Source organism: Camelus dromedarius, chromosome 1, assembly GCF_036321535.1.
Source record: "Camelus dromedarius isolate mCamDro1 chromosome 1, mCamDro1.pat, whole genome shotgun sequence".
NCBI classification, from domain to species: domain Eukaryota; kingdom Metazoa; phylum Chordata; class Mammalia; order Artiodactyla; family Camelidae; genus Camelus; species Camelus dromedarius.
This window is the reverse complement of record NC_087436.1, coordinates 1533520-1677698: the sequence shown is the minus strand read 5'-3', so window position 1 is coordinate 1677698 and position 144179 is coordinate 1533520.

Here is a 144179-nt window from a genome sequence, read left to right as displayed (position 1 = left end):
ACCAGAGTAAAAGTTTCACCTTCAACCATTTCCCTTTGTGCTAGATGAACGAACGTCTTTCCACATGCTCAGTTCTCAGAGATAAGTGTGTTTGAAAGCCATCCTTCACCTAGCTTGTTGGGAACACAAAGTTTCTTTTCACTTGTAAACACCACTCCATACATATATATGGGGAGGTACGAGCTCCAACTCGGTTTTACAGTGAAAACTGCAGGAACATCAAACCGGCAGTAGGAAACAGACTGAGAACCCAGAGTAAAATTTCTCCTGAAACCCGTTCCATTTGTGCTAGATGAACGAACGTCACTCCACATGCTCAGTTCTGAGAGATAAGTGTGTATGAAAGCCGAACTTCACCTAGCTTGTTAGGAACACAAAGTTTCTTTTCAGTTGCAAAATCCACTCCATACATATATATGAGGAGGTACTAACACCATCTCTGTTTTACAGTGAAAACTGCTGGAACTTCAAATCGGCACTAGGAAACAGACTGAGAAACCAGAGTAAAAGTTTCTCCTGCAACCCGTTCCCTTTGTGCTAGATGAACGAACTTCTCTCCACATGCTCAGTTCTGAGAGATAATTGTGTGTGAAAGCCGTCCTTCACCTAGCTTGTTGGGAACACAAAGTTTCTTTTCAGTTGCAAACTCCACTCCATACATATATATGGGGAGGTAATAACTCCAACTCTGTTTTACAGTGAAAACTGCAGGAAATTCAAAATGGCACTAGGAAACACACTGAGAAACCAGAGAAATAGTTTCTCCTGCAACCCATACCCTTTGTTCTAGATAAACGAACGTCTCTCCACATGCTCAGTTCTGAAAGATAAGTGTGTGTGAAAGCCGTCCTTCACCTAACTTGTTGGGAACACAAAGTTTCTTTTAAGTTGTAAGCTCCACTCCATATATATATATGGGGAGGTACTAGCTCCAACTCGGTTTTACAGTGAAAAATGCAGGAAATTCAAACCGTTACTAAGAAACAGACTGAGAAACCAGAGTAAAAGTTTCTCCTGCAAACCGTTCCCTTTGTGTTAGATGAACGAACGTCTCTCCACATGCTCAGTTATGAGAGATAATTGTGTATGAAACCGTCCTTCACCTAGCTTGTACTGAACACAAAGTTCCTTTCCAGTTGCAAATTCCACTCCATACATATATATGGGGATGTACTATCTCCAAATCTGTTTACAGTTAAAACTGCAGGAACTTCAAACCGGTACTAGGATACAGACTGAGAAACCAGAGTAAAAGTTTCTCCTGCAACCCGTTCCCTTTGTGCTAGATGAACGATCGTCTCTCCACATGCTCAGTTCTGAGAGATAAGTGTGTGTGAAAGCCGTCCTTCACCTAACTTGTTGGGAACACAAAGTTTCTTTTAAGTTGCAAACTCCACTCCATATATATATATGGGGAGGTACTAGCTCCAAATCTGTTTTACAGTGAATACTGCATTAAGTTCAAACCGGCACTAGGAAACAGACTGAGAAACCAGAGTAATAGTTTCACCTGCAACCCATTCCCTTTGTGCTAGATGAACGAACGTCTCTCCACATGCTCAATTCTGAGAGATAAGTGTGTGTGAAATCCGTTCTTCACCTAGATTGTTGGGAACACAAAGTTTCTTTTCAGTTGCAAACTCCACTCCATACATATATATGGGGAGGTACTAGCTCCAACTTGGTTTTACAGTGAAAAATGCAGGAACTTCAAACAGGCACTAGGAAACAGTCTGAGAAACCAGAGTAAAATTTTCACTTGCAACACGTTCCCTTTGTGCTAGATGAACGAAAGTCTCTCCACATGCTCAGTTCTGAGAGATAAGTGTGTGTGAAAGCCGTCCTTCACCTAGCTTGTTGGGAACACAAAGATTCTTTTCAGTTAAAAATTCCACTCCATATATATATATGGGGAGGTACTAGCTCCAAATCCGTTTTACAGTGAAAACTGCAGGAAATTCAAACCGTCAGTAGGAAACAGACTGAGAAACCAGAGTAAAAGTTTCTCCTTCAAACAGTTCCCTTTGTGCTAGATGAACGAACTTCTCTCCACATGCTCAGTTCTCAGAGATAAGTGTGTTTGAAAGCCATCCTTCACCTAGCTTGTTGGGAACACAAAGTTTCTTTTCACTTGTAAACACCACTCCATACATATATATGGGGAGGTACGAGCTCCAACTCGGTTTTACAGTGAAAACTGCAGGAACATCAAACCGGCAGTAGGAAACAGACTGAGAAACCAGAGTAAAATTTCTCCTGAAACCCGTTCCATTTGTGCTAGATGAACGAACGTCACTCCACATGCTCAGTTCTGAGAGATAAGTGTGTATGAAAGCCGAACTTCACCTAGCTTGTTAGGAACACAAAGTTTCTTTTCAGTTGCAAAATCCACTCCATACATATATATGAGGAGGTACTAACACCATCTCTGTTTTACAGTGAAAACTGCTGGAACTTCAAATCGGCACTAGGAAACAGACTGAGAAACCAGAGTAAAAGTTTCTCCTGCAACCCGTTCCCTTTGTGCTAGATGAACGAACTTCTCTCCACATGCTCAGTTCTGAGAGATAATTGTGTGTGAAAGCCGTCCTTCACCTAGCTTGTTGGGAACACAAAGTTTCTTTTCAGTTGCAAACTCCACTCCATACATATATATGGGGAGGTAATAACTCCAACTCTGTTTTACAGTGAAAACTGCAGGAAATTCAAAATGGCACTAGGAAACACACTGAGAAACCAGAGAAATAGTTTCTCCTGCAACCCATACCCTTTGTTCTAGATAAACGAACGTCTCTCCACATGCTCAGTTCTGAGAGATAAGTGTGTGTGAAAGCCGTCCTTCACCTAACTTGTTGGGAACACAAAGTTTCTTTTAAGTTGCAAGCTCCACTCCATATATATATATGGGGAGGTACTAGCTCCAACTCGGTTTTACAGTGAAAAATGCAGGAAATTCAAACCGTTACTAAGAAACAGACTGAGAAACCAGAGTAAAAGTTTCTCCTGCAAACCGTTCCCTTTGTGTTAGATGAACGAACGTCTCTCCACATGCTCAGTTATGAGAGATAATTGTGTATGAAACCGTCCTTCACCTAGCTTGTACTGAACACAAAGTTCCTTTCCAGTTGCAAATTCCACTCCATACATATATATGGGGATGTACTATCTCCAAATCTGTTTACAGTGAAAACTGCAGGAACTTCAAAACGGTACTAGGATACAGACTGAGAAACCAGAGTAAAAGTTTCTCCTGCAACCCGTTCCCTTTGTGCTAGATGAACGATCGTCTCTCCACATGCTCAGTTCTGAGAGATAAGTGTGTGTGAAAGCCGTCCTTCACCTAACTTGTTGGGAACACAAAGTTTCTTTTAAGTTGCAAACTCCACTCCATATATATATATGGGGAGGTACTAGCTCCAAATCTGTTTTACAGTGAATACTGCATTAAGTTCAAACCGGCACTAGGAAACAGACTGAGAAACCAGAGTAATAGTTTCACCTGCAACCCATTCCCTTTGTGCTAGATGAACGAACGTCTCTCCACATGCTCAATTCTGAGAGATAAGTGTGTGTGAAATCCGTTCTTCACCTAGATTGTTGGGAACACAAAGTTTCTTTTCAGTTGCAAACTCCACTCCATACATATATATGGGGAGGTACTAGCTCCAACTTGGTTTTACAGTGAAAAATGCAGGAACTTCAAACAGGCACTAGGAAAAGGACTGAGAAACCAGAGTAAAATTTTCACTTGCAACACGTTCCCTTTGTGCTAGATGAACGAAAGTCTCTCCACATGCTCAGTTCTGAGAGATAAGTGTGTGTGAAAGCCGTCCTTCACCTAGCTTGTTGGGAACACAAAGATTCTTTTCAGTTAAAAATTCCACTCCATATATATATATGGGGAGGTACTAGCTCCAAATCCGTTTTACAGTGAAAACTGCAGGAAATTCAAACCGTCAGTAGGAAACAGACTGAGAAACCAGAGTAAAAGTTTCTCCTTCAAACAGTTCCCTTTGTGCTAGATGAACGAACTTCTCTCCACATGCTCAGTTCTCAGAGATAAGTGTGTTTGAAAGCCATCCTTCACCTAGCTTGTTGGGAACACAAAGTTTCTTTTCACTTGTAAACACCACTCCATACATATATATGGGGAGGTACGAGCTCCAACTCGGTTTTACAGTGAAAACTGCAGGAACATCAAACCGGCAGTAGGAAACAGACTGAGAAACCAGAGTAAAATTTCTCCTGAAACCCGTTCCATTTGTGCTAGATGAACGAACGTCACTCCACATGCTCAGTTCTGAGAGATAAGTGTGTATGAAAGCCGAACTTCACCTAGCTTGTTAGGAACACAAAGTTTCTTTTCAGTTGCAAAATCCACTCCATACATATATATGAGGAGGTACTAACACCATCTCTGTTTTACAGTGAAAACTGCTGGAACTTCAAATCGGCACTAGGAAACAGACTGAGAAACCAGAGTAAAAGTTTCTCCTGCAACCCGTTCCCTTTGTGCTAGATGAACGAACTTCTCTCCACATGCTCAGTTCTGAGAGATAATTGTGTGTGAAAGCCGTCCTTCACCTAGCTTGTTGGGAACACAAAGTTTCTTTTCAGTTGCAAACTCCACTCCATACATATATATGGGGAGGTAATAACTCCAACTCTGTTTTACAGTGAAAACTGCAGGAAATTCAAAATGGCACTAGGAAACACACTGAGAAACCAGAGAAATAGTTTCTCCTGCAACCCATACCCTTTGTTCTAGATAAACGAACGTCTCTCCACATGCTCAGTTCTGAGAGATAAGTGTGTGTGAAAGCCGTCCTTCACCTAACTTGTTGGGAACACAAAGTTTCTTTTAAGTTGCAAGCTCCACTCCATATATATATATGGGGAGGTACTAGCTCCAACTCGGTTTTACAGTGAAAAATGCAGGAAATTCAAACCGTTACTAAGAAACAGACTGAGAAACCAGAGTAAAAGTTTCTCCTGCAAACCGTTCCCTTTGTGTTAGATGAACGAACGTCTCTCCACATGCTCAGTTATGAGAGATAATTGTGTATGAAACCGTCCTTCACCTAGCTTGTACTGAACACAAAGTTCCTTTCCAGTTGCAAATTCCACTCCATACATATATATGGGGATGTACTATCTCCAAATCTGTTCACAGTGAAAACTGCAGGAACTTCAAAACGGTACTAGGATACAGACTGAGAAACCAGAGTAAAAGTTTCTCCTGCAACCCGTTCCCTTTGTGCTAGATGAACGATCGTCTCTCCACATGCTCAGTTCTGAGAGATAAGTGTGTGTGAAAGCCTTAATTCACCTAGCTTGTTGGGATCACAATGTTTCTTTTCACTTGCAAACTCCACTCCATAAATATATATGGGGAGGTACTAGCTCCAACTCGGTTTTACAGTGAAAACTGCAGGAACTTCAAACCGTCAGTAGGAAACAGACAGAGAAACCAGAGTAAAAGTTTCTCCTTCAAACAGTTCCCTTTGTGCTAGATGAACGAACTTCTCTCCACATGCTCAGTTCTCAGAGATAAGTGTGTTTGAAAGCCATCCTTCACCTAGCTTGTTGAGAACACAAAGTTTCTTTTCACTTGCAAACACCTCTCCATACATATATATGGGGAGGTACGAGCTCCCACTCGGTTTTACAGTGAAAACTGCAGGAACTTCAAAACGGCAGTAGGAAACAGACTGAGAAACCAGAGTATAAGATTCTCCTGCAACCCGTTCCCTTTGTGCTAGATGAACGAAAGTCTCTCCACATGCTCAGTTCGTAGAGATAATTGTGTGTGAAAGCCGTCCTTCACCTAGCTTGTTTGGAACACAAAGATTCTTTTCAGTTGCAAACTCTACTCCATACATATATATGGGGAGGTACAAGCTCCAACTCGGTTTTACAGTGAATACTGCACGAAATTCAAACCGGCAGTAGGAAACATACAGAGAAACCAGAGTAAAAGTTTCTCCTTCAACCAGTTCCCTTTGTGCTAGATGAACGAACGTCTTTCCACATGCTCAGTTCTCAGAGATAAGTGTGTTTGAAAGCCATCCTTCACCTAGCTTGTTGGGAACACAAAGTTTCTTTTCACTTGTAAACACCACTCCATACATATATATGGGGAGGTACGAGCTCCAACTCGGTTTTACAGTGAAAACTGCAGGAACATCAAACCGGCAGTAGGAAACAGACTGAGAAACCAGAGTAAAATTTCTCCTGAAACCCGTTCCATTTGTGCTAGATGAACGAACGTCACTCCACATGCTCAGTTCTGAGAGATAAGTGTGTATGAAAGCCGAACTTCACCTAGCTTGTTAGGAACACAAAGTTTCTTTTCAGTTGCAAAATCCACTCCATACATATATATGAGGAGGTACTAACACCATCTCTGTTTTACAGTGAAAACTGCTGGAACTTCAAATCGGCACTAGGAAACAGACTGAGAAACCAGAGTAAAAGTTTCTCCTGCAACCCGTTCCCTTTGTGCTAGATGAACGAACTTCTCTCCACATGCTCAGTTCTGAGAGATAATTGTGTGTGAAAGCCGTCCTTCACCTAGCTTGTTGGGAACACAAAGTTTCTTTTCAGTTGCAAACTCCACTCCATACATATATATGGGGAGGTAATAACTCCAACTCTGTTTTACAGTGAAAACTGCAGGAAATTCAAAATGGCACTAGGAAACACACTGAGAAACCAGAGAAATAGTTTCTCCTGCAACCCATACCCTTTGTTCTAGATAAACGAACGTCTCTCCACATGCTCAGTTCTGAGAGATAAGTGTGTGTGAAAGCCGACCTTCACCTAACTTGTTGGGAACACAAAGTTTCTTTTAAGTTGCAAGCTCCACTCCATATATATATATGGGGAGGTACTAGCTCCAACTCGGTTTTACAGTGAAAAATGCAGGAAATTCAAACCGTTACTAAGAAACAGACTGAGAAACCAGAGTAAAAGTTTCTCCTGCAAACCGTTCCCTTTGTGTTAGATGAACGAACGTCTCTCCACATGCTCAGTTATGAGAGATAATTGTGTATGAAACCGTCCTTCACCTAGCTTGTACTGAACACAAAGTTCCTTTCCAGTTGCAAATTCCACTCCATACATATATATGGGGATGTACTATCTCCAAATCTGTTTACAGTTAAAACTGCAGGAACTTCAAACCGGTACTAGGATACAGACTGAGAAACCAGAGTAAAAGTTTCTCCTGCAACCCGTTCCCTTTGTGCTAGATGAACGATCGTCTCTCCACATGCTCAGTTCTGAGAGATAAGTGTGTGTGAAAGCCGTCCTTCACCTAACTTGTTGGGAACACAAAGTTTCTTTTAAGTTGCAAACTCCACTCCATATATATATATGGGGAGGTACTAGCTCCAAATCTGTTTTACAGTGAATACTGCATTAAGTTCAAACCGGCACTAGGAAACAGACTGAGAAACCAGAGTAATAGTTTCACCTGCAACCCATTCCCTTTGTGCTAGATGAACGAACGTCTCTCCACATGCTCAATTCTGAGAGATAAGTGTGTGTGAAATCCGTTCTTCACCTAGATTGTTGGGAACACAAAGTTTCTTTTCAGTTGCAAACTCCACTCCATACATATATATGGGGAGGTACTAGCTCCAACTCGGTTTTACAGTGAAAAATGCAGGAACTTCAAACAGGCAGTAGGAAACAGTCTGAGAAACCAGAGTAAAATTTTCACTTGCAACACGTTCCCTTTGTGCTAGATGAACGAAAGTCTCTCCACATGCTCAGTTCTGAGAGATAAGTGTGTGTGAAAGCCGTCCTTCACCTAGCTTGTTGGGAACACAAAGTTTCTTTTCAGTTAAAAATTCCACTCCATATATATATATGGGGAGGTACTAGCTCCAAATCCGTTTTACAGTGAAAACTGCAGGAAATTCAAACCGTCAGTAGGAAACAGACTGAGAAACCAGAGTAAAAGTTTCTCCTTCAAACAGTTCCCTTTGTGCTAGATGAACGAACTTCTCTCCACATGCTCAGTTCTGAGAGATAATTGTGTGTGAAAGCCGTCCTTCACCTAGCTTGTTGGGAACACAAAGTTTATTTTCAGTTGCAAACTCCACTCCATACATATATATGGGGAGGTAATAACTCCAACTCTGTTTTACAGTGAAAACTGCAGGAAATTCAAAATGGCACTAGGAAACACACTGAGAAACCAGAGAAATAGTTTCTCCTGCAACCCATACCCTTTGTTCTAGATAAACGAACGTCTCTCCACATGCTCAGTTCTGAGAGATAAGTGTGTGTGAAAGCCGTCCTTCACCTAACTTGTTGGGAACACAAAGTTTCTTTTAAGTTGCAAGCTCCACTCCATATATATATATGGGGAGGTACTAGCTCCAACTCGGTTTTACAGTGAAAAATGCAGGAAATTCAAACCGTTACTAAGAAACAGACTGAGAAACCAGAGTAAAAGTTTCTCCTGCAAACCGTTCCCTTTGTGTTAGATGAACGAACGTCTCTCCACATGCTCAGTTATGAGAGATAATTGTGTATGAAACCGTCCTTCACCTAGCTTGTACTGAACACAAAGTTCCTTTCCAGTTGCAAATTCCACTCCATACATATATATGGGGATGTACTATCTCCAAATCTGTTTACAGTTAAAACTGCAGGAACTTCAAACCGGTACTAGGATACAGACTGAGAAACCAGAGTAAAAGTTTCTCCTGCAACCCGTTCCCTTTGTGCTAGATGAACGATCGTCTCTCCACATGCTCAGTTCTGAGAGATAAGTGTGTGTGAAAGCCGTCCTTCACCTAGCTTGTTGGGAACATAAAGTTTCTTTTCAGTTGCAAACTCCATTCCATACATATATATGGGGAGGTACAAGCTCCAACACGGTTTTACAGTGAAAATTGCAGGAACTTCAAACCGGCAGTAGGAAACATACAGAGAAACCAGAGTAAAAGTTTCTCCTTCAAACAGTTCCCTTTGTGCTAGATGAACGAACGTCTTTCCACATGCTCAGTTCTCAGAGATAAGTGTGTATGAAAGCCATCCTTCACCTAGCTTGTTGGGAACACAAAGTTTCTTTTCACTTGCAAACACCACTCCATACATATATATGGGGAGGTACGAGCTCCACTCGGTTTTACAGTGAAATCTGCAGGAACATCAAACCGGCAGTAGGAAACAGACTGAGAAACCAGAGTAAAAGTTTCTCCTGCAACCCGTTCCATTTGTGCTAGATGAACGAACGTCACTCCACATGCTCAGTTCTGAGAGATAAGTGTGTATGAAAGCCGAACTTCACCTAGCTTGTTAGGAACACAAAGTTTCTTTTCAGTTGCAAACTCCACTCCATACATATATATGAGGAGGTAATAACAGCATCTCTGTTTTACAGTGAAAACTGCTGGAACTTCAAATCGGCACTAGGAAACAGACTGAGAAACCAGAGTAAAAGTTTCACCTGCAACCCGTTCCCTTTGTGCTAGATGAACGAACGTCTCTCCACATGCTCAGTTCTGAGAGAAAATTGTGTGTGAAAGCCGTCCTTCACCTAGCTTGTTGGGAACACAAAGTTTCTTTTCAGTTGCAAATTCCACTCCATACATATATATGGGGAGGTAATAACTCCAACTCTGTTTTACAGTGAAAACTGCAGGAAATTCAAACTGGCACTAGGAAACACACTGAGAAACCAGAGTAATAGTTTCTCCTGCAACCCATACCCTTTGTGCTAGATAAACGAACGTCTCTCCACATGCTCAGTTCTGAGAGAAAAGTGTGTGTGAAAGCCGTCCTTCACCTAACTTGTTGGGAACACAAAGTTTCTTTTAAGTTGCAAACTCCACTCCATATATATATATGGGGAGGTACTAGCTCCAAATCTGTTTTACAGTGAATACTGCAGGAAGTTCAAACCGGCACTAGGAAACAGACTGAGAAACCAGAGTAAAAGTTTCACCTGCAACCCATTCCCTTTGTGCTAGATGAACGAACGTCTCTCCACATGCTCAATTCTGAGAGATAAGTGTGTGTGAAATCCGTCCTTCACCTAGATTGTTGGGAACACAAAGTTTCTTTTCAGTTGCAAACTCCACTCAATAAATATATATGGGGAGGTACTAGCTCCAACTCGTTTTTACAGTGAAAATTGCAGGAACTTCATACCGGCAGTAGGAAACAGTCTGAGAAACCAGAGTAAAATTTTCAATTGCAACGCGTTTCCTTTGTGCTAGATGAACGAAAGTCTCTCCACATGCTCAGTTCTGAGAGATAAGTGTGTGTGAAAGCCGTCCTTCACCTAGCTTGTTGGGAACACAAAGTTTCTTTTCAGTTGCAAATTCCACTCCATATATATATATGGGGAGGTACTAGCTTCAAATCCGTTTTACAGTGAAAACTGCAGGAAATTCAAACCGTCAGTAGGAAACAGACTGAGAAACCAGAGTAAAAGTTTCTCCTGCAACAAATTCCCTTTGTGCTAGATGAACGAACGTCTCTCCACATGCTCAGTTCTGAGAGATAATTGTGTGTGAAAGCCGTTCTTCAACTAGGTTGTTGGGAACACAAAGTTTCTTTTCAGTTGCAAACTGCTATCAGTACATATATATGGGGAGGTACAAACTCCAACTCGTTTTACAGTGAAAACTGCAGGAACTTAAAGCCGGCACTAGGAAACAGACTAAGAAACCAGAGTAAAAGTTTCTCCTGAAACCCGTTCCTATTGCTAGATGAACGAACGTCTCTCCACATGCTCAGTTCTGAGAGATAAGTGTGTGTGAAAGCCGTCCTTCCCTTAGCTTGTGGGGAACACAATGTTTCTTTTCACTTGCAAACTCCACTCCATAAATATATATGGGGAGGTACTAGCTCCAAATCGGTTTTACAGTGAAAAATGCAGGAACTTCAAACTGGCACTAGGAAACAGACTGAGAAACCAGAGTACAAGTTTCTCCTGAAAAGAGTTTCCTTTGTGCTAGATGAACGAACGTCACTCCACATGCTCAGTTCTGAGAGATAATTGTGTGTGAAATCCGTCCTTCACCTAGCTTGTTGGGAACACAAAGTTTCTTTTCAGTTGCAAACTCCACTCCATACATATAAATGGGGTGGTACTAGCACCAAATCGGATTTACAGTGAAAACTGCTAGAACTTCAAACCGGCACTAGGAAACAGACTGAGAAACCAGAGAAAAAGTTTCACCTCCATCCCTTTCCCTTTATGCTAGATGAACGTACGTCTCTCCACATGCTCAGTTCTGAGAGATAAATGCGTGTGAAAGCCGTCTTTCACCTAGATTTTTCTGAACACAAGTATCTTTTCAGTTGCAAACTCCGCTCCATACATATATATGGGGAGGTAATAGCTCCAACTCTGTTTTACAGTGAAAACTGCAGGAACATCAAACCGGCACTAGGAAACAGACTGAGAATCCTGAGTAAAAGTTTCTACTACAACCCATTTCATTTGTGCTAGATGAACTAACGTCTCTCCACATGCTCAGATCTGAGAGATAAGTGTGTGTGAAAGCCGTCCTTCACCTAGCTTGTACTGAATACAAAGTTTCTTTTCAGTTGCAAACTCCACTCCATACATATAAAAGGGTAGGTACTAGCTCCAACTCGGTTTTACAGTGAAAACTGCAGGAACTTCAAACAGACAGTAGGAAACAGACTGAGAAACCAGAGTAAAAGTTCCTCCTGCAACCCGTTCCATTTGTGCTAGATGAATGAACGTCTCTCCACATGCTCAGTTCTGAGAGATAAGTGTGTGTGAAAGCCGTCCTTCACCTAGCTTGTTGGGAACACAAAAATTCTTTTCAGTTGCAAAGTCCAATCCATACATATATATGGGGATGTACTAACTTCAACTCGCTTTTACAGTGAAAACTGCAGGAACTTCAAACCGGCACTAGGAAACAGACTGAGAAACCAGAGTAAAAGTTTCTCCTGCAACCCGTTCCGATTGTGCTAGATGTACGAACGTCTCTCCACATGCTAAGTTCTGAGAGATAAGTGTGTGTGAAAGCCGTTCTTCACTTAGCTTGTTGGGAACACAATGTTTCTTTTCACTTGCAAACTCCACTCCATACATATATATGGGGAGGTACTAGCTCCAAATCGGTTATACAGTGAAAACTGCAGGAACTTCAAACCGGCAGTAGGAAACAGACTGAGAAACCAGAGTAAAAGTTTCTCCTGCAACCCGTTCCCTTTGTGCTAGATGAACGAAAGTCTCTCCACATGGTCATTTCTGAGAGATAAGTGTGTGTGAAAGCCGTCGTTCACCTAGCTTGTTGGGAACACAAAGTTTCTTTTCAGTTGCAAATCCAATCCATACATATATATGGGGAGGTACTAGCTCCAACTCGGTTTTACAGAGAAAACTGCAGGAACTTCAAACCGGCACTAGGAAACAGACTGAGAAACCAGACTAAAATTTTCTCCTGCAACCCGTTCCATTTGTGCTAGATGAACAAACGTCTCTCCACATGCTCTGTTCTGAGAGATAAGTGTGTGTTAAAGCCGCCTTCAGCTAGCTTGTTGGGAACACAAAGTTTCTTTTCAGTTGAAACCCCACTCCATACATATATATTGGGAGGTACTAGCTCAAACTCGGTTTTACAGTGAAACCTGCAAGAACTTCAAACCGGCATTAGGAAACAGACTGAGAAACCTGAGGAAAAGTTTCTCCTGCAAACCTTTCCCTTTGTGCTAGATGAACATACGTCTCTCCACATGCTCAGTTTTGAGAGATAAGTGTGTGTGAAAGCCGTCCTTCACATAGCTTGTTGGGAACACAAAGTTTCTTTTCAGTTGCAAACTACACTCCATACATATATATGGGGAGGTTCTAACTTCAACTCAGTTTTACAGTGAAAACTGCACTAACTTCAAACCGGCAGTAGGAATCAGACAGAGAATCGAGAGTAAAATTTTCTCCTTCAAACAGTTCCCTATGTGCTAGATGAACGAACGTCTCTCCACATGCTCAGTTCTCAGAGATAAGTGTGTTTGAAAGCCATCATTAACCTAGATTGTTGGGAACACAAAGTTTCTTTTCACTTACAAACTCCACTCCATACATATATATGGGGAGGTACGAGCTCCAACTCGGTTTACAGTGAAAAGTGCAGGAACTTCAAACAGGCAGTAGGAAACAGACTGAGAAACCAGAGTATAAGTTTCTCCTGCAAACCGTTCCCTTTGTGCTAGATGAACGAACGTCTCTCCACATGCTCAGTTCTCAGAGATAAGTGTGTTTGAAAGCCATCCTTCACCTAGCTTGCTGGGAACACAAAGTTTCTTTTCACTTGCAAACATCACTCCTTACATATATATGGGGAGGTACGAGCTCCAACTCGGTTTTACAGTGAAAACTGCAGGAACATCAAACCGGCAGTAGGAAACAGACTGAGAAACCAGAGTAAAAGTTTCTCCTGCAACCCTTTCCATTTGTGCTACATGAACGAACGTCTCTCCACATGCTCAGTTCTGAGAGATAAGTGTGTGTGAAAGCCGTCCTTCACCTAGCTTGTTGGGAACACAAAGTTTCTTTTCAGTTGCAAACTCCACTCCATACATATATATTGGGAGGTAATAACTCCAACTCTATTTTACAGAGAAAACTGCAGGAAATTCAAACTGGCACTAGGAAAAACACAGAGAAACCAGAGTAATAGTTTCTCCTGCAACCCATACACTTTGTGCTAGATAAACGAAGGTCTCTCCACATGCTCAGTTCTGAGAGATAAGTGTGTATGAAAGCCGTCCTTCACCTAGCTTGTACTGAACACAAAGTTTCTTTTCAGTTGCAAACTCCACTCCATACATATATATGGGGAGGTACTAGCTCCAACTCGATTTTACAGTGAAAACTGCAGGAAATTCAAACAGGCCGTAGGAAACAGTCTGAGAAACCAGAGTAAAATTTTCAGCTGCAACCAGTTCCCTTTTTGCTAGATGAACGAACGTCTCTCCACATGCTCAGTTCTGAGAGATAAGTGTGTGTGAAATCCGTCCTTCACCTAGCTTGTTGGGAACACAAAGATTCTTTTCAGTTGCAAACTCCACTCCATACATATATATGGGTAGGTACTAGCTCCAATTCGTTTTTAAAGTGAAAACTGCAGGAACTTCAAAACGGCACTAAGAATCAGACTGAGAAACCAGAGTAAAAGTTTCTCCTGCAACCCGTTCCTATTTTGCTTGATGAACGATCGTCTCTCCACATACTCAGTTCTGAGAGATAAGTGTGTGTGAAAGCCGCACTTCACCTAGCTTGTTGGGAACACAATGTTTCTTTTCAGTTGCAAACTCCACTCCATACATATATATGGGTAGGTACTAGCTCCAACTCAGTTTTACAGTGTAAACTGCAGGAACTTCAAACCGGCAGTAGGAAACAGACGGAGAAACCAGAGTAAAAGTATCACCTGCAACCCGTTCCATTTGTGCTAGATGAACGAACGTCACTCCACATGCTCAGTTCTGAGAGATAAGTGTGTATGAAAGCCGTCCTTCACCTTTCTTGTTAGGAACACAAAGTTTCTTTTCAGTTGCAAACTCCACTCCATACATATATATGAGGAGGTACTAGCACCATCTCGGTTTTACAGTGAAAACTGCTGGAACTTCAAATCGGCACTAGGAAACAGACTGAGAAACCAGAGTAAAAGTTTCTCCTGCAACCCGTTCCCTTTGTGCTAGATGAACGAACGTCTCTCCACATGCGCAGTTCTGAGAGATAATTGTGTGTGAAAGCCGTACTTCACCTAGCTTGTTGGGAACACAAAGATTCTTTTCAGTTGCAAACTCCACTCCATACATATATATGGGGAGGTAATAACTCCAACTCTGTTTTACAGTGAAAACTGCAGGAAATTCAAACTGGCACTAGGAAACACACTGAGAAAACAGAGTAATAGTTTCTCCTGCAACACATACCCTTTGTGCTAGATGAACGAACGTCTCTCCACATGCTCAGTTCTGAGAGATAAGTGTGTGTGAAAGCCGTCCTTCACCTAACTTGTTGGGAATACAAAGTTTCTTTTAAGTTGCAAACTCCACTCCATATATATATATGGGGAGGTACAAGCTCCAACTCGGTTTTACAGTGAAAAATGCAGGAAATTCAAACCGTTACTAGGAAACAGACTGAGAAACCAGAGTAAAAGTTTCTCCTGCAAACCGTTCCCTTTGTGCTAGATGAACGAACGTCTCTCCACATGCTCAGTTCTGAGAGATAAGTGTGTGTTAAAACCGCCTTCAGCTAGCTAGTTGGGAACACAAAGTTTCTTTTCAGTTGAAACCCCACTCCATACATATATATGGGGATGTACTAGCTCAAACTCGGTTTTACAGTGAAACCTGCAAGAACTTCAAACCGGCACTAGGAAACAGACTGAGAAATCTGAGGAAAAGTTTCTCCTGCAAACCTTTCCCTTTGTGCTAGATGAACATACGTCTCTCCACATGCTCAGTTCTGAGAGATAAGTGTGTGTGAAAGCCGTACTTCACATAGCTTGTTGGGAACACAAAGTTTCTTTTCAGTTGCAAACTCCACTCCATACATATATATGGGGAGGTTCTAGCTTCAACTCAATTTTACAGTGAAAACTGCACTAACTTCAAACCGGCAGTAGGAAACAGACAGAGAATCGAGAGTAAAATTTTCTCCTTCAAACAGTTCCCTATGTGCTAGATGAACGAAAGTCTCTCCACATGCTCAGTTCTCAGAGATAAGTGTGTTTGAAAGCCATCATTCACCTAGATTGTTGGGAACACAAAGTTTCTTTTCACTTACAAACTCCACTCCATACATATATATGGGGAGGTACGAGCTCCAACTCGGTTTACAGTGAAAAGTGCAGGAACTTCAAAAAGGCAGTAGGAAACAGACTGAGAAACCAGAGTATAAGTTTCTCCTGCAAACCGTTCCCTTTGTGCTAGATGAACGAACGTCTCTCCACATGCTCAGTTCTCAGAGATAAGTGTGTTTGAAAGCCATCCTTCACCTAGCTTGTTGGGAACACAAAGTTTCTTTTCAATTGCAAACACCACTCCATACATATATATGGGGAGGTACGAGCTCCAACTCGGTTTTACAGTGAAAACTGCAGGAACATCAAACCGGCAGTAGGAAACAGACTGAGAAACCAGAGTAAAAGTTTCTCCTGCAACCCGTTCCATTTGTGCTACATGAACGAACGTCTCTCCACATGCTCAGTTCTGAGAGATAATTGTGTGTGAAAGCCGTCCTTCACCTAGCTTGTTGGGAACACAAAGTTTCTTTTCAGTTGCAAACTCCACTCCATACATATATATTGGGAGGTAATAACTCCAACTCTGTTTTACAGAGAAAACTGCAGGAAATTCAAACTGGCACCAGGAAACACACTGAGAAACCAGAGTTATAGTTTCTCCTGCAACCCATACACTTTGTGCTACATAAACGAAGGTCTCTCCACATGCTCAGTTCTGAGAGATAAGTGTGTATGAAAGCCGTACTTCACCTAGCTTGTACTGAACACAAAGTTTCTTTTCAGTTGCTAACTCCACTCCATACATATATATGGGGAGGTACTAGCTCCAACTCTATTTTACAGTGAAAACTGCAGGAAATTCAAACCGGCAGTAGGAAACAGTCTGAGAAACCAGAGTAAAATTTTCAGCTGCAACCCGTTCCCTTTTTGCTAGATGAACGAACGTCTCTCCACATGCTCAGTTCTGAGAGATAAGTGTGTGTGAAATCCGTCCTTCACCTAGCTTGTTGGGAACACAAAGATTCTTTTCAGTTGCAAACTCCACTCCATACATATATATGGGTAGGTACTAGCTCCAATTCGTTTTTAAAGTGAAAACTGCAGGAACTTCAAAACGGCACTAGGAATCAGACTGAGAAACCAGAGTAAAAGTTTCTCCTGCAACCCATTCCTATATTGCTAGATGAACGATCGTCTCTCCACATACTCAGTTCTGAGAGATAAGTGTGTTTGAAAGCCATCATTCACCTAGATTGTTGGGAACACAAAGTTGCTTTTCAGTTGCAAACTCCTCTCCATATATATATATGGGGAGGTACAAGCTCCAACACGGTTTTACAGTGAAATATGCAGGAAATTCAAACCGTTACTAGGAAACAGACTGAGAAACCAGAGTAAAAGTTTCTCCTGCAAACCGTTCCCTTTGTGCTAGATGAACGAACGTCTCTCCACATGCTCAGTTCTGAGAGATAAGTGTGTGTGAAAGCCGTCCTTCACCTAGCTTGTACTGAACACATAGTTCCTTTTCAGTTGCAAATTCCACTCCATACATATATATGGGGATGTACTAGCTCCAAATCTGTTTACAGTGAAAACTGCAGGAACTTCAAACCGGCACTAGGAAACAGACTGAGAAACCTGAGTAAAAGTTTCTCCTGCAAACCTTTCCCTTTGTGCTAGATGAACGAACGTCTCTCCACATGCTCAGTTCTGAGAGATAAGTGTGTGTGAAAGCCGTCCTTCACCTAGCTTGTTGGGAACACAAAGTTGCTTTTCAGTTGCAAACTCCTCTCCATACATATATATTGGGATGTTCTAGCTTCAAATCAGTTTTACAGTGAAAACTGCAGGAACTTCAAACCGTCAGTAGGAAGCAGACAGAGAAACCAGAGTAAAAGTTTCTACTTCAAACAGTTCCCTTTGTGCTAGATGAACGAACTTCTTTCCACATGCTCTGTTCTCAGAGATAAGTGTGTTTGAAAGCCATCCTTCACCTAGCTTGTTGGGAACACAAAGTTGCTTTTCAGTTGCAAACTCCTCTCCATACATATATATTGGGATGTTCTAGCTTCAAATCAGTTTTACAGTGAAAACTGCAGGAACTTCAAACCGTCAGTAGGAAGCAGACAGAGAAACCAGAGTAAAAGTTTCTACTTCAAACAGTTCCCTTTGTGCTAGATGAACGAACTTCTTTCCACATGCTCTGTTCTCAGAGATAAGTGTGTTTGAAAGCCATCCTTCACCTAGCTTGTTGGGAACACAAAGTTTCTTTCACTTGCAAACTCCTCTCCATACATATATATGGGGAGGTACGTGCTCCAACTCGGTTTTACAGTGAAAACTGCAAGAACTTCAAACCGGCAGTAGGAAACAGACTGAGAAACCAGAGTATAAGTTTCTCCTGCAACCCGTTCCCTTTGTGCTAGATGAACGAAAGTCTCTCCACATGCTCAGTTCTGAGAGATAATTGTGTGTGAAAGCAGTCCTAAACCTAGCTTGTTGGGAACACAAAGTTTCTTTTCAGTTGCAAACTCCACTCCATACATATATATGAGGAGGTAATAACAGCATCTCTGTTTTACAGTGAAAACTGCTGGAACTTCAAATCGGCACTAGGAAACAGACTGAGAAACCAGAGTAAAAGTTTCTCCTGCAACCCGTTCCCTTTGTGCTAGATGAACGAACGTCTCTCCTCATGCTCAGTTTTGAGAGAAAATTGTGTGTGAAAGCCGTCCTTCACCTAGCTTGTTGGGAACACAAAGTTTCTTTTCAGTTGCACACTCCACTCCATACATATATATGGGGAGGTAAAAACTCCAACTCTCTTTTACAGTGAAAACTGCAGGAAATTCAAACTTGCACTAGGAAAAACACTGAGAAACCAGAGTAATAGTTTCTCCTGCAACCCATACCCTTTGTGCTAGATAAACGAACGTCTCTCCACATGCTCAGTTGAGAGATAAGTGTGTGTGAAAGCCGTCCTTCACCTAGGTTGTTGGGAACACAAAGTTTCTTTTCAGTTGCAAACTGCTATCAGTACATATATATGGGGAGGTACAAACTCCAACTCGTTTTACAGTGAAAACTGCAGGAACTTAAAACCGGCACTAGGAAACAGACTAAGAAACCAGAGTAAAAGTTTCTCCTGAAACCCGTTCCTATTGTGCTAGATGAACGAACGTCTCTCCACATGCTCAGTTCTGAGAGATAAGTGTGTGTGAAAGCCGTACTTCCCTTAGCTTGTGGGGAACACAATGTTTCTATTCACTTGCAAACTCCACTCCATACATATATATGGGGAGGTACTAGCTCCAAATCGGTTTTACAGTGAAAAATGCAGGAACTTCAAACCGGCACTAGGAAACAGACTGAGAAACCAGAGTACAAGTTTCTCCTGCAAACAGTTCCCTTTGTGCTAGTTGAACGAACGTCACTCCACATGCTCAGTTCTGAGAGATAATTGTGTGTGAAATCCGTCCTTCACCTAGCTTGTTGGGAACACAAAGTTTCTTTTCAGTTGCAAACTCCACTCCATACATATAAATGGGGAGGTACTAGCACCAAATCGGATTTACAGTGAAAACAGCTAGAACTTCAAACCGGCACTAGGAAACAGACTGAGAATCCAGAGAAAAATTTTCACCTCCAACCCTTTCCCTTTATGCTAGATGAACGTACGTCTCTCCACATGCTCAGTTCTCAGAGATAAATGCGTGTGAAAGCCTTACTTCACCTAGATTTTTCTGAACACAAAGTATCTTTTCAGTTGCAAACTCCACTCCATACATATATATGGGGAGGTAATAGCTCCAACTCTGTTTTACAGTGAAAAATGCAGGAACATCAAACCGGCACTAGGAAACAGACTGAGAATCCTGAGTAAAAGTTTCTACTGCAAACCATTCCATTTGTGCTAGATGAACGAACGTCTCTCCACATGCTCAGATCTGAGAGATAAGTGTGTGTGAAAGCCGTCCTTCACCTAGCTTGTACTGAATACAAAGTTTCTTTTCAGTTGCAAATTCCACTCCATACATATATATGGGGAGGTACGAGCTCCAAGTCGGTTTTACAGTTAAAACTGCAAGAACTTCAAACCGGCATTAGGAAACAGACTGAGAAACCAGAGTATAAGTTACTCCTGCCACCCTTTCCCTTTGTGCTAGATGAACGAACGTATCTCCACATGCTCAGTTGTGAGAGATAAGTGTGTGTGAAAGCCGTCCTTCACCTAGCTTGTTGGGAACACAAAGTTTCTTTTCAGTTGCAAACTCCACTCCATACATATATAAGGGTAGGTACAAGCTCCAACTCGGTTTTACAGTGAAAACTGCAGGAACTTCAAACAGGCAGTAGGAAACAGACTGAGAAACCAGAGTAAAAGTTTCTCCTGCAACCCGTTCCATTTATGCTAGATGAACGAACGTCTCTCCACATGCTCAGTTCTGAGAGATAAGTGTGTGTGAAAGCCGTCCTTCACCTAGCTTGTTGGGAACACAAAAATTCTTTTCAGTTGCAAAGTACAATCCATACATATATATGGGGAGGTACTAACTTCAACTCGCTTTTACAGTGAAAACTGCAGGAACTTCAAACCGGCACTAGGAAACAGACTGAGAAACCAGAGTAAAAGTTTCTCCTGCAACCCGTTCCTATTGTGCTAGATGAACGAACGTCTCTCCACATGCTAAGTTCTGAGAGATAAGTGTGTGTGAAAGCCGTTCTTCACTTAGCTTGTTGGGAACACAATGTTTCTTTTCACTTGCAAACTCCACTCCATACATATATATGGGGAGGTACTAGCTCCAAATCGGTTATACAGTGAAAACTGCAGGAACTTCAAACCGGCAGTAGGAAACAGACTGAGAAACCAGAGTAAAAGTTTCTCCTGCAACCCGTTCCCTTTGTGCTAGATGAACGAAAGTCTCTCCACATGCTCATTTCTAAGAGATAAGTGTGTGTGAAAGCCGTCGTTCACCTAGCTTGTTGGGAACACAAAGTTTCTTTTCAGTTGCAAATCCAATCCATACATATATATGGGGAGGTACTAGCTCCAACTCGGTTTTACAGTGAAAACTGCAGGAACTTCAAACCGGCACTAGGAAACAGACTGAGAAACCAGACTAAAAGTTTCTCCTGCAACCAGATCCATTTGTGCTAGGTGAACAAACGTCTCTCCACATGCTCTGTTCTGAGAGATAAGTGTGTGTTAAAGCCGCCTTCAGCTAGCTTGTTGGGAACACAAAGTTTCTTTTCAGTTGAAACCCCACTCCATACATATATATGGGGAGGTACTAGCTCAAACTCGGTTTTACAGTGAAACCTGCAAGAACTTCAAACCGGCACTAGGAAACAGACTGAGAAACCTGAGGAAAAGTTTCTCCTGCAAACCTTTCCCTTTGTGCTAGATGAACATACGTCTCTCCACATGCTCAGTTCTGAGAGATAAGTGTGTGTGAATGCCGTACTTCACATAGCTTGTTGGGAACACAAAGTTTCTTTTCAGTTGCAAACTCCACTCCATACATATATATGGGGAGGTTCTAGCTTCAACTCAGTTTTACAGTGAAAACTGCACTAACTTCAAACCGGCAGTAGGAAACAGACAGAGAATCGAGAGTAAAATTTTCTCCTTCAAACAGTTCCCTATGTGCTAGATGAACGAACGTCTCTCCACATGCTCAGTTCTCAGAGATAAGTGTGTTTGAAAGCCATCATTCACCTAGCTTGTTGGGAACACAAAGTTTCTTTTCACTTAAAAACTCCACTCCATACATATATATGGGGAGGTACGAGCTCCAACTCGGTTTACAGTGAAAAGTGCAGGAACTTCAAACAGGCAGTAGGAAACAGACTGAGAAACCAGAGTATAAGTTTCTCCTGCAACCCGTTCCCTTTGTGCTAGATGAACGAACGTCTCTCCACATGCTCAGTTCTCAGAGATAAGTGTGTTTGAAAGCCATCCTTCACCTAGCTTGTTGGGAACACAAAGTTTCTTTTCACTTGCAAACACCACTCCATACATATATATGGGGAGGTACGAGCTCCAACTCGGTTTTACAGTGAAAACTGCAGGAACATCAAACCGGCAGTAGGAAACAGACTGAGAAACCAGAGTAAAAGTTTCTCCTGCAACCCGTTCCATTTGTGCTACATGAACGAACGTCTCTCCACATGCTCAGTTCTGAGAGATAATTGTGTGTGAAAGCCGTCCTTCACCTAGCTTGTTGGGAACACAAAGTTTCTTTTCAGTTGCAAACTCCACTCCATACATATATATTGGGAGGTAATAACTCCAACTCTGTTTTACAGTGAAAACTGCAGGAAATTCAAACTGGCACTAGGAAACACACTGAGAAACCAGAGTAATAGTTTCTCCTGCAACCCATACACTTTGTGCTAGATAAACGAAGGTCTCTCCACATGCTCAGTTCTGAGAGATAAGTGTGTATGAAAGCCGTCCTTCACCTAGCTTGTACTGAACACAAAGTTTCTTTTCAGTTGCAAACTCCACTCCATAGATATATATGGGGAGGTACTAGCTCCAACTCCATTTTACAGTGAAAACTGCAGGAACTTCAAACCGGCAGTAGGAAACAGTCTGAGAAACCAGAGAAAATTTTCAGCTGCAACCCGTTCCTATTTTGCTAGATGAACGATCGTCTCTCCACATGCTCAGTTCTGAGAGATAAGTGTGTGTGAAAGCCGCCCTTCACCTAGCTTGTTGGGAACACAATGTTTCTTTTCAGTTGCAAACTCCACTCCATACATATATATGGGTAGGTACTAGCTCCAACTCAGTTTTACAGTGTAAACTGCAGGAACTTCAAACCGGCAGTAGGAAACAGACGGAGAGACCAGAGTAAAAGTATCACCTGCAACCCGTTCCATTTGTGCTAGATGAACGAACGTCATTCCACATACTCAGTTCTGAGAGATAAGTGTGTATGAATGCCGTCCTTCACCTATCTTGTTAGGAACACAAAGTTTCTTTTCAGTTGCAAACTCCACTCCATACATTTATATGAGGAGGTACTAGCACCATCTCGGTTTTACAGTGAAAACTGCTGGAACTTCAAATCGGCACTAGGAAACAGACTGAGAAACCAGAGTAAAAGTTTCTCCTGCAACCCGTTCCCTTTGTGCTAGATGAACGAACGTCTCTCCACATGCGCAGTTCTGAGAGATAATTGTGTGTGAAAGCCGTACTTCACCTAGCTTGTTGGGAACACAAAGATTCTTTTCAGTTGCAAACTCCACTCCATACATATATATGGGGAGGTACTAGCTCCAACTCGGTTTTACAGAGAAAACTGCAGGAAATTCAAACTGGCACTAGGAAACACACTGAGAAAACAGAGTAATAGTTTCTCCTGCAACCCATACCCTTTGTGCTAGATGAACGAACGTCTCTCCACATGCTCAGTTCTGAGAGATAAGTGTGTGTGAAAGCCGTCCTTCACCTAACTTGTTGAGAAAACAAAGTTTCTTTTAAGTTGCAAACTCCACTCCATATATATATATGGGGAGGTACAAGCTCCAACACGGTTTTACAGTGAAAAATGCAGGAAATTCAAACCGTTACTAGGAAACAGACTGAGAAACCAGAGTAAAAGTTTCTCCTGCAAACCGTTCCCTTTGTGCTAGATGAACGAACGTCTCTGCACATGCTCAGTTCTGAGAGATAAGTGTGTATGAAATCCGACCTTCACCTAGCTTGTACTGAACACATAGTTCCTTTTCAGTTGCAAAATCCACTCCATACATATATATGGGGAGGTAATAACTCCAACTCGGTTTTACAGTGAAAACTGCAGGAAATTCAAACTGGCACTAGGAAACACACTGAGAAAACAGAGTAATAGTTTCTCCTGCAACCCATACCCTTTGTGCTAGATGAACGAACGTCTCTCCACATGCTCAGTTCTGAGAGATAAGTGTGTGTGAAAGCCGTCCTTCACCTAACTTGTTGGGAAAACAAAGTTTCTTTTAAGTTGCAAACTCCACTCCATATATATATATGGGGAGGTACAAGCTCCAACACGGTTTTACAGTGAAAAATGCAGGAAATTCAAACCGTTACTAGGAAACAGACTGAGAAACCAGAGTAAAAGTTTCTCCTGCAAACCGTTCCCTTTGTGCTAGATGAACGAACATCTCTGCACATGCTCAGTTCTGAGAGATAATTGTGTATGAAATCCGTCCTTCACCTAGCTTGTACTGAAAACATAGTTCCTTTTCAGTTGCAAATTCCACTCCATACATATATATGGGGATGTACTAGCTCCAAATCTGTTTACAGTGAAAACTGCAGGAACTTCAACCCGGTACTAGGATACAGAATGAGAAACAAGAGTAAAAGTTTCTCCTGCAACCCGTTCCCTTTGTGCTAGATGAACGAACGTCTCTCCACATGATCAGTTCTGAGAGATAAGTGTGTGTGAAAGCCGCCTTCACCTAGCTTGTTGGGAACACAAAGTTTCTTTTCAGTTGCAAACTCCACTCCATACATATATATGGGGTGGTACGAGCTCCAACTCGGTTTTACAGTGAAAACTGCAGGAACTTCAAACCGGCACTAGGAAACAGACTGAGAAACCTGAGTAAAAGTTTCTCCTGCAAACCTTTCCCTTTGTGCTAGATGAACGAACGTCTCTCCACATGCTCAGTACTGAGAGATAAGTGTGTGTGAAAGCCGTCCTTCACCTAGCTTGTTGGGAACACAAAGTTGCTTTTCAGTTGCAAACTCCACTCCATACATATATATGGGGATGTTCTAGCTTCAAATCAGTTTTACAGTGAAAACTGCAGGAAATTCAAACCGTCAGTAGGAAGCAGACAGAGAAACCAGAGTAAAAGTTTCTCCTTCAACCAGTTCCCTTTGTGCTAGATGAACGAACGTCTTTCCACATGTTCAGTTCTCAGAGATAAGTGTGTTTGAACGCCAACCTTCACCTAGCTTGTTGGGAACACAAAGTTTCTTTTCACTTGCAAACACCACTCCATACATATATATGGGGAGGTACGAGCTCCAACTCGGTTTTACAGTGAAAACTGCAGGAACATCAAACCGGCAGTAGGAAACAGACTTAGAAACCAGAGTAAAAGTTTCTCCTGCCACCCGTTTCATTTGTGCTAGATGAACGAACGTCACTCCACATGCTCAGTTCTGAGAGATAAGTGTGTATGAAAGACGTCCTTCACCTAGCTTGTTAGGAACACAAAGTTTCTTTTCGTTGCAAACTCCACTCCATACATATATATGATTATGTACTAGCACCATCTCTGTTTTACAGTGAAAACTGGTGGAACTTCAAATCGGCACTAGGAAACAGACTGAGAAACCAGAGTAAAAGTTTCTCCTGCAACCCGTTCCCTTTGTGCTAGATGAACGAACGTCTCTCCACATGCTCAGTTCTGAGAGATAATTGTGTGTGAAAGCCGTCCTTCATATAGCTTGTTGGGAACACAAAGTTTCTTTTCAGTTGCAAACTCCACTCCGTACATATATATGGGGAGGTAATAACTCCAACTCTGTTTTACAGTGAAAACTGCAGGAAAATCAAACTGGCACTAGGAAACACACTGAGAAACCAGAGTAATAGTTTCTCCTGCAACCCATACCCTTTGTGCTAGATAAACGAACGTCTCTCCACTTGCTCAGTTCTGAGAGATAAGTGTGTGTGAAAGCCGTCCTTCAGCTAAATTGTTGGGAACACAAAGTTTCTTTTAAGTTGCAAGCTCCACTCCATACATATATATGGGGAGGTACTAGCTCCAACTCCGTTTTACAGTGAAAAATGCAGGAAATTCAAACCGTTACTAAGAAACAGACTGAGAAACCAGAGTAAAAGTTTCTCCTGCAAACTGTTCCCTTTGTGCTAGATGAACGATCGTCTCTCCACATGCTCATTTCTGAGAGATAAGTGTGTATGAAACCGTCCTTCACCTAGCTTGTACTGAACACAAAGTTACTTTTCAGTTGCAAATTCCACTCCATACATATATATGGGGATGTACTATCTCCAAATCTGTTTACAGTGAAAACTGCAGGAACTTAAAACCGGTACTAGGATACAGACTGAGAAACCAGAGTAAAAGTTTCTCCTGCAACCCGTTCCCTTTGTGCTAGATGAACGAACGTTTCTCCACATGCTCAGTTCTGAGAGATAGTGTGTGTGAAAGCCGTCCTTCACTTAACTTGTTGGGAACACAAAGTTTCTTTTAAGTTGCAAACTCCACTCCATATATATATATGGGGAGGTACTAGCTCCAAATCTGTTTTACAGTGAAAACTGCAGGAAGTTCAAACCGGCACTAGGAAACAGACTGAGAAACCAGAGTAAAAGTTTCACCTGCAAACCATTCCCTTTGTGCTAGATGAACGAACGTCTCTCCACATGCTCAATTCTGAGAGATAAGTGTGTGTGAAATCCGTTCTTCACCTAGATTGTTGGGAACACAAAGTTTCTTTTCAGTTGCAAACTCCACTCCATATATATATATATGGGTAGGTACTAGCTTCAACTCGGTTTTAGAGTGAAAACTGCAGGAACTTCAAACCGGCAGTAGGAAACAGTCTGAGAAACCAGAGTAAAATTTTAACTTGCAACCCGTTCCCTTTGTGCTAGATGAACGAAAGTCTCTCCACATGCTCAGTTCTGAGAGTTAAGGGTGTGTGAAAGCCGTCCTTCACCTAGCTTGTTGGGAACACAAAGTTTCTTTTCAGTTGCAAACTCCACTCCATACATATATATGGGGAGGTTCTAGCTTCAACTCAGTTTTACAGTGAAAACTGAAGGAACTTCAAACCGGCAGTAGGAAACATACAGAGAAACCAGAGTAAAAGTTTCTCCTTCAACCAGTTCCCTTTGTGATAAATGAACGAACATCTCTCCACATGCTCATTTCTCAGATATAAGTGTGTTTGAAAGCCATCCTTCACCTATCTTGTTGGGAACACAAAGTTTCTTTTCACTTTCAAACTCCACTCCATACATATATATGGGGAGGTACGAGCTCCAACACGGTTTTACAGTGAAAACTGCAGGAACTTCAAACCGGCATTAGGAAACAGACTGAGAAACCAGAGTATAAGTTTGTCCTGCAACCCGTTCCCTTTGTGCTAGATGAACGAAAGTCTCCCCACATGCTCAGTTCTAAGAGATAAGTGTGTGTAAAAGCCGTCCTTCACCTAGCTTGTTGGGAACACAAAGTTACTTTTCAGTTGCAAACTCCACTCCATACATATATATCGGGAGGTACTAGCTCAAACTCGGTTTTACAGTGAAAACTGCAGGAACTTCAAACCGGCAGTAGGAAACAGACAGAGAAACCAGAGTTATAGTTTCTCCTTCAACCAGTTCCCTTTGGGCTAGATGAACGAACGTCTTTCCACATGCTCAGTTCTCAGAGATAAGTGTGTTTGAAAGCCATCCTTCACCTAGCTTGTTGGGAACACAAAGTTTCTTTTCACTTGCAAACACCACTCCATACATATATATGGGGAGGTACGAGCTCCAACTCGGTTTTACAGTGAAAACTGCAGGAACATCAAACCGGCAGTAGGAAACAGACTGAGAAACGAGAGTAAAAGTTTCTCCTGCAACCCGTTCCATTTGTGCTAGATGAACGAACGTCACTCCACATGCTCAGTTCTGAGAGATAAGTGTGGATGAAAGCCGTCCTTCACCTAGCTTGTTAGGAACACCAATTTTCTTTTCAGTTGCAAACTCCCCTCCATATATATATATGAGGAGGTACTAGCACCATCTCGGTTTTACAGTGAAAACTGCTGGAACTTCAAATCGGCACTAGGAAACAGACTGAGAAACCAGAGTAAAAGTTTCTCCTGCAACCCGTTCCCTTTTTGCTAGATGAACGAAAGTCTCTCCACATGCTCAATTCTGAGAGATAATTGTGTGTGAAAGCCGTCATTCACCTAGCTTGTTGGAAACACAAAGTTTCTTTTCAGTTGCAAATTCCACTCCATACATATATATGGGGAGGTAGTAACTCCAACTCTGTTTTACAGTGAAAACTGCAGGAAATTCAAACTGGCACTAGGAAACACACTGAGAAACCAGAGTAATAGTTTCTCCTGCAACCCATTCCCTTTGTGCTAGATGAACGAAAGTCTCTCCACATGCTCAGTTGTGAGAGATAAGTGTGTGTGAAATCCGTCCTTCACCTAGATTGTTGGGAACACAAAGTTTCTTTTCAGTTGCAAAATCCACTCCATACATATATATGGGGAGGTACTAGCTCCAACTCGCTTTTACAGTGAAAACTGCAGGAACTTCAAACCGGCAGTAGGAAACAGTCTGAGAAACCAGAGTAAAATTTTCACTTGCAACCCGTTCCCTTTGTGCTAGATGAACGAATGTCTCTCCACATGCTCTGTTCTGAGAGATAAGTGTGTGTGAAAGCCGTCCTTCACCTAGCTTGTTGGGAACACAAAGTTTCTTTTCAGTTGCAACTCCACTCCATACATATATATGGGGAGGTTCTAGCTTCAACTCAGTTTTACAGTAAAAACTGCAGGAACTTCAAACCGGCAGTAGGAAACAGACAGAGAAACCAGAGTAAAAGTTTCCCTTCAACCAGTTCCCTTTGTGCTAAATCAACGAACGTCTCTCCACATGCTGATTTCTCAGAGATAAGTGTGTTTGAAAGCCATCCTTCACCTAGCTTGTTGGGAACACAAAGTTTCTTTTCACTTTCAAACTCCACTCCATACATATATATGGGGTGGTACGAGCTCCAACTCGGTTTTACAGTGAAAACTGCAGGAACTTCAAACCGGCAGTAGGAAACAGACTGAGAAACCAGAGTAAATGTTTCTCCTGCAACCTGTTCCCTTTGTGCTAGATGAACGAAAGTCTCTCCACATGCTCAGTTCTGAGAGATAAGTGTGTGTGAAAGCCTTCCTTAACCTAACTTGTACTGAACACAAAGATTCTTTTCAGATGCAAATTCCAATCAATACATATATATGGGGAGGTACTAGCTCCAAATCTGTTTTACAGTGAAAACTGCAGGAAGTTCAACCCGGCACTAGGAAACAGAATGAGAAACCAGAGTAAAATTTTCTCCTGCAACCCATTCCCTTTGTGCTAGATGAACGAACGTCTCTCTACATGCTCAGTTCTGAGAGATAAGTGTGTGTGAAATCCGTCCTTCACCTAGCTTGTTGGGAACACAAAGTTTCTTTTCAGTTGCAAACTCCAATCCATACATATATATGGGGAGGTACTAGCTCCAACTCGTTTTTACAGTGAAATCTGTAGTAACTTCAAACCGGTACTAGGAAACAGACTAAGAAACCAGAGTAAAAGTTTCTCCTGCAACCCGTTCCCTTTGTGCTAGATGAACAAACGTCTCTCCACATGCTCTGTTCTGAGAGATAAGTGTGTGTCAAAGCCGCCTTCAGCTAGCTTGTTGGGAACACAAAGATTCTTTTCAGTTGCAAACCCCACTCCATACATATATATGGGTAGGTACTAGCTCAAACTCGGTTTTACAGTGAAACCTGCAAGAACCTCAAACCGGCACTAGGAAACAGACTGAGAAACCTGAGTAAAAGTTTCTCCTGCAAACCTTTCCCTTTGTGCTAGATGAACGAACGTCTCTCCACATGCTTAGTTCTGAGAGATAAGTGTGTGTGAAAGCCGTACTTCACATAGCTTGTTGGGATCACAATGTTTGTTTTCACTTGCAAACTCCACTCCATACATATATATGGGGAGGTACGAGCTCCAACTCGGTTTTACATTGAAAACTGCAGGAACTTCAAACCGGCAGTAGGAAACAGACTGAGAAACCAGAGTAAAATTTATCCTGCAACCCGTTCCCTTTGTGCTAGATGAACGAAAGTCTCTCCACATGCTCAGTTCTGAGAGATAAGTGTGTGTGAAAGCCTTCCTTAACCTAACTTGTACTGAACACAAAGATTCTTTTCAGATGCAAATTCCAATCAATACATATATATGGGGAGGTACTAGCTCCAAATCTGTTTTACAGTGAAAACTGCAGGAAGTTCAACCCGGCACTAGGAAACAGAATGAGAAACCAGAGTAAAATTTTCTCCTGCAACCCATTCCCTTTGTGCTAGATGAACGAACGTCTCTCTACATGCTCAGTTCTGAGAGATAAGTGTGTGTGAAATCCGTCCTTCACCTAGCTTGTTGGGAACACAAAGTTTCTTTTCAGTTGCAAACTCCAATCCATACATATATATGGGGAGGTACTAGCTCCAACTCGTTTTTACAGTGAAATCTGTAGTAACTTCAAACCGGTACTAGGAAACAGACTAAGAAACCAGAGTAAAAGTTTCTCCTGCAACCCGTTCCCTTTGTGCTAGATGAACAAACGTCTCTCCACATGCTCTGTTCTGAGAGATAAGTGTGTGTCAAAGCCGCCTTCAGCTAGCTTGTTGGGAACACAAAGATTCTTTTCAGTTGCAAACCCCACTCCATACATATATATGGGTAGGTACTAGCTCAAACTCGGTTTTACAGTGAAACCTGCAAGAACCTCAAACCGGCACTAGGAAACAGACTGAGAAACCTGACTAAAAGTTTCTCCTGCAAACCTTTCCCTTTGTGCTAGATGAACGAACGTCTCTCCACATGCTTAGTTCTGAGAGATAAGTGTGTGTGAAAGCCGTACTTCACATAGCTTGTTGGGATCACAATGTTTGTTTTCACTTGCAAACTACACTCCATACATATATATGGGGAGGTACGAGCTCCAACTCGGTTTTACATTGAAAACTGCAGGAACTTCAAACCGGCAGTAGGAAACAGACTGAGAAACCAGAGTAAAATTTATCCTGCAACCCGTTCCCTTTGTGCTAGATGAACGAAAGTCTCTCCACATGCTCAGTTCTGAGAGATAAGCGTGTGTGAAAGCCGTCTTTAACCTAGCTTGTACTGAACACAAAGATTCTTTTCAGATGCAAATTCCATTCAATATATATATATGGGGAGGTACTAGCTCCAAATCTGTTTTACAGTGAAAACTGCTGGAACTTCAAACCGGCAGTAGGAAACAGACAGATAAACCAGAGTAAAAGTTTCTCCTTCAAACAATTCCCTTTGTGCTAGATGAACGAACGTCTCTCCACATGCTCAGTTCTCAGAGATAAGTGTGTTTGAAAGCCATCCTTCACCTAGCTTGTTGGGAACACAAAGTTTCTTTTCACTTTCAAACTCCACTCCATACATATATATGGGGAGGTACGAGTTCCAACTCGCTTTTACAGTGAAAACTGCAGGAACTTCAAACCGGCACTAGGAAACAGACTGAGAAACCAGAGTAAAAGTTTCTACGGCAACCCGTTCCTTTGAGCTAGATGAACGAAAGTCTCTCCACATGCTCAGTTCTGAGAGATAATTGTGAGTGAAATCCGTCCTTCACCTAGCTTGTTGGGAACACAAAGATTCTTTTCATTTGCAAACTCCAATCGATACATATATATGGGGATGTACTAGCTCCAACTCGTTTTTACAGTGAAATCTGCAGTAACTTCAAAAAGGTACTAGGAAACAGACTAAGAAACCAGAGTAAAAGTTTCTCCTGCAACCCGTTCCCTTTGTGCTAGATGAACAAACGTCTATCCACATGCTCTGTTCTGAGAGATAATTGTGTGTGAAAGCCGTACTTCACATAGCTTGTTGGGATCACAATGTTTCTTTTCACTTGCAAACTACACTCCATACATATATATGGGGAGGTACTAGCTCGAACTCGGTTTTACAGTGAAAACTGCAGGAACTTCAAACCGGCAGTAGGAAACAGTCTGAGTAACCAGAGTAAAATTTTCACCTGCAACCCGTTCCCTTTGTGCTAGATGACCGAACGTCTCTCCACATGCTCAGTTCTGAGAGATAAGTGTGTGTGAAAGCCGTCCTTAACCTAGCTTGTACTTAACACAAAGATTCTTTTCAGTTGCAAATTCCACTCCATACATATATATGGGGAGGTACTAGCTCCAAATCTGTTTTAAAGTGAAAACTGCAGGAACTTCAAACCGGTACTAGGAAACAGAGTGAGAAAACAGAGTAAAAGTTTCTCCTGCAACATGTTCCCATTGTGCTAGATGAACGAACGTCTCTCCACATGCTCAGTTCTGAGAGATAAGTGTGTGTGAAAGCCGCCTTCACCTAGCTTGTTGGGAACACAAAGTTTCTTTTCAGTTGCAAACTCCACTCCATACATATATATGGGGAGGTACTAGCACCAACTTGGTTTTACAGTGAAAACTGCAGGAACTTCAAACCGGCAGTAGGAAACAGACTGAGAAACCAGAGTAAAAGTTTCTCCTGCAACCCGTTCCCTCTGTGCTAGATGAACGAAAGTCTCTCCACATGCTCAGTTCTGAGAGATAAGTGTGTGTGAAAGCCGTCCTTCACCTAGCTTGTTGGGAACACAAAGTTTCTTTTCAGTTGCAACTCCACTCCATACATATATATGGGGAGGTTCTAGCTTCAACTCAGTTTTACAGTAAAAACTGCAGGAACTTCAAACCGGCAGTAGGAAACAGACAGAGAAACCAGAGTAAAGTTTCCTTCAACCAGTTCCCTTTGTGCTAAATCAACGAACGTCTCTCCACATGCTGATTTCTCAGAGATAAGTGTGTTTGAAAGCCATCCTTCACCTAGCTTGTTGGGAACACAAAGTTTCTTTTCACTTTCAAACTCAACTCCATACATATATATGGGGTGGTACGAGCTCCAACTCGGTTTTACAGTGAAAACTGCAGGAACTTCAAACCGTCAGTAGGAAACAGACTGAGAAACCAGAGTAAATGTTTCTCCTGCAACCTGTTCCCTTTGTGCTAGATGAACGAAATTCTCTCCACATGCTCAGTTCTGAGAGATAAGTGTGTGTGAAAGCCTTCCTTAACGTAACTTGTACTGAACACAAAGATTCTTTTCAGATGCAAATTCCAATCAATACATATATATGGGGAGGTACTATCTCCAAATCTGTTTTACAGTGAAAACTGCAGGAAGTTCAACCCGGCACTAGGAAACAGAATGAGAAACCAGAGTAAAATTTTCTCCTGCAACCCATTCCCTTTGTGCTAGATGAACGAACGTCTCTCTACATGCTCAGTTCTGAGAGATAAGTGTGTGTGAAATCCGTCCTTCACCTAGCTTGTTGGGAACACAAAGTTTCTTTTCAGTTGCAAACTCCAATCCATACATATATATGGGGAGGTACTAGCTCCAACTCGTTTTTACAGTGAAATCTGTAGTAACTTCAAACCGGTACTAGGAAACAGACTAAGAAACCAGAGTAAAAGTTTCTCCTGCAACCCGTTCCTTTTGTGCTAGATGAACAAACGTCTCTCCACATGCTCTGTTCTGAGAGATAAGTGTGTGTCAAAGCCGCCTTCAGCTAGCTTGTTGGGAACACAAAGATTCTTTTCAGTTGCAAACCCCACTCCATACATATATATGGGTAGGTACTAGCTCAAACTCGGTTTTACAGTGAAACCTGCAAGAACCTCAAACCGGCACTAGGAAACAGACTGAGAAACCTGAGTAAAAGTTTCTCCTGCAAAACTTTCCCTTTGTGCTAGATGAACGAACGTCTCTCCACATGCTCAGTTCTGAGAGATAAGTGTGTGTGAAAGCCGTACTTCACATAGCTTGTTGGGATCACAATGTTTGTTTTCACTTGCAAACTCCACTCCATACATATATATGGGGAGGTACGAGCTCCAACTCGGTTTTACATTGAAAACTGCAGGAACTTCAAACCGGCAGTAGGAAACAGACTGAGAAACCAGAGTAAAAGTTTCTCCTGCAACCCGTTCCCTTTGTGCTAGATGAACGAAAGTCTCTCCACATGCTCAGTTCTGAGAGATAAGCGTGTGTGAAAGCCGTCTTTAACCTAGCTTGTACTGAACACAAAGATTCTTTTCAGATGCAAATACCATTCAATATATATATATGGGGAGGTACTAGCTCCAAATCTGTTTTACAGTGAAAACTGCAGGAATTTCAAACCGGCAGTAGGAAACAGACAGAGAAACCAGAGTAAAAGTTTCTCCTTCAAACAATTCCCTTTGTGCTAGATGAACGAACGTCTCTCCACATGCTCAGTTCTCAGAGATAAGTGTGTTTGAAAGCCATCCTTCACCTAGCTTGTTGGGAACACAAAGTTTCTTTTCACTTTCAAACTCCACTCCATACATATATATGGGGAGGTACGAGCTCCAACTCGCTTTTACAGTGAAAACTGCAGGAACTTCAAACCGGCACTAGGAAACAGACTGAGAAACCAGAGTAAAAGTTTCTACTGCAACCCGTTCCTTTGAGCTAGATGAACGAAAGTCTCTCCACATGCTCAGTTCTGAGAGATAAGTTTGTGTGAAATCCGTCCTTCACCTAGCTTGTTGGGAACACAAAGATTCTTTTCATTTGCAAACTCCAATCAATACATATATATGGGGAGGTACTAGCTCCAACTCGTTTTTACAGTGAAATCTGCAGTAACTTCAAAAAGGTACTAGGAAACAGACTAAGAAACCAGAGTAAAAGTTTCTCCTGCAACCCGTTCCCTTTGTGCTAGATGAACAAACGTCTCTCCACATGCTCTGTTTTGAGAGATAATTGTGTGTGAAAGCCGTACTTCACATAGCTTGTTGGGATCACAATGTTTCTTTTCACTTGCAAACTACACTCCATACATATATATGGGGAGGTACTAGCTCCAACTCGGTTTTACAGTGAAAACTGCAGTAACTTCAAACCGGCAGTAGGAAACAGTCTGAGTAACCAGAGTAAAATTTTCACGTGCAACCCGTTCCCTTTGTGCTAGATGAACGAACGTCTCTCCACATGCTCAGTTCTGAGAGATAAGTGTGTGTGAAAGCCGTCCTTAACCTAGCTTGTACTTAACACAAAGATTCTTTTCAGTTGCAAATTCCACTCCATACATATATATGGGGAGGTACTAGCTCCAAATCTGTTTTAAAGTGAAAACTGCAGGAACTTCAAACCGGTACTAGGAAACAGACTGAGAATACAGAGTAAAAGTTTCTCCTGCAACATGTTCCCATTGTGCTAGATGAACGAACGTCTCTCCACATGCTCAGTTCTGAGAGATAAGTGTGTGTGAAAGCCGCCTTCACCTAGCTTGTTGGGAACACAAAGTTTCTTTTCAGTTGCAAACTCCACTCCATACATATATATGGGGAGGTACTAGCACCAACTTGGTTTTACAGTGAAAACTGCAGGAACTTCAAACCGGCAGTAGGAAACAGACTGAGAAACCAGAGTAAAAGTTTCTCCTGCAACCCGTTCCCTCTGTGGTAGATGAACGAACGTCTCTCCACATGCTCAGTTCTGAGAGATAAGTGTGTGTGAAAGCCTTCCTTAACCTAGCTTGTACTGAATACAAAGATTCTTTTCAGATGCAAATTCCAATCAATACATATATATGGGGAGGTACTAGCTCCAAATCTGTTTTACAGTGAAAACTGCAGGAATTTCAACCCGGCACTAGGAAACAGAATGAGAAACCAGAGTAAAATTTTCTCCTGCAACCCATTCCTTTGTGCTAGATGAACGAACGTCTCTCCACATGCTCAGTTCTGAGAGATAAGTGTGTGTGAAATCCGTCCTTAACCTAGCTTGTTGGGAACACAAAGTTTCTTTTCAGTTGCAAACTCCAATCCATACATATATATGGGGAGGTACTAGCACCAACTCGTTTTTACAGTGAAATCTGTAGTAACTTCAAACCGGTACTAGGAAACAGACTAAGAAACCAGAGTAAAAGATTCTCCTGCAACCCGTTCCCTTTGTGCTAGATGAACAAACGTCTCTCCACATGCTCTGTTCTGAGAGATAAGTGTGTGTCAAAGCCGCCTTCAGCTATCTTGTTGGGAACACAAAGATTCTTTTCAGTTGCAAACCCCACTCCATACATATATATGGGGAGGTACTAGCTCAAACTCGGTTTTACAGTGAAACCTGCAAGAACCTCAAACCGGCACTAGGAAACAGACTGAGAAACCTGAGTAAAAGTTTCTCCTGCAAACCTTTCCCTTTGTGCTAGATGAACGAACGTCTCTCCACATGCTCAGTTCTGAGAGATAAGTGTGTGTGAAAGCCGTACTTCACATAGCTTGTTGGGATCACAATGTTTGTTTTCACTTGCAAACTCCACTCCATACATATATATGGGGTGGTACGAGCTCCAACTCGGTCTTACATTGAAAACTGCAGGAACTTCAAACCGGCAGTAGGAAACAGACTGAGAAACCAGAGTAAAAGTTTCTCCTGCAACCCGTTCCCTTTGTGCTAGATGAACGAAAGTCTCTCCACATGCTCAGGTCTGAGAGATAAGCGTGTGTGAAAGCCGTCCTTAACCTAGCTTGTACTGAACACAAAGATTCTTTTCAGATGCAAATTCCATTCAATATATATATATGGGGATGTACTAGCTCCAAATCTGTTTTACAGTGAAAACTGCAGGAAGTTCAAACCGGCACTAGGAAAAAGACTGAGAAACCATAGTAAAATTTTCACCTGCAAACCATTCCCTTTGTGCTAGATGAACGAACGTCTCTCCACATGCTCAGTTCTGAGAGATAAGTGTGTGTGAAATCCGTCCTTCAACTAGCTTGTTGGGAACACAAAGTTTCTTTTCAGTTGCAAACTATAATCCATACATATATATGGGGAGGTACTAGCCCCAACTCGTTTTTACAGTGAAATCTGTAGTAACTTCAAACCGGTACTAGGAAACCGACTAAGAAACTAGAGTAAAAGTTTCTCCTGCAACACGTTCCCTTTGTGCTAGATGAACAAACGTCTCTCCACTTGCTCTGTTCTGAGAGATAAGTGTGTGTGAACGCCGACTTCAGCTATCTTGTTGGGAAAACAAAGATTCTTTTCAGTTGCAAACCCCACTCCATACATATATATGGGGAGGTACTAGCCCCAAATCGGTTTTACAGTGAAAACTGCAGGAACTTCAAACCGGCAGTAGGAAACAGTCTGAGAAACCAGAGTAAAATTTTCACCTGCAACCCGTTCCCTTTGTGCTAGATGAACGAACGTCTCTCCACATGCTCAGTTCTGAGAGATAAGTGTGTGTGAAAGCCGTCCTACACCTAGCTTGTTGGGAACACAAAGTTTCTTTTCAGTTGCAAACTCCACTCCATACATATATATGGTTAGGTTCTAGCTTCAACTCAGTTTTACAGTGAAAACTGCAGGAACTTCAAACCGGCAGTAGGAAACAGACAGAGAAACCAGAGTAAAAGTTTCTCCTTCAAACAATTCCCTTTGTGCTAGATGAACGAACGTCTCTCCACATGCTCAGTTCTCAGAGATAAGTGTGTTTGAAAGCCATCCTTCACCTAGCTTGTTGGGAACACAAAGTTTCTTTACACTTTCAAACTCCACTCCATACATATATATGGGGAGGTACGAGCTCCAACTCGCTTTTACAGTGAAAACTGCAGGAACTTCAAACCGGCAGTAGGAAACAGTCTGAGTAACCAGAGTAAAATTTTCACCTGCAACCCGTTCCCTTTGTGCTAGATGAACGAACGTCTCTCCATATGCTCAGTTCTGAGAGATAAGTGTGTGTGAAAGCCGTCCTTAACCTAGCTTGTACTTAACACAAAGATTCTTTTCAGTTGCAAATTCCACTCCATACATATATATGGGGAGGTACTAGCTCCAAATCTGTTTTAAAGTGAAAACTGCAGGAACTTCAAACCGGTACTAGGAAACAGACTGAGAAAACAGAGTAAAAGTTTCTCCTGCAACATGTTCCCATTGTGCTAGATGAACGAACGTCTCTCCACATGCTCAGTTCTGAGAGATAAGTGTGTGTGAAAGCCGCCTTCACCTAGCTTGTTGGGAACACAAAGTTTCTTTTCAGTTGCAAACTCCACTCCTTACATATATATGGGGAGGTACTAGCACCAACTTGGTTTTACAGTGAAAACTGCAGGAACTTCAAACCGGCAGTAGGGAACTGACTGAGAAACCAGAGTAAAAGTTTCTCCTGCAACCCGTTCCCTTTGTGCTAGATGAACGAACGTCTCTCCACATGCTCAGTTCTGAGAGATAAGTGTGTGAGAAAGCCGTCCTTCAACTAGCTTGTTGGGAACACAAAGTTTCTTTTCAGTTGCAAACTATAATCCATACATATATATGGGGAGGTACTAGCTCCAACTCGTTTTTACAGTGAAATCTGTAGTAACTTCAAACCGGTACTAGGAAACCGACTAAGAAACTAGAGTAAAAGATTCTCCTGCAACACGTTCCCTTTGTGCTAGATGAACAAACGTCTCTCCACTTGCTCTGTTCTGAGAGATAAGTGTGTGTGAACGCCGACTTCAGCTATCTTGTTGGGAAAACAAAGATTCTTTTCAGTTGCAAACCCCACTCCATACATATATATGGGGAGGTACTAGCTCCAACTCGGTTTTACAGTGAAAACTGCAGGAACTTCAAACCGGCAGTAGGAAACAGTCTGAGAAACCAGAGTAAAATTTTCACCTGCAACTCGTTCCCTTTGTGCTAGATGAACGAACGTCTCTCCACATGCTCAGTTCTGAGAGATAAGTGTGTGTGAAAGCCGTCCTTCACCTAGCTTGTTGTGAACACAAAGTTTCTTTTCAGTTGCAAACTCCACTCCATACATATATATGGTTAGGTTCTAGCTTCAACTCAGTTTTACAGTGAAAACTGCAGGAACTTCAAACCGGCAGTAGGAAACAGACAGAGAAACCAGAGTAAAAGTTTCTCCTTCAAACAATTCCCTTTGTGCTAGATGAACGAACGTCTCTCCACATGCTCAGTTCTCAGAGATAAGTGTGTTTGAAAGCCATCCTTCACCTAGCTTGTTGGGAACACATAGTTTCTTTTCACTTTCAAACTCCACTCCATACATATATATGGGGAGGTACGAGCTCCAACTCGCTTTTACAGTGAAAACTGCAGGAACTTCAAACCGGCACTAGGAAACAGACTGAGAAACCAGAGTAAAAGTTTCTACTGCAACCCGTTCCTTTGTGCTAGATGAACGAAAGTCTCTCCACATGCTCAGTTCTGAGACATAAGTGTGTGTGAAAGCCGTCCTTCACCTAGCTTGTTGGGAGCACAAAGTTTCTTTTCAGTTGCAAACTCCACTCCATACATATATATGGGGAGGTACTAGCTCCAAATCTGTTTTAAAGTGAAAACTGCAGGAACTTCAAAAAGGTACTAGGAAACAGACTAAGAAACCAGAGTAAAAGTTTCTCCTGCAACCCGTTCCCTTTGTGCTAGATGAACAAACGTCTCTCCACATGCTCTGTTCAGAGAGATAATTGTGTGTGAAAGCCGTACTTCACATAGCTTGTTGGGATCACAATGTTTCTTTTCACTTGCAAACTACACTCCATACATATATATGGGGAGGTACTAGCTCCAACTCGGTTTTACAGTGAAAACTGCAGGAACTTCAAACCGGCAGTAGGAAACAGTCTGAGTAACCAGAGTAAACTTTTCACCTGCAACCCGTTCCCTTTGTGCTAGATGAACGAACGTCTCTCCACATGCTCAGTTCTGAGAGATAAGTGTGTGTGAAAGCCGTCCTTCAAATAGCTAGTTGGGAACACAAAGTTTCTTTTCAGTTGCAAACTCCACTCCATACATATATATGGGGAGGTTCTAGCTTCAACTCCCTTTTACAGTGAAAACTGCAGGAACTTCAAACCGGCTGTAGGAAATAGACTGAGAAACCAGAGTAAAAGTTTCTCCTGCAACCCTTTCCCTTTCTGTTAGATGAATGAACGTCTCTCCACATGCTCAGTTCTCAGAGATAATTGTGTGTGAAAGCCATCTTTCACCTAGCTTGTTGGGAACACAAAGTTTCTTTTCACTTGCAAATTCCAGTCCATACATATATATGGGGAGGTACGAGTTCCAAATCGGTTTTACAGTGAAAACTGCAGGAACTTCAAACCGGCAGTAGGAAACAGACTGAGAAACCAGATTAATAGTTTCTCCTGCAACCCTTTCCCTTTCTGCTAGATGAATGAACGTCTCTCCACATGCTAAGTTCTGAAAGATAATTGTGTGTGAAAGCCGTCCTTCACCTGTCTTGTACTGAACACAAAGTTTCTTTTCAGTTGCAAAATCCACTCCATAAATATATATGGGGTGGTACAAGCTAGAAATCGGTTTTACAGTGAAAACTGCAGGAAATTCAAACCGGTAATAGGAAACAGACTGAGAAACCAAAGTAAAAGTTTCTCTTGCAACACGTTCCCTTTGTGCTAGATGAACGAACGTCTCTCCACATGCTCAGTTCTGAGAGATAAGTGTGTGTGAAAGCCGCCTTCACCTAGCTTGTTGGGAACACAAAGTTTCTTTTCATTTGCAAACTCCACTCCATACATATATATGGGTAGGTACTAGCTCCAACTCGGTTTTACAGTGAAATCTGCAGGAACTTCAAACCGGCAGTAGGAAACACACTGAGATACCACAGTAAAAGTTTCTCCTGCAACCATTTCCCTTTGTGCTAGATGAACCAAAGTCTCTCCACATGCTCAGTTCTGAGAGATAAGTGTGTGTGAAAGCCGCCTTCACCTAGCTTGTTGGGAACACAAAGTTTCTTTTCAGTTTCAAACTCCACTCCATACATATATATGGGGAGGTACGAGCTCCAACTCGGTTTTACAGTGAAATCTGCAGGAACTTCAAACCGGCAGTAGGAAACACACTGAGATACCACAGTAAAAGTTTCTCCTGCAACCCTTTCCCTTTGTGCTAGATGAACGAAAGTCTCTCCACATGGTCAGTTCTGAGAGATTTGTGTGTGTGATTGCCTCCCTTAAACTAGCTTGTACTGAACACAAAGTTTATTTTCAGTTGCAAATTCCACTCCATACATATATATGCGTAGGTACAGTTCCAAATATGTTTTACAGGTAAACCTGAAGGAAGTTCATACCGGCACTAGGGAACAGACTGAGAAACCAGAGTAAAAGTTTCTCCTGCAACCCGTTCCCTTTGTGCTAGATGAACGAACGTCTCTCCACATGCTCAGTTCTGACAGATAAGTGTGTGTGAAAGCCGCCTTCAACTAGCTTGTTGGGTACACAATGTTTCTTTTCAGTTGCAAACACCAATCCATACATATATATGGGGAGGTACTAGCTCCAACTCGGTTTTACAGTGAAACCTGCAGGAACTTCAAACCGGCACTAGGAAACAGACTGAGAAACCAGAGAAAGTTTTCACCTGCAACACGTACCCTTTGTGCTAGATGAACGAATGTCTCTCCACATGCTCATTTCTGAGAGATAAGTGTGTGTGAAAGCCGTCCTTCACCTAGCTTGATGGGAACAAAAAGTTTATTTTCAGTTGCTAACTCCACTCCATACATATATAAGGGGAGGTACTAGCTCCAACTCGGTTTTACAGTGAAAACTGCAGGAACTTCAAACCGGCAGTAGGAAACAGTCTGAGAAACAAGAGTATGATTTTCACCTGCAATCCATTCCCTTTGTGCTAGATGAACGAACGTCTCTCCACATGCTCAGTTCTGAGAGATAAGTGTGTGTGAAAGCCGTCCTACACCTAGCTTGTTGGGATCACAAAATTTCTTTCAGTTGCAAACTCCAATCCATACATATATATGGGGAGGTACTAGCTATAACTCTGTTTTACAGTGAAAACTGCAGGAACTTCAAACCGGCTGTAGGAAACACACTGAGAAACCAGAGTAAAAGTTTCTCCTGCAACCCGTTCCCTTTGTGCTAGATGAACGAGCGTCTATCCTCATGCTCAGTTCTGAGAGGTAGGTGAGTGTGAAAGCCATTTTTCACCAAGCTTGTTGGGAAAACAAAGTATCTTTTCACTTGCAAACTCCATTCCATACATATATATGGGGAGGTACGAGCTCCAACTCGGTTTTACATTGAACACTGCAGGAACTCAAACCGGCAGTAGGAAACACACTGAGATACCAGAGTATAAGTTTCTCCTACAACCCGTTCCCTTTGTGCTAGATGAACGAAAGTCTCTCCACATGCTCAGTTCTGAGAGATTTGTGTGTGTGATAGCCGTCCTTCAACTAGCTTGTACTTAACACAAAGTTTCTTTTCAGTTGCAAATTCCACTCCATACATATATATGGGGAAGGACAGCTCCAAATCTGTTTTACAGGTAAAACTGCAGGAAGTTCAAACCGGCACTAGGAAACAGACTGAGAAACCACAGTAAAAGTTTCTCCTGCAACCCGTTCCCTTTGTGCTAGATGAACGAACGTCTCTCCACATGCTCAGTTCTGAGAGATAAGTGTGTGTGAAAGCCGCCTTCAACTAGCTTGTTGGGAACACAATGTTTCTTTTCTGTTGCAAACCCCAATCCATACATATATATGGGGAGGTACTAGCTCCAACTCGGTTTTACAGTGAAACCTGCAGGAACTTCAAACCGGCACTAGGAGACAGACTGAGAAACCAGAGTAAAATTTTCTCCTGCAAACCGTTCCTTTTGTGCTAGATGAACGAACGTCTCTCCACAAGCTCAGTTCTGAGAGATTAATGTGTGTGAAAGCCATCCTTCAACTAGCTTGTTGGGAACACAAAGTCTTTTCAGTTGAGAACTCCAATCCATACATATATATGGGGAGGTACTAGCTCCAACTCGGTTTTACAGTGAAAACTGCAGGAACTTCAAACCGGCAGTAGGAAACAGTCTGAGAAACCAGAGTAAAATTTTCACCTGCAACCAGTTCCCTTTGTGCTAGATGAACGAACGTCTCTCCACATGCTCAGTTCTGAGGGATAAGTGTGTGTGAAAGCCGTCCTTCACCTAGCTTGCTGGGAACACAAAGTTTCTTTTCAGTTGCAAACTCCAATCCATACATATATATGGGGAGGTACCAGCTCCAACTCTGTTTTACAGTGAAAACTGCAGGAACTTCAAACAGGCAGTAGGAAACAGACTGAGAAACCAGAGTAAATGTTTCTCTTGCAACCCATTCCCTTTGTGCTAGATGAACGAACGTCTCTCCACATGCTCAGATCTGAGAGATAAGTGTGTGTGAAAGCCATCCTTCACCTAGCTTGTTGGGAACACAAAGTTTCTTTTCACTTGCAAACTCCACACCATACATATATATGGGTAGGTACGAGCTCCAACTCTGTTTTACAGTGAAAAGTGCAGGAAGTTAAAATCGGCAGTAGGAAACAGACTGAGAAACCAGAGTAAATTTTCTCGTGCAACCCTTTCCCTTTGTGCTAGATGAACGAACGTCTCTCCACATGCTCAGTTCTGAGAGATAAGTGTGTGTGAAATCCTTCCTTCACCTAGCTGGTTGGGAACACAAAGATCCTTTTCAGTTGCAAACTCCAATCCATACATATATATGGGTAGGTACTAGCTCCAACTCGCTTTTACAGTGAAAACTGTAGGAACTTCAAACCAGCACTAGGAAATAGACTGAGAAACCACAGTAAAACTTTCTTCTGCAAATCGTTCCTATTGTGGTAGATGAACGAACGTCTCTCCACATGCTCAGTTCTGACAGATAAGTGTGTGTGAAAGCCGTCCTTCACTTAGCTTGTTGGGAAGACAAAGTTTCTTTTCACTTGCAAACCCCAATCCATATATATTTATGGGGAGGTACTAGCTCAAAATCGGTTTTACACTAAAAAATGCAATAACTTCAAACCGGCACTAGGAAACAGACTGAGATACCAGAGTAAAAGTTTCTCCTGCAAACCGTTCCATTTTTGCTAGATGAACGAACATCTCTACACATGCTCAGTTCTCAGATATAAGTGTGTGTGAAAGCCGTCCTTAAACTAGCTTGTTGGGAACACAAAGTTTCTTTTCAGTTGCAAACTCCACTCCATACATATATATGGGGAGGTACTAGCACCAACTCTGTTTTACAGTGAAAACTGCTGGAACTTCAAACCGGCACTAGGAAACAGACTGAGAAACCAGAGTAAAAGTTACTCCTGCAACCCGTTCCTTTTGTGCTAGATGTACGAAAGTCTCTCCACATGCTCAGTTCTGAGAGATAAGTGTGTGTGAATGCCGCCCTTCACCTAGCTTGTTCTGAACACAAAGTTTCTTTTCAGATGCAATCTCCAATCCATATATATATATGGGGAGGTACTAGCTCCAACTCGGTTTTACAGTGAAAACTGCAGGAACTTCAAACCGGCACTAGGAAACAACTGAAATACCAGACTAAAAGTTTCTCCTGCAACACGTTCCCTTTGTGCTAGATGAACGAACGTCTCTCCACATGCTCAGTTCTGAGAGATAAGTGTGAGTGAAAGCCGTCCTTCACCTAGCTTTTTGGGAACACAAAGTTACTTTTCACTTGCTAACTCCACACCATACATATATATGGGGAAATACATGCTCCAACTCGGTTTTACCCTAAAAACTGCTGGAAATTCAAACAGGCACTAGGAAACAGACTGAGAAACCAGAGTAAAAGTTTCTCCTGTAACCCTTTCCCTTTGTGCTAGATGAACGAACGTCTCTCCACATGCTCAGTTCTGAGAGATAATTGTGTGTGAAAGCCGTCCTTCCCTTAGCTTGTTGGGAACACAATGTTTCTTTTCACTTGAAAACTCCACTCCATACATATATATGGGGAGGTACTAGCTCCAAATCGGTTTTACAGTGAAAACTGCAGGAACTTCAAACCGGCAGTAGGAAACAGACTGAGAAACCAGAGTAAAAGTTTCTCCTGCAAACATTTCCCTTTGTGCTAGATGAACGAACGTCACTCCACATGCTCAGTTCTGAGAGATAATTGTGTGTGAAATCCGTCCTTCACCTAGCTTGTTGGGAATACAAAGTTTCTTTTCAGTTGCAAACTCCACTCCATACATATATATGGGGAGGTACTATCACCAACTCGGATTTACAGTGAAAACTGCTAGAACTTCAAACCGGCACTAGGAAACAGACTGAGAAATCAGAGAAAAAGTTTCACCTCCAACCCTTTCCCTTTGTGCTAGATGAACGTACGTCTCTCCACATGCTCAGTTCTCAGAGATAAATGCGTGTGAATGCCTTACTTCACCTAGATTTTTCTGAACACAAAGTATCTTTTCAGTTGCAAACTCCACTCCATACATATATATGGGGAGGTAATAGCTCCAACTCTGTTTTACAGTGAAAAATGCAGGAACATCAAACCGGCACTAGGAAACAGACTGAGAATCCTGAGTAAAAGTTTCAGCTGCAACCCATTCCATTTGTGCTAGATGAACGAACGTCTCTCCACATGCTCAAATCTGAGAGATAAGTGTGTGTGAAAGCCGTCCTTCACCTAGCTTGTACTGAACACAAAGTTTCTTTTCAGTTGCAAATTCCACTCCATACATATATATGGGGAGGTACTAGCTCCAACTCGGTTTTACAGTGAAAACTGCAAGAACTTCAAACCGGCAGTAGGAACCAGACTGAGAAACCAGAGTAAAAGTTACTCCTGCAACCCTTTCCCTTTGTGCTAGATGAACGAACGTATCTCCACATGCTCAGTTGTGAGAGATAAGTGTGTGTGAAAGCCGTCCTTCAACTAGCTTGTTGGGAACACAAAGTCTCTTTTCAGTTGCAAACTCCACTCCATACATATATATGGGTAGGTACTAGCTCCAACTCGGTTTTACAGTGAAAACTGCAGGAAATTCAAACAGGCAGTAGGAAACAGACTGAGAAACCAGAGTAAAAGTTTATCCTGCAATCCGTTCCATTTGTGCTAGATGATCGATCGTCTCTCCACATGCTCAGTTCTGAGAGATAAGTGTGTGTGAAAGCCGTCCTTCAACTAGCTTGTTGGGAACACAAAGATTCTTTTCAGTTGCAAAGTCCAATCCATACATATATATGGGGAGTTACTAACTCCAACTCGCTTTTACAGTGAAAACTGCAGGAACTTCAAACCGGCACTAGGAAACAGCCTGAAAAACCAGAGTAAAAGTTTCCCCTGCAACCCGTTCCCTTTGTGCTAGATGAACGAACGTCTCTCCACATGCTCAGTTCTGAGAGATAAGTGTGTGTGAAAGCCGTTCTTCACATAGCTAGTTGGGAACACAAAGTTTCTTTTCAGTTGCAAACTCCACTCCATACATATATATGGGGAGGTTCTAACTTCAAATCTCTTTTACAGTGAAAACTGCAGGAACTTCAAACCGGCAGTAGGAAACAGACTGAGAAACCAGAGTAAAAGTTTCTCCTGCAACCCTTTCCCTTTCTGCTAGATGAATGAACGTCTCTCCACATGCTAAGTTCTGAAAGATAATTGTGTGTGAAAGCCGTCCTTCACCTGGCTTGTACTGAACACAAAGTTTCTTTTCAGTTGCAAAATCCACTCCATAAATATATATGGGGTGGTACAAGCTAGAAATCTGTTTTACAGTGAAAACTGCAGGAAATTCAAACCGGTAATAGGAAACAGACTGAGAAACCAAAGTAAAAGTTTCTCTTGCAACACGTTCCATTTGTGCTAGATGAACGAACGTCTCTCCACATGCTCAGTTCTGAGATATAAGTGTGTGTGAAAGCCGCCTTCACCTAGCTTGTTGGGAACACAAAGTTTCTTTTCATTTGCAAACTCCACTCCATACATATATATGGGTAGGTACTAGCTCCAACTCGGTTTTACAGTGAAATCTGCAGGAACTTCAAACCGGCAGTAGGAAACACACTGAGATACCACAGTAAAAGTTTCTCCTGCAACCCTTTCCCTTTGTGCTAGATGAACCAAAGTCTCTCCACATGCTCAGTTCTGAGAGATAAGTGTGTGTGAAAGCCGCCTTCACCCAGCTTGTTGGGAACACAAAGTTTCTTTTCAGTTTCAAACTCCACTCCATACATATATATGGGGAGGTACGAGCCCCAACTCGGTTTTACAGTGAAATCTGCAGGAACTTCAAACCGGCAGTAGGAAACACACTGAGATACCACAGTAAAAGTTTTTCCTGCAACCCTTTCCCTTTGTGCTAGATGAACGAAAGTCTCTCCACATGCTCAGTTCTGAGAGATTTGTGTGTGTGATTGCCTCCCTTAAACTAGCTTGTACTGAACACAAAGTTTATTTTCAGTTGCAAATTCCACTCCATACATATATATGCGTAGGTACAGTTCCAAATATGATTTACAGGTAAACCTGAAGGAAGTTCAAACCGGCACTAGGGAACAGAATGAGAAACCAGAGTTAAAGTTTCTCCTGCAACCCGTTCCCTTTGTGCTAGATGAACGAACGTCTCTCCACATGCTCAGTTCTGACAGATAAGTGTGTGTGAAAGCCGTCCTACACCTAGCTTGTTCGGATCACAAAGTTTCTTTCAGTTGCAAACTCCAATCCATACATATATATGGGGAGGTACTAGCTATAACTCTGTTTTACAGTGAAAACTGCAGGAACTTCAAACCGGCAGTAGGAAACAGTCTGAGAAACCAGAGAAAAATTTTCAATTGCAACCCGTTCCCTTTGTGCTAGATGAACGAAAGTCTCTCCACATGCTCAGTTCTGAGAGATAAGTGTGTGTGAAAGCCGTCCTTCACCTAGCTTGTTGGGAACACAAAGTTTCTTTTCAGTTGCAACTCCACTCCATACATATATATGGGGAGGTTCTAGCTTCAACTCAGTTTTACAGTAAAAACTGCAGGAACTTCAAACCGGCAGTAGGAAACAGACAGAGAAACCAGAGTAAAAGTTTCCTTCAACCAGTTCCCTTTGTGCTAAATCAACGAACGTCTCTCCACATGCTGATTTCTCAGAGATAAGTGTGTTTGAAAGCCATCCTTCACCTAGCTTGTTGGGAACACAAAGTTTCTTTTCACTTTCAAACTCAACTCCATACATATATATGGGGTGGTACGAGCTCCAACTCGGTTTTACAGTGAAAACTGCAGGAACTTCAAACCGTCAGTAGGAAACAGACTGAGAAACCAGAGTAAATGTTTCTCCTGCAACCTGTTCCCTTTGTGCTAGATGAACGAAATTCTCTCCACATGCTCAGTTCTGAGAGATAAGTGTGTGTGAAAGCCTTCCTTAACCTAACTTGTACTGAACACAAAGATTCTTTTCAGATGCAAATTCCAATCAATACATATATATGGGGAGGTACTATCTCCAAATCTGTTTTACAGTGAAAACTGCAGGAAGTTCAACCCGGCACTAGGAAACAGAATGAGAAACCAGAGTAAAATTTTCTCCTGCAACCCATTCCCTTTGTGCTAGATGAACGAACGTCTCTCTACATGCTCAGTTCTGAGAGATAAGTGTGTGTGAAATCCGTCCTTCACCTAGCTTGTTGGGAACACAAAGTTTCTTTTCAGTTGCAAACTCCAATCCATACATATATATGGGGAGGTACTAGCTCCAACTCGTTTTTACAGTGAAATCTGTAGTAACTTCAAACCGGTACTAGGAAACAGACTAAGAAACCAGAGTAAAAGTTTCTCCTGCAACCCGTTCCTTTTGTGCTAGATGAACAAACGTCTCTCCACATGCTCTGTTCTGAGAGATAAGTGTGTGTCAAAGCCGCCTTCAGCTAGCTTGTTGGGAACACAAAGATTCTTTTCAGTTGCAAACCCCACTCCATACATATATATGGGTAGGTACTAGCTCAAACTCGGTTTTACAGTGAAACCTGCAAGAACCTCAAACCGGCACTAGGAAACAGACTGAGAAACCTGAGTAAAAGTTTCTCCTGCAAACCTTTCCCTTTGTGCTAGATGAACGAACGTCTCTCCACATGCTCAGTTCTGAGAGATAAGTGTGTGTGAAAGCCGTACTTCACATAGCTTGTTGGGATCACAATGTTTGTTTTCACTTGCAAACTCCACTCCATACATATATATGGGGAGGTACGAGCTCCAACTCGGTTTTACATTGAAAACTGCAGGAACTTCAAACCGGCAGTAGGAAACAGACTGAGAAACCAGAGTAAAAGTTTCTCCTGCAACCCGTTCCCTTTGTGCTAGATGAACGAAAGTCTCTCCACATGCTCAGTTCTGAGAGATAAGCGTGTGTGAAAGCCGTCTTTAACCTAGCTTGTACTGAACACAAAGATTCTTTTCAGATGCAAATACCATTCAATATATATATATGGGGAGGTACTAGCTCCAAATCTGTTTTACAGTGAAAACTGCAGGAATTTCAAACCGGCAGTAGGAAACAGACAGAGAAACCAGAGTAAAAGTTTCTCCTTCAAACAATTCCCTTTGTGCTAGATGAACGAACGTCTCTCCACATGCTCAGTTCTCAGAGATAAGTGTGTTTGAAAGCCATCCTTCACCTAGCTTGTTGGGAACACAAAGTTTCTTTTCACTTTCAAACTCCACTCCATACATATATATGGGGAGGTACGAGCTCCAACTCGCTTTTACAGTGAAAACTGCAGGAACTTCAAACCGGCACTAGGAAACAGACTGAGAAACCAGAGTAAAAGTTTCTACTGCAACCCGTTCCTTTGAGCTAGATGAACGAAAGTCTCTCCACATGCTCAGTTCTGAGAGATAAGTTTGTGTGAAATCCGTACTTCACCTAGCTTGTTGGGAACACAAAGATTCTTTTCATTTGCAAACTCCAATCAATACATATATATGGGGAGGTACTAGCTCCAACTCGTTTTTACAGTGAAATCTGCAGTAACTTCAAAAAGGTACTAGGAAACAGACTAAGAAACCAGAGTAAAAGTTTCTCCTGCAACCCGTTCCCTTTGTGCTAGATGAACAAACGTCTCTCCACATGCTCTGTTTTGAGAGATAATTGTGTGTGAAAGCCGTACTTCACATAGCTTGTTGGGATCACAATGTTTCTTTTCACTTGCAAACTACACTCCATACATATATATGGGGAGGTACTAGCTCCAACTCGGTTTTACAGTGAAAACTGCAGTAACTTCAAACCGGCAGTAGGAAACAGTCTGAGTAACCAGAGTAAAATTTTCACGTGCAACCCGTTCCCTTTGTGCTAGATGAACGAACGTCTCTCCACATGCTCAGTTCTGAGAGATAAGTGTGTGTGAAAGCCGTCCTTAACCTAGCTTGTACTTAACACAAAGATTCTTTTCAGTTGCAAATTCCACTCCATACATATATATGGGGAGGTACTAGCTCCAAATCTGTTTTAAAGTGAAAACTGCAGGAACTTCAAACCGGTACTAGGAAACAGACTGAGAATACAGAGTAAAAGTTTCTCCTGCAACATGTTCCCATTGTGCTAGATGAACGAACGTCTCTCCACATGCTCAGTTCTGAGAGATAAGTGTGTGTGAAAGCCGCCTTCACCTAGCTTGTTGGGAACACAAAGTTTCTTTTCAGTTGCAAACTCCACTCCATACATATATATGGGGAGGTACTAGCACCAACTTGGTTTTACAGTGAAAAGTGCAGGAACTTCAAACCGGCAGTAGGAAACAGACTGAGAAACCAGAGTAAAAGTTTCTCCTGCAACCCGTTCCCTCTGTGGTAGATGAACGAACGTCTCTCCACATGCTCAGTTCTGAGAGATAAGTGTGTGTGAAAGCCTTCCTTAACCTAGCTTGTACTGAACACAAAGATTCTTTTCAGATGCAAATTTCAATCAATACATATATATGGGGAGGTACTAGCTCCAAATCTGTTTTACAGTGAAAACTGCAGGAATTTCAACCCGGCACTAGGAAACAGAATGAGAAACCAGAGTAAAATTTTCTCCTGCAACCCATTCCTTTGTGCTAGATGAACGAACGTCTCTCCACATGCTCAGTTCTGAGAGATAAGTGTGTGTGAAATCCGTCCTTAACCTAGCTTGTTGGGAACACAAAGTTTCTTTTCAGTTGCAAACTCCAATCCATACATATATATGGGGAGGTACTAGCACCAACTCGTTTTTACAGTGAAATCTGTAGTAACTTCAAACCGGTACTAGGAAACAGACTAAGAAACCAGAGTAAAAGTTTCTCCTGCAACCCGTTCCCTTTGTGCTAGATGAACAAACGTCTCTCCACATGCTCTGTTCTGAGAGATAAGTGTGTGTCAAAGCCGCCTTCAGCTATCTTGTTGGGAACACAAAGATTCTTTTCAGTTGCAAACCCCACTCCATACATATATATGGGGAGGTACTAGCTCAAACTCGGTTTTACAGTGAAACCTGCAAGAACCTCAAACCGGCACTAGGAAACAGACTGAGAAACCAGAGTAAAAGTTTCTCCTGCAACCCGTTCCCTTTGTGCTAGATGAACGAAAGTCTCTCCACATGCTCAGTTCTGAGAGATAAGCGTGTGTGAAAGCCGTCCTTAACCTAGCTTGTACTGAACACAAAGATTCTTTTCAGATGCAAATTCCATTCAATATATATATATGGGGATGTACTAGCTCCAAATCTGTTTTACAGTGAAAACTGCAGGAAGTTCAAACCGGCACTAGGAAAAAGACTGAGAAACCATAGTAAAATTTTCACCTGCAAACCATTCCCTTTGTGCTAGATGAACGAAAGTCTCTCCACATGCTCAGTTCTGAGAGATAAGTGTGTGTGAAATCCGTCCTTCAACTAGCTTGTTGGGAACACAAAGTTTCTTTTCAGTTGCAAACTATAATCCATACATATATATGGGGAGGTACTAGCCCCAACTCGTTTTTACAGTGAAATCTGTAGTAACTTCAAACCGGTACTAGGAAACCGACTAAGAAACTAGAGTAAAAGTTTCTCCTGCAACACGTTCCCTTTGTGCTAGATGAACAAACGTCTCTCCACTTGCTCTGTTCTGAGAGATAAGTGTGTGTGAACGCCGACTTCAGCTATCTTGTTGGGAAAACAAAGATTCTTTTCAGTTGCAAACCCCACTCCATACATATATATGGGGAGGTACTAGCCCCAAATCGGTTTTACAGTGAAAACTGCAGGAACTTCAAACCGGCAGTAGGAAACAGTCTGAGAAACCAGAGTAAAATTTTCACCTGCAACCCGTTCCCTTTGTGCTAGATGAACGAACGTCTCTCCACATGCTCAGTTCTGAGAGATAAGTGTGTGTGAAAGCCGTCCTACACCTAGCTTGTTGGGAACACAAAGTTTCTTTTCAGTTGCAAACTCCACTCCATACATATATATGGTTAGGTTCTAGCTTCAACTCAGTTTTACAGTGAAAACTGCAGGAACTTCAAACCGGCAGTAGGAAACAGACAGAGAAATCAGAGTAAAAGTTTCTCCTTCAAACAATTCCCTTTGTGCTAGATGAACGAACGTCTCTCCACATGCTCAGTTCTCAGAGATAAGTGTGTTTGAAAGCCATCCTTCACCTAGCTTGTTGGGAACACAAAGTTTCTTTTCACTTTCAAACTCCACTCCATACATATATATGGGGAGGTACGAGCTCCAACTCGCTTTTACAGTGAAAACTGCAGGAACTTCAAACCGGCAGTAGGAAACAGTCTGAGTAACCAGAGTAAAATTTTCACCTGCAACCCGTTCCCTTTGTGCTAGATGAACGAACGTCTCTCCATATGCTCAGTTCTGAGAGATAAGTGTGTGTGAAAGCCGTCCTTAACCTAGCTTGTACTTAACACAAAGATTCTTTTCAGTTGCAAATTCCACTCCATACATATATATGGGGAGGTACTAGCTCCAAATCTGTTTTAAAGTGAAAACTGCAGGAACTTCAAACCGGTACTAGGAAACAGACTGAGAAAACAGAGTAAAAGTTTCTCCTGCAACATGTTCCCATTGTGCTAGATGAACGAACGTCTCTCCACATGCTCAGTTCTGAGAGATAAGTGTGTGTGAAAGCCGCCTTCACCTAGCTTGTTGGGAACACAAAGTTTCTTTTCAGTTGCAAACTCCACTCCTTACATATATATGGGGAGGTACTAGCACCAACTTGGTTTTACAGTGAAAACTGCAGGAACTTCAAACCGGCAGTAGGGAACTGACTGAGAAACCAGAGTAAAAGTTTCTCCTGCAACCCGTTCCCTTTGTGCTAGATGAACGAACGTCTCTCCACATGCTCAGTTCTGAGAGATAAGTGTGTGAGAAAGCCGTCCTTCAACTAGCTTGTTGGGAACACAAAGTTTCTTTTCAGTTGCAAACTATAATCCATACATATATATGGGGAGGTACTAGCTCCAACTCGTTTTTACAGTGAAATCTGTAGTAACTTCAAACCGGTACTAGGAAACCGACTAAGAAACTAGAGTAAAAGATTCTCCTGCAACACGTTCCCTTTGTGCTAGATGAACAAACGTCTCTCCACTTGCTCTGTTCTGAGAGATAAGTGTGTGTGAACGCCGACTTCAGCTATCTTGTTGGGAAAACAAAGATTCTTTTCAGTTGCAAACCCCACTCCATACATATATATGGGGAGGTACTAGCTCCAACTCGGTTTTACAGTGAAAACTGCAGGAACTTCAAACCGGCAGTAGGAAACAGTCTGAGAAACCAGAGTAAAATTTTCACCTGCAACTCGTTCCCTTTGTGCTAGATGAACGAACGTCTCTCCACATGCTCAGTTCTGAGAGATAAGTGTGTGTGAAAGCCGTCCTTCACCTAGCTTGTTGTGAACACAAAGTTTCTTTTCAGTTGCAAACTCCACTCCATACATATATATGGTTAGGTTCTAGCTTCAACTCAGTTTTACAGTGAAAACTGCAGGAACTTCAAACCGGCAGTAGGAAACAGACAGAGAAACCAGAGTAAAAGTTTCTCCTTCAAACAATTCCCTTTGTGCTAGATGAACGAAGGTCTCTCCACATGCTCAATTCTCAGAGATAAGTGTGTTTGAAAGCCATCCTTCACCTAGCTTGTTGGGAACACATAGTTTCTTTTCACTTTCAAACTCCACTCCATACATATATATGGGGAGGTACGAGCTCCAACTCGCTTTTACAGTGAAAACTGCAGGAACTTCAAACCGGCACTAGGAAACAGACTGAGAAACCAGAGTAAAAGTTTCTACTGCAACCCGTTCCTTTGTGCTAGATGAACGAAAGTCTCTCCACATGCTCAGTTCTGAGAGATAAGTGTGTTTGAAAGCCGTCCTTCACCTAGCTTGTTGGGAGCACAAAGTTTCTTTTCAGTTGCAAACTCCACTCCATACATATATATGGGGAGGTACAAGCTCCAAATCTGTTTTAAAGTGAAAACTGCAGGAACTTCAAAAAGGTACTAGGAAACAGACTAAGAAACCAGATTAAAAGTTTCTCCTGCAACCCGTTCCCTTTGTGCTAGATGAACAAACGTCTCTCCACATGCTCTGTTCAGAGAGATAATTGTGTGTGAAAGCCGTACTTCACATAGCTTGTTGGGATCACAATGTTTCTTTTCACTTGCAAACTACACTCCATACATATATATGGGGAGGTACTAGCTCCAACTCGGTTTTACAGTGAAAACTGCAGGAACTTCAAACCGGCAGTAGGAAACAGTCTGAGTAACCAGAGTAAAATTTTCACCTGCAACCCGTTCCCTTTGTGCTAGATGAACGAACGTCTCTCCACATGCTCAGTTCTGAGAGATAAGTGTGTGTGAAAGCCGTCCTTCAAATAGCTAGTTGGGAACACAAAGTTTCTTTTCAGTTGCAAACTCCACTCCATACATATATATGGGGAGGTTCTAGCTTCAACTCTCTTTTACAGTGAAAACTGCAGGAACTTCAAACCGGCTGTAGGAAATAGACTGAGAAAACAGAGTAAAAGTTTCTCCTGCAACCCTTTCCCTTTCTGTTAGATGAATGAACGTCTCTCCACATGCTCAGTTCTCAGAGATAATTGTGTGTGAAAGCCATCTTTCACCTAGCTTGTTGGGAACACAAAGTTTCTTTTCACTTGCAAATTCCAGTCCATACATATATATGGGGAGGTACGAGTTCCAAATCGGTTTTACAGTGAAAACTGCAGGAACTTCAAACCGGCAGTAGGAAACAGACTGAGAAACCAGATTAAAAGTTTCTCCTGCAACCCTTTCCCTTTCTGCTAGATGAATGAACGTCTCTCCACATGCTAAGTTCTGAAAGATAATTGTGTGTGAAAGCCGTCCTTCACCTGTCTTGTACTGAACACAAAGTTTCTTTTCAGTTGCAAAATCCACTCCATAAATATATATGGGGTGGTACAAGCTAGAAATCGGTTTTACAGTGAAAACTGCAGGAAATTCAAACCGGTAATAGGAAACAGACTGAGAAACCAAAGTAAAAGTTTCTCTTGCAACACGTTCCCTTTGTGCTAGATGAACGAACGTCTCTCCACATGCTCAGTTCTGAGAGATAAGTGTGTGTGAAAGCCGCCTTCACCTAGCTTGTTGGGAACACAAAGTTTCTTTTCATTTGCAAACTCCACTCCATACATATATATGGGTAGGTACTAGCTCCAACTCGGTTTTACAGTGAAATCTGCAGGAACTTCAAACCGGCAGTAGGAAACACACTGAGATACCACAGTAAAAGTTTCTCCTGCAACCCTTTCCCTTTGTGCTAGATGAACCAAAGTCTCTCCACATGCTCAGTTCTGAGAGATAAGTGTGTGTGAAAGCCGCCTTCACCTAGCTTGTTGGGAACACAAAGTTTCTTTTCAGTTTCAAACTCCACTCCATTCATATATATGGGGAGGTACGAGCTCCAACTCGGTTTTACAGTGAAATCTGCAGGAACTTCAAACCGGCAGTAGGAAACACACTGAGATACCACAGTAAAAGTTTCTCCTGCAACCCTTTCCCTTTGTGCTAGATGAACGAAAGTCTCTCCACATGGTCAGTTCTGAGAGATTTGTGTGTGTGATTGCCTCCCTTAAACTAGCTTGTACTGAACACAAAGTTTATTTTCAGTTGCAAATTCCACTCCATACATATATATGCGTAGGTACAGTTCCAAATATGTTTTACAGGTAAACCTGAAGGAATTTCATACCGGCACTAGGGAACAGACTGAGAAACCAGAGTAAAAGTTTCTCCTGCAACCCGTTCCCTTTGTGCTAGATGAACGAACGTCTCTCCACATGCTCAGTTCTGACAGATAAGTGTGTGTGAAAGCCGCCTTCAACTAGCTTGTTGGGTACACAATGTTTCTTTTCAGTTGCAAACACCAATCCATACATATATATGGGGAGGTACTAGCTCCAACTCGGTTTTACAGTGAAACCTGCAGGAACTTCAAACCGGCACTAGGAAACAGACTGAGAAACCAGAGAAAGTTTTCACCTGCAACACGTACCCTTTGTGCTAGATGAACGAATGTCTCTCCACATGCTCATTTCTGAGAGATAAGTGTGTGTGAAAGCCGTCCTTCACCTAGCTTGATGGGAACACAAAGTTTATTTTCAGTTGCTAACTCCACTCCATACATATATAAGGGGAGGTACTAGCTCCAACTCGGTTTTACAGTGAAAACTGCAGGAACTTCAAACCGGCAGTAGGAAACAGTCTGAGAAACAAGAGTATGATTTTCACCTGCAATCCATTCCCTTTGTGCTAGATGAACGAACGTCTCTCCACATGCTCAGTTCTGAGAGATAAGTGTGTGTGAAAGCCGTCCTACACCTAGCTTGTTGGGATCACAAAATTTCTTTCAGTTGCAAACTCCAATCCATACATATATATGGGGAGGTACTAGCTATAACTCTGTTTTACAGTGAAAACTGCAGGAACTTCAAACCGGCTGTAGGAAACACACTGAGAAACCAGAGTAAAAGTTTCTCCTGCAACCCGTTCCCTTTGTGCTAGATGAACGAGCGTCTATCCTCATGCTCAGTTCTGAGAGGTAGGTGAGTGTGAAAGCCATTTTTCACCAAGCTTGTTGGGAAAACAAAGTATCTTTTCACTTGCAAACTCCATTCCATACATATATATGGGGAGGTACGAGCTCCAACTCGGTTTTACATTGAACACTGCAGGAACTCAAACCGGCAGTAGGAAACACACTGAGATACCAGAGTATAAGTTTCTCCTACAACCCGTTCCCTTTGTGCTAGATGAACGAAAGTCTCTCCACATGCTCAGTTCTGAGAGATTTGTGTGTGTGATAGCCGTCCTTCAACTAGCTTGTACTTAACACAAAGTTTCTTTTCAGTTGCAAATTCCACTCCATACATATATATGGGGAAGGACAGCTCCAAATCTGTTTTACAGGTAAAACTGCAGGAAGTTCAAACCGGCACTAGGAAACAGACTGAGAAACCACAGTAAAAGTTTCTCCTGCAACCCGTTCCCTTTGTGCTAGATGAACGAACGTCTCTCCACATGCTCAGTTCTGAGAGATAAGTGTGTGTGAAAGCCGCCTTCAACTAGCTTGTTGGGAACACAATGTTTCTTTTCTGTTGCAAACCCCAATCCATACATATATATGGGGAGGTACTAGCTCCAACTCGGTTTTACAGTGAAACCTGCAGGAACTTCAAACCGGCACTAGGAGACAGACTGAGAAACCAGATTAAAATTTTCTCCTGCAAACCGTTCCTTTTGTGCTAGATGAACGAACGTCTCTCCACAAGCTCAGTTCTGAGAGATTAATGTGTGTGAAAGCCATCCTTCAACTAGCTTGTTGGGAACACAAAGTCTTTTCAGTTGAGAACTCCAATCCATACATATATATGGGGAGGTACTAGCTCCAACTCGGTTTTACAGTGAAAACTGCAGGAACTTCAAACCGGCAGTAGGAAACAGTCTGAGAAACCAGAGTAAAATTTTCACCTGCAACCAGTTCCCTTTGTGCTAGATGAACGAACGTCTCTCCACATGCTCAGTTCTGAGGGATAAGTGTGTGTGAAAGCCGTCCTTCACCTAGCTTGCTGGGAACACAAAGTTTCTTTTCAGTTGCAAACTCCAATCCATACATATATATGGGGAGGTACCAGCTCCAACTCTGTTTTACAGTGAAAACTGCAGGAACTTCAAACAGGCAGTAGGAAACAGACTGAGAAACCAGAGTAAATGTTTCTCTTGCAACCCATTCCCTTTGTGCTAGATGAACGAACGTCTCTCCACATGCTCAGATCTGAGAGATAAGTGTGTGTGAAAGCCATCCTTCACCTAGCTTGTTGGGAACACAAAGTTTCTTTTCACTTGCAAACTCCACTCCATACATATATATGGGTAGGTACGAGCTCCAACTCTGTTTTACAGTGAAAAGTGCAGGAAGTTAAAATCGGCAGTAGGAAACAGACTGAGAAACCAGAGTAAATTTTCTCGTGCAACCCTTTCCCTTTGTGCTAGATGAACGAACGTCTCTCCACATGCTCAGTTCTGAGAGATAAGTGTGTGTGAAATCCTTCCTTCACCTAGCTGGTTGGGAACACAAAGATTCTTTTCAGTTGCAAACTCCAATCCATACATATATATGGGTAGGTACTAGCTCCAACTCGCTTTTACAGTGAAAACTGTAGGAACTTCAAACCAGCACTAGGAAATAGACTGAGAAACCACAGTAAAAGTTTCTTCTGCAAATCGTTCCTATTGTGGTAGATGAACGAACGTCTCTCCACATGCTAAGTTCTGACAGATAAGTGTGTGTGAAAGCCGTCCTTCACTTAGCTTGTTGGGAAGACAAAGTTTCTTTTCACTTGCAAACCCCAATCCATATATATTTATGGGGAGGTACTAGCTCAAAATCGGTTTTACACTGAAAAATGCAGGAACTTCAAACCGGCACTAGGAAACAGACTGAGATACCAGAGTAAAAGTTTCTCCTGCAAACCGTTCCATTTTTGCTAGATGAACGAACATCTCTACACATGCTCAGTTCTCAGATATAAGTGTGTGTGAAAGCCGTCCTTAAACTAGCTTGTTGGGAACACAAAGTTTCTTTTCAGTTGCAAACTCCACTCCATACATATATATGGGGAGGTACTAGCACCAACTCTGTTTTACAGTGAAAACTGCTGGAACTTCAAACCGGCACTAGGAAACAGACTGAGAAACCAGAGTAAAAGTTACTCCTGCAACCCGTTCCTTTTGTGCTAGATGTACGAAAGTCTCTCCACATGCTCAGTTCTGAGAGATAAGTGTGTGTGAATGCCGCCCTTCACCTAGCTTGTTCTGAACACAAAGTTTCTTTTCAGATGCAATCTCCAATCCATATATATATATGGGGAGGTACTAGCTCCAACTCGGTTTTACAGTGAAAACTGCAGGAACTTCAAACCGGCACTAGGAAACAACTGAAATACCAGACTAAAAGTTTCTCCTGCAACACGTTCCCTTTGTGCTAGATGAACGAACGTCTCTCCACATGCTCAGTTCTGAGAGATAAGTGTGAGTGAAAGCCGTCCTTCACCTAGCTTTTTGGGAACACAAAGTTACTTTTCAGTTGCTAACTCCACTCCATACATATATATGGGGAAATACATGCTCCAACTCGGTTTTACCCTAAAAACTGCTGGAAATTCAAACAGGCACTAGGAAACAGACTGAGAAACCAGAGTAAAAGTTTCTCCTGTAACCCTTTCCCTTTGTGCTAGATGAACGAACGTCTCTCCACATGCTCAGTTCTGAGAGATAATTGTGTGTGAAAGCCGTCCTTCCCTTAGCTTGTTGGGAACACAATGTTTCTTTTCACTTGAAAACTCCACTCCATACATATATATGGGGAGGTACTAGCTCCAAATCGGTTTTACAGTGAAAACTGCAGGAACTTCAAACCGGCAGTAGGAAACAGACTGAGAAACCAGAGTAAAAGTTTCTCCTGCAAACATTTCCCTTTGTGCTAGATGAACGAACGTCACTCCACATGCTCAGTTCTGAGAGATAATTGTGTGTGAAATCCGTCCTTCACCTAGCTTGTTGGGAATACAAAGTTTCTTTTCAGTTGCAAACTCCACTCCATACATATATATGGGGAGGTACTATCACCAACTCGGATTTACAGTGAAAACTGCTAGAACTTCAAACCGGCACTAGGAAACAGACTGAGAAATCAGAGAAAAAGTTTCACCTCCAACCCTTTCCCTTTATGCTAGATGAACGTACGTCTCTCCACATGCTCAGTTCTCAGAGATAAATGCGTGTGAAAGCCTTACTTCACCTAGATTTTTCTGAACACAAAGTATCTTTTCAGTTGCAAACTCCACTCCATACATATATATGGGGAGGTAATAGCTCCAACTCTGTTTTACAGTGAAAAATGCAGGAACATCAAACCGGCACTAGGAAACAGACTGAGAATCCTGAGTAAAAGTTTCAGCTGCAACCCATTCCATTTGTGCTAGATGAACGAACGTCTCTCCACATGCTCAAATCTGAGAGATAAGTGTGTGTGAAAGCCGTCCTTCACCTAGCTTGTACTGAACACAAAGTTTCTTTTCAGTTGCAAATTCCACTCCATACATATATATGGGGAGGTACTAGCTCCAACTCGGTTTTACAGTGAAAACTGCAAGAACTTCAAACCGGCAGTAGGAAACAGACTGAGAAACCAGAGTAAAAGTTACTCCTGCAACCCTTTCCCTTTGTGCTAGATGAACGAACGTATCTCCACATGCTCAGTTGTGAGAGATAAGTGTGTGTGAAAGCCGTCCTTCAACTAGCTTGTTGGGAACACAAAGTCTCTTTTCAGTTGCAAACTCCACTCCATACATATATATGGGTAGGTACTAGCTCCAACTCGGTTTTACAGTGAAAACTGCAGGAAATTCAAACAGGCAGTAGGAAACAGACTGAGAAACCAGAGTAAAAGTTTATCCTGCAATCCGTTCCATTTGTGCTAGATGATCGAACGTCTCTCCACATGCTCAGTTCTGAGAGATAAGTGTGTGTGAAAGCCGTCCTTCAACTAGCTTGTTGGGAACACAAAGATTCTTTTCAGTTGCAAAGTCCAATCCATACATATATATGGGGAGTTACTAACTCCAACTCGCTTTTACAGTGAAAACTGCAGGAACTTCAAACCGGCACTAGGAAAAAGCCTGAAAAACCAGAGTAAAAGTTTCCCCTGCAACCCGTTCCCTTTGTGCTAGATGAACGAACGTCTCTCCACATGCTCAGTTCTGAGAGATAAGTGTGTGTGAAAGCCGTCCTTCACATAGCTAGTTGGGAACACAAAGTTTCTTTTCAGTTGCAAACTCCACTCCATACATATATATGGGGAGGTTCTAACTTCAAATCTCTTTTACAGTGAAAACTGCAGGAACTTCAAACCGGCAGTAGGAAACAGACTGAGAAACCAGAGTAAAAGTTTCTCCTGCAACCCTTTCCCTTTCTGCTAGATGAATGAACGTCTCTCCACATGCTAAGTTCTGAAAGATAATTGTGTGTGAAAGCCGTCCTTCACCTTGCTTGTACTGAACACAAAGTTTCTTTTCAGTTGCAAAATCCACTCCATAAATATATATGGGGTGGTACAAGCTAGAAATCTGTTTTATAGTGAAAACTGCAGGAAATTCAAACCGGTAATAGGAAACAGACTGAGAAACCAAAGTAAAAGTTTCTCTTGCAACACGTTCCATTTGTGCTAGATGAACGAACGTCTCTCCACATGCTCAGTTCTGAGATATAAGTGTGTGTGAAAGCCGCCTTCACCTAGCTTGTTGGGAACACAAAGTTTCTTTTCATTTGCAAACTCCACTCCATACATATATATGGGTAGGTACTAGCTCCAACTCGGTTTTACAGTGAAATCTGCAGGAACTTCAAACCGGCAGTAGGAAACACACTGAGATACCACAGTAAAAGTTTCTCCTGCAACCCTTTCCCTTTGTGCTAGATGAACCAAAGTCTCTCCACATGCTCAGTTCTGAGAGATAAGTGTGTGTGAAAGCCGCCTTCACCCAGCTTGTTGGGAACACAAAGTTTCTTTTCAGTTTCAAACTCCACTCCATACATATATATGGGGAGGTACGAGCCCCAACTCGGTTTTACAGTGAAATCTGCAGGAACTTCAAACCGGCAGTAGGAAACACACTGAGATACCACAGTAAAAGTTTTTCCTGCAACCCTTTCCCTTTGTGCTAGATGAACGAAAGTCTCTCCACATGCTCAGTTCTGAGAGATTTGTGTGTGTGATTGCCTCCCTTAAACTAGCTTGTACTGAACACAAAGTTTATTTTCAGTTGCAAATTCCACTCCATACATATATATGCGTAGGTACAGTTCCAAATATGATTTACAGGTAAACCTGAAGGAAGTTCAAACCGGCACTAGGGAACAGAATGAGAAACCAGAGTTAAAGTTTCTCCTGCAACCCGTTCCCTTTGTGCTAGATGAACGAACGTCTCTCCACATGCTCAGTTCTGACAGATAAGTGTGTGTGAAAGCCGTCCTACACCTAGCTTGTTCGGATCACAAAGTTTCTTTCAGTTGCAAACTCCAATCCATACATATATATGGGGAGGTACTAGCTATAACTCTGTTTTACAGTGAAAACTGCAGGAACTTCAAACCGGCTGTAGGAAACACACTGAGAAACCAGAGTAAAATTTTCTCCTGCAACCCGTTCCCTTTGTGCTAGATGAAAGAACGTCTCTCCTCATGCTCAGTTCTGAGAGGTAGGTGAGTGTGAAAGCCATCCTTCACCAAGCTTGTTGGGAAAACAAAGTATCTTTTCACTTGCAAACTCCATTCCATACATATATATGGGGAGGTACGAGCTCCAACTCGGTTTTACATTGAACACTGCAGGAACTCAAACCGGCAGTAGGAAACACACTGAGATACCAGAGTAAAAGTTTCTCCTACATCCCGTTCCCTTTGTGCTAGATGAACGAAAGTCTCTCCACATGCTCAGTTCTGAGAGATTTGTGTGTGTGATAGCCGTCCTTCACCTAGCTTGTACTGAACACAAAGTTTCTTTTCAGTTGCAAATTCCACTCCATACATATATATGGGGAAGGACAGCTCCAAATCTGTTTTACAGGTAAAACTGCATGAAGTTCAAACCGGCACTAGGAAACAGACTGAGAAACCACAGTAAAAGTTTCTCCTGCAACCCGTTCCCTTTGTGCTAGATGAAAGAACGTCTCTCCACATGCTCAGTTCTGAGAGATAAGTGTGTGTGAAAGCCGCCTTCAACTAGCTTGTTGGGAACACAATGTTTCTTTTCTGTTGCAAACCCCAATCCATACATATATATGGGGAAGTACTAGCTCCAACTCGGTTTTACAGTGAAACCTGCAGGAACTTCAAACCGGCACTAGGAGACAGACTGAGAAACCAGACTAAAAGTTTCTCCTGCAAACCGTTCCTTTTGTGCTAGATGAACGAACGTCTCTCCACAAGCTCAGTTCTGAGAGATTAATGTGTGTGAAAGCCATCCTTCAACTAGCTTGTTGGGAACACAAAGTCTTTTCAGTTGAGAACTCCAATCCATATATATATATGGGGAGGTACTAGCTCCAACTCGGTTTTACAGTGAAAACTGCAGGAACTTCAAACCGGCAGTAGGAAACTGTCTGAGAAACCAGAGTAAAATTTTCACCTGCAACCCGTTCCCTTTGTGCTAGATGAACGAACGTCTCTCCACATGCTCAGTTCTGAGGGATAAGTGTGTGTGAAAGCCGTCCTTCACCTAGCTTGCTGGGAACACAAAGTTTCTTTTCAGTTACAAACTCCAATCCATACATATATATGGGGAGGTACCAGCTCCAACTCTCTTTTACAGTGAAAACTGCAGGAACTTCAAACAGGCAGTAGGAAACAGACTGAGAAACCAGAGTAAATGTTTCTCCTGCAACCCATTCCCTTTGTGCTAGATGAACGAACGTCTCTCCACATGCTCAGATCTGAGAGATAAGTGTGTGTGAAAGCCATCCTTCACCTAGCTTTTTGGGAACAGAAAGTTTCTTTTCACTTGCAAACTCCACTCCATACATATATATGGGTAGGTACGAGCTCCAACTCTGTTTTACAGTGAAAAGTGCAGGAACTTCAAACCGGCAGTAGGAAACAGACTGAGAAACCAGAGTAAAAGTTTCTCGTGCAACCCTTTCCTTTGTGCTAGATGAACGAACGTCTCTCCACATGCTCAGTTCTGAGAGATAAGTGTGTGTGAAAGCCGTCCTTCTCATAGCTAGTTGGGAACACAAAGTTTCTTTTCAGTTGCAAACTCCACTCCATACATATATATGGGGAGGTTCTAGCTTCAACTCTCTTTTACAGTGAAAACTGCAGTAACTTCAATCCGGCTGTAGGAAATAGACTGAGAAACCAGAGTAAAAGTTTCTCCTGCAACCCTTTCCCTTTATGTTAGATGAATGAACGTCTCTCCACATGCTCAGTTCTCAGAGATAATTGTGTGTGAAAGCCATCTTTCACCTAGCTTGTTGGGAACACAAAGTTTCTTTTCACTTGCAAATTCCAGTCCATACATATATATGGGGAGGTACGAGTTCCAAATCGGTTTTACAGTGAAAACTGCAGGAACTTCAAACCGGCAGTAGGAAACAGACTGAGAAACCAGATTAAAAGTTTCTCCTGCAACCCTTCCCTTTCTGCTAGATGAATGAACGTCTCTCCACATGCTAAGTTCTGAAAGATAATTGTGTGTGAAAGCCGTCCTTCACCTGGCTTGTACTGAACACAAAGTTTCTTTTCAGTTGCAAAATCCACTCCATAAATATATATGGGGTGGTACAAGCTAGAAATCGGTTTTACAGTGAAAACTGCAGGAAATTCAAACCGGTAATAGGAAACAGACTGAGAAACCAAAGTAAAAGTTTCCCTTGCAACACGTTCCCTTTGTGCTAGATGAACGAACGTCTCTCCACATGCTCAGTTCTGAGAGATAAGTGTGTGTGAAAGCCGCCTTCACCTAGCTTGTTGGGATCACAAAGTTTCTTTTCATTTGCAAACTCCACTCCATACATATATATGGGTAGGTACTAGCTCCAACTCGGTTTTACAGTGAAATCTGCAGGAACTTCAAACCGGCAGTAGGAAACACACTGAGATACCACAGTAAAAGTTTCTCCTGCAACCCTTTCCCTTTGTGCTAGATGAACCAAAGTCTCTCCACATGCTCAGTTCTGAGAGATAAGTGTGTGTGAAAGCCGCCTTCACCTAGCTTGTTGGGAACACAAAGTTTCTTTTCAGTTTCAAATTCCACTCCATACATATATATGGGGAGGTACGAGCTCCAACTCGGTTTTACAGTGAAATCTGCAGGAACTTCAAACCGGCAGTAGGAAACACACTGAGATACCACAGTAAAAGTTTCTCCTGCAACCCTTTCCCTTTGTGCTAGATGAACGAAAGTCTCTCCACATGCTCAGTTCTGAGAGATTTGTGTGTGTGATTGCCTCCCTTAAACTAGCTTGTACTGAACACAAAGTTTATTTTCAGTTGCAAATTCCACTCCATACATATATATGCGTAGGTACAGTTCCAAATATGTTTTACAGGTAAACCTGAAGGAAGTTCATACCGGCACTAGGGAACAGACTGAGAAACCAGAGAAATAGTTTCTCCTGCAACCCATTCCTTTTGTGCTAGATGAACGAAAGTCTCTCCACATGCTCAGTTCTGAGAGATAATTGTGTGTGAAAGCCGTCCTTCACCTAGCTTGTTGGGAACACAAAGATTCTTTTCAGTTGCAAACTCCACTCCATACATATATATGGGGAGGTACAAGCTCCAACTCGGTTTTACAGTGAAAACTGCAGGAACTTCATATCGGCAGTAGGAAACATACAGAGAAACCAGAGTAAAAGTTTCTCCTTCAGACAGTTCCCTTTGTGCTAGATGAACGAACGTCTTTCCACATGCTCATTTCTCAGAGATAAGTGTGTTTGAAAGCCATCCTTCACCTAGCTTGTTGGGAACACAAAGTTTCTTTTCACTTGCAAACACCACTCCATACATATATATGGGAAGGTACGAGCTCCAACTCGGTTTTACAGTGAAAACTGCAGGAACATCAAACCGGCAGTAGGAAACAGACTGAGAAACCAGAGTAAAAGTTTCTCCTGCAAACCGTTCCATTTGTGCTAGATGAACGAACGTCACTCCACATGCTCATTTCTGAGAGATAAGTGTGTATGAAAGCCGACCTTCACCTAGCTTGTTAGGAACACAAAGTTTCTTTTCAGTTGCAAAATCCACTCCATACATATATATGAGGAGGTACTATCACCATCTCTGTTTTACAGTGAAAACTGCTGGAACTTCTAATCGGCACTAGGAAACAGACTGAAAAACCAGAGTAAAAGTTTCTCCTGCAACCCGTTCCCTTTGTGCTAGATGAACGAACTTCTCTCCACATGCTCAGTTCTGAGAGATAATTGTGTGTGAAAGCCGTCCTTCACCTAGCTTGTTGGGAACACAAAGTTTCTTTTCAGTTGCAAACTCCACTCCATACATATATATGGGGAGGTAATAACTCCAACTCTGTTTTACAGTGAAAACTGCAGGAAATTCAAACTGGCACTAGGAAACACACTGAGAAACCAGAGTAATAGTTTCCCCTGCAACCCATATCCTTTGTTCTAGATAAACGAACGTCTCTCCACATGCTCAGTTCTGAGAGATAAGTGTGTGTGAAAGCCGTCCTTCACCTAACTTGTTGGGAACACAAAGTTTCTTTTAAGTTGCAAGCTCCACTCCATTTATATATATGGGGAGGTACTAGCTCCAACTCGGTTTTACAGTGAAAAATGCAGGAAATTCAAACCGTTACTAAGAAAAAGACTGAGAAACCAGAGTAAATGTTTCTCCTGCAAAACGTTCCCTTTGTGCTAGATGAACGAACGTCTCTCCACATGCTCAGTTCTGAGAGATAAGTGTGTATGAAACCGTCCTTCACCTAGCTTGTACTGAACACAAAGTTCCTTTTCAGTTGCAAATTCCACTCCATACATATATATGGGGATGTACTATCTCCAAATCTGTTTACAGTGAAAACTGCAGGAACTTCAAACCGGTACTAGGATACAGACTGAGAAACCAGAGTAAAAGTTTCTCCTGCAACCCGTTCCCTTTTTGCTAGATGAACGAACGTCTCTCCACATGCTCAGTTCTGAGAGATAAGTGTGTGTGAAAGCCGTCCTTCACCTAACTTGTTGGGAACACAAAGTTTCTTTTAAGTTGCAAACTCCACTCCATATATATATATGGGGAGGTACTAGCTCCAAATCTGTTTTACAGTGAATACTGCAGGAAGATCAAACCGGCACTAGGAAACAGACTGAGAAACCAGAGTAAAAGTTTCACCTGCAACCCATTCCCTTTGTGCTAGATGAACGAACGTCTCTCCACATACTCAATTCTGAGGGATAAGTGTGTGTGAAATCCGTCCTTCACCTAGATTGTTGGGAACACAAAGTTTCTTTTCAGTTGCAAACTCCACTCCATACATATATATGGGGAGGTTCTAGCTCGAACTCGGTTTTACAGTGAAAACTACAGGAACTTCAAACCGGCAGTAGGAAACAGTCTGAGAAACCAGAGTAAAATTTTAACTTGCAACCCGTTCCCTTTGTTCTAGATGAACGAAAGTCTCTCCACATGCTCAGTTCTGAGAGATAAGTGTGTGTGAAAGCCGTCTTTCACCTAGCTTGTTGGGAACACAAAGTTTCTTTTCAGTTGCAAATTCCACTCCATATATATATATGGGGAGGTACTAGCTCCAAATCCGTTTTACAGTGAAAACTGCAGGAAATTCAAACCGTCAGTAGGAAACAGACTGAGAAACCAGAGTAAAAGTTTCTCCTGCAACCCATTCCCTTTGTGCTAGATGAACGAACGTGTCTCCACATGCTAAGTTCTGAGAGATAAGTGTGTGTGAAAGCCGTCCTTCACCTAGGTTGTTGGGAACACAAAGTTTCTTTTCATTTGCAAACTTCTATCAGTACATATATATGGGTAGGTAATAACTCCAACCCTGTTTTACAGTGAAAACTGCAGGAAATTCAAACTGGCACTAGGAAACACACTGAGAAAACAGAGTAATAGTTTCTCCTGCAAATCATACCCTTTGTGCTAGATGAACAATCGTCTCTCCACATGCTCAGTTCTGAGAGATAAGTGTGTGTTAAAGCCGTCCTTCGCCTAACTTGTTGGGAACACAAAGTTTCTTTTAAGTTGCAAACTCCACTCCATATATATATATGGGGATGTACAAGCTCCAAATCTGTTTACAGTGAAAACTGCAGGAACTTCAAACCGGTACTAGGATACAGACTGAGAAACAAGAATAAAAGTTTCTCCTGCAACCCGTTCCCTTTGTGCTAGATGAACGAACGTCTCTCCACATTCTCAGTTCTGAGAGATAAGTGTGTGTGAAAGCCGCCTTCACCTAGCTTGTTGGGAACACAAAGTTTCTTTTCAGTTGCAAACTCCACTCCATACATATATATGGGGAGGTACGAGCTCCAACTCGGTTTTACAGTGAAAACTGCAGGAACTTCAAACCGGCACTAGGAAAATGACTGAGAAACCTGAGTAAAAGTTTCTCCTGCAAACTTTTTCCTTTGTGCTAGATGAACGAACGTCTCTCCTCATGCTCAGTTCTGAGAGATAAGTGTGTGTGAAAGCCTTAATTCACCTAGCTTGTTGGGATCACAATGTTTCTTTTCACTTGCAAACTCCACTCCATAAATATATATGGGGAGGTACTAGCTCCAACTCGGTTTTACAGTGAAAACTGCAGGAACTTCAAACCGGCAGTAGGAAACAGTCTGAGAAACCAGAGTAAAATTTTCACCTGCAACCCGTTCCATTTGTGCTAGATGAACGAACGTCTCTCCACATGCTCAGTTCTGAGAGATAAGTGTGTGTGAAAGCCGTCCTTCTCCTAGCTTGTTGGGAACACAAAGTTTCTTTTCAGTTGCAAACTCCACTCCATAAATATATATGGGGATGTTCTAGCTTCAAATCTGTTTTACAGTGAAAACTGCAGGAAATTCAAACCGTCAGTAGGAAACAGACAGAGAAACCAGAGTAAAAGTTTCTACTTCAAACAGTTCCCTTTGTGCTAGATGAACGAACTTCTCTCCACATGCTCAGTTCTCAGAGATAAGTGTGTTTGAAAGCCATCCTTCACCTAGCTTGTTGGGAACACAAAGTTTCTTTTCACTTGCAAACACCTCTCCATACATATATATGGGGAGGTACGAGCTCCCACTCGGTTTTACAGTGAAAACTGCAGGAACTTCAAAACGGCAGTAGGAAACAGACTGAGAAACCAGAGTATAAGATTCTCCTGCAACCCGTTCCCTTTGTGCTAGATGAACGAAAGTCTCTCCACATGCTCAGTTCCTAGAGATAATTGTGTGTGAAAGCCGTCCTTCACCTAGCTTGTTTGGAACACAAAGATTCTTTTCAGTTGCAAACTCTACTCCATACATATATATGGGGAGGTACAAGCTCCAACTCGGTTTTACAGTGAATACTGCAGGAACTTCAAACCGGCAGTAGGAAACATACAGAGAAACCAGAGTAAAAGTTTCACCTTCAACCAGTTCCCTTTGTGCTAGATGAACGAACGTCTTTCCACATGCTCAGTTCTCAGAGATAAGTGTGTTTGAAAGCCATCCTTCACCTAGCTTGTTGGGAACACAAAGTTTCTTTTCACTTGTAAACACCACTCCATACATATATATGGGGAGATACGAGCTCCAACTCGGTTTTACAGTGAAAACTGCAGGAACATCAAACCGGCAGTAGGAAACAGACTGAGAACCCAGAGTAAAATTTCTCCTGAAACCCGTTCCATTTGTGCTAGATGAACGAACGTCACTCCACATGCTCAGTTCTGAGAGATAAGTGTGTATGAAAGCCGAACTTCACCTAGCTTGTTAGGAACACAAAGTTTCTTTTCAGTTGCAAAATCCACTCCATACATATATATGAGGAGGTACTAACACCATCTCTGTTTTACAGTGAAAACTGCTGGAACTTCAAATCGGCACTAGGAAACAGACTGAGAAACCAGAGTAAAAGTTTCTCCTGCAACCCGTTCCCTTTGTGCTAGATGAACGAACTTCTCTCCACATGCTCAGTTCTGAGAGATAATTGTGTGTGAAAGCCGTCCTTCACCTAGCTTGTTGGGAACACAAAGTTTCTTTTCAGTTGCAAACTCCACTCCATACATATATATGGGGAGGTAATAACTCCAACTCTGTTTTACAGTGAAAACTGCAGGAAATTCAAAATGGCACTAGGAAACACACTGAGAAACCAGAGAAATAGTTTCTCCTGCAACCCATACCCTTTGTTCTAGATAAACGAACGTCTCTCCACATGCTCAGTTCTGAAAGATAAGTGTGTGTGAAAGCCGTCCTTCACCTAACTTGTTGGGAACACAAAGTTTCTTTTAAGTTGTAAGCTCCACTCCATATATATATATGGGGAGGTACTAGCTCCAACTCGGTTTTACAGTGAAAAATGCAGGAAATTCAAACCGTTACTAAGAAACAGACTGAGAAACCAGAGTAAAAGTTTCTCCTGCAAACCGTTCCCTTTGTGTTAGATGAACGAACGTCTCTCCACATGCTCAGTTATGAGAGTAATTGTGTATGAAACCGTCCTTCACCTAGCTTTTACTGAACACAAAGTTCCTTTCCAGTTGCAAATTCCACTCCATACATATATATGGGGATGTACTATCTCCAAATCTGTTTACTGTTAAAACTGCAGGAACTTCAAACCGGTACTAGGATACAGACTGAGAAACCAGAGTAAAAGTTTCTCCTGCAACCCGTTCCCTTTGTGCTAGATGAACGATCGTCTCTCCACATGCTCAGTTCTGAGAGATAAGTGTGTGTGAAAGCCGTCCTTCACCTAACTTGTTGGGAACACAAAGTTTCTTTTAAGTTGCAAACTCCACTCCATATATATATATGGGGAGGTACTAGCTCCAAATCTGTTTTACAGTGAATACTGCATTAAGTTCAAACCGGCACTAGGAAACAGACTGAGAAACCAGAGTAATAGTTTCACCTGCAACCCATTCCCTTTGTGCTAGATGAACGAACGTCTCTCCACATGCTCAATTCTGAGAGATAAGTGTGTGTGAAATCCGTTCTTCACCTAGATTGTTGGGAACACAAAGTTTCTTTTCAGTTGCAAACTCCACTCCATACATATATATGGGGAGGTACTAGCTCCAACTCGGTTTTACAGTGAAAAATGCAGGAACTTCAAACAGGCACTAGGAAACAGTCTGAGAAACCAGAGTAAAATTTTCACTTGCAACACGTTCCCTTTGTGCTAGATGAACGAAAGTCTCTCCACATGCTCAGTTCTGAGAGATAAGTGTGTGTGAAAGCCGTCCTTCACCTAGCTTGTTGGGAACACAAAGATTCTTTTCAGTTAAAAATTCCACTCCATATATATATATGGGGAGGTACTAGCTCCAAATCCGTTTTACAGTGAAAACTGCAGGAAATTCAAACCGTCAGTAGGAAACAGACTGAGAAACCAGAGTAAAAGTTTCTCCTTCAAACAGTTCCCTTTGTGCTAGATGAACGAACTTCTCTCCACATGCTCAGTTCTCAGAGATAAGTGTGTTTGAAAGCCATCCTTCACCTAGCTTGTTGGGAACACAAAGTTTCTTTTCACTTGTAAACACCACTCCATACATATATATGGGGAGGTACGAGCTCCAACTCGGTTTTACAGTGAAAACTGCAGGAACATCAAACCGGCAGTAGGAAACAGACTGAGAAACCAGAGTAAAATTTCTCCTGAAACCCGTTCCATTTGTGCTAGATGAACGAACGTCACTCCACATGCTCAGTTCTGAGAGATAAGTGTGTATGAAAGCCGAACTTCACCTAGCTTGTTAGGAACACAAAGTTTCTTTTCAGTTGCAAAATCCACTCCATACATATATATGAGGAGGTACTAACACCATCTCTGTTTTACAGTGAAAACTGCTGGAACTTCAAATCGGCACTAGGAAACAGACTGAGAAACCAGAGTAAAAGTTTCTCCTGCAACCCGTTCCCTTTGTGCTAGATGAACGAACTTCTCTCCACATGCTCAGTTCTGAGAGATAATTGTGTGTGAAAGCCGTCCTTCACCTAGCTTGTTGGGAACACAAAGTTTCTTTTCAGTTGCAAACTCCACTCCATACATATATATGGGGAGGTAATAACTCCAACTCTGTTTTACAGTGAAAACTGCAGGAAATTCAAAATGGCACTAGGAAACACACTGAGAAACCAGAGAAATAGTTTCTCCTGCAACCCATACCCTTTGTTCTAGATAAACGAACGTCCCTCCACATGCTCAGTTCTGAGAGATAAGTGTGTGTGAAAGCCGTCCTTCACCTAACTTGTTGGGAACACAAAGTTTCTTTTAAGTTGCAAGCTCCACTCCATATATATATATGGGGAGGTACTAGCTCCAACTCGGTTTTACAGTGAAAAATGCAGGAAATTCAAACCGTTACTAAGAAACAGACTGAGAAACCAGAGTAAAAGTTTCTCCTGCAAACCGTTCCCTTTGTGTTAGATGAACGAACGTCTCTCCACATGCTCAGTTATGAGAGATAATTGTGTATGAAACCGTCCTTCACCTAGCTTGTACTGAACACAAAGTTCCTTTCCAGTTGCAAATTCCACTCCATACATATATATGGGGATGTACTATCTCCAAATCTGTTTACAGTGAAAACTGCAGGAACTTCAAAACGGTACTAGGATACAGACTGAGAAACCAGAGTAAAAGTTTCTCCTGCAACCCGTTCCCTTTGTGCTAGATGAACGATCGTCTCTCCACATGCTCAGTTCTGAGAGATAAGTGTGTGTGAAAGCCGTCCTTCACCTAACTTGTTGGGAACACAAAGTTTCTTTTAAGTTGCAAACTCCACTCCATATATATATATGGGGAGGTACTAGCTCCAAATCTGTTTTACAGTGAATACTGCATTAAGTTCAAACCGGCACTAGGAAACAGACTGAGAAACCAGAGTAATAGTTTCACCTGCAACCCATTCCCTTTGTGCTAGATGAACGAACGTCTCTCCACATGCTCAATTCTGAGAGATAAGTGTGTGTGAAATCTGTTCTTCACCTAGATTGTTGGGAACACAAAGTTTCTTTTCAGTTGCAAACTCCACTCCATACATATATATGGGGAGGTACGAGCTCCAACTCGGTTTTACAGTGAAAACTGCAGGAACTTCAAACCGGCACTAGGAAAAGGACTGAGAAACCTGAGTAAAAGTTTCTCCTGCAAACTTTTTCCTTTGTGCTAGATGAACGAACGTCTCTCCACATGCTCAGTTCTGAGAGATAAGTGTGTGTGAAAGCCTTAATTCACCTAGCTTGTTGGGATCACAATGTTTCTTTTCACTTGCAAACTCCACTCCATAAATATATATGGGGAGGTACTAGCTCCAACTCGGTTTTACAGTGAAAACTGCAGGAACTTCAAACCGTCAGTAGGAAACAGACAGAGAAACCAGAGTAAAAGTTTCTCCTTCAAACAGTTCCCTTTGTGCTAGATGAACGAACTTCTCTCCACATGCTCAGTTCTCAGAGATAAGTGTGTTTGAAAGCCATCCTTCACCTAGCTTGTTGAGAACACAAAGTTTCTTTTCACTTGCAAACACCTCTCCATACATATATATGGGGAGGTACGAGCTCCCACTCGGTTTTACAGTGAAAACTGCAGGAACTTCAAAACGGCAGTAGGAAACAGACTGAGAAACCAGAGTATAAGATTCTCCTGCAACCCGTTCCCTTTGTGCTAGATGAACGAAAGTCTCTCCACATGCTCAGTTCCTAGAGATAATTGTGTGTGAAAGCCGTCCTTCACCTAGCTTGTTTGGAACACAAAGATTCTTTTCAGTTGCAAACTCTACTCCATACATATATATGGGGAGGTACAAGCTCCAACTCGGTTTTACAGTGAATACTGCACGAAATTCAAACCGGCAGTAGGAAACATACAGAGAAACCAGAGTAAAAGTTTCTCCTTCAACCAGTTCCCTTTGTGCTAGATGAACGAACGTCTTTCCACATGCTCAGTTCTCAGAGATAAGTGTGTTTGAAAGCCATCCTTCACCTAGCTTGTTGGGAACACAAAGTTTCTTTTCACTTGTAAACACCACTCCATACATATATATGGGGAGGTACGAGCTCCAACTCGGTTTTACAGTGAAAACTGCAGGAACATCAAACCGGCAGTAGGAAACAGACTGAGAAACCAGAGTAAAATTTCTCCTGAAACCCGTTCCATTTGTGCTAGATGAACGAACGTCACTCCACATGCTCAGTTCTGAGAGATAAGTGTGTATGAAAGCCGAACTTCACCTAGCTTGTTAGGAACACAAAGTTTCTTTTCAGTTGCAAAATCCACTCCATACATATATATGAGGAGGTACTAACACCATCTCTGTTTTACAGTGAAAACTGCTGGAACTTCAAATCGGCACTAGGAAACAGACTGAGAAACCAGAGTAAAAGTTTCTCCTGCAACCCGTTCCCTTTGTGCTAGATGAACGAACTTCTCTCCACATGCTCAGTTCTGAGAGATAATTGTGTGTGAAAGCCGTCCTTCACCTAGCTTGTTGGGAACACAAAGTTTCTTTTCAGTTGCAAACTCCACTCCATACATATATATGGGGAGGTAATAACTCCAACTCTGTTTTACAGTGAAAACTGCAGGAAATTCAAAATGGCACTAGGAAACACACTGAGAAACCAGAGAAATAGTTTCTCCTGCAACCCATACCCTTTGTTCTAGATAAACGAACGTCTCTCCACATGCTCAGTTCTGAGAGATAAGTGTGTGTGAAAGCCGTCCTTCACCTAACTTGTTGGGAACACAAAGTTTCTTTTAAGTTGCAAGCTCCACTCCATATATATATATGGGGAGGTACTAGCTCCAACTCGGTTTTACAGTGAAAAATGCAGGAAATTCAAACCGTTACTAAGAAACAGACTGAGAAACCAGAGTAAAAGTTTCTCCTGCAAACCGTTCCCTTTGTGTTAGATGAACGAACGTCTCTCCACATGCTCAGTTATGAGAGATAATTGTGTATGAAACCGTCCTTCACCTAGCTTGTACTGAACACAAAGTTCCTTTCCAGTTGCAAATTCCACTCCATACATATATATGGGGATGTACTATCTCCAAATCTGTTTACAGTTAAAACTGCAGGAACTTCAAACCGGTACTAGGATACAGACTGAGAAACCAGAGTAAAAGTTTCTCCTGCAACCCGTTCCCTTTGTGCTAGATGAACGATCGTCTCTCCACATGCTCAGTTCTGAGAGATAAGTGTGTGTGAAAGCCGTCCTTCACCTAACTTGTTGGGAACACAAAGTTTCTTTTAAGTTGCAAACTCCACTCCATATATATATATGGGGAGGTACTAGCTCCAAATCTGTTTTACAGTGAATACTGCATTAAGTTCAAACCGGCACTAGGAAACAGACTGAGAAACCAGAGTAATAGTTTCACCTGCAACCCATTCCCTTTGTGCTAGATGAACGAACGTCTCTCCACATGCTCAATTCTGAGAGATAAGTGTGTGTGAAATCCGTTCTTCACCTTGATTGTTGGGAACACAAAGTTTCTTTTCAGTTGCAAACTCCACTCCATACATATATATGGGGAGGTACTAGCTCCAACTCGGTTTTACAGTGAAAAATGCAGGAACTTCAAACAGGCAGTAGGAAACAGTCTGAGAAACCAGAGTAAAATTTTCACTTGCAACACGTTCCCTTTGTGCTAGATGAACGAAAGTCTCTCCACATGCTCAGTTCTGAGAGATAAGTGTGTGTGAAAGCCGTCCTTCACCTAGCTTGTTGGGAACACAAAGTTTCTTTTCAGTTAAAAATTCCACTCCATATATATATATGGGGAGGTACTAGCTCCAAATCCGTTTTACAGTGAAAACTGCAGGAAATTCAAACCGTCAGTAGGAAACAGACTGAGAAACCAGAGTAAAAGTTTCTCCTTCAAACAGTTCCCTTTGTGCTAGATGAACGAACTTCTCTCCACATGCTCAGTTCTGAGAGATAATTGTGTGTGAAAGCCGTCCTTCACCTAGCTTGTTGGGAACACAAAGTTTATTTTCAGTTGCAAACTCCACTCCATACTTATATATGGGGAGGTAATAACTCCAACTCTGTTTTACAGTGAAAACTGCAGGAAATTCAAAATGGCACTAGGAAACACACTGAGAAACCAGAGAAATAGTTTCTCCTGCAACCCATACCCTTTGTTCTAGATAAACGAACGTCTCTCCACATGCTCAGTTCTGAGAGATAAGTGTGTGTGAAAGCCGTCCTTCACCTAACTTGTTGGGAACACAAAGTTTCTTTTAAGTTGCAAGCTCCACTCCATATATATATATGGGGAGGTACTAGCTCCAACTCGGTTTTACAGTGAAAAATGCAGGAAATTCAAACCGTTACTAAGAAACAGACTGAGAAACCAGAGTAAAAGTTTCTCCTGCAAACCGTTCCCTTTGTGTTAGATGAACGAACGTCTCTCCACATGCTCAGTTATGAGAGATAATTGTGTATGAAACCGTCCTTCACCTAGCTTGTACTGAACACAAAGTTCCTTTCCAGTTGCAAATTCCACTCCATACATATATATGGGGATGTACTATCTCCAAATCTGTTTACAGTTAAAACTGCAGGAACTTCAAACCGGTACTAGGATACAGACTGAGAAACCAGAGTAAAAGTTTCTCCTGCAACCCGTTCCCTTTGTGCTAGATGAACGATCGTCTCTCCACATGCTCAGTTCTGAGAGATAAGTGTGTGTGAAAGCCGTCCTTCACCTAGCTTGTTGGGAACATAAAGTTTCTTTTCAGTTGCAAACTCCATTCCATACATATATATGGGGAGGTACAAGCTCCAACACGGTTTTACAGTGAAAATTGCAGGAACTTCAAACCGGCAGTAGGAAACATACAGAGAAACCAGAGTAAAAGTTTCTCCTTCAAACAGTTCCCTTTGTGCTAGATGAACGAACGTCTTTCCACATGCTCAGTTCTCAGAGATAAGTGTGTATGAAAGCCATCCTTCACCTAGCTTGTTGGGAACACAAAGTTTCTTTTCACTTGCAAACACCACTCCATACATATATATGGGGAGGTACGAGCTCCACTCGGTTTTACAGTGAAATCTGCAGGAACATCAAACCGGCAGTAGGAAACAGACTGAGAAACCAGAGTAAAAGTTTCTCCTGCAACCCGTTCCATTTGTGCTAGATGAACGAACGTCACTCCACATGCTCAGTTCTGAGAGATAAGTGTGTATGAAAGCCGAACTTCACCTAGCTTGTTAGGAACACAAAGTTTCTTTTCAGTTGCAAACTCCACTCCATACATATATATGAGGAGGTAATAACAGCATCTCTGTTTTACAGTGAAAACTGCTGGAACTTCAAATCGGCACTAGGAAACAGACTGAGAAACCAGAGTAAAAGTTTCACCTGCAACCCGTTCCCTTTGTGCTAGATGAACGAACGTCTCTCCACATGCTCAGTTCTGAGAGATAATTGTGTGTGAAAGCCGTCCTTCACCTAGCTTGTTGGGAACACAAAGTTTCTTTTCAGTTGCAAATTCCACTCCATACATATATATGGGGAGGTAATAACTCCAACTCTGTTTTACAGTGAAAACTGCAGGAAATTCAAACTGGCACTAGGAAACACACTGAGAAACCAGAGTAATAGTTTCTCCTGCAACCCATACCCTTTGTGCTAGATAAACGAACGTCTCTCCACATGCTCAGTTCTGAGAGAAAAGTGTGTGTGAAAGCCGTCCTTCACCTAACTTGTTGGGAACACAAAGTTTCTTTTAAGTTGCAAACTCCACTCCATATATATATATATGGGGAGGTACTAGCTCCAAATCTGTTTTACAGTGAATACTGCAGGAAGTTCAAACCGGCACTAGGAAACAGACTGAGAAACCAGAGTAAAAGTTTCACCTGCAACCCATTCCCTTTGTGCTAGATGAACGAACGTCTCTCCACATGCTCAATTCTGAGAGATAAGTGTGTGTGAAATCCGTCCTTCACCTAGATTGTTGGGAACACAAAGTTTCTTTTCAGTTGCAAACTCCACTCAATAAATATATATGGGGAGGTACTAGCTCCAACTCGTTTTTACAGTGAAAACTGCAGGAACTTCATACCGGCAGTAGGAAACAGTCTGAGAAACCAGAGTAAAATTTTCAATTGCAACGCGTTTCCTTTGTGCTAGATGAACGAAAGTCTCTCCACATGCTCAGTTCTGAGAGATAAGTGTGTGTGAAAGCCGTCCTTCACCTAGCTTGTTGGGAACACAAAGTTTCTTTTCAGTTGCAAATTCCACTCCATATATATATATGGGGAGGTACTAGCTTCAAATCCGTTTTACAGTGAAAACTGCAGGAAATTCAAACCGTCAGTAGGAAACAGACTGAGAAACCAGAGTAAAAGTTTCTCCTGCAACAAATTCCCTTTGTGCTAGATGAACGAACGTCTCTCCACATGCTCAGTTCTGAGAGATAATTGTGTGTGAAAGCCGTTCTTCACCTAGGTTGTTGGGAACACAAAGTTTCTTTTCAGTTGCAAACTGCTATCAGTACATATATATGGGGAGGTACAAACTCCAACTCGTTTTACAGTGAAAACTGCAGGAACTTAAAGCCGGCACTAGGAAACAGACTAAGAAACCAGAGTAAAATTTCTCCTGAAACCCGTTCCTATTGCTAGATGAACGAACGTCTCTCCACATGCTCAGTTCTGAGAGATAAGTGTGTGTGAAAGCCGTCCTTCCCTTAGCTTGTGGGGAACACAATGTTTCTTTTCACTTGCAAACTCCACTCCATAAATATATATGGGGAGGTACTAGCTCCAAATCGGTTTTACAGTGAAAAATGCAGGAACTTCAAACTGGCACTAGGAAACAGACTGAGAAACCAGAGTACAAGTTTCTCCTGAAAAGAGTTTCCTTTGTGCTAGATGAACGAACGTCACTCCACATGCTCAGTTCTGAGAGATAATTGTGTGTGAAATCCGTCCTTCACCTAGCTTGTTGGGAACACAAAGTTTCTTTTCAGTTGCAAACTCCACTCCATACATATAAATGGGGTGGTACTAGCACCAAATCGGATTTACAGTGAAAACTGCTAGAACTTCAAACCGGCACTAGGAAACAGTCTGAGAAACCAGAGAAAAAGTTTCACCTCCATCCCTTTCCCTTTATGCTAGATGAACGTACGTCTCTCCACATGCTCAGTTCTGAGAGATAAATGCGTGTGAAAGCCGTCCTTCACCTAGATTTTTCTGAACACAAGTATCTTTTCAGTTGCAAACTCCGCTCCATACATATATATGGGGAGGTAATAGCTCCAACTCTGTTTTACAGTGAAAACTGCAGGAACATCAAACCGGCACTAGGAAACAGACTGAGAATCCTGAGTAAAAGTTTCTACTACAACCCATTTCATTTGTGCTAGATGAACTAACGTCTCTCCACATGCTCAGATCTGAGAGATAAGTGTGTGTGAAAGCCGTCCTTCACCTAGCTTGTACTGAATACAAAGTTTCTTTTCAGTTGCAAACTCCACTCCATACATATAAAAGGGTAGGTACTAGCTCCAACTCGGTTTTACAGTGAAAACTGCAGGAACTTCAAACAGACAGTAGGAAACAGACTGAGAAACCAGAGTAAAAGTTCCTCCTGCAACCCGTTCCATTTGTGCTAGATGAATGAACGTCTCTCCACATGCTCAGTTCTGAGAGATAAGTGTGTGTGAAAGCCGTCCTTCACCTAGCTTGTTGGGAACACAAAAATTCTTTTCAGTTGCAAAGTCCAATCCATACATATATATGGGGATGTACTAACTTCAACTCGCTTTTACAGTGAAAACTGCAGGAACTTCAAACCGGCACTAGGAAACAGACTGAGAAACCAGAGTAAAAGTTTCTCCTGCAACCCGTTCCGATTGTGCTAGATGTACGAACGTCTCTCCACATGCTAAGTTCTGAGAGATAAGTGTGTGTGAAAGCCGTTCTTCACTTAGCTTGTTGGGAACACAATGTTTCTTTTCACTTGCAAACTCCACTCCATACATATATATGGGGAGGTACTAGCTCCAAATCGGTTATACAGTGAAAACTGCAGGAACTTCAAACCGGCAGTAGGAAACAGACTGAGAAACCAGAGTAAAAGTTTCTCCTGCAACCCGTTCCCTTTGTGCTAGATGAACGAAAGTCTCTCCACATGGTCATTTCTGAGAGATAAGTGTGTGTGAAAGCCGTCGTTCACCTAGCTTGTTGGGAACACAAAGTTTCTTTTCAGTTGCAAATCCAATCCATACATATATATGGGGAGGTACTAGCTCCAACTCGGTTTTACAGAGAAAACTGCAGGAACTTCAAACCGGCACTAGGAAACAGACTGAGAAACCAGACTAAAATTTTCTCCTGCAACCCGTTCCATTTGTGCTAGATGAACAAACGTCTCTCCACATGCTCTGTTCTGAGAGATAAGTGTGTGTTAAAGCCGCCTTCAGCTAGCTTGTTGGGAACACAAAGTTTCTTTTCAGTTGAAACCCCACTCCATACATATATATTGGGAGGTACTAGCTCAAACTCGGGTTTACAGTGAAACCTGCAAGAACTTCAAACCGGCATTAGGAAACAGACTGAGAAACCTGAGGAAAAGTTTCTCCTGCAAACCTTTCCCTTTGTGCTAGATGAACATACGTCTCTCCACATGCTCAGTTTTGAGAGATAAGTGTGTGTGAAAGCCGTCCTTCACATAGCTTGTTGGGAACACAAAGTTTCTTTTCAGTTGCAAACTACACTCCATACATATATATGGGGAGGTTCTAACTTCAACTCAGTTTTACAGTGAAAACTGCACTAACTTCAAACCGGCAGTAGGAAACAGACAGAGAATCGAGAGTAAAATTTTCTCCTTCAAACAGTTCCCTATGTGCTAGATGAACGAACGTCTCTCCACAAGCTCAGTTCTCAGAGATAAGTGTGTTTGAAAGCCATCATTAACCTAGATTGTTGGGAACACAAAGTTTCTTTTCACTTACAAACTCCACTCCATACATATATATGGGGAGGTACGAGCTCCAACTCGGTTTACAGTGAAAAGTGCAGGAACTTCAAACAGGCAGTAGGAAACAGACTGAGAAACCAGAGTATAAGTTTCTCCTGCAAACCGTTCCCTTTGTGCTAGATGAACGAACGTCTCTCCACATGCTCAGTTCTCAGAGATAAGTGTGTTTGAAAGCCATCCTTCACCTAGCTTGCTGGGAACACAAAGTTTCTTTTCACTTGCAAACATCACTCCTTACATATATATGGGGAGGTACGAGCTCCAACTCGGTTTTACAGTGAAAACTGCAGGAACATCAAACCGGCAGTAGGAAACAGACTGAGAAACCAGAGTAAAAGTTTCTCCTGCAACCCTTTCCATTTGTGCTACATGAACGAACGTCTCTCCACATGCTCAGTTCTGAGAGATAAGTGTGTGTGAAAGCCGTCCTTCACCTAGCTTGTTGGGAACACAAAGTTTCTTTTCAGTTGCAAACTCCACTCCATACATATATATGGGGAGGTAATAACTCCAACTCTGTTTTACAGTGAAAACTGCAGGAAATTCAAACTGGCACTAGGAAACACACTGAGAAAACAGAGTAATAGTTTCTCCTGCAAACCACACCCTTTGTGCTAGATGAACAAACGTCTCTCCACATGCTCAGTTCTGAGAGATAAGTGTGTGTGAAAGCCGTCCTTCGCCTAACTTGTTGGGAACACAAAGTTTCTTTTAAGTTGCAAACTCCACTCCATATATATATATGGGGATGTACAAGCACCAAATCTGTTTACAGTGAAAACTGCAGGAACTTCAAACCGGTACTAGGATACAGACTGATAAACAAGAATAAAAGTTTCTCCTGCAACCCGTTCCCTTTGTGCTAGATGAACGAACGTCTCTCCACATGCTCAGTTCTGAGAGATATGTGTGTGTGAAAGCCGCCTTCACCTAGCTTGTTGGGAACACAAAGTTTCTTTTCAGTTGCAAACTCCACTCCATACATATATATGAGGAAGTAATAGCACCATCTCGGTTTTACAGTGAAAACTGCAGGAAATTCAAACCGGCACTAGGAAAAGGACTGAGAAACCTGAGTAAAAGTTTCTCCTGCAAACTTTTTCCTTTGTGCTAGATGAACGAACGTCTCTCCACATGCTCAGTTCTGAGAGATAAGTGTGTGTGAAAGCCGTACTTCACCTAGCTTGTTGGGAACACAATGTTTCTTTTCACTTGCAAACTCCACTACATACATATATATGGGGAGGTACTAGCTCCAACTCGGTTTTACAGTGAAAACTGCAGGAACTTCAAACCGGCAGTAGGAAACAGTCTGAGAAACTAGAGTAAAATTTTCACCTGCAACCCGTTCCCTTTGTGCTAGATGAACGAACTTCTCTCCACATGCTCAGTTCTGAGAGATAAGTGTGTGTGAAAGCCGTCCTTCACCTAGCTTGTTGGGAACACAAAGTTGCTTTTCAGTTGCAAACTCCACTCCATATATATATATGGGGATGTTCTAGCTTCAAATCAGTTTTACAGTGAAAACTGCAGGAACTTCAACCCGTCAGTAGGAAACAGACAGAGAAACCAGAGTAAAAGTTTCTCCTTCAAACAGTTCCCTTTGTGCTAGATGAACGAAATTCTCTCCACATGCTCAGTTCTCAGAGATAAGTGTGTTTGAATGCCATCCTTCACCAAGCTTGTTGGGAACACAAAGTTTCTTTTCACTTGCAAACTCCTCTCCATACATATATATGGGGTGGTACGAGCTCCAACTCGGTTTTACAGTGAAAACTGCAGGAACTTCAAACCGGCAGTAGGAAACAGACTGAGAAACCAGAGAATAAGTTTCTCCTGCAACCCATTCCTTTTGTGCTAGATGAACGAAAGTCTCTCCACATGCTCAGTTCTGAGAGATAATTGTGTGTGAAAGCCGTCCTTCACCTAGCTTGTTGGGAACACAAAGATTCTTTTCAGTTGCAAACTCCACTCCATACATATATATGGGGAGGTACAAGCTCCAACTCGGTTTTACAGTGAAAACTGCAGGAACTTCATATCGGCAGTAGGAAACATACAGAGAAACCAGAGTAAAAGTTTCTCCTTCAGACAGTTCCCTTTGTGCTAGATGAACGAACGTCTTTCCACATGCTCATTTCTCAGAGATAAGTGTGTTTGAAAGCCATCCTTCACCTAGCTTGTTGGGAACACAAAGTTTCTTTTCACTTGCAAACACCACTCCATACATATATATGGGGAGGTACGAGCTCCAACTCGGTTTTACAGTGAAAACTGCAGGAACATCAAACCGGCAGTAGGAAACAGACTGAGAAACCAGAGTAAAAGTTTCTCCTGCAAACCGTTCCATTTGTGCTAGATGAACGAACGTCACTCCACATGCTCATTTCTGAGAGATAAGTGTGTATGAAAGCCGACCTTCACCTAGCTTGTTAGGAACACAAAGTTTCTTTTCAGTTGCAAAATCCACTCCATACATATATATGAGGAGGTACTATCACCATCTCTGTTTTACAGTGAAAACTGCTGGAACTTCTAATCGGCACTAGGAAAGAGACTGAAAAACCAGAGTAAAAGTTTCTCCTGCAACCCGTTCCCTTTGTGCTAGATGAACGAACTTCTCTCCACATGCTCAGTTCTGAGAGATAATTGTGTGTGAAAGCCGTCCTTCACCTAGCTTGTTGGGAACACAAAGTTTCTTTTCAGTTGCAAACTCCACTCCATACATATATATGGGGAGGTAATAACTCCAACTCTGTTTTACAGTGAAAACTGCAGGAAATTCAAACTGGCACTAGGAAACACACTGAGAAACCAGAGTAATAGTTTCCCCTGCAACCCATATCCTTTGTTCTAGATAAACGAACGTCTCTCCACATGCTCAGTTCTGAGAGATAAGTGTGTGTGAAAGCCGTCCTTCACCTAACTTGTTGGGAACACAAAGTTTCTTTTAAGTTGCAAGCTCCACTCCATTTATATATATGGGGAGGTACTAGCTCCAACTCGGTTTTACAGTGAAAAATGCAGGAAATTCAAACCGTTACTAAGAAAAAGACTGAGAAACCAGAGTAAATGTTTCTCCTGCAAAACGTTCCCTTTGTGCTAGATGAACGAACGTCTCTCCACATGCTCAGTTCTGAGAGATAAGTGTGTATGAAACCGTCCTTCACCTAGCTTGTACTGAACACAAAGTTCCTTTTCAGTTGCAAATTCCACTCCATACATATATATGGGGATGTACTATCTCCAAATCTGTTTACAGTGAAAACTGCAGGAACTTCAAACCGGTACTAGGATACAGACTGAGAAACCAGAGTAAAAGTTTCTCCTGCAACCCGTTCCCTTTTTGCTAGATGAACGAACGTCTCTCCACATGCTCAGTTCTGAGAGATAAGTGTGTGTGAAAGCCGTCCTTCACCTAACTTGTTGGGAACACAAAGTTTCTTTTAAGTTGCAAACTCCACTCCATATATATATATGGGGAGGTACTAGCTCCAAATCTGTTTTACAGTGAATACTGCAGGAAGATCAAACCGGCACTAGGAAACAGACTGAGAAACCAGAGTAAAAGTTTCACCTGCAACCCATTCCCTTTGTGCTAGATGAACGAACGTCTCTCCACATACTCAATTCTGAGGGATAAGTGTGTGTGAAATTCGTCCTTCACCTAGATTGTTGGGAACACAAAGTTTCTTTTCAGTTGCAAACTCCACTCCATACATATATATGGGGAGGTTCTAGCTCCAACTCGGTTTTACAGTGAAAACTACAGGAACTTCAAACCGGCAGTAGGAAACAGTCTGAGAAACCAGAGTAAAATTTTAACTTGCAACCCGTTCCCTTTGTTCTAGATGAACGAAAGTCTCTCCACATGCTCAGTTCTGAGAGATAAGTGTGTGTGAAAGCCGTCCTTCACCTAGCTTGTTGGGAACACAAAGTTTCTTTTCAGTTGCAAATTCCACTCCATATATATATATGGGGAGGTACTAGCTCCAAATCCGTTTTACAGTGAAAACTGCAGGAAATTCAAACCGTCAGTAGGAAACAGACTGAGAAACCAGAGTAAAAGTTTCTCCTGCAACCCATTCCCTTTGTGCTAGATGAACGAACGTGTCTCCACATGCTAAGTTCTGAGAGATAAGTGTGTGTGAAAGCCGTCCTTCACCTAGGTTGTTGGGAACACAAAGTTTCTTTTCATTTGCAAACTTCTATCAGTACATATATATGGGTAGGTAATAACTCCAACCCTGTTTTACAGTGAAAACTGCAGGAAATTCAAACTGGCACTAGGAAACACACTGAGAAAACAGAGTAATAGTTTCTCCTGCAAATCATACCCTTTGTGCTAGATGAACAATCGTCTCTCCACATGCTCAGTTCTGAGAGATAAGTGTGTGTTAAAGCCGTCCTTCGCCTAACTTGTTGGGAACACAAAGTTTCTTTTAAGTTGCAAACTCCACTCCATATATATATATGGGGATGTACAAGCTCCAAATCTGTTTACAGTGAAAACTGCAGGAACTTCAAACCGGTACTAGGATACAGACTGAGAAACAAGAATAAAAGTTTCTCCTGCAACCCGTTCCCTTTGTGCTAGATGAACGAACGTCTCTCCACATTCTCAGTTCTGAGAGATAAGTGTGTGTGAAAGCCGCCTTCACCTAGCTTGTTGGGAACACAAAGTTTCTTTTCAGTTGCAAACTCCACTCCATACATATATATGGGGAGGTACGAGCTCCAACACGGTTTTACAGTGAAAACTGCAGGAACTTCAAACCGGCACTAGGAAAATGACTGAGAAACCTGAGTAAAAGTTTCTCCTGCAAACTTTTTCCTTTGTGCTAGATGAACGAACGTCTCTCCACATGCTCAGTTCTGAGAGATAAGTGTGTGTGAAAGCCTTAATTCACCTAGCTTGTTGGGATCACAATGTTTCTTTTCACTTGCAAACTCCACTCCATAAATATATATGGGGAGGTACTAGCTCCAACTCGGTTTTACAGTGAAAACTGCAGGAACTTCAAACCGGCAGTAGGAAACAGTCTGAGAAACCAGAGTAAAATTTTCACCTGCAACCCGTTCCATTTGTGCTAGATGAACGAACGTCTCTCCACATGCTCAGTTCTGAGAGATAAGTGTGTGTGAAAGCCGTCCTTCTCCTAGCTTGTTGGGAACACAAAGTTTATTTTCAGTTGCAAACTCCACTCCATAAATATATATGGGGATGTTCTAACTTCAAATCTGTTTTACAGTGAAAACTGCAGGAACTTCAAACCGTCAGTAGGAAACAGACAGATAAACCAGAGTAAAAGTTTCTCCTTCAAACAGTTCCCTTTGTGCTAGATGAACGAACTTCTCTCCACATGCTCAGTTCTCAGAGATAAGTGTGTTTGAAAGCCATCCTTCACCTAGCTTGTTGGGAACACAAAGATTCTTTTCACTTGCAAACACCTCTCCATACATATATATGGGGAGGTACGAGCTCCCACTCGGTTTTACAGTGAAAACTGCAGGAACTTCAAAACGGCAGTAGGAAACAGACTGAGAAACCAGAGTATAAGATTCTCCTGCAACCCGTTCCCTTTGTGCTAGATGAACGAAAGTCTCTCCACATGCTCAGTTCCTAGAGATAATTGTGTGTGAAAGCCGTCCTTCACCTAGCTTGTTTGGAACACAAAGATTCTTTTCAGTTGCAAACTCTACTCCATACATATATATGGGGAGGTACAAGCTCCAACTCGGTTTTACAGTGAATACTGCAGGAACTTCAAACCGGCAGTAGGAAACATACAGAGAAACCAGAGTAAAAGTTTCACCTTCAACCATTTCCCTTTGTGCTAGATGAACGAACGTCTTTCCACATGCTCAGTTCTCAGAGATAAGTGTGTTTGAAAGCCATCCTTCACCTAGCTTGTTGGGAACACAAAGTTTCTTTTCACTTGTAAACACCACTCCATACATATATATGGGGAGGTACGAGCTCCAACTCGGTTTTACAGTGAAAACTGCAGGAACATCAAACCGGCAGTAGGAAACAGACTGAGAACCCAGAGTAAAATTTCTCCTGAAACCCGTTCCATTTGTGCTAGATGAACGAACGTCACTCCACATGCTCAGTTCTGAGAGATAAGTGTGTATGAAAGCCGAACTTCACCTAGCTTGTTAGGAACACAAAGTTTCTTTTCAGTTGCAAAATCCACTCCATACATATATATGAGGAGGTACTAACACCATCTCTGTTTTACAGTGAAAACTGCTGGAACTTCAAATCGGCACTAGGAAACAGACTGAGAAACCAGAGTAAAAGTTTCTCCTGCAACCCGTTCCCTTTGTGCTAGATGAACGAACTTCTCTCCACATGCTCAGTTCTGAGAGATAATTGTGTGTGAAAGCCGTCCTTCACCTAGCTTGTTGGGAACACAAAGTTTCTTTTCAGTTGCAAACTCCACTCCATACATATATATGGGGAGGTAATAACTCCAACTCTGTTTTACAGTGAAAACTGCAGGAAATTCAAAATGGCACTAGGAAACACACTGAGAAACCAGAGAAATAGTTTCTCCTGCAACCCATACCCTTTGTTCTAGATAAACGAACGTCTCTCCACATGCTCAGTTCTGAAAGATAAGTGTGTGTGAAAGCCGTCCTTCACCTAACTTGTTGGGAACACAAAGTTTCTTTTAAGTTGTAAGCTCCACTCCATATATATATATGGGGAGGTACTAGCTCCAACTCGGTTTTACAGTGAAAAATGCAGGAAATTCAAACCGTTACTAAGAAACAGACTGAGAAACCAGAGTAAAAGTTTCTCCTGCAAACCGTTCCCTTTGTGTTAGATGAACGAACGTCTCTCCACATGCTCAGTTATGAGAGATAATTGTGTATGAAACCGTCCTTCACCTAGCTTGTACTGAACACAAAGTTCCTTTCCAGTTGCAAATTCCACTCCATACATATATATGGGGATGTACTATCTCCAAATCTGTTTACAGTTAAAACTGCAGGAACTTCAAACCGGTACTAGGATACAGACTGAGAAACCAGAGTAAAAGTTTCTCCTGCAACCCGTTCCCTTTGTGCTAGATGAACGATCGTCTCTCCACATGCTCAGTTCTGAGAGATAAGTGTGTGTGAAAGCCGTCCTTCACCTAACTTGTTGGGAACACAAAGTTTCTTTTAAGTTGCAAACTCCACTCCATATATATATATGGGGAGGTACTAGCTCCAAATCTGTTTTACAGTGAATACTGCATTAAGTTCAAACCGGCACTAGGAAACAGACTGAGAAACCAGAGTAATAGTTTCACCTGCAACCCATTCCCTTTGTGCTAGATGAACGAACGTCTCTCCACATGCTCAATTCTGAGAGATAAGTGTGTGTGAAATCCGTTCTTCACCTAGATTGTTGGGAACACAAAGTTTCTTTTCAGTTGCAAACTCCACTCCATACATATATATGGGGAGGTACTAGCTCCAACTTGGTTTTACAGTGAAAAATGCAGGAACTTCAAACAGGCACTAGGAAACAGTCTGAGAAACCAGAGTAAAATTTTCACTTGCAACACGTTCCCTTTGTGCTAGATGAACGAAAGTCTCTCCACATGCTCAGTTCTGAGAGATAAGTGTGTGTGAAAGCCGTCCTTCACCTAGCTTGTTGGGAACACAAAGATTCTTTTCAGTTAAAAATTCCACTCCATATATATATATGGGGAGGTACTAGCTCCAAATCCGTTTTACAGTGAAAACTGCAGGAAATTCAAACCGTCAGTAGGAAACAGACTGAGAAACCAGAGTAAAAGTTTCTCCTTCAAACAGTTCCCTTTGTGCTAGATGAACGAACTTCTCTCCACATGCTCAGTTCTCAGAGATAAGTGTGTTTGAAAGCCATCCTTCACCTAGCTTGTTGGGAACACAAAGTTTCTTTTCACTTGTAAACACCACTCCATACATATATATGGGGAGGTACGAGCTCCAACTCGGTTTTACAGTGAAAACTGCAGGAACATCAAACCGGCAGTAGGAAACAGACTGAGAAACCAGAGTAAAATTTCTCCTGAAACCCGTTCCATTTGTGCTAGATGAACGAACGTCACTCCACATGCTCAGTTCTGAGAGATAAGTGTGTATGAAAGCCGAACTTCACCTAGCTTGTTAGGAACACAAAGTTTCTTTTCAGTTGCAAAATCCACTCCATACATATATATGAGGAGGTACTAACACCATCTCTGTTTTACAGTGAAAACTGCTGGAACTTCAAATCGGCACTAGGAAACAGACTGAGAAACCAGAGTAAAAGTTTCTCCTGCAACCCGTTCCCTTTGTGCTAGATGAACGAACTTCTCTCCACATGCTCAGTTCTGAGAGATAATTGTGTGTGAAAGCCGTCCTTCACCTAGCTTGTTGGGAACACAAAGTTTCTTTTCAGTTGCAAACTCCACTCCATACATATATATGGGGAGGTAATAACTCCAACTCTGTTTTACAGTGAAAACTGCAGGAAATTCAAAATGGCACTAGGAAACACACTGAGAAACCAGAGAAATAGTTTCTCCTGCAACCCATACCCTTTGTTCTAGATAAACGAACGTCTCTCCACATGCTCAGTTCTGAGAGATAAGTGTGTGTGAAAGCCGTCCTTCACCTAACTTGTTGGGAACACAAAGTTTCTTTTAAGTTGCAAGCTCCACTCCATATATATATATGGGGAGGTACTAGCTCCAACTCGGTTTTACAGTGAAAAATGCAGGAAATTCAAACCGTTACTAAGAAACAGACTGAGAAACCAGAGTAAAAGTTTCTCCTGCAAACCGTTCCCTTTGTGTTAGATGAACGAACGTCTCTCCACATGCTCAGTTATGAGAGATAATTGTGTATGAAACCGTCCTTCACCTAGCTTGTACTGAACACAAAGTTCCTTTCCAGTTGCAAATTCCACTCCATACATATATATGGGGATGTACTATCTCCAAATCTGTTTACAGTGAAAACTGCAGGAACTTCAAAACGGTACTAGGATACAGACTGAGAAACCAGAGTAAAAGTTTCTCCTGCAACCCGTTCCCTTTGTGCTAGATGAACGATCGTCTCTCCACATGCTCAGTTCTGAGAGATAAGTGTGTGTGAAAGCCGTCCTTCACCTAACTTGTTGGGAACACAAAGTTTCTTTTAAGTTGCAAACTCCACTCCATATATATATATGGGGAGGTACTAGCTCCAAATCTGTTTTACAGTGAATACTGCATTAAGTTCAAACCGGCACTAGGAAACAGACTGAGAAACCAGAGTAATAGTTTCACCTGCAACCCATTCCCTTTGTGCTAGATGAACGAACGTCTCTCCACATGCTCAATTCTGAGAGATAAGTGTGTGTGAAATCCGTTCTTCACCTAGATTGTTGGGAACACAAAGTTTCTTTTCAGTTGCAAACTCCACTCCATACATATATATGGGGAGGTACTAGCTCCAACTTGGTTTTACAGTGAAAAATGCAGGAACTTCAAACAGGCACTAGGAAAAGGACTGAGAAACCAGAGTAAAATTTTCACTTGCAACACGTTCCCTTTGTGCTAGATGAACGAAAGTCTCTCCACATGCTCAGTTCTGAGAGATAAGTGTGTGTGAAAGCCGTCCTTCACCTAGCTTGTTGGGAACACAAAGATTCTTTTCAGTTAAAAATTCCACTCCATATATATATATGGGGAGGTACTAGCTCCAAATCCGTTTTACAGTGAAAACTGCAGGAAATTCAAACCGTCAGTAGGAAACAGACTGAGAAACCAGAGTAAAAGTTTCTCCTTCAAACAGTTCCCTTTGTGCTAGATGAACGAACTTCTCTCCACATGCTCAGTTCTCAGAGATAAGTGTGTTTGAAAGCCATCCTTCACCTAGCTTGTTGGGAACACAAAGTTTCTTTTCACTTGTAAACACCACTCCATACATATATATGGGGAGGTACGAGCTCCAACTCGGTTTTACAGTGAAAACTGCAGGAACATCAAACCGGCAGTAGGAAACAGACTGAGAAACCAGAGTAAAATTTCTCCTGAAACCCGTTCCATTTGTGCTAGATGAACGAACGTCACTCCACATGCTCAGTTCTGAGAGATAAGTGTGTATGAAAGCCGAACTTCACCTAGCTTGTTAGGAACACAAAGTTTCTTTTCAGTTGCAAAATCCACTCCATACATATATATGAGGAGGTACTAACACCATCTCTGTTTTACAGTGAAAACTGCTGGAACTTCAAATCGGCACTAGGAAACAGACTGAGAAACCAGAGTAAAAGTTTCTCCTGCAACCCGTTCCCTTTGTGCTAGATGAACGAACTTCTCTCCACATGCTCAGTTCTGAGAGATAATTGTGTGTGAAAGCCGTCCTTCACCTAGCTTGTTGGGAACACAAAGTTTCTTTTCAGTTGCAAACTCCACTCCATACATATATATGGGGAGGTAATAACTCCAACTCTGTTTTACAGTGAAAACTGCAGGAAATTCAAAATGGCACTAGGAAACACACTGAGAAACCAGAGAAATAGTTTCTCCTGCAACCCATACCCTTTGTTCTAGATAAACGAACGTCTCTCCACATGCTCAGTTCTGAGAGATAAGTGTGTGTGAAAGCCGTCCTTCACCTAACTTGTTGGGAACACAAAGTTTCTTTTAAGTTGCAAGCTCCACTCCATATATATATATGGGGAGGTACTAGCTCCAACTCGGTTTTACAGTGAAAAATGCAGGAAATTCAAACCGTTACTAAGAAACAGACTGAGAAACCAGAGTAAAAGTTTCTCCTGCAAACCGTTCCCTTTGTGTTAGATGAACGAACGTCTCTCCACATGCTCAGTTATGAGAGATAATTGTGTATGAAACCGTCCTTCACCTAGCTTGTACTGAACACAAAGTTCCTTTCCAGTTGCAAATTCCACTCCATACATATATATGGGGATGTACTATCTCCAAATCTGTTCACAGTGAAAACTGCAGGAACTTCAAAACGGTACTAGGATACAGACTGAGAAACCAGAGTAAAAGTTTCTCCTGCAACCCGTTCCCTTTGTGCTAGATGAACGATCGTCTCTCCACATGCTCAGTTCTGAGAGATAAGTGTGTGTGAAAGCCTTAATTCACCTAGCTTGTTGGGATCACAATGTTTCTTTTCACTTGCAAACTCCACTCCATAAATATATATGGGGAGGTACTAGCTCCAACTCGGTTTTACAGTGAAAACTGCAGGAACTTCAAACCGTCAGTAGGAAACAGACAGAGAAACCAGAGTAAAAGTTTCTCCTTCAAACAGTTCCCTTTGTGCTAGATGAACGAACTTCTCTCCACATGCTCAGTTCTCAGAGATAAGTGTGTTTGAAAGCCATCCTTCACCTAGCTTGTTGAGAACACAAAGTTTCTTTTCACTTGCAAACACCTCTCCATACATATATATGGGGAGGTACGAGCTCCCACTCGGTTTTACAGTGAAAACTGCAGGAACTTCAAAACGGCAGTAGGAAACAGACTGAGAAACCAGAGTATAAGATTCTCCTGCAACCCGTTCCCTTTGTGCTAGATGAACGAAAGTCTCTCCACATGCTCAGTTCGTAGAGATAATTGTGTGTGAAAGCCGTCCTTCACCTAGCTTGTTTGGAACACAAAGATTCTTTTCAGTTGCAAACTCTACTCCATACATATATATGGGGAGGTACAAGCTCCAACTCGGTTTTACAGTGAATACTGCACGAAATTCAAACCGGCAGTAGGAAACATACAGAGAAACCAGAGTAAAAGTTTCTCCTTCAACCAGTTCCCTTTGTGCTAGATGAACGAACGTCTTTCCACATGCTCAGTTCTCAGAGATAAGTGTGTTTGAAAGCCATCCTTCACCTAGCTTGTTGGGAACACAAAGTTTCTTTTCACTTGTAAACACCACTCCATACATATATATGGGGAGGTACGAGCTCCAACTCGGTTTTACAGTGAAAACTGCAGGAACATCAAACCGGCAGTAGGAAACAGACTGAGAAACCAGAGTAAAATTTCTCCTGAAACCCGTTCCATTTGTGCTAGATGAACGAACGTCACTCCACATGCTCAGTTCTGAGAGATAAGTGTGTATGAAAGCCGAACTTCACCTAGCTTGTTAGGAACACAAAGTTTCTTTTCAGTTGCAAAATCCACTCCATACATATATATGAGGAGGTACTAACACCATCTCTGTTTTACAGTGAAAACTGCTGGAACTTCAAATCGGCACTAGGAAACAGACTGAGAAACCAGAGTAAAAGTTTCTCCTGCAACCCGTTCCCTTTGTGCTAGATGAACGAACTTCTCTCCACATGCTCAGTTCTGAGAGATAATTGTGTGTGAAAGCCGTCCTTCACCTAGCTTGTTGGGAACACAAAGTTTCTTTTCAGTTGCAAACTCCACTCCATACATATATATGGGGAGGTAATAACTCCAACTCTGTTTTACAGTGAAAACTGCAGGAAATTCAAAATGGCACTAGGAAACACACTGAGAAACCAGAGAAATAGTTTCTCCTGCAACCCATACCCTTTGTTCTAGATAAACGAACGTCTCTCCACATGCTCAGTTCTGAGAGATAAGTGTGTGTGAAAGCCGACCTTCACCTAACTTGTTGGGAACACAAAGTTTCTTTTAAGTTGCAAGCTCCACTCCATATATATATATGGGGAGGTACTAGCTCCAACTCGGTTTTACAGTGAAAAATGCAGGAAATTCAAACCGTTACTAAGAAACAGACTGAGAAACCAGAGTAAAAGTTTCTCCTGCAAACCGTTCCCTTTGTGTTAGATGAACGAACGTCTCTCCACATGCTCAGTTATGAGAGATAATTGTGTATGAAACCGTCCTTCACCTAGCTTGTACTGAACACAAAGTTCCTTTCCAGTTGCAAATTCCACTCCATACATATATATGGGGATGTACTATCTCCAAATCTGTTTACAGTTAAAACTGCAGGAACTTCAAACCGGTACTAGGATACAGACTGAGAAACCAGAGTAAAAGTTTCTCCTGCAACCCGTTCCCTTTGTGCTAGATGAACGATCGTCTCTCCACATGCTCAGTTCTGAGAGATAAGTGTGTGTGAAAGCCGTCCTTCACCTAACTTGTTGGGAACACAAAGTTTCTTTTAAGTTGCAAACTCCACTCCATATATATATATGGGGAGGTACTAGCTCCAAATCTGTTTTACAGTGAATACTGCATTAAGTTCAAACCGGCACTAGGAAACAGACTGAGAAACCAGAGTAATAGTTTCACCTGCAACCCATTCCCTTTGTGCTAGATGAACGAACGTCTCTCCACATGCTCAATTCTGAGAGATAAGTGTGTGTGAAATCCGTTCTTCACCTAGATTGTTGGGAACACAAAGTTTCTTTTCAGTTGCAAACTCCACTCCATACATATATATGGGGAGGTACTAGCTCCAACTCGGTTTTACAGTGAAAAATGCAGGAACTTCAAACAGGCAGTAGGAAACAGTCTGAGAAACCAGAGTAAAATTTTCACTTGCAACACGTTCCCTTTGTGCTAGATGAACGAAAGTCTCTCCACATGCTCAGTTCTGAGAGATAAGTGTGTGTGAAAGCCGTCCTTCACCTAGCTTGTTGGGAACACAAAGTTTCTTTTCAGTTAAAAATTCCACTCCATATATATATATGGGGAGGTACTAGCTCCAAATCCGTTTTACAGTGAAAACTGCAGGAAATTCAAACCGTCAGTAGGAAACAGACTGAGAAACCAGAGTAAAAGTTTCTCCTTCAAACAGTTCCCTTTGTGCTAGATGAACGAACTTCTCTCCACATGCTCAGTTCTGAGAGATAATTGTGTGTGAAAGCCGTCCTTCACCTAGCTTGTTGGGAACACAAAGTTTATTTTCAGTTGCAAACTCCACTCCATACATATATATGGGGAGGTAATAACTCCAACTCTGTTTTACAGTGAAAACTGCAGGAAATTCAAAATGGCACTAGGAAACACACTGAGAAACCAGAGAAATAGTTTCTCCTGCAACCCATACCCTTTGTTCTAGATAAACGAACGTCTCTCCACATGCTCAGTTCTGAGAGATAAGTGTGTGTGAAAGCCGTCCTTCACCTAACTTGTTGGGAACACAAAGTTTCTTTTAAGTTGCAAGCTCCACTCCATATATATATATGGGGAGGTACTAGCTCCAACTCGGTTTTACAGTGAAAAATGCAGGAAATTCAAACCGTTACTAAGAAACAGACTGAGAAACCAGAGTAAAAGTTTCTCCTGCAAACCGTTCCCTTTGTGTTAGATGAACGAACGTCTCTCCACATGCTCAGTTATGAGAGATAATTGTGTATGAAACCGTCCTTCACCTAGCTTGTACTGAACACAAAGTTCCTTTCCAGTTGCAAATTCCACTCCATACATATATATGGGGATGTACTATCTCCAAATCTGTTTACAGTTAAAACTGCAGGAACTTCAAACCGGTACTAGGATACAGACTGAGAAACCAGAGTAAAAGTTTCTCCTGCAACCCGTTCCCTTTGTGCTAGATGAACGATCGTCTCTCCACATGCTCAGTTCTGAGAGATAAGTGTGTGTGAAAGCCGTCCTTCACCTAGCTTGTTGGGAACATAAAGTTTCTTTTCAGTTGCAAACTCCATTCCATACATATATATGGGGAGGTACAAGCTCCAACACGGTTTTACAGTGAAAATTGCAGGAACTTCAAACCGGCAGTAGGAAACATACAGAGAAACCAGAGTAAAAGTTTCTCCTTCAAACAGTTCCCTTTGTGCTAGATGAACGAACGTCTTTCCACATGCTCAGTTCTCAGAGATAAGTGTGTATGAAAGCCATCCTTCACCTAGCTTGTTGGGAACACAAAGTTTCTTTTCACTTGCAAACACCACTCCATACATATATATGGGGAGGTACGAGCTCCACTCGGTTTTACAGTGAAATCTGCAGGAACATCAAACCGGCAGTAGGAAACAGACTGAGAAACCAGAGTAAAAGTTTCTCCTGCAACCCGTTCCATTTGTGCTAGATGAACGAACGTCACTCCACATGCTCAGTTCTGAGAGATAAGTGTGTATGAAAGCCGAACTTCACCTAGCTTGTTAGGAACACAAAGTTTCTTTTCAGTTGCAAACTCCACTCCATACATATATATGAGGAGGTAATAACAGCATCTCTGTTTTACAGTGAAAACTGCTGGAACTTCAAATCGGCACTAGGAAACAGACTGAGAAACCAGAGTAAAAGTTTCACCTGCAACCCGTTCCCTTTGTGCTAGATGAACGAACGTCTCTCCACATGCTCAGTTCTGAGAGAAAATTGTGTGTGAAAGCCGTCCTTCACCTAGCTTGTTGGGAACACAAAGTTTCTTTTCAGTTGCAAATTCCACTCCATACATATATATGGGGAGGTAATAACTCCAACTCTGTTTTACAGTGAAAACTGCAGGAAATTCAAACTGGCACTAGGAAACACACTGAGAAACCAGAGTAATAGTTTCTCCTGCAACCCATACCCTTTGTGCTAGATAAACGAACGTCTCTCCACATGCTCAGTTCTGAGAGAAAAGTGTGTGTGAAAGCCGTCCTTCACCTAACTTGTTGGGAACACAAAGTTTCTTTTAAGTTGCAAACTCCACTCCATATATATATATGGGGAGGTACTAGCTCCAAATCTGTTTTACAGTGAATACTGCAGGAAGTTCAAACCGGCACTAGGAAACAGACTGAGAAACCAGAGTAAAAGTTTCACCTGCAACCCATTCCCTTTGTGCTAGATGAACGAACGTCTCTCCACATGCTCAATTCTGAGAGATAAGTGTGTGTGAAATCCGTCCTTCACCTAGATTGTTGGGAACACAAAGTTTCTTTTCAGTTGCAAACTCCACTCAATAAATATATATGGGGAGGTACTAGCTCCAACTCGTTTTTACAGTGAAAATTGCAGGAACTTCATACCGGCAGTAGGAAACAGTCTGAGAAACCAGAGTAAAATTTTCAATTGCAACGCGTTTCCTTTGTGCTAGATGAACGAAAGTCTCTCCACATGCTCAGTTCTGAGAGATAAGTGTGTGTGAAAGCCGTCCTTCACCTAGCTTGTTGGGAACACAAAGTTTCTTTTCAGTTGCAAATTCCACTCCATATATATATATGGGGAGGTACTAGCTTCAAATCCGTTTTACAGTGAAAACTGCAGGAAATTCAAACCGTCAGTAGGAAACAGACTGAGAAACCAGAGTAAAAGTTTCTCCTGCAACAAATTCCCTTTGTGCTAGATGAACGAACGTCTCTCCACATGCTCAGTTCTGAGAGATAATTGTGTGTGAAAGCCGTTCTTCAACTAGGTTGTTGGGAACACAAAGTTTCTTTTCAGTTGCAAACTGCTATCAGTACATATATATGGGGAGGTACAAACTCCAACTCGTTTTACAGTGAAAACTGCAGGAACTTAAAGCCGGCACTAGGAAACAGACTAAGAAACCAGAGTAAAAGTTTCTCCTGAAACCCGTTCCTATTGCTAGATGAACGAACGTCTCTCCACATGCTCAGTTCTGAGAGATAAGTGTGTGTGAAAGCCGTCCTTCCCTTAGCTTGTGGGGAACACAATGTTTCTTTTCACTTGCAAACTCCACTCCATAAATATATATGGGGAGGTACTAGCTCCAAATCGGTTTTACAGTGAAAAATGCAGGAACTTCAAACTGGCACTAGGAAACAGACTGAGAAACCAGAGTACAAGTTTCTCCTGAAAAGAGTTTCCTTTGTGCTAGATGAACGAACGTCACTCCACATGCTCAGTTCTGAGAGATAATTGTGTGTGAAATCCGTCCTTCACCTAGCTTGTTGGGAACACAAAGTTTCTTTTCAGTTGCAAACTCCACTCCATACATATAAATGGGGTGGTACTAGCACCAAATCGGATTTACAGTGAAAACTGCTAGAACTTCAAACCGGCACTAGGAAACAGACTGAGAAACCAGAGAAAAAGTTTCACCTCCATCCCTTTCCCTTTATGCTAGATGAACGTACGTCTCTCCACATGCTCAGTTCTGAGAGATAAATGCGTGTGAAAGCCGTCTTTCACCTAGATTTTTCTGAACACAAGTATCTTTTCAGTTGCAAACTCCGCTCCATACATATATATGGGGAGGTAATAGCTCCAACTCTGTTTTACAGTGAAAACTGCAGGAACATCAAACCGGCACTAGGAAACAGACTGAGAATCCTGAGTAAAAGTTTCTACTACAACCCATTTCATTTGTGCTAGATGAACTAACGTCTCTCCACATGCTCAGATCTGAGAGATAAGTGTGTGTGAAAGCCGTCCTTCACCTAGCTTGTACTGAATACAAAGTTTCTTTTCAGTTGCAAACTCCACTCCATACATATAAAAGGGTAGGTACTAGCTCCAACTCGGTTTTACAGTGAAAACTGCAGGAACTTCAAACAGACAGTAGGAAACAGACTGAGAAACCAGAGTAAAAGTTCCTCCTGCAACCCGTTCCATTTGTGCTAGATGAATGAACGTCTCTCCACATGCTCAGTTCTGAGAGATAAGTGTGTGTGAAAGCCGTCCTTCACCTAGCTTGTTGGGAACACAAAAATTCTTTTCAGTTGCAAAGTCCAATCCATACATATATATGGGGATGTACTAACTTCAACTCGCTTTTACAGTGAAAACTGCAGGAACTTCAAACCGGCACTAGGAAACAGACTGAGAAACCAGAGTAAAAGTTTCTCCTGCAACCCGTTCCGATTGTGCTAGATGTACGAACGTCTCTCCACATGCTAAGTTCTGAGAGATAAGTGTGTGTGAAAGCCGTTCTTCACTTAGCTTGTTGGGAACACAATGTTTCTTTTCACTTGCAAACTCCACTCCATACATATATATGGGGAGGTACTAGCTCCAAATCGGTTATACAGTGAAAACTGCAGGAACTTCAAACCGGCAGTAGGAAACAGACTGAGAAACCAGAGTAAAAGTTTCTCCTGCAACCCGTTCCCTTTGTGCTAGATGAACGAAAGTCTCTCCACATGGTCATTTCTGAGAGATAAGTGTGTGTGAAAGCCGTCGTTCACCTAGCTTGTTGGGAACACAAAGTTTCTTTTCAGTTGCAAATCCAATCCATACATATATATGGGGAGGTACTAGCTCCAACTCGGTTTTACAGAGAAAACTGCAGGAACTTCAAACCGGCACTAGGAAACAGACTGAGAAACCAGACTAAAATTTTCTCCTGCAACCCGTTCCATTTGTGCTAGATGAACAAACGTCTCTCCACATGCTCTGTTCTGAGAGATAAGTGTGTGTTAAAGCCGCCTTCAGCTAGCTTGTTGGGAACACAAAGTTTCTTTTCAGTTGAAACCCCACTCCATACATATATATTGGGAGGTACTAGCTCAAACTCGGTTTTACAGTGAAACCTGCAAGAACTTCAAACCGGCATTAGGAAACAGACTGAGAAACCTGAGGAAAAGTTTCTCCTGCAAACCTTTCCCTTTGTGCTAGATGAACATACGTCTCTCCACATGCTCAGTTTTGAGAGATAAGTGTGTGTGAAAGCCGTCCTTCACATAGCTTGTTGGGAACACAAAGTTTCTTTTCAGTTGCAAACTACACTCCATACATATATATGGGGAGGTTCTAACTTCAACTCAGTTTTACAGTGAAAACTGCACTAACTTCAAACCGGCAGTAGGAATCAGACAGAGAATCGAGAGTAAAATTTTCTCCTTCAAACAGTTCCCTATGTGCTAGATGAACGAACGTCTCTCCACATGCTCAGTTCTCAGAGATAAGTGTGTTTGAAAGCCATCATTAACCTAGATTGTTGGGAACACAAAGTTTCTTTTCACTTACAAACTCCACTCCATACATATATATGGGGAGGTACGAGCTCCAACTCGGTTTACAGTGAAAAGTGCAGGAACTTCAAACAGGCAGTAGGAAACAGACTGAGAAACCAGAGTATAAGTTTCTCCTGCAAACCGTTCCCTTTGTGCTAGATGAACGAACGTCTCTCCACATGCTCAGTTCTCAGAGATAAGTGTGTTTGAAAGCCATCCTTCACCTAGCTTGCTGGGAACACAAAGTTTCTTTTCACTTGCAAACATCACTCCTTACATATATATGGGGAGGTACGAGCTCCAACTCGGTTTTACAGTGAAAACTGCAGGAACATCAAACCGGCAGTAGGAAACAGACTGAGAAACCAGAGTAAAAGTTTCTCCTGCAACCCTTTCCATTTGTGCTACATGAACGAACGTCTCTCCACATGCTCAGTTCTGAGAGATAAGTGTGTGTGAAAGCCGTCCTTCACCTAGCTTGTTGGGAACACAAAGTTTCTTTTCAGTTGCAAACTCCACTCCATACATATATATTGGGAGGTAATAACTCCAACTCTATTTTACAGAGAAAACTGCAGGAAATTCAAACTGGCACTAGGAAAAACACAGAGAAACCAGAGTAATAGTTTCTCCTGCAACCCATACACTTTGTGCTAGATAAACGAAGGTCTCTCCACATGCTCAGTTCTGAGAGATAAGTGTGTATGAAAGCCGTCCTTCACCTAGCTTGTACTGAACACAAAGTTTCTTTTCAGTTGCAAACTCCACTCCATACATATATATGGGGAGGTACTAGCTCCAACTCGATTTTACAGTGAAAACTGCAGGAAATTCAAACAGGCCGTAGGAAACAGTCTGAGAAACCAGAGTAAAATTTTCAGCTGCAACCAGTTCCCTTTTTGCTAGATGAACGAACGTCTCTCCACATGCTCAGTTCTGAGAGATAAGTGTGTGTGAAATCCGTCCTTCACCTAGCTTGTTGGGAACACAAAGATTCTTTTCAGTTGCAAACTCCACTCCATACATATATATGGGTAGGTACTAGCTCCAATTCGTTTTTAAAGTGAAAACTGCAGGAACTTCAAAACGGCACTAAGAATCAGACTGAGAAACCAGAGTAAAAGTTTCTCCTGCAACCCGTTCCTATTTTGCTTGATGAACGATCGTCTCTCCACATACTCAGTTCTGAGAGATAAGTGTGTGTGAAAGCCGCACTTCACCTAGCTTGTTGGGAACACAATGTTTCTTTTCAGTTGCAAACTCCACTCCATACATATATATGGGTAGGTACTAGCTCCAACTCAGTTTTACAGTGTAAACTGCAGGAACTTCAAACCGGCAGTAGGAAACAGACGGAGAAACCAGAGTAAAAGTATCACCTGCAACCCGTTCCATTTGTGCTAGATGAACGAACGTCACTCCACATGCTCAGTTCTGAGAGATAAGTGTGTATGAAAGCCGTCCTTCACCTTTCTTGTTAGGAACACAAAGTTTCTTTTCAGTTGCAAACTCCACTCCATACATATATATGAGGAGGTACTAGCACCATCTCGGTTTTACAGTGAAAACTGCTGGAACTTCAAATCGGCACTAGGAAACAGACTGAGAAACCAGAGTAAAAGTTTCTCCTGCAACCCGTTCCCTTTGTGCTAGATGAACGAACGTCTCTCCACATGCGCAGTTCTGAGAGATAATTGTGTGTGAAAGCCGTACTTCACCTAGCTTGTTGGGAACACAAAGATTCTTTTCAGTTGCAAACTCCACTCCATACATATATATGGGGAGGTAATAACTCCAACTCTGTTTTACAGTGAAAACTGCAGGAAATTCAAACTGGCACTAGGAAACACACTGAGAAAACAGAGTAATAGTTTCTCCTGCAACACATACCCTTTGTGCTAGATGAACGAACGTCTCTCCACATGCTCAGTTCTGAGAGATAAGTGTGTGTGAAAGCCGTCCTTCACCTAACTTGTTGGGAATACAAAGTTTCTTTTAAGTTGCAAACTCCACTCCATATATATATATGGGGAGGTACAAGCTCCAACTCGGTTTTACAGTGAAAAATGCAGGAAATTCAAACCGTTACTAGGAAACAGACTGAGAAACCAGAGTAAAAGTTTCTCCTGCAAACCGTTCCCTTTGTGCTAGATGAACGAACGTCTCTCCACATGCTCAGTTCTGAGAGATAAGTGTGTGTTAAAACCGCCTTCAGCTAGCTAGTTGGGAACACAAAGTTTCTTTTCAGTTGAAACCCCACTCCATACATATATATGGGGATGTACTAGCTCAAACTCGGTTTTACAGTGAAACCTGCAAGAACTTCAAACCGGCACTAGGAAACAGACTGAGAAATCTGAGGAAAAGTTTCTCCTGCAAACCTTTCCCTTTGTGCTAGATGAACATACGTCTCTCCACATGCTCAGTTCTGAGAGATAAGTGTGTGTGAAAGCCGTACTTCACATAGCTTGTTGGGAACACAAAGTTTCTTTTCAGTTGCAAACTCCACTCCATACATATATATGGGGAGGTTCTAGCTTCAACTCAATTTTACAGTGAAAACTGCACTAACTTCAAACCGGCAGTAGGAAACAGACAGAGAATCGAGAGTAAAATTTTCTCCTTCAAACAGTTCCCTATGTGCTAGATGAACGAAAGTCTCTCCACATGCTCAGTTCTCAGAGATAAGTGTGTTTGAAAGCCATCATTCACCTAGATTGTTGGGAACACAAAGTTTCTTTTCACTTACAAACTCCACTCCATACATATATATGGGGAGGTACGAGCTCCAACTCGGTTTACAGTGAAAAGTGCAGGAACTTCAAAAAGGCAGTAGGAAACAGACTGAGAAACCAGAGTATAAGTTTCTCCTGCAAACCGTTCCCTTTGTGCTAGATGAACGAACGTCTCTCCACATGCTCAGTTCTCAGAGATAAGTGTGTTTGAAAGCCATCCTTCACCTAGCTTGTTGGGAACACAAAGTTTCTTTTCAATTGCAAACACCACTCCATACATATATATGGGGAGGTACGAGCTCCAACTCGGTTTTACAGTGAAAACTGCAGGAACATCAAACCGGCAGTAGGAAACAGACTGAGAAACCAGAGTAAAAGTTTCTCCTGCAACCCGTTCCATTTGTGCTACATGAACGAACGTCTCTCCACATGCTCAGTTCTGAGAGATAATTGTGTGTGAAAGCCGTCCTTCACCTAGCTTGTTGGGAACACAAAGTTTCTTTTCAGTTGCAAACTCCACTCCATACATATATATTGGGAGGTAATAACTCCAACTCTGTTTTACAGAGAAAACTGCAGGAAATTCAAACTGGCACCAGGAAACACACTGAGAAACCAGAGTTATAGTTTCTCCTGCAACCCATACACTTTGTGCTACATAAACGAAGGTCTCTCCACATGCTCAGTTCTGAGAGATAAGTGTGTATGAAAGCCGTACTTCACCTAGCTTGTACTGAACACAAAGTTTCTTTTCAGTTGCTAACTCCACTCCATACATATATATGGGGAGGTACTAGCTCCAACTCTATTTTACAGTGAAAACTGCAGGAAATTCAAACCGGCAGTAGGAAACAGTCTGAGAAACCAGAGTAAAATTTTCAGCTGCAACCCGTTCCCTTTTTGCTAGATGAACGAACGTCTCTCCACATGCTCAGTTCTGAGAGATAAGTGTGTGTGAAATCCGTCCTTCACCTAGCTTGTTGGGAACACAAAGATTCTTTTCAGTTGCAAACTCCACTCCATACATATATATGGGTAGGTACTAGCTCCAATTCGTTTTTAAAGTGAAAACTGCAGGAACTTCAAAACGGCACTAGGAATCAGACTGAGAAACCAGAGTAAAAGTTTCTCCTGCAACCCATTCCTATATTGCTAGATGAACGATCGTCTCTCCACATACTCAGTTCTGAGAGATAAGTGTGTTTGAAAGCCATCATTCACCTAGATTGTTGGGAACACAAAGTTGCTTTTCAGTTGCAAACTCCTCTCCATATATATATATGGGGAGGTACAAGCTCCAACACGGTTTTACAGTGAAATATGCAGGAAATTCAAACCGTTACTAGGAAACAGACTGAGAAACCAGAGTAAAAGTTTCTCCTGCAAACCGTTCCCTTTGTGCTAGATGAACGAACGTCTCTCCACATGCTCAGTTCTGAGAGATAAGTGTGTGTGAAAGCCGTCCTTCACCTAGCTTGTACTGAACACATAGTTCCTTTTCAGTTGCAAATTCCACTCCATACATATATATGGGGATGTACTAGCTCCAAATCTGTTTACAGTGAAAACTGCAGGAACTTCAAACCGGCACTAGGAAACAGACTGAGAAACCTGAGTAAAAGTTTCTCCTGCAAACCTTTCCCTTTGTGCTAGATGAACGAACGTCTCTCCACATGCTCAGTTCTGAGAGATAAGTGTGTGTGAAAGCCGTCCTTCACCTAGCTTGTTGGGAACACAAAGTTGCTTTTCAGTTGCAAACTCCTCTCCATACATATATATTGGGATGTTCTAGCTTCAAATCAGTTTTACAGTGAAAACTGCAGGAACTTCAAACCGTCAGTAGGAAGCAGACAGAGAAACCAGAGTAAAAGTTTCTACTTCAAACAGTTCCCTTTGTGCTAGATGAACGAACTTCTTTCCACATGCTCTGTTCTCAGAGATAAGTGTGTTTGAAAGCCATCCTTCACCTAGCTTGTTGGGAACACAAAGTTGCTTTTCAGTTGCAAACTCCTCTCCATACATATATATTGGGATGTTCTAGCTTCAAATCAGTTTTACAGTGAAAACTGCAGGAACTTCAAACCGTCAGTAGGAAGCAGACAGAGAAACCAGAGTAAAAGTTTCTACTTCAAACAGTTCCCTTTGTGCTAGATGAACGAACTTCTTTCCACATGCTCTGTTCTCAGAGATAAGTGTGTTTGAAAGCCATCCTTCACCTAGCTTGTTGGGAACACAAAGTTTCTTTCACTTGCAAACTCCTCTCCATACATATATATGGGGAGGTACGTGCTCCAACTCGGTTTTACAGTGAAAACTGCAAGAACTTCAAACCGGCAGTAGGAAACAGACTGAGAAACCAGAGTATAAGTTTCTCCTGCAACCCGTTCCCTTTGTGCTAGATGAACGAAAGTCTCTCCACATGCTCAGTTCTGAGAGATAATTGTGTGTGAAAGCAGTCCTAAACCTAGCTTGTTGGGAACACAAAGTTTCTTTTCAGTTGCAAACTCCACTCCATACATATATATGAGGAGGTAATAACAGCATCTCTGTTTTACAGTGAAAACTGCTGGAACTTCAAATCGGCACTAGGAAACAGACTGAGAAACCAGAGTAAAAGTTTCTCCTGCAACCCGTTCCCTTTGTGCTAGATGAACGAACGTCTCTCCTCATGCTCAGTTTTGAGAGAAAATTGTGTGTGAAAGCCGTCCTTCACCTAGCTTGTTGGGAACACAAAGTTTCTTTTCAGTTGCACACTCCACTCCATACATATATATGGGGAGGTAAAAACTCCAACTCTCTTTTACAGTGAAAACTGCAGGAAATTCAAACTTGCACTAGGAAAAACACTGAGAAACCAGAGTAATAGTTTCTCCTGCAACCCATACCCTTTGTGCTAGATAAACGAACGTCTCTCCACATGCTCAGTTGAGAGATAAGTGTGTGTGAAAGCCGTCCTTCACCTAGGTTGTTGGGAACACAAAGTTTCTTTTCAGTTGCAAACTGCTATCAGTACATATATATGGGGAGGTACAAACTCCAACTCGTTTTACAGTGAAAACTGCAGGAACTTAAAACCGGCACTAGGAAACAGACTAAGAAACCAGAGTAAAAGTTTCTCCTGAAACCCGTTCCTATTGTGCTAGATGAACGAACGTCTCTCCACATGCTCAGTTCTGAGAGATAAGTGTGTGTGAAAGCCGTACTTCCCTTAGCTTGTGGGGAACACAATGTTTCTATTCACTTGCAAACTCCACTCCATACATATATATGGGGAGGTACTAGCTCCAAATCGGTTTTACAGTGAAAAATGCAGGAACTTCAAACCGGCACTAGGAAACAGACTGAGAAACCAGAGTACAAGTTTCTCCTGCAAACAGTTCCCTTTGTGCTAGTTGAACGAACGTCACTCCACATGCTCAGTTCTGAGAGATAATTGTGTGTGAAATCCGTCCTTCACCTAGCTTGTTGGGAACACAAAGTTTCTTTTCAGTTGCAAACTCCACTCCATACATATAAATGGGGAGGTACTAGCACCAAATCGGATTTACAGTGAAAACAGCTAGAACTTCAAACCGGCACTAGGAAACAGACTGAGAATCCAGAGAAAAATTTTCACCTCCAACCCTTTCCCTTTATGCTAGATGAACGTACGTCTCTCCACATGCTCAGTTCTCAGAGATAAATGCGTGTGAAAGCCTTACTTCACCTAGATTTTTCTGAACACAAAGTATCTTTTCAGTTGCAAACTCCACTCCATACATATATATGGGGAGGTAATAGCTCCAACTCTGTTTTACAGTGAAAAATGCAGGAACATCAAACCGGCACTAGGAAACAGACTGAGAATCCTGAGTAAAAGTTTCTACTGCAAACCATTCCATTTGTGCTAGATGAACGAACGTCTCTCCACATGCTCAGATCTGAGAGATAAGTGTGTGTGAAAGCCGTCCTTCACCTAGCTTGTACTGAATACAAAGTTTCTTTTCAGTTGCAAATTCCACTCCATACATATATATGGGGAGGTACGAGCTCCAAGTCGGTTTTACAGTTAAAACTGCAAGAACTTCAAACCGGCATTAGGAAACAGACTGAGAAACCAGAGTATAAGTTACTCCTGCCACCCTTTCCCTTTGTGCTAGATGAACGAACGTATCTCCACATGCTCAGTTGTGAGAGATAAGTGTGTGTGAAAGCCGTCCTTCACCTAGCTTGTTGGGAACACAAAGTTTCTTTTCAGTTGCAAACTCCACTCCATACATATATAAGGGTAGGTACAAGCTCCAACTCGGTTTTACAGTGAAAACTGCAGGAACTTCAAACAGGCAGTAGGAAACAGACTGAGAAACCAGAGTAAAAGTTTCTCCTGCAACCCGTTCCATTTATGCTAGATGAACGAACGTCTCTCCACATGCTCAGTTCTGAGAGATAAGTGTGTGTGAAAGCCGTCCTTCACCTAGCTTGTTGGGAACACAAAAATTCTTTTCAGTTGCAAAGTACAATCCATACATATATATGGGGAGGTACTAACTTCAACTCGCTTTTACAGTGAAAACTGCAGGAACTTCAAACCGGCACTAGGAAACAGACTGAGAAACCAGAGTAAAAGTTTCTCCTGCAACCCGTTCCTATTGTGCTAGATGAACGAACGTCTCTCCACATGCTAAGTTCTGAGAGATAAGTGTGTGTGAAAGCCGTTCTTCACTTAGCTTGTTGGGAACACAATGTTTCTTTTCACTTGCAAACTCCACTCCATACATATATATGGGGAGGTACTAGCTCCAAATCGGTTATACAGTGAAAACTGCAGGAACTTCAAACCGGCAGTAGGAAACAGACTGAGAAACCAGAGTAAAAGTTTCTCCTGCAACCCGTTCCCTTTGTGCTAGATGAACGAAAGTCTCTCCACATGCTCATTTCTAAGAGATAAGTGTGTGTGAAAGCCGTCGTTCACCTAGCTTGTTGGGAACACAAAGTTTCTTTTCAGTTGCAAATCCAATCCATACATATATATGGGGAGGTACTAGCTCCAACTCGGTTTTACAGTGAAAACTGCAGGAACTTCAAACCGGCACTAGGAAACAGACTGAGAAACCAGACTAAAAGTTTCTCCTGCAACCAGATCCATTTGTGCTAGGTGAACAAACGTCTCTCCACATGCTCTGTTCTGAGAGATAAGTGTGTGTTAAAGCCGCCTTCAGCTAGCTTGTTGGGAACACAAAGTTTCTTTTCAGTTGAAACCCCACTCCATACATATATATGGGGAGGTACTAGCTCAAACTCGGTTTTACAGTGAAACCTGCAAGAACTTCAAACCGGCACTAGGAAACAGACTGAGAAACCTGAGGAAAAGTTTCTCCTGCAAACCTTTCCCTTTGTGCTAGATGAACATACGTCTCTCCACATGCTCAGTTCTGAGAGATAAGTGTGTGTGAATGCCGTACTTCACATAGCTTGTTGGGAACACAAAGTTTCTTTTCAGTTGCAAACTCCACTCCATACATATATATGGGGAGGTTCTAGCTTCAACTCAGTTTTACAGTGAAAACTGCACTAACTTCAAACCGGCAGTAGGAAACAGACAGAGAATCGAGAGTAAAATTTTCTCCTTCAAACAGTTCCCTATGTGCTAGATGAACGAACGTCTCTCCACATGCTCAGTTCTCAGAGATAAGTGTGTTTGAAAGCCATCATTCACCTAGCTTGTTGGGAACACAAAGTTTCTTTTCACTTAAAAACTCCACTCCATACATATATATGGGGAGGTACGAGCTCCAACTCGGTTTACAGTGAAAAGTGCAGGAACTTCAAACAGGCAGTAGGAAACAGACTGAGAAACCAGAGTATAAGTTTCTCCTGCAACCCGTTCCCTTTGTGCTAGATGAACGAACGTCTCTCCACATGCTCAGTTCTCAGAGATAAGTGTGTTTGAAAGCCATCCTTCACCTAGCTTGTTGGGAACACAAAGTTTCTTTTCACTTGCAAACACCACTCCATACATATATATGGGGAGGTACGAGCTCCAACTCGGTTTTACAGTGAAAACTGCAGGAACATCAAACCGGCAGTAGGAAACAGACTGAGAAACCAGAGTAAAAGTTTCTCCTGCAACCCGTTCCATTTGTGCTACATGAACGAACGTCTCTCCACATGCTCAGTTCTGAGAGATAATTGTGTGTGAAAGCCGTCCTTCACCTAGCTTGTTGGGAACACAAAGTTTCTTTTCAGTTGCAAACTCCACTCCATACATATATATTGGGAGGTAATAACTCCAACTCTGTTTTACAGTGAAAACTGCAGGAAATTCAAACTGGCACTAGGAAACACACTGAGAAACCAGAGTAATAGTTTCTCCTGCAACCCATACACTTTGTGCTAGATAAACGAAGGTCTCTCCACATGCTCAGTTCTGAGAGATAAGTGTGTATGAAAGCCGTCCTTCACCTAGCTTGTACTGAACACAAAGTTTCTTTTCAGTTGCAAACTCCACTCCATAGATATATATGGGGAGGTACTAGCTCCAACTCCATTTTACAGTGAAAACTGCAGGAACTTCAAACCGGCAGTAGGAAACAGTCTGAGAAACCAGAGAAAATTTTCAGCTGCAACCCGTTCCTATTTTGCTAGATGAACGATCGTCTCTCCACATGCTCAGTTCTGAGAGATAAGTGTGTGTGAAAGCCGCCCTTCACCTAGCTTGTTGGGAACACAATGTTTCTTTTCAGTTGCAAACTCCACTCCATACATATATATGGGTAGGTACTAGCTCCAACTCAGTTTTACAGTGTAAACTGCAGGAACTTCAAACCGGCAGTAGGAAACAGACGGAGAGACCAGAGTAAAAGTATCACCTGCAACCCGTTCCATTTGTGCTAGATGAACGAACGTCATTCCACATACTCAGTTCTGAGAGATAAGTGTGTATGAATGCCGTCCTTCACCTATCTTGTTAGGAACACAAAGTTTCTTTTCAGTTGCAAACTCCACTCCATACATTTATATGAGGAGGTACTAGCACCATCTCGGTTTTACAGTGAAAACTGCTGGAACTTCAAATCGGCACTAGGAAACAGACTGAGAAACCAGAGTAAAAGTTTCTCCTGCAACCCGTTCCCTTTGTGCTAGATGAACGAACGTCTCTCCACATGCGCAGTTCTGAGAGATAATTGTGTGTGAAAGCCGTACTTCACCTAGCTTGTTGGGAACACAAAGATTCTTTTCAGTTGCAAACTCCACTCCATACATATATATGGGGAGGTACTAGCTCCAACTCGGTTTTACAGAGAAAACTGCAGGAAATTCAAACTGGCACTAGGAAACACACTGAGAAAACAGAGTAATAGTTTCTCCTGCAACCCATACCCTTTGTGCTAGATGAACGAACGTCTCTCCACATGCTCAGTTCTGAGAGATAAGTGTGTGTGAAAGCCGTCCTTCACCTAACTTGTTGAGAAAACAAAGTTTCTTTTAAGTTGCAAACTCCACTCCATATATATATATGGGGAGGTACAAGCTCCAACACGGTTTTACAGTGAAAAATGCAGGAAATTCAAACCGTTACTAGGAAACAGACTGAGAAACCAGAGTAAAAGTTTCTCCTGCAAACCGTTCCCTTTGTGCTAGATGAACGAACGTCTCTGCACATGCTCAGTTCTGAGAGATAAGTGTGTATGAAATCCGACCTTCACCTAGCTTGTACTGAACACATAGTTCCTTTTCAGTTGCAAAATCCACTCCATACATATATATGGGGAGGTAATAACTCCAACTCGGTTTTACAGTGAAAACTGCAGGAAATTCAAACTGGCACTAGGAAACACACTGAGAAAACAGAGTAATAGTTTCTCCTGCAACCCATACCCTTTGTGCTAGATGAACGAACGTCTCTCCACATGCTCAGTTCTGAGAGATAAGTGTGTGTGAAAGCCGTCCTTCACCTAACTTGTTGGGAAAACAAAGTTTCTTTTAAGTTGCAAACTCCACTCCATATATATATATGGGGAGGTACAAGCTCCAACACGGTTTTACAGTGAAAAATGCAGGAAATTCAAACCGTTACTAGGAAACAGACTGAGAAACCAGAGTAAAAGTTTCTCCTGCAAACCGTTCCCTTTGTGCTAGATGAACGAACATCTCTGCACATGCTCAGTTCTGAGAGATAATTGTGTATGAAATCCGTCCTTCACCTAGCTTGTACTGAAAACATAGTTCCTTTTCAGTTGCAAATTCCACTCCATACATATATATGGGGATGTACTAGCTCCAAATCTGTTTACAGTGAAAACTGCAGGAACTTCAACCCGGTACTAGGATACAGAATGAGAAACAAGAGTAAAAGTTTCTCCTGCAACCCGTTCCCTTTGTGCTAGATGAACGAACGTCTCTCCACATGATCAGTTCTGAGAGATAAGTGTGTGTGAAAGCCGCCTTCACCTAGCTTGTTGGGAACACAAAGTTTCTTTTCAGTTGCAAACTCCACTCCATACATATATATGGGGTGGTACGAGCTCCAACTCGGTTTTACAGTGAAAACTGCAGGAACTTCAAACCGGCACTAGGAAACAGACTGAGAAACCTGAGTAAAAGTTTCTCCTGCAAACCTTTCCCTTTGTGCTAGATGAACGAACGTCTCTCCACATGCTCAGTACTGAGAGATAAGTGTGTGTGAAAGCCGTCCTTCACCTAGCTTGTTGGGAACACAAAGTTGCTTTTCAGTTGCAAACTCCACTCCATACATATATATGGGGATGTTCTAGCTTCAAATCAGTTTTACAGTGAAAACTGCAGGAAATTCAAACCGTCAGTAGGAAGCAGACAGAGAAACCAGAGTAAAAGTTTCTCCTTCAACCAGTTCCCTTTGTGCTAGATGAACGAACGTCTTTCCACATGTTCAGTTCTCAGAGATAAGTGTGTTTGAACGCCAACCTTCACCTAGCTTGTTGGGAACACAAAGTTTCTTTTCACTTGCAAACACCACTCCATACATATATATGGGGAGGTACGAGCTCCAACTCGGTTTTACAGTGAAAACTGCAGGAACATCAAACCGGCAGTAGGAAACAGACTTAGAAACCAGAGTAAAAGTTTCTCCTGCCACCCGTTTCATTTGTGCTAGATGAACGAACGTCACTCCACATGCTCAGTTCTGAGAGATAAGTGTGTATGAAAGACGTCCTTCACCTAGCTTGTTAGGAACACAAAGTTTCTTTTCGTTGCAAACTCCACTCCATACATATATATGATTATGTACTAGCACCATCTCTGTTTTACAGTGAAAACTGGTGGAACTTCAAATCGGCACTAGGAAACAGACTGAGAAACCAGAGTAAAAGTTTCTCCTGCAACCCGTTCCCTTTGTGCTAGATGAACGAACGTCTCTCCACATGCTCAGTTCTGAGAGATAATTGTGTGTGAAAGCCGTCCTTCATATAGCTTGTTGGGAACACAAAGTTTCTTTTCAGTTGCAAACTCCACTCCGTACATATATATGGGGAGGTAATAACTCCAACTCTGTTTTACAGTGAAAACTGCAGGAAAATCAAACTGGCACTAGGAAACACACTGAGAAACCAGAGTAATAGTTTCTCCTGCAACCCATACCCTTTGTGCTAGATAAACGAACGTCTCTCCACTTGCTCAGTTCTGAGAGATAAGTGTGTGTGAAAGCCGTCCTTCAGCTAAATTGTTGGGAACACAAAGTTTCTTTTAAGTTGCAAGCTCCACTCCATACATATATATGGGGAGGTACTAGCTCCAACTCCGTTTTACAGTGAAAAATGCAGGAAATTCAAACCGTTACTAAGAAACAGACTGAGAAACCAGAGTAAAAGTTTCTCCTGCAAACTGTTCCCTTTGTGCTAGATGAACGATCGTCTCTCCACATGCTCATTTCTGAGAGATAAGTGTGTATGAAACCGTCCTTCACCTAGCTTGTACTGAACACAAAGTTACTTTTCAGTTGCAAATTCCACTCCATACATATATATGGGGATGTACTATCTCCAAATCTGTTTACAGTGAAAACTGCAGGAACTTAAAACCGGTACTAGGATACAGACTGAGAAACCAGAGTAAAAGTTTCTCCTGCAACCCGTTCCCTTTGTGCTAGATGAACGAACGTTTCTCCACATGCTCAGTTCTGAGAGATAGTGTGTGTGAAAGCCGTCCTTCACTTAACTTGTTGGGAACACAAAGTTTCTTTTAAGTTGCAAACTCCACTCCATATATATATATGGGGAGGTACTAGCTCCAAATCTGTTTTACAGTGAAAACTGCAGGAAGTTCAAACCGGCACTAGGAAACAGACTGAGAAACCAGAGTAAAAGTTTCACCTGCAAACCATTCCCTTTGTGCTAGATGAACGAACGTCTCTCCACATGCTCAATTCTGAGAGATAAGTGTGTGTGAAATCCGTTCTTCACCTAGATTGTTGGGAACACAAAGTTTCTTTTCAGTTGCAAACTCCACTCCATATATATATATATGGGTAGGTACTAGCTTCAACTCGGTTTTAGAGTGAAAACTGCAGGAACTTCAAACCGGCAGTAGGAAACAGTCTGAGAAACCAGAGTAAAATTTTAACTTGCAACCCGTTCCCTTTGTGCTAGATGAACGAAAGTCTCTCCACATGCTCAGTTCTGAGAGTTAAGGGTGTGTGAAAGCCGTCCTTCACCTAGCTTGTTGGGAACACAAAGTTTCTTTTCAGTTGCAAACTCCACTCCATACATATATATGGGGAGGTTCTAGCTTCAACTCAGTTTTACAGTGAAAACTGAAGGAACTTCAAACCGGCAGTAGGAAACATACAGAGAAACCAGAGTAAAAGTTTCTCCTTCAACCAGTTCCCTTTGTGATAAATGAACGAACATCTCTCCACATGCTCATTTCTCAGATATAAGTGTGTTTGAAAGCCATCCTTCACCTATCTTGTTGGGAACACAAAGTTTCTTTTCACTTTCAAACTCCACTCCATACATATATATGGGGAGGTACGAGCTCCAACACGGTTTTACAGTGAAAACTGCAGGAACTTCAAACCGGCATTAGGAAACAGACTGAGAAACCAGAGTATAAGTTTGTCCTGCAACCCGTTCCCTTTGTGCTAGATGAACGAAAGTCTCCCCACATGCTCAGTTCTAAGAGATAAGTGTGTGTAAAAGCCGTCCTTCACCTAGCTTGTTGGGAACACAAAGTTACTTTTCAGTTGCAAACTCCACTCCATACATATATATCGGGAGGTACTAGCTCAAACTCGGTTTTACAGTGAAAACTGCAGGAACTTCAAACCGGCAGTAGGAAACAGACAGAGAAACCAGAGTTATAGTTTCTCCTTCAACCAGTTCCCTTTGGGCTAGATGAACGAACGTCTTTCCACATGCTCAGTTCTCAGAGATAAGTGTGTTTGAAAGCCATCCTTCACCTAGCTTGTTGGGAACACAAAGTTTCTTTTCACTTGCAAACACCACTCCATACATATATATGGGGAGGTACGAGCTCCAACTCGGTTTTACAGTGAAAACTGCAGGAACATCAAACCGGCAGTAGGAAACAGACTGAGAAACGAGAGTAAAAGTTTCTCCTGCAACCCGTTCCATTTGTGCTAGATGAACGAACGTCACTCCACATGCTCAGTTCTGAGAGATAAGTGTGGATGAAAGCCGTCCTTCACCTAGCTTGTTAGGAACACCAATTTTCTTTTCAGTTGCAAACTCCCCTCCATATATATATATGAGGAGGTACTAGCACCATCTCGGTTTTACAGTGAAAACTGCTGGAACTTCAAATCGGCACTAGGAAACAGACTGAGAAACCAGAGTAAAAGTTTCTCCTGCAACCCGTTCCCTTTTTGCTAGATGAACGAAAGTCTCTCCACATGCTCAATTCTGAGAGATAATTGTGTGTGAAAGCCGTCATTCACCTAGCTTGTTGGAAACACAAAGTTTCTTTTCAGTTGCAAATTCCACTCCATACATATATATGGGGAGGTAGTAACTCCAACTCTGTTTTACAGTGAAAACTGCAGGAAATTCAAACTGGCACTAGGAAACACACTGAGAAACCAGAGTAATAGTTTCTCCTGCAACCCATTCCCTTTGTGCTAGATGAACGAAAGTCTCTCCACATGCTCAGTTGTGAGAGATAAGTGTGTGTGAAATCCGTCCTTCACCTAGATTGTTGGGAACACAAAGTTTCTTTTCAGTTGCAAAATCCACTCCATACATATATATGGGGAGGTACTAGCTCCAACTCGCTTTTACAGTGAAAACTGCAGGAACTTCAAACCGGCAGTAGGAAACAGTCTGAGAAACCAGAGTAAAATTTTCACTTGCAACCCGTTCCCTTTGTGCTAGATGAACGAATGTCTCTCCACATGCTCTGTTCTGAGAGATAAGTGTGTGTGAAAGCCGTCCTTCACCTAGCTTGTTGGGAACACAAAGTTTCTTTTCAGTTGCAACTCCACTCCATACATATATATGGGGAGGTTCTAGCTTCAACTCAGTTTTACAGTAAAAACTGCAGGAACTTCAAACCGGCAGTAGGAAACAGACAGAGAAACCAGAGTAAAAGTTTCCCTTCAACCAGTTCCCTTTGTGCTAAATCAACGAACGTCTCTCCACATGCTGATTTCTCAGAGATAAGTGTGTTTGAAAGCCATCCTTCACCTAGCTTGTTGGGAACACAAAGTTTCTTTTCACTTTCAAACTCCACTCCATACATATATATGGGGTGGTACGAGCTCCAACTCGGTTTTACAGTGAAAACTGCAGGAACTTCAAACCGGCAGTAGGAAACAGACTGAGAAACCAGAGTAAATGTTTCTCCTGCAACCTGTTCCCTTTGTGCTAGATGAACGAAAGTCTCTCCACATGCTCAGTTCTGAGAGATAAGTGTGTGTGAAAGCCTTCCTTAACCTAACTTGTACTGAACACAAAGATTCTTTTCAGATGCAAATTCCAATCAATACATATATATGGGGAGGTACTAGCTCCAAATCTGTTTTACAGTGAAAACTGCAGGAAGTTCAACCCGGCACTAGGAAACAGAATGAGAAACCAGAGTAAAATTTTCTCCTGCAACCCATTCCCTTTGTGCTAGATGAACGAACGTCTCTCTACATGCTCAGTTCTGAGAGATAAGTGTGTGTGAAATCCGTCCTTCACCTAGCTTGTTGGGAACACAAAGTTTCTTTTCAGTTGCAAACTCCAATCCATACATATATATGGGGAGGTACTAGCTCCAACTCGTTTTTACAGTGAAATCTGTAGTAACTTCAAACCGGTACTAGGAAACAGACTAAGAAACCAGAGTAAAAGTTTCTCCTGCAACCCGTTCCCTTTGTGCTAGATGAACAAACGTCTCTCCACATGCTCTGTTCTGAGAGATAAGTGTGTGTCAAAGCCGCCTTCAGCTAGCTTGTTGGGAACACAAAGATTCTTTTCAGTTGCAAACCCCACTCCATACATATATATGGGTAGGTACTAGCTCAAACTCGGTTTTACAGTGAAACCTGCAAGAACCTCAAACCGGCACTAGGAAACAGACTGAGAAACCTGAGTAAAAGTTTCTCCTGCAAACCTTTCCCTTTGTGCTAGATGAACGAACGTCTCTCCACATGCTTAGTTCTGAGAGATAAGTGTGTGTGAAAGCCGTACTTCACATAGCTTGTTGGGATCACAATGTTTGTTTTCACTTGCAAACTCCACTCCATACATATATATGGGGAGGTACGAGCTCCAACTCGGTTTTACATTGAAAACTGCAGGAACTTCAAACCGGCAGTAGGAAACAGACTGAGAAACCAGAGTAAAATTTATCCTGCAACCCGTTCCCTTTGTGCTAGATGAACGAAAGTCTCTCCACATGCTCAGTTCTGAGAGATAAGTGTGTGTGAAAGCCTTCCTTAACCTAACTTGTACTGAACACAAAGATTCTTTTCAGATGCAAATTCCAATCAATACATATATATGGGGAGGTACTAGCTCCAAATCTGTTTTACAGTGAAAACTGCAGGAAGTTCAACCCGGCACTAGGAAACAGAATGAGAAACCAGAGTAAAATTTTCTCCTGCAACCCATTCCCTTTGTGCTAGATGAACGAACGTCTCTCTACATGCTCAGTTCTGAGAGATAAGTGTGTGTGAAATCCGTCCTTCACCTAGCTTGTTGGGAACACAAAGTTTCTTTTCAGTTGCAAACTCCAATCCATACATATATATGGGGAGGTACTAGCTCCAACTCGTTTTTACAGTGAAATCTGTAGTAACTTCAAACCGGTACTAGGAAACAGACTAAGAAACCAGAGTAAAAGTTTCTCCTGCAACCCGTTCCCTTTGTGCTAGATGAACAAACGTCTCTCCACATGCTCTGTTCTGAGAGATAAGTGTGTGTCAAAGCCGCCTTCAGCTAGCTTGTTGGGAACACAAAGATTCTTTTCAGTTGCAAACCCCACTCCATACATATATATGGGTAGGTACTAGCTCAAACTCGGTTTTACAGTGAAACCTGCAAGAACCTCAAACCGGCACTAGGAAACAGACTGAGAAACCTGACTAAAAGTTTCTCCTGCAAACCTTTCCCTTTGTGCTAGATGAACGAACGTCTCTCCACATGCTTAGTTCTGAGAGATAAGTGTGTGTGAAAGCCGTACTTCACATAGCTTGTTGGGATCACAATGTTTGTTTTCACTTGCAAACTACACTCCATACATATATATGGGGAGGTACGAGCTCCAACTCGGTTTTACATTGAAAACTGCAGGAACTTCAAACCGGCAGTAGGAAACAGACTGAGAAACCAGAGTAAAATTTATCCTGCAACCCGTTCCCTTTGTGCTAGATGAACGAAAGTCTCTCCACATGCTCAGTTCTGAGAGATAAGCGTGTGTGAAAGCCGTCTTTAACCTAGCTTGTACTGAACACAAAGATTCTTTTCAGATGCAAATTCCATTCAATATATATATATGGGGAGGTACTAGCTCCAAATCTGTTTTACAGTGAAAACTGCTGGAACTTCAAACCGGCAGTAGGAAACAGACAGATAAACCAGAGTAAAAGTTTCTCCTTCAAACAATTCCCTTTGTGCTAGATGAACGAACGTCTCTCCACATGCTCAGTTCTCAGAGATAAGTGTGTTTGAAAGCCATCCTTCACCTAGCTTGTTGGGAACACAAAGTTTCTTTTCACTTTCAAACTCCACTCCATACATATATATGGGGAGGTACGAGTTCCAACTCGCTTTTACAGTGAAAACTGCAGGAACTTCAAACCGGCACTAGGAAACAGACTGAGAAACCAGAGTAAAAGTTTCTACGGCAACCCGTTCCTTTGAGCTAGATGAACGAAAGTCTCTCCACATGCTCAGTTCTGAGAGATAATTGTGAGTGAAATCCGTCCTTCACCTAGCTTGTTGGGAACACAAAGATTCTTTTCATTTGCAAACTCCAATCGATACATATATATGGGGATGTACTAGCTCCAACTCGTTTTTACAGTGAAATCTGCAGTAACTTCAAAAAGGTACTAGGAAACAGACTAAGAAACCAGAGTAAAAGTTTCTCCTGCAACCCGTTCCCTTTGTGCTAGATGAACAAACGTCTATCCACATGCTCTGTTCTGAGAGATAATTGTGTGTGAAAGCCGTACTTCACATAGCTTGTTGGGATCACAATGTTTCTTTTCACTTGCAAACTACACTCCATACATATATATGGGGAGGTACTAGCTCGAACTCGGTTTTACAGTGAAAACTGCAGGAACTTCAAACCGGCAGTAGGAAACAGTCTGAGTAACCAGAGTAAAATTTTCACCTGCAACCCGTTCCCTTTGTGCTAGATGACCGAACGTCTCTCCACATGCTCAGTTCTGAGAGATAAGTGTGTGTGAAAGCCGTCCTTAACCTAGCTTGTACTTAACACAAAGATTCTTTTCAGTTGCAAATTCCACTCCATACATATATATGGGGAGGTACTAGCTCCAAATCTGTTTTAAAGTGAAAACTGCAGGAACTTCAAACCGGTACTAGGAAACAGAGTGAGAAAACAGAGTAAAAGTTTCTCCTGCAACATGTTCCCATTGTGCTAGATGAACGAACGTCTCTCCACATGCTCAGTTCTGAGAGATAAGTGTGTGTGAAAGCCGCCTTCACCTAGCTTGTTGGGAACACAAAGTTTCTTTTCAGTTGCAAACTCCACTCCATACATATATATGGGGAGGTACTAGCACCAACTTGGTTTTACAGTGAAAACTGCAGGAACTTCAAACCGGCAGTAGGAAACAGACTGAGAAACCAGAGTAAAAGTTTCTCCTGCAACCCGTTCCCTCTGTGCTAGATGAACGAAAGTCTCTCCACATGCTCAGTTCTGAGAGATAAGTGTGTGTGAAAGCCGTCCTTCACCTAGCTTGTTGGGAACACAAAGTTTCTTTTCAGTTGCAACTCCACTCCATACATATATATGGGGAGGTTCTAGCTTCAACTCAGTTTTACAGTAAAAACTGCAGGAACTTCAAACCGGCAGTAGGAAACAGACAGAGAAACCAGAGTAAAGTTTCCTTCAACCAGTTCCCTTTGTGCTAAATCAACGAACGTCTCTCCACATGCTGATTTCTCAGAGATAAGTGTGTTTGAAAGCCATCCTTCACCTAGCTTGTTGGGAACACAAAGTTTCTTTTCACTTTCAAACTCAACTCCATACATATATATGGGGTGGTACGAGCTCCAACTCGGTTTTACAGTGAAAACTGCAGGAACTTCAAACCGTCAGTAGGAAACAGACTGAGAAACCAGAGTAAATGTTTCTCCTGCAACCTGTTCCCTTTGTGCTAGATGAACGAAATTCTCTCCACATGCTCAGTTCTGAGAGATAAGTGTGTGTGAAAGCCTTCCTTAACGTAACTTGTACTGAACACAAAGATTCTTTTCAGATGCAAATTCCAATCAATACATATATATGGGGAGGTACTATCTCCAAATCTGTTTTACAGTGAAAACTGCAGGAAGTTCAACCCGGCACTAGGAAACAGAATGAGAAACCAGAGTAAAATTTTCTCCTGCAACCCATTCCCTTTGTGCTAGATGAACGAACGTCTCTCTACATGCTCAGTTCTGAGAGATAAGTGTGTGTGAAATCCGTCCTTCACCTAGCTTGTTGGGAACACAAAGTTTCTTTTCAGTTGCAAACTCCAATCCATACATATATATGGGGAGGTACTAGCTCCAACTCGTTTTTACAGTGAAATCTGTAGTAACTTCAAACCGGTACTAGGAAACAGACTAAGAAACCAGAGTAAAAGTTTCTCCTGCAACCCGTTCCTTTTGTGCTAGATGAACAAACGTCTCTCCACATGCTCTGTTCTGAGAGATAAGTGTGTGTCAAAGCCGCCTTCAGCTAGCTTGTTGGGAACACAAAGATTCTTTTCAGTTGCAAACCCCACTCCATACATATATATGGGTAGGTACTAGCTCAAACTCGGTTTTACAGTGAAACCTGCAAGAACCTCAAACCGGCACTAGGAAACAGACTGAGAAACCTGAGTAAAAGTTTCTCCTGCAAAACTTTCCCTTTGTGCTAGATGAACGAACGTCTCTCCACATGCTCAGTTCTGAGAGATAAGTGTGTGTGAAAGCCGTACTTCACATAGCTTGTTGGGATCACAATGTTTGTTTTCACTTGCAAACTCCACTCCATACATATATATGGGGAGGTACGAGCTCCAACTCGGTTTTACATTGAAAACTGCAGGAACTTCAAACCGGCAGTAGGAAACAGACTGAGAAACCAGAGTAAAAGTTTCTCCTGCAACCCGTTCCCTTTGTGCTAGATGAACGAAAGTCTCTCCACATGCTCAGTTCTGAGAGATAAGCGTGTGTGAAAGCCGTCTTTAACCTAGCTTGTACTGAACACAAAGATTCTTTTCAGATGCAAATACCATTCAATATATATATATGGGGAGGTACTAGCTCCAAATCTGTTTTACAGTGAAAACTGCAGGAATTTCAAACCGGCAGTAGGAAACAGACAGAGAAACCAGAGTAAAAGTTTCTCCTTCAAACAATTCCCTTTGTGCTAGATGAACGAACGTCTCTCCACATGCTCAGTTCTCAGAGATAAGTGTGTTTGAAAGCCATCCTTCACCTAGCTTGTTGGGAACACAAAGTTTCTTTTCACTTTCAAACTCCACTCCATACATATATATGGGGAGGTACGAGCTCCAACTCGCTTTTACAGTGAAAACTGCAGGAACTTCAAACCGGCACTAGGAAACAGACTGAGAAACCAGAGTAAAAGTTTCTACTGCAACCCGTTCCTTTGAGCTAGATGAACGAAAGTCTCTCCACATGCTCAGTTCTGAGAGATAAGTTTGTGTGAAATCCGTCCTTCACCTAGCTTGTTGGGAACACAAAGATTCTTTTCATTTGCAAACTCCAATCAATACATATATATGGGGAGGTACTAGCTCCAACTCGTTTTTACAGTGAAATCTGCAGTAACTTCAAAAAGGTACTAGGAAACAGACTAAGAAACCAGAGTAAAAGTTTCTCCTGCAACCCGTTCCCTTTGTGCTAGATGAACAAACGTCTCTCCACATGCTCTGTTTTGAGAGATAATTGTGTGTGAAAGCCGTACTTCACATAGCTTGTTGGGATCACAATGTTTCTTTTCACTTGCAAACTACACTCCATACATATATATGGGGAGGTACTAGCTCCAACTCGGTTTTACAGTGAAAACTGCAGTAACTTCAAACCGGCAGTAGGAAACAGTCTGAGTAACCAGAGTAAAATTTTCACGTGCAACCCGTTCCCTTTGTGCTAGATGAACGAACGTCTCTCCACATGCTCAGTTCTGAGAGATAAGTGTGTGTGAAAGCCGTCCTTAACCTAGCTTGTACTTAACACAAAGATTCTTTTCAGTTGCAAATTCCACTCCATACATATATATGGGGAGGTACTAGCTCCAAATCTGTTTTAAAGTGAAAACTGCAGGAACTTCAAACCGGTACTAGGAAACAGACTGAGAATACAGAGTAAAAGTTTCTCCTGCAACATGTTCCCATTGTGCTAGATGAACGAACGTCTCTCCACATGCTCAGTTCTGAGAGATAAGTGTGTGTGAAAGCCGCCTTCACCTAGCTTGTTGGGAACACAAAGTTTCTTTTCAGTTGCAAACTCCACTCCATACATATATATGGGGAGGTACTAGCACCAACTTGGTTTTACAGTGAAAACTGCAGGAACTTCAAACCGGCAGTAGGAAACAGACTGAGAAACCAGAGTAAAAGTTTCTCCTGCAACCCGTTCCCTCTGTGGTAGATGAACGAACGTCTCTCCACATGCTCAGTTCTGAGAGATAAGTGTGTGTGAAAGCCTTCCTTAACCTAGCTTGTACTGAATACAAAGATTCTTTTCAGATGCAAATTCCAATCAATACATATATATGGGGAGGTACTAGCTCCAAATCTGTTTTACAGTGAAAACTGCAGGAATTTCAACCCGGCACTAGGAAACAGAATGAGAAACCAGAGTAAAATTTTCTCCTGCAACCCATTCCTTTGTGCTAGATGAACGAACGTCTCTCCACATGCTCAGTTCTGAGAGATAAGTGTGTGTGAAATCCGTCCTTAACCTAGCTTGTTGGGAACACAAAGTTTCTTTTCAGTTGCAAACTCCAATCCATACATATATATGGGGAGGTACTAGCACCAACTCGTTTTTACAGTGAAATCTGTAGTAACTTCAAACCGGTACTAGGAAACAGACTAAGAAACCAGAGTAAAAGATTCTCCTGCAACCCGTTCCCTTTGTGCTAGATGAACAAACGTCTCTCCACATGCTCTGTTCTGAGAGATAAGTGTGTGTCAAAGCCGCCTTCAGCTATCTTGTTGGGAACACAAAGATTCTTTTCAGTTGCAAACCCCACTCCATACATATATATGGGGAGGTACTAGCTCAAACTCGGTTTTACAGTGAAACCTGCAAGAACCTCAAACCGGCACTAGGAAACAGACTGAGAAACCTGAGTAAAAGTTTCTCCTGCAAACCTTTCCCTTTGTGCTAGATGAACGAACGTCTCTCCACATGCTCAGTTCTGAGAGATAAGTGTGTGTGAAAGCCGTACTTCACATAGCTTGTTGGGATCACAATGTTTGTTTTCACTTGCAAACTCCACTCCATACATATATATGGGGTGGTACGAGCTCCAACTCGGTCTTACATTGAAAACTGCAGGAACTTCAAACCGGCAGTAGGAAACAGACTGAGAAACCAGAGTAAAAGTTTCTCCTGCAACCCGTTCCCTTTGTGCTAGATGAACGAAAGTCTCTCCACATGCTCAGGTCTGAGAGATAAGCGTGTGTGAAAGCCGTCCTTAACCTAGCTTGTACTGAACACAAAGATTCTTTTCAGATGCAAATTCCATTCAATATATATATATGGGGATGTACTAGCTCCAAATCTGTTTTACAGTGAAAACTGCAGGAAGTTCAAACCGGCACTAGGAAAAAGACTGAGAAACCATAGTAAAATTTTCACCTGCAAACCATTCCCTTTGTGCTAGATGAACGAACGTCTCTCCACATGCTCAGTTCTGAGAGATAAGTGTGTGTGAAATCCGTCCTTCAACTAGCTTGTTGGGAACACAAAGTTTCTTTTCAGTTGCAAACTATAATCCATACATATATATGGGGAGGTACTAGCCCCAACTCGTTTTTACAGTGAAATCTGTAGTAACTTCAAACCGGTACTAGGAAACCGACTAAGAAACTAGAGTAAAAGTTTCTCCTGCAACACGTTCCCTTTGTGCTAGATGAACAAACGTCTCTCCACTTGCTCTGTTCTGAGAGATAAGTGTGTGTGAACGCCGACTTCAGCTATCTTGTTGGGAAAACAAAGATTCTTTTCAGTTGCAAACCCCACTCCATACATATATATGGGGAGGTACTAGCCCCAAATCGGTTTTACAGTGAAAACTGCAGGAACTTCAAACCGGCAGTAGGAAACAGTCTGAGAAACCAGAGTAAAATTTTCACCTGCAACCCGTTCCCTTTGTGCTAGATGAACGAACGTCTCTCCACATGCTCAGTTCTGAGAGATAAGTGTGTGTGAAAGCCGTCCTACACCTAGCTTGTTGGGAACACAAAGTTTCTTTTCAGTTGCAAACTCCACTCCATACATATATATGGTTAGGTTCTAGCTTCAACTCAGTTTTACAGTGAAAACTGCAGGAACTTCAAACCGGCAGTAGGAAACAGACAGAGAAACCAGAGTAAAAGTTTCTCCTTCAAACAATTCCCTTTGTGCTAGATGAACGAACGTCTCTCCACATGCTCAGTTCTCAGAGATAAGTGTGTTTGAAAGCCATCCTTCACCTAGCTTGTTGGGAACACAAAGTTTCTTTACACTTTCAAACTCCACTCCATACATATATATGGGGAGGTACGAGCTCCAACTCGCTTTTACAGTGAAAACTGCAGGAACTTCAAACCGGCAGTAGGAAACAGTCTGAGTAACCAGAGTAAAATTTTCACCTGCAACCCGTTCCCTTTGTGCTAGATGAACGAACGTCTCTCCATATGCTCAGTTCTGAGAGATAAGTGTGTGTGAAAGCCGTCCTTAACCTAGCTTGTACTTAACACAAAGATTCTTTTCAGTTGCAAATTCCACTCCATACATATATATGGGGAGGTACTAGCTCCAAATCTGTTTTAAAGTGAAAACTGCAGGAACTTCAAACCGGTACTAGGAAACAGACTGAGAAAACAGAGTAAAAGTTTCTCCTGCAACATGTTCCCATTGTGCTAGATGAACGAACGTCTCTCCACATGCTCAGTTCTGAGAGATAAGTGTGTGTGAAAGCCGCCTTCACCTAGCTTGTTGGGAACACAAAGTTTCTTTTCAGTTGCAAACTCCACTCCTTACATATATATGGGGAGGTACTAGCACCAACTTGGTTTTACAGTGAAAACTGCAGGAACTTCAAACCGGCAGTAGGGAACTGACTGAGAAACCAGAGTAAAAGTTTCTCCTGCAACCCGTTCCCTTTGTGCTAGATGAACGAACGTCTCTCCACATGCTCAGTTCTGAGAGATAAGTGTGTGAGAAAGCCGTCCTTCAACTAGCTTGTTGGGAACACAAAGTTTCTTTTCAGTTGCAAACTATAATCCATACATATATATGGGGAGGTACTAGCTCCAACTCGTTTTTACAGTGAAATCTGTAGTAACTTCAAACCGGTACTAGGAAACCGACTAAGAAACTAGAGTAAAAGATTCTCCTGCAACACGTTCCCTTTGTGCTAGATGAACAAACGTCTCTCCACTTGCTCTGTTCTGAGAGATAAGTGTGTGTGAACGCCGACTTCAGCTATCTTGTTGGGAAAACAAAGATTCTTTTCAGTTGCAAACCCCACTCCATACATATATATGGGGAGGTACTAGCTCCAACTCGGTTTTACAGTGAAAACTGCAGGAACTTCAAACCGGCAGTAGGAAACAGTCTGAGAAACCAGAGTAAAATTTTCACCTGCAACTCGTTCCCTTTGTGCTAGATGAACGAACGTCTCTCCACATGCTCAGTTCTGAGAGATAAGTGTGTGTGAAAGCCGTCCTTCACCTAGCTTGTTGTGAACACAAAGTTTCTTTTCAGTTGCAAACTCCACTCCATACATATATATGGTTAGGTTCTAGCTTCAACTCAGTTTTACAGTGAAAACTGCAGGAACTTCAAACCGGCAGTAGGAAACAGACAGAGAAACCAGAGTAAAAGTTTCTCCTTCAAACAATTCCCTTTGTGCTAGATGAACGAACGTCTCTCCACATGCTCAGTTCTCAGAGATAAGTGTGTTTGAAAGCCATCCTTCACCTAGCTTGTTGGGAACACATAGTTTCTTTTCACTTTCAAACTCCACTCCATACATATATATGGGGAGGTACGAGCTCCAACTCGCTTTTACAGTGAAAACTGCAGGAACTTCAAACCGGCACTAGGAAACAGACTGAGAAACCAGAGTAAAAGTTTCTACTGCAACCCGTTCCTTTGTGCTAGATGAACGAAAGTCTCTCCACATGCTCAGTTCTGAGACATAAGTGTGTGTGAAAGCCGTCCTTCACCTAGCTTGTTGGGAGCACAAAGTTTCTTTTCAGTTGCAAACTCCACTCCATACATATATATGGGGAGGTACTAGCTCCAAATCTGTTTTAAAGTGAAAACTGCAGGAACTTCAAAAAGGTACTAGGAAACAGACTAAGAAACCAGAGTAAAAGTTTCTCCTGCAACCCGTTCCCTTTGTGCTAGATGAACAAACGTCTCTCCACATGCTCTGTTCAGAGAGATAATTGTGTGTGAAAGCCGTACTTCACATAGCTTGTTGGGATCACAATGTTTCTTTTCACTTGCAAACTACACTCCATACATATATATGGGGAGGTACTAGCTCCAACTCGGTTTTACAGTGAAAACTGCAGGAACTTCAAACCGGCAGTAGGAAACAGTCTGAGTAACCAGAGTAAACTTTTCACCTGCAACCCGTTCCCTTTGTGCTAGATGAACGAACGTCTCTCCACATGCTCAGTTCTGAGAGATAAGTGTGTGTGAAAGCCGTCCTTCAAATAGCTAGTTGGGAACACAAAGTTTCTTTTCAGTTGCAAACTCCACTCCATACATATATATGGGGAGGTTCTAGCTTCAACTCCCTTTTACAGTGAAAACTGCAGGAACTTCAAACCGGCTGTAGGAAATAGACTGAGAAACCAGAGTAAAAGTTTCTCCTGCAACCCTTTCCCTTTCTGTTAGATGAATGAACGTCTCTCCACATGCTCAGTTCTCAGAGATAATTGTGTGTGAAAGCCATCTTTCACCTAGCTTGTTGGGAACACAAAGTTTCTTTTCACTTGCAAATTCCAGTCCATACATATATATGGGGAGGTACGAGTTCCAAATCGGTTTTACAGTGAAAACTGCAGGAACTTCAAACCGGCAGTAGGAAACAGACTGAGAAACCAGATTAATAGTTTCTCCTGCAACCCTTTCCCTTTCTGCTAGATGAATGAACGTCTCTCCACATGCTAAGTTCTGAAAGATAATTGTGTGTGAAAGCCGTCCTTCACCTGTCTTGTACTGAACACAAAGTTTCTTTTCAGTTGCAAAATCCACTCCATAAATATATATGGGGTGGTACAAGCTAGAAATCGGTTTTACAGTGAAAACTGCAGGAAATTCAAACCGGTAATAGGAAACAGACTGAGAAACCAAAGTAAAAGTTTCTCTTGCAACACGTTCCCTTTGTGCTAGATGAACGAACGTCTCTCCACATGCTCAGTTCTGAGAGATAAGTGTGTGTGAAAGCCGCCTTCACCTAGCTTGTTGGGAACACAAAGTTTCTTTTCATTTGCAAACTCCACTCCATACATATATATGGGTAGGTACTAGCTCCAACTCGGTTTTACAGTGAAATCTGCAGGAACTTCAAACCGGCAGTAGGAAACACACTGAGATACCACAGTAAAAGTTTCTCCTGCAACCATTTCCCTTTGTGCTAGATGAACCAAAGTCTCTCCACATGCTCAGTTCTGAGAGATAAGTGTGTGTGAAAGCCGCCTTCACCTAGCTTGTTGGGAACACAAAGTTTCTTTTCAGTTTCAAACTCCACTCCATACATATATATGGGGAGGTACGAGCTCCAACTCGGTTTTACAGTGAAATCTGCAGGAACTTCAAACCGGCAGTAGGAAACACACTGAGATACCACAGTAAAAGTTTCTCCTGCAACCCTTTCCCTTTGTGCTAGATGAACGAAAGTCTCTCCACATGGTCAGTTCTGAGAGATTTGTGTGTGTGATTGCCTCCCTTAAACTAGCTTGTACTGAACACAAAGTTTATTTTCAGTTGCAAATTCCACTCCATACATATATATGCGTAGGTACAGTTCCAAATATGTTTTACAGGTAAACCTGAAGGAAGTTCATACCGGCACTAGGGAACAGACTGAGAAACCAGAGTAAAAGTTTCTCCTGCAACCCGTTCCCTTTGTGCTAGATGAACGAACGTCTCTCCACATGCTCAGTTCTGACAGATAAGTGTGTGTGAAAGCCGCCTTCAACTAGCTTGTTGGGTACACAATGTTTCTTTTCAGTTGCAAACACCAATCCATACATATATATGGGGAGGTACTAGCTCCAACTCGGTTTTACAGTGAAACCTGCAGGAACTTCAAACCGGCACTAGGAAACAGACTGAGAAACCAGAGAAAGTTTTCACCTGCAACACGTACCCTTTGTGCTAGATGAACGAATGTCTCTCCACATGCTCATTTCTGAGAGATAAGTGTGTGTGAAAGCCGTCCTTCACCTAGCTTGATGGGAACAAAAAGTTTATTTTCAGTTGCTAACTCCACTCCATACATATATAAGGGGAGGTACTAGCTCCAACTCGGTTTTACAGTGAAAACTGCAGGAACTTCAAACCGGCAGTAGGAAACAGTCTGAGAAACAAGAGTATGATTTTCACCTGCAATCCATTCCCTTTGTGCTAGATGAACGAACGTCTCTCCACATGCTCAGTTCTGAGAGATAAGTGTGTGTGAAAGCCGTCCTACACCTAGCTTGTTGGGATCACAAAATTTCTTTCAGTTGCAAACTCCAATCCATACATATATATGGGGAGGTACTAGCTATAACTCTGTTTTACAGTGAAAACTGCAGGAACTTCAAACCGGCTGTAGGAAACACACTGAGAAACCAGAGTAAAAGTTTCTCCTGCAACCCGTTCCCTTTGTGCTAGATGAACGAGCGTCTATCCTCATGCTCAGTTCTGAGAGGTAGGTGAGTGTGAAAGCCATTTTTCACCAAGCTTGTTGGGAAAACAAAGTATCTTTTCACTTGCAAACTCCATTCCATACATATATATGGGGAGGTACGAGCTCCAACTCGGTTTTACATTGAACACTGCAGGAACTCAAACCGGCAGTAGGAAACACACTGAGATACCAGAGTATAAGTTTCTCCTACAACCCGTTCCCTTTGTGCTAGATGAACGAAAGTCTCTCCACATGCTCAGTTCTGAGAGATTTGTGTGTGTGATAGCCGTCCTTCAACTAGCTTGTACTTAACACAAAGTTTCTTTTCAGTTGCAAATTCCACTCCATACATATATATGGGGAAGGACAGCTCCAAATCTGTTTTACAGGTAAAACTGCAGGAAGTTCAAACCGGCACTAGGAAACAGACTGAGAAACCACAGTAAAAGTTTCTCCTGCAACCCGTTCCCTTTGTGCTAGATGAACGAACGTCTCTCCACATGCTCAGTTCTGAGAGATAAGTGTGTGTGAAAGCCGCCTTCAACTAGCTTGTTGGGAACACAATGTTTCTTTTCTGTTGCAAACCCCAATCCATACATATATATGGGGAGGTACTAGCTCCAACTCGGTTTTACAGTGAAACCTGCAGGAACTTCAAACCGGCACTAGGAGACAGACTGAGAAACCAGAGTAAAATTTTCTCCTGCAAACCGTTCCTTTTGTGCTAGATGAACGAACGTCTCTCCACAAGCTCAGTTCTGAGAGATTAATGTGTGTGAAAGCCATCCTTCAACTAGCTTGTTGGGAACACAAAGTCTTTTCAGTTGAGAACTCCAATCCATACATATATATGGGGAGGTACTAGCTCCAACTCGGTTTTACAGTGAAAACTGCAGGAACTTCAAACCGGCAGTAGGAAACAGTCTGAGAAACCAGAGTAAAATTTTCACCTGCAACCAGTTCCCTTTGTGCTAGATGAACGAACGTCTCTCCACATGCTCAGTTCTGAGGGATAAGTGTGTGTGAAAGCCGTCCTTCACCTAGCTTGCTGGGAACACAAAGTTTCTTTTCAGTTGCAAACTCCAATCCATACATATATATGGGGAGGTACCAGCTCCAACTCTGTTTTACAGTGAAAACTGCAGGAACTTCAAACAGGCAGTAGGAAACAGACTGAGAAACCAGAGTAAATGTTTCTCTTGCAACCCATTCCCTTTGTGCTAGATGAACGAACGTCTCTCCACATGCTCAGATCTGAGAGATAAGTGTGTGTGAAAGCCATCCTTCACCTAGCTTGTTGGGAACACAAAGTTTCTTTTCACTTGCAAACTCCACACCATACATATATATGGGTAGGTACGAGCTCCAACTCTGTTTTACAGTGAAAAGTGCAGGAAGTTAAAATCGGCAGTAGGAAACAGACTGAGAAACCAGAGTAAATTTTCTCGTGCAACCCTTTCCCTTTGTGCTAGATGAACGAACGTCTCTCCACATGCTCAGTTCTGAGAGATAAGTGTGTGTGAAATCCTTCCTTCACCTAGCTGGTTGGGAACACAAAGATCCTTTTCAGTTGCAAACTCCAATCCATACATATATATGGGTAGGTACTAGCTCCAACTCGCTTTTACAGTGAAAACTGTAGGAACTTCAAACCAGCACTAGGAAATAGACTGAGAAACCACAGTAAAACTTTCTTCTGCAAATCGTTCCTATTGTGGTAGATGAACGAACGTCTCTCCACATGCTCAGTTCTGACAGATAAGTGTGTGTGAAAGCCGTCCTTCACTTAGCTTGTTGGGAAGACAAAGTTTCTTTTCACTTGCAAACCCCAATCCATATATATTTATGGGGAGGTACTAGCTCAAAATCGGTTTTACACTAAAAAATGCAATAACTTCAAACCGGCACTAGGAAACAGACTGAGATACCAGAGTAAAAGTTTCTCCTGCAAACCGTTCCATTTTTGCTAGATGAACGAACATCTCTACACATGCTCAGTTCTCAGATATAAGTGTGTGTGAAAGCCGTCCTTAAACTAGCTTGTTGGGAACACAAAGTTTCTTTTCAGTTGCAAACTCCACTCCATACATATATATGGGGAGGTACTAGCACCAACTCTGTTTTACAGTGAAAACTGCTGGAACTTCAAACCGGCACTAGGAAACAGACTGAGAAACCAGAGTAAAAGTTACTCCTGCAACCCGTTCCTTTTGTGCTAGATGTACGAAAGTCTCTCCACATGCTCAGTTCTGAGAGATAAGTGTGTGTGAATGCCGCCCTTCACCTAGCTTGTTCTGAACACAAAGTTTCTTTTCAGATGCAATCTCCAATCCATATATATATATGGGGAGGTACTAGCTCCAACTCGGTTTTACAGTGAAAACTGCAGGAACTTCAAACCGGCACTAGGAAACAACTGAAATACCAGACTAAAAGTTTCTCCTGCAACACGTTCCCTTTGTGCTAGATGAACGAACGTCTCTCCACATGCTCAGTTCTGAGAGATAAGTGTGAGTGAAAGCCGTCCTTCACCTAGCTTTTTGGGAACACAAAGTTACTTTTCACTTGCTAACTCCACACCATACATATATATGGGGAAATACATGCTCCAACTCGGTTTTACCCTAAAAACTGCTGGAAATTCAAACAGGCACTAGGAAACAGACTGAGAAACCAGAGTAAAAGTTTCTCCTGTAACCCTTTCCCTTTGTGCTAGATGAACGAACGTCTCTCCACATGCTCAGTTCTGAGAGATAATTGTGTGTGAAAGCCGTCCTTCCCTTAGCTTGTTGGGAACACAATGTTTCTTTTCACTTGAAAACTCCACTCCATACATATATATGGGGAGGTACTAGCTCCAAATCGGTTTTACAGTGAAAACTGCAGGAACTTCAAACCGGCAGTAGGAAACAGACTGAGAAACCAGAGTAAAAGTTTCTCCTGCAAACATTTCCCTTTGTGCTAGATGAACGAACGTCACTCCACATGCTCAGTTCTGAGAGATAATTGTGTGTGAAATCCGTCCTTCACCTAGCTTGTTGGGAATACAAAGTTTCTTTTCAGTTGCAAACTCCACTCCATACATATATATGGGGAGGTACTATCACCAACTCGGATTTACAGTGAAAACTGCTAGAACTTCAAACCGGCACTAGGAAACAGACTGAGAAATCAGAGAAAAAGTTTCACCTCCAACCCTTTCCCTTTGTGCTAGATGAACGTACGTCTCTCCACATGCTCAGTTCTCAGAGATAAATGCGTGTGAATGCCTTACTTCACCTAGATTTTTCTGAACACAAAGTATCTTTTCAGTTGCAAACTCCACTCCATACATATATATGGGGAGGTAATAGCTCCAACTCTGTTTTACAGTGAAAAATGCAGGAACATCAAACCGGCACTAGGAAACAGACTGAGAATCCTGAGTAAAAGTTTCAGCTGCAACCCATTCCATTTGTGCTAGATGAACGAACGTCTCTCCACATGCTCAAATCTGAGAGATAAGTGTGTGTGAAAGCCGTCCTTCACCTAGCTTGTACTGAACACAAAGTTTCTTTTCAGTTGCAAATTCCACTCCATACATATATATGGGGAGGTACTAGCTCCAACTCGGTTTTACAGTGAAAACTGCAAGAACTTCAAACCGGCAGTAGGAACCAGACTGAGAAACCAGAGTAAAAGTTACTCCTGCAACCCTTTCCCTTTGTGCTAGATGAACGAACGTATCTCCACATGCTCAGTTGTGAGAGATAAGTGTGTGTGAAAGCCGTCCTTCAACTAGCTTGTTGGGAACACAAAGTCTCTTTTCAGTTGCAAACTCCACTCCATACATATATATGGGTAGGTACTAGCTCCAACTCGGTTTTACAGTGAAAACTGCAGGAAATTCAAACAGGCAGTAGGAAACAGACTGAGAAACCAGAGTAAAAGTTTATCCTGCAATCCGTTCCATTTGTGCTAGATGATCGATCGTCTCTCCACATGCTCAGTTCTGAGAGATAAGTGTGTGTGAAAGCCGTCCTTCAACTAGCTTGTTGGGAACACAAAGATTCTTTTCAGTTGCAAAGTCCAATCCATACATATATATGGGGAGTTACTAACTCCAACTCGCTTTTACAGTGAAAACTGCAGGAACTTCAAACCGGCACTAGGAAACAGCCTGAAAAACCAGAGTAAAAGTTTCCCCTGCAACCCGTTCCCTTTGTGCTAGATGAACGAACGTCTCTCCACATGCTCAGTTCTGAGAGATAAGTGTGTGTGAAAGCCGTTCTTCACATAGCTAGTTGGGAACACAAAGTTTCTTTTCAGTTGCAAACTCCACTCCATACATATATATGGGGAGGTTCTAACTTCAAATCTCTTTTACAGTGAAAACTGCAGGAACTTCAAACCGGCAGTAGGAAACAGACTGAGAAACCAGAGTAAAAGTTTCTCCTGCAACCCTTTCCCTTTCTGCTAGATGAATGAACGTCTCTCCACATGCTAAGTTCTGAAAGATAATTGTGTGTGAAAGCCGTCCTTCACCTGGCTTGTACTGAACACAAAGTTTCTTTTCAGTTGCAAAATCCACTCCATAAATATATATGGGGTGGTACAAGCTAGAAATCTGTTTTACAGTGAAAACTGCAGGAAATTCAAACCGGTAATAGGAAACAGACTGAGAAACCAAAGTAAAAGTTTCTCTTGCAACACGTTCCATTTGTGCTAGATGAACGAACGTCTCTCCACATGCTCAGTTCTGAGATATAAGTGTGTGTGAAAGCCGCCTTCACCTAGCTTGTTGGGAACACAAAGTTTCTTTTCATTTGCAAACTCCACTCCATACATATATATGGGTAGGTACTAGCTCCAACTCGGTTTTACAGTGAAATCTGCAGGAACTTCAAACCGGCAGTAGGAAACACACTGAGATACCACAGTAAAAGTTTCTCCTGCAACCCTTTCCCTTTGTGCTAGATGAACCAAAGTCTCTCCACATGCTCAGTTCTGAGAGATAAGTGTGTGTGAAAGCCGCCTTCACCCAGCTTGTTGGGAACACAAAGTTTCTTTTCAGTTTCAAACTCCACTCCATACATATATATGGGGAGGTACGAGCCCCAACTCGGTTTTACAGTGAAATCTGCAGGAACTTCAAACCGGCAGTAGGAAACACACTGAGATACCACAGTAAAAGTTTTTCCTGCAACCCTTTCCCTTTGTGCTAGATGAACGAAAGTCTCTCCACATGCTCAGTTCTGAGAGATTTGTGTGTGTGATTGCCTCCCTTAAACTAGCTTGTACTGAACACAAAGTTTATTTTCAGTTGCAAATTCCACTCCATACATATATATGCGTAGGTACAGTTCCAAATATGATTTACAGGTAAACCTGAAGGAAGTTCAAACCGGCACTAGGGAACAGAATGAGAAACCAGAGTTAAAGTTTCTCCTGCAACCCGTTCCCTTTGTGCTAGATGAACGAACGTCTCTCCACATGCTCAGTTCTGACAGATAAGTGTGTGTGAAAGCCGTCCTACACCTAGCTTGTTCGGATCACAAAGTTTCTTTCAGTTGCAAACTCCAATCCATACATATATATGGGGAGGTACTAGCTATAACTCTGTTTTACAGTGAAAACTGCAGGAACTTCAAACCGGCAGTAGGAAACAGTCTGAGAAACCAGAGAAAAATTTTCAATTGCAACCCGTTCCCTTTGTGCTAGATGAACGAAAGTCTCTCCACATGCTCAGTTCTGAGAGATAAGTGTGTGTGAAAGCCGTCCTTCACCTAGCTTGTTGGGAACACAAAGTTTCTTTTCAGTTGCAACTCCACTCCATACATATATATGGGGAGGTTCTAGCTTCAACTCAGTTTTACAGTAAAAACTGCAGGAACTTCAAACCGGCAGTAGGAAACAGACAGAGAAACCAGAGTAAAAGTTTCCTTCAACCAGTTCCCTTTGTGCTAAATCAACGAACGTCTCTCCACATGCTGATTTCTCAGAGATAAGTGTGTTTGAAAGCCATCCTTCACCTAGCTTGTTGGGAACACAAAGTTTCTTTTCACTTTCAAACTCAACTCCATACATATATATGGGGTGGTACGAGCTCCAACTCGGTTTTACAGTGAAAACTGCAGGAACTTCAAACCGTCAGTAGGAAACAGACTGAGAAACCAGAGTAAATGTTTCTCCTGCAACCTGTTCCCTTTGTGCTAGATGAACGAAATTCTCTCCACATGCTCAGTTCTGAGAGATAAGTGTGTGTGAAAGCCTTCCTTAACCTAACTTGTACTGAACACAAAGATTCTTTTCAGATGCAAATTCCAATCAATACATATATATGGGGAGGTACTATCTCCAAATCTGTTTTACAGTGAAAACTGCAGGAAGTTCAACCCGGCACTAGGAAACAGAATGAGAAACCAGAGTAAAATTTTCTCCTGCAACCCATTCCCTTTGTGCTAGATGAACGAACGTCTCTCTACATGCTCAGTTCTGAGAGATAAGTGTGTGTGAAATCCGTCCTTCACCTAGCTTGTTGGGAACACAAAGTTTCTTTTCAGTTGCAAACTCCAATCCATACATATATATGGGGAGGTACTAGCTCCAACTCGTTTTTACAGTGAAATCTGTAGTAACTTCAAACCGGTACTAGGAAACAGACTAAGAAACCAGAGTAAAAGTTTCTCCTGCAACCCGTTCCTTTTGTGCTAGATGAACAAACGTCTCTCCACATGCTCTGTTCTGAGAGATAAGTGTGTGTCAAAGCCGCCTTCAGCTAGCTTGTTGGGAACACAAAGATTCTTTTCAGTTGCAAACCCCACTCCATACATATATATGGGTAGGTACTAGCTCAAACTCGGTTTTACAGTGAAACCTGCAAGAACCTCAAACCGGCACTAGGAAACAGACTGAGAAACCTGAGTAAAAGTTTCTCCTGCAAACCTTTCCCTTTGTGCTAGATGAACGAACGTCTCTCCACATGCTCAGTTCTGAGAGATAAGTGTGTGTGAAAGCCGTACTTCACATAGCTTGTTGGGATCACAATGTTTGTTTTCACTTGCAAACTCCACTCCATACATATATATGGGGAGGTACGAGCTCCAACTCGGTTTTACATTGAAAACTGCAGGAACTTCAAACCGGCAGTAGGAAACAGACTGAGAAACCAGAGTAAAAGTTTCTCCTGCAACCCGTTCCCTTTGTGCTAGATGAACGAAAGTCTCTCCACATGCTCAGTTCTGAGAGATAAGCGTGTGTGAAAGCCGTCTTTAACCTAGCTTGTACTGAACACAAAGATTCTTTTCAGATGCAAATACCATTCAATATATATATATGGGGAGGTACTAGCTCCAAATCTGTTTTACAGTGAAAACTGCAGGAATTTCAAACCGGCAGTAGGAAACAGACAGAGAAACCAGAGTAAAAGTTTCTCCTTCAAACAATTCCCTTTGTGCTAGATGAACGAACGTCTCTCCACATGCTCAGTTCTCAGAGATAAGTGTGTTTGAAAGCCATCCTTCACCTAGCTTGTTGGGAACACAAAGTTTCTTTTCACTTTCAAACTCCACTCCATACATATATATGGGGAGGTACGAGCTCCAACTCGCTTTTACAGTGAAAACTGCAGGAACTTCAAACCGGCACTAGGAAACAGACTGAGAAACCAGAGTAAAAGTTTCTACTGCAACCCGTTCCTTTGAGCTAGATGAACGAAAGTCTCTCCACATGCTCAGTTCTGAGAGATAAGTTTGTGTGAAATCCGTACTTCACCTAGCTTGTTGGGAACACAAAGATTCTTTTCATTTGCAAACTCCAATCAATACATATATATGGGGAGGTACTAGCTCCAACTCGTTTTTACAGTGAAATCTGCAGTAACTTCAAAAAGGTACTAGGAAACAGACTAAGAAACCAGAGTAAAAGTTTCTCCTGCAACCCGTTCCCTTTGTGCTAGATGAACAAACGTCTCTCCACATGCTCTGTTTTGAGAGATAATTGTGTGTGAAAGCCGTACTTCACATAGCTTGTTGGGATCACAATGTTTCTTTTCACTTGCAAACTACACTCCATACATATATATGGGGAGGTACTAGCTCCAACTCGGTTTTACAGTGAAAACTGCAGTAACTTCAAACCGGCAGTAGGAAACAGTCTGAGTAACCAGAGTAAAATTTTCACGTGCAACCCGTTCCCTTTGTGCTAGATGAACGAACGTCTCTCCACATGCTCAGTTCTGAGAGATAAGTGTGTGTGAAAGCCGTCCTTAACCTAGCTTGTACTTAACACAAAGATTCTTTTCAGTTGCAAATTCCACTCCATACATATATATGGGGAGGTACTAGCTCCAAATCTGTTTTAAAGTGAAAACTGCAGGAACTTCAAACCGGTACTAGGAAACAGACTGAGAATACAGAGTAAAAGTTTCTCCTGCAACATGTTCCCATTGTGCTAGATGAACGAACGTCTCTCCACATGCTCAGTTCTGAGAGATAAGTGTGTGTGAAAGCCGCCTTCACCTAGCTTGTTGGGAACACAAAGTTTCTTTTCAGTTGCAAACTCCACTCCATACATATATATGGGGAGGTACTAGCACCAACTTGGTTTTACAGTGAAAAGTGCAGGAACTTCAAACCGGCAGTAGGAAACAGACTGAGAAACCAGAGTAAAAGTTTCTCCTGCAACCCGTTCCCTCTGTGGTAGATGAACGAACGTCTCTCCACATGCTCAGTTCTGAGAGATAAGTGTGTGTGAAAGCCTTCCTTAACCTAGCTTGTACTGAACACAAAGATTCTTTTCAGATGCAAATTTCAATCAATACATATATATGGGGAGGTACTAGCTCCAAATCTGTTTTACAGTGAAAACTGCAGGAATTTCAACCCGGCACTAGGAAACAGAATGAGAAACCAGAGTAAAATTTTCTCCTGCAACCCATTCCTTTGTGCTAGATGAACGAACGTCTCTCCACATGCTCAGTTCTGAGAGATAAGTGTGTGTGAAATCCGTCCTTAACCTAGCTTGTTGGGAACACAAAGTTTCTTTTCAGTTGCAAACTCCAATCCATACATATATATGGGGAGGTACTAGCACCAACTCGTTTTTACAGTGAAATCTGTAGTAACTTCAAACCGGTACTAGGAAACAGACTAAGAAACCAGAGTAAAAGTTTCTCCTGCAACCCGTTCCCTTTGTGCTAGATGAACAAACGTCTCTCCACATGCTCTGTTCTGAGAGATAAGTGTGTGTCAAAGCCGCCTTCAGCTATCTTGTTGGGAACACAAAGATTCTTTTCAGTTGCAAACCCCACTCCATACATATATATGGGGAGGTACTAGCTCAAACTCGGTTTTACAGTGAAACCTGCAAGAACCTCAAACCGGCACTAGGAAACAGACTGAGAAACCAGAGTAAAAGTTTCTCCTGCAACCCGTTCCCTTTGTGCTAGATGAACGAAAGTCTCTCCACATGCTCAGTTCTGAGAGATAAGCGTGTGTGAAAGCCGTCCTTAACCTAGCTTGTACTGAACACAAAGATTCTTTTCAGATGCAAATTCCATTCAATATATATATATGGGGATGTACTAGCTCCAAATCTGTTTTACAGTGAAAACTGCAGGAAGTTCAAACCGGCACTAGGAAAAAGACTGAGAAACCATAGTAAAATTTTCACCTGCAAACCATTCCCTTTGTGCTAGATGAACGAAAGTCTCTCCACATGCTCAGTTCTGAGAGATAAGTGTGTGTGAAATCCGTCCTTCAACTAGCTTGTTGGGAACACAAAGTTTCTTTTCAGTTGCAAACTATAATCCATACATATATATGGGGAGGTACTAGCCCCAACTCGTTTTTACAGTGAAATCTGTAGTAACTTCAAACCGGTACTAGGAAACCGACTAAGAAACTAGAGTAAAAGTTTCTCCTGCAACACGTTCCCTTTGTGCTAGATGAACAAACGTCTCTCCACTTGCTCTGTTCTGAGAGATAAGTGTGTGTGAACGCCGACTTCAGCTATCTTGTTGGGAAAACAAAGATTCTTTTCAGTTGCAAACCCCACTCCATACATATATATGGGGAGGTACTAGCCCCAAATCGGTTTTACAGTGAAAACTGCAGGAACTTCAAACCGGCAGTAGGAAACAGTCTGAGAAACCAGAGTAAAATTTTCACCTGCAACCCGTTCCCTTTGTGCTAGATGAACGAACGTCTCTCCACATGCTCAGTTCTGAGAGATAAGTGTGTGTGAAAGCCGTCCTACACCTAGCTTGTTGGGAACACAAAGTTTCTTTTCAGTTGCAAACTCCACTCCATACATATATATGGTTAGGTTCTAGCTTCAACTCAGTTTTACAGTGAAAACTGCAGGAACTTCAAACCGGCAGTAGGAAACAGACAGAGAAATCAGAGTAAAAGTTTCTCCTTCAAACAATTCCCTTTGTGCTAGATGAACGAACGTCTCTCCACATGCTCAGTTCTCAGAGATAAGTGTGTTTGAAAGCCATCCTTCACCTAGCTTGTTGGGAACACAAAGTTTCTTTTCACTTTCAAACTCCACTCCATACATATATATGGGGAGGTACGAGCTCCAACTCGCTTTTACAGTGAAAACTGCAGGAACTTCAAACCGGCAGTAGGAAACAGTCTGAGTAACCAGAGTAAAATTTTCACCTGCAACCCGTTCCCTTTGTGCTAGATGAACGAACGTCTCTCCATATGCTCAGTTCTGAGAGATAAGTGTGTGTGAAAGCCGTCCTTAACCTAGCTTGTACTTAACACAAAGATTCTTTTCAGTTGCAAATTCCACTCCATACATATATATGGGGAGGTACTAGCTCCAAATCTGTTTTAAAGTGAAAACTGCAGGAACTTCAAACCGGTACTAGGAAACAGACTGAGAAAACAGAGTAAAAGTTTCTCCTGCAACATGTTCCCATTGTGCTAGATGAACGAACGTCTCTCCACATGCTCAGTTCTGAGAGATAAGTGTGTGTGAAAGCCGCCTTCACCTAGCTTGTTGGGAACACAAAGTTTCTTTTCAGTTGCAAACTCCACTCCTTACATATATATGGGGAGGTACTAGCACCAACTTGGTTTTACAGTGAAAACTGCAGGAACTTCAAACCGGCAGTAGGGAACTGACTGAGAAACCAGAGTAAAAGTTTCTCCTGCAACCCGTTCCCTTTGTGCTAGATGAACGAACGTCTCTCCACATGCTCAGTTCTGAGAGATAAGTGTGTGAGAAAGCCGTCCTTCAACTAGCTTGTTGGGAACACAAAGTTTCTTTTCAGTTGCAAACTATAATCCATACATATATATGGGGAGGTACTAGCTCCAACTCGTTTTTACAGTGAAATCTGTAGTAACTTCAAACCGGTACTAGGAAACCGACTAAGAAACTAGAGTAAAAGATTCTCCTGCAACACGTTCCCTTTGTGCTAGATGAACAAACGTCTCTCCACTTGCTCTGTTCTGAGAGATAAGTGTGTGTGAACGCCGACTTCAGCTATCTTGTTGGGAAAACAAAGATTCTTTTCAGTTGCAAACCCCACTCCATACATATATATGGGGAGGTACTAGCTCCAACTCGGTTTTACAGTGAAAACTGCAGGAACTTCAAACCGGCAGTAGGAAACAGTCTGAGAAACCAGAGTAAAATTTTCACCTGCAACTCGTTCCCTTTGTGCTAGATGAACGAACGTCTCTCCACATGCTCAGTTCTGAGAGATAAGTGTGTGTGAAAGCCGTCCTTCACCTAGCTTGTTGTGAACACAAAGTTTCTTTTCAGTTGCAAACTCCACTCCATACATATATATGGTTAGGTTCTAGCTTCAACTCAGTTTTACAGTGAAAACTGCAGGAACTTCAAACCGGCAGTAGGAAACAGACAGAGAAACCAGAGTAAAAGTTTCTCCTTCAAACAATTCCCTTTGTGCTAGATGAACGAAGGTCTCTCCACATGCTCAATTCTCAGAGATAAGTGTGTTTGAAAGCCATCCTTCACCTAGCTTGTTGGGAACACATAGTTTCTTTTCACTTTCAAACTCCACTCCATACATATATATGGGGAGGTACGAGCTCCAACTCGCTTTTACAGTGAAAACTGCAGGAACTTCAAACCGGCACTAGGAAACAGACTGAGAAACCAGAGTAAAAGTTTCTACTGCAACCCGTTCCTTTGTGCTAGATGAACGAAAGTCTCTCCACATGCTCAGTTCTGAGAGATAAGTGTGTTTGAAAGCCGTCCTTCACCTAGCTTGTTGGGAGCACAAAGTTTCTTTTCAGTTGCAAACTCCACTCCATACATATATATGGGGAGGTACAAGCTCCAAATCTGTTTTAAAGTGAAAACTGCAGGAACTTCAAAAAGGTACTAGGAAACAGACTAAGAAACCAGATTAAAAGTTTCTCCTGCAACCCGTTCCCTTTGTGCTAGATGAACAAACGTCTCTCCACATGCTCTGTTCAGAGAGATAATTGTGTGTGAAAGCCGTACTTCACATAGCTTGTTGGGATCACAATGTTTCTTTTCACTTGCAAACTACACTCCATACATATATATGGGGAGGTACTAGCTCCAACTCGGTTTTACAGTGAAAACTGCAGGAACTTCAAACCGGCAGTAGGAAACAGTCTGAGTAACCAGAGTAAAATTTTCACCTGCAACCCGTTCCCTTTGTGCTAGATGAACGAACGTCTCTCCACATGCTCAGTTCTGAGAGATAAGTGTGTGTGAAAGCCGTCCTTCAAATAGCTAGTTGGGAACACAAAGTTTCTTTTCAGTTGCAAACTCCACTCCATACATATATATGGGGAGGTTCTAGCTTCAACTCTCTTTTACAGTGAAAACTGCAGGAACTTCAAACCGGCTGTAGGAAATAGACTGAGAAAACAGAGTAAAAGTTTCTCCTGCAACCCTTTCCCTTTCTGTTAGATGAATGAACGTCTCTCCACATGCTCAGTTCTCAGAGATAATTGTGTGTGAAAGCCATCTTTCACCTAGCTTGTTGGGAACACAAAGTTTCTTTTCACTTGCAAATTCCAGTCCATACATATATATGGGGAGGTACGAGTTCCAAATCGGTTTTACAGTGAAAACTGCAGGAACTTCAAACCGGCAGTAGGAAACAGACTGAGAAACCAGATTAAAAGTTTCTCCTGCAACCCTTTCCCTTTCTGCTAGATGAATGAACGTCTCTCCACATGCTAAGTTCTGAAAGATAATTGTGTGTGAAAGCCGTCCTTCACCTGTCTTGTACTGAACACAAAGTTTCTTTTCAGTTGCAAAATCCACTCCATAAATATATATGGGGTGGTACAAGCTAGAAATCGGTTTTACAGTGAAAACTGCAGGAAATTCAAACCGGTAATAGGAAACAGACTGAGAAACCAAAGTAAAAGTTTCTCTTGCAACACGTTCCCTTTGTGCTAGATGAACGAACGTCTCTCCACATGCTCAGTTCTGAGAGATAAGTGTGTGTGAAAGCCGCCTTCACCTAGCTTGTTGGGAACACAAAGTTTCTTTTCATTTGCAAACTCCACTCCATACATATATATGGGTAGGTACTAGCTCCAACTCGGTTTTACAGTGAAATCTGCAGGAACTTCAAACCGGCAGTAGGAAACACACTGAGATACCACAGTAAAAGTTTCTCCTGCAACCCTTTCCCTTTGTGCTAGATGAACCAAAGTCTCTCCACATGCTCAGTTCTGAGAGATAAGTGTGTGTGAAAGCCGCCTTCACCTAGCTTGTTGGGAACACAAAGTTTCTTTTCAGTTTCAAACTCCACTCCATTCATATATATGGGGAGGTACGAGCTCCAACTCGGTTTTACAGTGAAATCTGCAGGAACTTCAAACCGGCAGTAGGAAACACACTGAGATACCACAGTAAAAGTTTCTCCTGCAACCCTTTCCCTTTGTGCTAGATGAACGAAAGTCTCTCCACATGGTCAGTTCTGAGAGATTTGTGTGTGTGATTGCCTCCCTTAAACTAGCTTGTACTGAACACAAAGTTTATTTTCAGTTGCAAATTCCACTCCATACATATATATGCGTAGGTACAGTTCCAAATATGTTTTACAGGTAAACCTGAAGGAATTTCATACCGGCACTAGGGAACAGACTGAGAAACCAGAGTAAAAGTTTCTCCTGCAACCCGTTCCCTTTGTGCTAGATGAACGAACGTCTCTCCACATGCTCAGTTCTGACAGATAAGTGTGTGTGAAAGCCGCCTTCAACTAGCTTGTTGGGTACACAATGTTTCTTTTCAGTTGCAAACACCAATCCATACATATATATGGGGAGGTACTAGCTCCAACTCGGTTTTACAGTGAAACCTGCAGGAACTTCAAACCGGCACTAGGAAACAGACTGAGAAACCAGAGAAAGTTTTCACCTGCAACACGTACCCTTTGTGCTAGATGAACGAATGTCTCTCCACATGCTCATTTCTGAGAGATAAGTGTGTGTGAAAGCCGTCCTTCACCTAGCTTGATGGGAACACAAAGTTTATTTTCAGTTGCTAACTCCACTCCATACATATATAAGGGGAGGTACTAGCTCCAACTCGGTTTTACAGTGAAAACTGCAGGAACTTCAAACCGGCAGTAGGAAACAGTCTGAGAAACAAGAGTATGATTTTCACCTGCAATCCATTCCCTTTGTGCTAGATGAACGAACGTCTCTCCACATGCTCAGTTCTGAGAGATAAGTGTGTGTGAAAGCCGTCCTACACCTAGCTTGTTGGGATCACAAAATTTCTTTCAGTTGCAAACTCCAATCCATACATATATATGGGGAGGTACTAGCTATAACTCTGTTTTACAGTGAAAACTGCAGGAACTTCAAACCGGCTGTAGGAAACACACTGAGAAACCAGAGTAAAAGTTTCTCCTGCAACCCGTTCCCTTTGTGCTAGATGAACGAGCGTCTATCCTCATGCTCAGTTCTGAGAGGTAGGTGAGTGTGAAAGCCATTTTTCACCAAGCTTGTTGGGAAAACAAAGTATCTTTTCACTTGCAAACTCCATTCCATACATATATATGGGGAGGTACGAGCTCCAACTCGGTTTTACATTGAACACTGCAGGAACTCAAACCGGCAGTAGGAAACACACTGAGATACCAGAGTATAAGTTTCTCCTACAACCCGTTCCCTTTGTGCTAGATGAACGAAAGTCTCTCCACATGCTCAGTTCTGAGAGATTTGTGTGTGTGATAGCCGTCCTTCAACTAGCTTGTACTTAACACAAAGTTTCTTTTCAGTTGCAAATTCCACTCCATACATATATATGGGGAAGGACAGCTCCAAATCTGTTTTACAGGTAAAACTGCAGGAAGTTCAAACCGGCACTAGGAAACAGACTGAGAAACCACAGTAAAAGTTTCTCCTGCAACCCGTTCCCTTTGTGCTAGATGAACGAACGTCTCTCCACATGCTCAGTTCTGAGAGATAAGTGTGTGTGAAAGCCGCCTTCAACTAGCTTGTTGGGAACACAATGTTTCTTTTCTGTTGCAAACCCCAATCCATACATATATATGGGGAGGTACTAGCTCCAACTCGGTTTTACAGTGAAACCTGCAGGAACTTCAAACCGGCACTAGGAGACAGACTGAGAAACCAGATTAAAATTTTCTCCTGCAAACCGTTCCTTTTGTGCTAGATGAACGAACGTCTCTCCACAAGCTCAGTTCTGAGAGATTAATGTGTGTGAAAGCCATCCTTCAACTAGCTTGTTGGGAACACAAAGTCTTTTCAGTTGAGAACTCCAATCCATACATATATATGGGGAGGTACTAGCTCCAACTCGGTTTTACAGTGAAAACTGCAGGAACTTCAAACCGGCAGTAGGAAACAGTCTGAGAAACCAGAGTAAAATTTTCACCTGCAACCAGTTCCCTTTGTGCTAGATGAACGAACGTCTCTCCACATGCTCAGTTCTGAGGGATAAGTGTGTGTGAAAGCCGTCCTTCACCTAGCTTGCTGGGAACACAAAGTTTCTTTTCAGTTGCAAACTCCAATCCATACATATATATGGGGAGGTACCAGCTCCAACTCTGTTTTACAGTGAAAACTGCAGGAACTTCAAACAGGCAGTAGGAAACAGACTGAGAAACCAGAG